At 45.4% G+C, this 114,150-nt stretch overlaps 3 protein-coding genes across 7 annotated transcripts; 1 reads left to right on the top strand and 2 right to left on the bottom strand.

Moving 5' to 3' along the window:
- Positions 1–2,223: 2,223 nt before the first annotated feature.
- ndufb2 (NADH:ubiquinone oxidoreductase subunit B2) lies at positions 2,224–11,293 on the bottom strand. Its single transcript, XM_086008977.1, has 4 exons — positions 11,129–11,293; positions 6,885–7,029; positions 5,590–5,687; positions 2,224–2,325 (listed from the first exon to the last, which is right to left on the bottom strand). Exons 1-3 carry the CDS (start codon positions 11,215–11,217, stop codon positions 5,613–5,615), a joined length of 309 nt encoding a protein of 102 aa, XP_085865103.1. The 5' UTR covers positions 11,218–11,293; the 3' UTR covers positions 2,224–2,325; positions 5,590–5,612.
- Positions 11,294–20,006: 8,713 nt separating this feature from the next.
- Positions 20,007–63,131, top strand: LOC147106145 (uncharacterized). 2 transcript variants are annotated; one of them, XM_086008972.1, is made up of 9 exons: positions 20,007–20,717; positions 24,141–24,359; positions 30,948–31,307; positions 39,670–39,809; positions 41,465–41,618; positions 43,789–44,017; positions 51,744–52,502; positions 54,465–54,637; positions 61,199–63,131. In XM_086008972.1, exons 2-9 carry the CDS (start codon positions 24,150–24,152, stop codon positions 61,649–61,651), a joined length of 2,478 nt encoding a protein of 825 aa, XP_085865098.1. In that variant the 5' UTR covers positions 20,007–20,717; positions 24,141–24,149; the 3' UTR covers positions 61,652–63,131. The 2 variants fall into 2 exon arrangements, with proteins under 2 accessions (XP_085865098.1, XP_085865099.1); XM_086008973.1 differs by lacking the exons at positions 20,007–20,717; positions 24,141–24,359 and adding an exon at positions 29,657–29,919.
- Positions 63,132–78,060: 14,929 nt separating this feature from the next.
- Positions 78,061–89,513, bottom strand: adck2 (aarF domain containing kinase 2). Of its 4 annotated transcripts, XM_086008968.1 has the most exons (8): positions 87,972–89,513; positions 87,144–87,290; positions 85,104–85,232; positions 82,453–82,548; positions 80,363–80,614; positions 79,207–79,335; positions 78,749–78,802; positions 78,061–78,646 (listed from the first exon to the last, which is right to left on the bottom strand). In XM_086008968.1, exons 1-8 carry the CDS (start codon positions 88,908–88,910, stop codon positions 78,509–78,511), a joined length of 1,884 nt encoding a protein of 627 aa, XP_085865094.1. In that variant the 5' UTR covers positions 88,911–89,513; the 3' UTR covers positions 78,061–78,508. The 4 variants fall into 4 exon arrangements, with proteins under 4 accessions (XP_085865094.1, XP_085865096.1, XP_085865095.1 ...); XM_086008970.1 differs by lacking the exon at positions 80,363–80,614; XM_086008969.1 differs by lacking the exon at positions 82,453–82,548.
- Positions 89,514–114,150: the final 24,637 nt, after the last annotated feature.

Below are 114,150 nucleotides of genomic sequence, written 5' to 3'. Positions count from 1 at the left end.
CTCTCTCCTCGATGCTGCCTGACCTGCTGAGTGTTTCCAGCATTTTCTGTTATTTTAGTTTATGGAATGTTGCTTGGGACTCTGATGAGCTAATTGACATTTTCCAGCTCCCTCCCATCGGTTGTGTGTTTCCCTTTCTCCGGGCCCAGTAAGTGCGCCCCCTCTGATTCTGGGATTCTACCCATCACACAAACGCTGCCGTGACTTTGGGTCAGGGTGATTTCTAAATGGTTATCTCTTTTTGGCCAATATAAATGACTACCTATTTTAAACAGATGTTTTAAGTGGTGGGGACTGTATTCAGATAGGTGCAATATTGGGCACGCTCCTGAAGGTTAGTTTAAGACATTCAGGTCAGTGGGGTTTATTCCGTATGAAAGTGCTGCTTGAAGGGATTGTTTTAAAGTTGATTTTCACATTTAAATTTGGGCATCTTAGTTTCTCCACCCCTCAGAAATTTGGATATACAAGAGTAACTGTGTGTAACATAGAAACATAGAAGATAGGAGCAGGAGTAGGCCATTCGGCCCCTCGAGCCTGCTCCGCCATTCAATGCGATCATAGCTGATCATCCAAATTCAGTACCCGGTCCCTGCTTTCTCCCCATACCCCTTGATCCCTTTAGCCTTGAGAAATATATCCAACTCCTTCTTGAATATATTTAATGAATTGGCCTCTACTGCCTTCTGTGGTAGAGAATTCCACAGGTTCACCACTCTCTGGGTGAAGAAATTCCTCCTCATTTCTGTCCTAAATGGCCTACCCCTTATCCTTAGACTGTGACCCCTGGTTCTGGACTCCCTGACCATCGGGAACATCCTTCCAGCATCTAGTCCTGTTAGAATTTTATAAGCTTCAATGAGGTCCCCTCTCATTCTTCTAAACTCCAACGAGTACAAGCCCAATCGATTCAATCTCTCCTCATACGTCATTCCTGCCATCCCAGGTATCAGCCTGGTGAATCTTCGCTGAACTCCTTCCATGGCAAGAACATCCTTCCTCAGATAAGGTGACCAAAACTGCACACAATACTCAAGGTGTGGTCTCACGAAGGCCCTGTACAACTGCAGCAAGACATCCTTGTTCCTGTACTCAAACCCTCTTGCTACGAAGGCCAACATACCATTTGCCTTCTTAACCGCCTGCTGCACCTGCATGCTTACCTTCAGCGACTGGTGCACAAGGGCACCCAGGTCTCGTTGCACTTCCCCTTCTCCCAATCTATTGCCAATCAGATAATAATCTGCCTTCCTGTTTTTGCTACCAAAGTGGATAACCTCACATTTATCCACGTTATATTGCATCTGCCATGCTTCTGCCCAATCACCCAACCTGTCCAAATCATCCTGGAGTTTCTCGGCATCCTCCTCACAGCACACATGCCCACCCAGCTTTGTGTCGTCTGCAAATTTGGAGATATTACATCTAGTTCCCTTGTCTAGATCATTAATATATATTGTGAATAGCTGGGGTCCAAGGACCGATCCCTGTGGTACCCCACTAGTCACTGCCTGCCACTCGGAAAAAGACCCGTTTATTCCAACTCTTTGCTTTCTGTCTGCCAACCAGTTCTCTATCCAAGTCAGTACCTTACCCCCAATCCCATGTGCTTTAACTTTACATGCTAATCTCTTATGCGGGACCTTATCGAAAGCCTTCTGAAAGTCCAAATACACCACATCCACTGGTTCTCCCTTATCTATTTTAACAGTTACATTCTCAAAAAAAACCTGGTGCTTCTTCTGCTCGAGGCCATACCCATAACCAATATGGATCATAAATTACCTGGCAGTAATCTCAGCAAGGGGTTCATACTATACCATAATGCACACATACAGCTCCAGTGGTTTACAAGTTAAAATAATTCCTAGCTACCTAATAACAGGAGCAGTTATTTTCTTTTGTTAACAAGTAAAACATTCTGTAGTTGATACTTGAAGATATTCACACTGAAGTAGTAAAGACTGCGCTGAAATCGGTACATGTTTACCAAGTGATGGTTCTGGTTAAGTGACTTAATTCTTATTCTTAACAGTCAGAAGAGGTATAGAATAAACCATGGGTGAGGCAGCTTTCCAACCCCTGACCAAAAGCAAAGGCATCACAAGAGCTAACAAACACTGAAGCATTTACCAAAGAACACCAAGTTTGGCACTGTATATGGAACTGCTTTATACAGTACAAAGTTACAGCTGAAAATCCTGAAAGAAATTGCACAAAAGGTGACTGTCCAGGTAATATATTTATTCTAATTATTTAATTTACAATAAAGTGGTCTCTCCAAGTGTCAGATGAACTTCCCCAGAAACGCCCACAAAGGAAACACTGTGGAAGAAAGACACAAACACACCGTTAAGACATCAAAGGTTTTAAAAGTACAAATATTTACATAAAAAATCTACTGTTGCCTAATGGCTCAGCAGGTAAGTGCACCGTGTAATGCAGTACTGAGGCATACAGCCCAGAAAGATTCAGGGTTGATCCCTGGTCTGGCTGTTAGCTGATCTTAAGGCTGAGGTAGGCGTGCTACACTTTTTCTATTGTAGCACACCTAACTGTGCGTGAACATTTATCCAATAGTGATCATAACGTGAGTTCAACGTAGCGTTTGAAAGGGAGAAACGTGAAACAGCTACAGTACTAAGATTCTAGATTTGGGCAAGGCCGAGTTCAAAGGGATGAGACGGAGACTGTCCACAGTAAACTGGCCAAATCTGTTAATGGGTAAAATGACAGATGGTCAATGGGAGATGTTCAAAAAAGAATTCACGGTGATACACAACCAGTTTATACTCGAGGGGCAAGACCTCTACTTGCCAACAAAACAGCCATGGATGACTAAAGAAGTGAGGGACAGCATAAAACTAAAAGAAAAAGCATACAAAAAATAGCGCATATCCTGGCGAATGAGAAAGATACAAAGACTAGCAAAGGTCACAAAACATAAGAGCTACAAAAAGGGAGTATGAAAGGAAACTTGCAAGGGATATCAAAATCAACACTTTTTTTTTACAATTAGGAAAAAGAGAGTAGTCAGGAGCAATGTTGGCCCCTTAAACTGAAAGCAGTGATATTTATCAATAAGGAAATGGCGAGCATGTTGACTAATTACTTTACGCTAGTATTTACAGTAGAGGAAGAGAAATGCCAGAAATTCCAAGGAAACTAAATCAGGGATAGGGACTCGATAAAATTAATGTAAGTAAAATAACAGTAATGAAGAAAATAATGGCACTAAAGAGTGACAAATCCCTAGGACCAGATGGTTTCCATCCCAGGGTTTTAAAGGAAGTAGGTGAGCACATTGCAGATGCCCTAACTATAATCTTCCAAAGTTCTCTTGATTCAGGAACCGTTCCTTTAGATTGGAAGATTGTGCATGTCACTATTTAAAAATGGAGAGAGGGGGAAACCAGGGAATTAAAGACCAGTTAGCCTAACATCTGTTGTCGGGAAATTACTAGAGTCTATAATTAAGGATAGGGTGACTGAACATCTCGAAAATTTTCAGTTGATCAGAGAGAGCCAGCATGGATTTATGAAAGGTAGGTCATGCCTGACAAACCTGATTGAATTTTTTGAAGAGGTAACTAAAGTAGTGGACAGAGGAATGTCCATGGATGTTATTTATATGGACTTCTAGAAGGCATTTGATAAAGTCCCACATAAGAGACTGTTAACCAAGGTAGAAGCCCACAGAATTGAGGGCAGGAGACAGGTAGTAGGGATAATGGGTAGGTATTCAAATTGGCAGGAGGTGACTAGTGGTGTCCCACAGGGATCTTTGTTGGGGCCTCAACTATTCAGTATTTATTAACGACTTAAGATGATGGCACAGAAAATCATATCCAAATTTGTCGATGACACAAAGATAGGTGTAATTGTAGGCAGTGTAGATGGAAGCATAAAATTACAAAGGGACATCGACAGATTAAGTGAATGGGCAAAACTGTGGCAAATGGATTTCAATGTAGGCAAATGTGAGGTCATCCACTTTGGACCTAAAGGATAGAACAGGGTACCTTCTAAATGGCAAAAGCCTAAAAACAGTGGATGTCCAAAGAGACTTGGGGGTCCAGGTACATAGATCATTAAAATGTCATGAACAGGTACAGAAAATAATCAAAACAGCTAATGGAATACTGGCCTTTATATCTAGAGGACTAGAATACAAGGGGGTAGAAGTTATGCTGCAGCTATACAACCCTGGTTAGACCACACCTGGAGTACTGTGAGCAGTTCTGGGCACCACACCTTAGGAAGGATATATTGGCCTTGGAAGGAGTCCAGCGTAGGTTTACCAGAATGATACCTGGACTTCAAGGGTTAAGTTACAAGGAGAGATTACACAAATTAGGGTTATATTCTCTAGAATTTAGAAGGTTAAAGGGTGATCTGATCGAAGTTTTCAAGATATTAAGGGGAACAGGTAGGACAGAGAGAAACTATTTCCACTGGTTAGGGATTCTAGGACTAAGGGGCACAGTCTAAAAATTAGAGCCAGACCTTTCAGGAGTGAAATTAGGAAACACTTCTACACACAAAGCGTGGTAGAAGTTTGGAACTCTCTTCCACAAACAGCAATTGATGCTAGATCAATTGTTAATTTTAAATCCGAGATTAATAGCTTTCTGTTAACCAGAGGTATTAAGGGATATGGGCCAAAGGCAGGCATTTGGAGTTAAGTCGCAGATCAGCCACGATCTCATTGAATGGCCTACTCCTGTTCCTACGTTCCTAGGTGGGGGGGCCTGGAAGGAAAAGAAAAAAGAAACAAAACAAAACAGATTGCTATTCACTGACCCCCAACTGGAAAGTGTGTTTATTTGGATGCTGGGCGAGGACAGGATTAAACTTGGTGGTGGTGCTCACCACAGTCAAATAGTCTTCTGGCAGATGCCATCTTGGTTCAAACATGAAGAATGGTCACTTGAGGGAGATACTGGAGAACTGCTGGCTCCCATGGAACTAAACCCCAGCAGTTACCATCGTCATAGAGAGCAAAAGATTAGACTAAAATAATCTACAGTCGTAATTTACGAGTAGAAGTCTCTCAACCTCCTAGGAGTATAACACACACAAGGCCAATCTCCAAGTTTATATTTACCTGAAGGAAAAATTACTGAAGGCAAGTGACCAAACTATTGAGTAGAAGGCAGTATGACAATAAGATAACATGATTCAGCTTAGACATGACATAAAGATACAAACATGGTCCTGTGTGGAAGTGTCTGTGCGTGTCATTATTATGGGACACTGGTTCTTGCATGCAGTTACTCTGGTCAGGGAGAGACTATGTATTTAGTCTGACCTTTGTGATTGGGAAAGAGAGGGAACAAGGCACTGTGTAGAGTCAAGGAGCTTTCATTGAGGGAGGCAAACAACCCATCATTACTGTATAATTCTTAGTAAGGAGTCAGTATTTAAAGTCCAGAAGCAACTGCCCATTCTTGGTCAGAAATGGTACACTGCGGGTCATAAGGGAAGAAAGGAGAAATAAACAAAAACTCCTCGTGTTTGCTCAGTCTTAATAATGGTAATAGGTATTTCTCCAACTCGAAGTAGATACTGTAGATCCACTGAACTTACCATTTCAGGAAAGCAAGTTCAAGTTATTCCTCATCAATTGGAGGGATGCCCAACTCCTCATCAGTCCATTTGGAGGGATCAGGATAAGGGAAATGACCCTGTTATAACATAAAATGTTCGCTGTTAATAAATTGGGGGCGAGAGCTTAAACACAGTCTTCCATTTAAATCAGTAATACATCAAGGAAAGCCAAGGAGACATTTTTATTACAGCTTACTTTATTTCTCCATATTAAAGATTGATATTAACAGGAAACCATCAAGCATAAATAAACTGTCTTCCATGTGCTGCAGGTACAAAGACTGAAGTTAACTCTTTACTGTAGTTAACTCTTTTACAACAGACACCTCTTGCAGTGCATTCTTTTAAACTTTCTCTGGATAACAGGCTGAGGCAATGGTGGCTTTAGTCAGTGGCTCAAGTGTGTACTTTTATTTATTGTGTGCACATTAAGTTGGCTACTTTATACGGATAATAATGAGTTTATACTATTTCCATAAAAAGGTACAAATGGAACATAAATGTTTGTATTCAGTCAGGACGTGTTTTCAATACAACCATTTAGCTCTTCAATAAGGCCTCTTATTCCTGTATCTAAAGTGACAGCTGTAGTTTTGGGCCCACTCAGCCCTCAGGCTAGAGTAGAATGAGAATTGGGGCCAGGAAGTAGCATCAAAAGGAATTTTCAAGTCTACTAAAACGTCATGAATTTCTACATCACAATCTGCCAGTATGATGAATACTGCTATATTAGGGCAAAGTTTGTTGATGGCTTTTGTACTCTATGCCTCTATTTATAAAGCCCAGGATCCCATCTGCTTTATTAATCTGTCCTGCCACCATCAAAGATTTGTGCACCAACTCCCCCAGGTATCTCTCCTCTTGCACTCCTTTAAAATTGTACCATTTAGTACGTATGGTCTCGCCTCATTCTTCCGACCAAAATGTATCATCTCACACTTTTCTACATTGTTGTTTTCCCTTCCACAGTACCATCTCCAACTCAAAAGGTTAGAAGTTCAAGATGTGCTCAATTTGCTTTGAATTTCCTTAAATTTGTAATTAGAGGTATTGTACCACTGCCACTTCTGTAAGAAGCATTGCCTGGGATAACACTGAAGTACTAGAACTGCCAAAATACATTTGTTTCTTTTTACAGAACCATCCCTAAAACAATCTATAATTTGATGGTGAGCCAGGCAAGAGACACAATTCTTCATTCCCTCCTAAGCGGTGAAGTGAAAATCATAAGATGCTACAGTAACGAGGAACATTGGAGGTCATTAAGTACTCACAAAGACTGCATCAGGGTCATGCCATAGGTGCCAGAAAATCCAGAACCACATGAAACTACTGAGAATCTCGGCCTGCATTACTTGATTCTTGGTCAGTTGTGGATACTGTCGATATTGGGGCTCAATATGGGCCCCACCACCAGCTCTGGGAAAGGGGGGGTAAGATATGCAAATGTTAGAAAATGTGGCCATAAATATTAATATGGTCACGGATTTACACCAAATTAATTAATCTCCTGAGCGAGAGGATAAACACAGGTAAAATTGTCAAGAAAACCTCTGAAATTTCACCGGACCACAGAAGGTAGTTACAGCAGAACCTCAATTAGCCACCAGAATGGTGGAGACCGACCGCTTTGGCAGATAATCAAGGTTGCAGAGCAGTGAAAGAGAGAACTTCACTGATCAGACATTCAGGGAGCAAAAAAGCCTCTTAAAGATAGCTTTCCTTCTTTTCAATTTTTTGGAGTTATTTTTGAGCTGAGCAAAGACTTGAAAAGCAACAGTAGTTGATGAGAGCCATATGTAAAAGGCTTCTCTGCTCTCCTGAATGGTTGGATCAATGCACATCTCTTTCACTACTCCCTGTAGTACGGTCTGCAGCCTCCCACAGAAATTCTCAGGAGTAAGAGAAGTTCAGTTGAACTTTAAGAGATACTCCAGGATTTCAGTTTACTATTGCAACCCATACAATTGGATCCTGAGCACCAGTACTCGCACGTCATTTCCAATAGTCTAGGAATAATATTCCGCACAGCATTTATCTCCGTACTTCTAACTGGAGACAATTCTGGAAAAGCAACTACACCCAAAATGTTAATTTGTCTTCACTATTTTCAAATGCTGGCAGAACCATTATGTCTTTGCAGCAGTTTCTGTTTTCATGTTTAAAACATTTGCATTGGCGTCCATTTTATTTTATTATAACTAAGAACATAAAAACAGGAGTAAGCCATTTAGCCCCATGGTATCTAAGTTTGTAACTAACACCAAACTGGCTGCAGTGGCCAATGATGTAACAACCCAAAAGGACCCGGATAGGCTAGGTCAATGGGCAGATGGAATTCAACAGATAAATGTAAAGTCACGAGATGAAATAGCATTAAATGATTACATGCTTGAGGTAACAGCAGGAAAGAGTTCTGGGGTTTTGGTTGATTGTTTGAATGACCTATCTGTTCAGTATTCATAGGTGGTCAAGAAAGTTAATAAAACATTGTGATATATAGCTGAGATTTGACCCAAGTTGTACCTGACCTTGCTGAGGCTGTATCTGGAATACTGTTCAGTTTTGGCCTTCATATCACAGGAAAAAAGGGCTGATCTACAAGGAAAGATAAACTATCCTGTGGCATTATTCTCTAGAGAGGAGGATTTTTTTTTTGGGGGGGGGGGGGGGGGGGCGAGGAAGTTGAGAGATGTCTGATTTTCAAAGAGGTCTTTGTGATTTTCACAGGTATGGAGACTTTGGATTCAGGGAAGTTCTTGTGTCTGGCACAGAATTTGATGACAAGGTGGACACAGTTTAAGGTTATAGGTGTGGAAGGAAAAGAAACTTATTTTAAGAGGGAGACAGAATTGTGGAACAAGTATCCAAGTTTGCTGACAATACAAAGCTAGGCGAGAAAGTAAGTTGTGAGGAGGACGCAAAGAGGCTGCAAAGGGATATAAACAGGTTAAGAGGGCAAGAACATGGCAGACAGAATATAATGTGGAGAAATGTGACATTATCCACTTTGGTAGGAAAAATAGAAAAGCAGAATATATTTTAAATGGTGAGAAACTGGGAAATGTTGGTAGTCAGAGGGACTTGGTGTCCTTATACACGAATCACAAAAAGTTAAAACGCAGGTACAGCAAGCAATTAGGAAAGCAAATGGTATGTTAGCCTTTATTACAAAGGGATTGGAGTTTAAGAGTAGAGAAGTCTTACTACAGTTGTATAGGGCCTTGGTGAGACCACACCTGGAGTACGGTGTACAGTTGGTCTCCTTACCTAAGGAAGGATATACTTGCCTTCGAAGGGAGTGCAACAAAGATTCACTAGAAGAACAACAGAAAACGCTGGAAATACTCAGCAGGCCAGGCAGCATCCGTGGAGAGAGAAACAGAGTTAACGTTTCAGGTCTGGGACCCTTCATCAGAACTGGAAAAAGCTGGAGATGTAACAGATATTAAGCAGGTGCCGAGACACGGGGGGGGGGGGGGGGGGGGGCGGGGTGGTGGTGCGTGGAGAGGAAGGAGTTGAAGGAACAAACTGTGCTTTTGTAAAAAGGCAGGAAAGATAAAATGTTGCAAATGGGGATGGCAAAATCATACAGCATGAAAAATGGGGGCAGGGGTTATAGTTTGAAATTGTTGAACTCAATGTTGAGTTCAGAAGGCTGTAAAAGTGCTTAATCAAAAGATGAGGTGCTGTTCCTTGAGCTTACGTTGAGCTACATTGGAGCAATGTAATAGGCCGAGGACAGAGAGATCAGAAGATCAGAGTGGGAGTGAAGCGGTGAATTAAAGTGACAGGCGACCGGAAGCTCAGGGTCACCCTTACGGACTGAACGGAGGTGTTCCGCAAAGCGGTCGCCCAATCTGCGTTTGGTCTCCCCAATGTAGAGGAGACCGCATCCTGAGCAGTGAATACAGTATACTAAATTGCAAGAAGTACAAGTAAATTGCTGTTTCACCTGGAAGGGGTGTTTGGGGCCCTGGACAGTGGGAAGGGAGGAAGTAAAAGGGCATGTGTTGCATCTCCTGCGCTTGCACGGGAAGGTGCCAGGCGAAGGGGAAGGGCTGTTAGGGGTGATTGAGGAGTGGACCAGGGTGTCGCGGAGGGAGCGGTCCCTTCGGAATGCTGAAAGGGGAGGTGAGGGGAAGATACGTTTGGTGGTGGGATCACGTTGGAGGTGGCGGAGGATGATCGTTGAATGTGGAGGCTGGTGGGATGAAACGTGAGGACAAGGGGAACCCTATCATGGTTCTGAGAGGGAGGGGAAGGGGTGAGAGCAGAAGTGCGGGAAATGGAACGGACACGGTCAAGGGCCGTGTCAACCACAGTAGAGGGGAATCCTCGGTTGAGGAAAAAGGAAGACATGTCGGAAGCACTGGTATGGAAGGTGGCATCGTCAGAACAGACGCGGCGGAGACGGAGAAACTGGGAGAATGGAATAGAGTCCTTACAGGAAGCGGGGTGGGAGGAAGTGTAGTCCAGGTAGCTGTGGGAGTCAGTGGACACGTAGTGGATGTTTGTCGATAGCTGATCGCCAGAAATGGAGACAGAGAAGTCGAGGAAGGCAAGAGAAGAGTCGGAGATGGACCATGTGAAGGTGAGGGAAGGTTGGAAATTGGAAGTAAAGTGAATGAACTTATCTAGTTCAGGGCGAGAGCAGGAAACAGCACCGATACAGTCATCGATGTACTGGAAAAAGAGGTGAGGGAGGGGACCCGAGTAGGACTGGAACAAAAAATGTTCCACATATCCCATGAAAAGACAGGCATATCTAGAGCCCATGCGGGTTCCCATAGCAACACCTTTAATTTGGAGGAAGTGAGCCTCAGCATAAGGGATCAGCCATTTAGGACTGAGAGGATAAGAAATTTCTTCACTGGAAGGGTTATGAATCTTGCAAGAAGTACAAGTAAATCGCTGTTTCACCTGGAAGGGGTGTTTGGGGCCCTGGACAGTGGGAAGGGAGGAGGTAAAAGGGCAGGATGCGGTCTCCTCTGCATTGGGGAGACCAAACGCAGAGAGCTGTGGATGCTCAGTTGTTGAGTATATTCAAGGCTGAGATTGATAGATTTTTGGATACCAAGGGATATGGGGATAGTGCAGGAAGGTGGAATTGAGGTCGAAGATCAGCGTTGATATTGTTGAATGGCAGAGCAGCCTGGAAGGGCCGAATGACCTACTCCTGCTCCTATTTCTTATGTTCTAATGTTAAACAGCTGGGGTAATGAAACAAATATACGAGTTTTTTTTTAAAGGACCTGGATTCATTTGTTAGTAAAGGGGATCCAGGGGTATCAGTTCTAGAGTTAGGGAAGGAACCTGATCAAAGCTTAGAAGAACCAATGGTCTCCCACCCAAAACATTGTCGTGCTACTAGAACCTCCCACACCTCCATGTCCGCCCCCCCCATTCACCCTCTGCCCCCTTACCCTTCCTCCGCCCCCCCCCGCTAACCACGGGATTTTCTCTGATCCGCATCCTTTACAATGTCCAGGCCCAGATACAAAGCGCCGACACTCACCGCCTGTTGGGAGCCTTCCCCGGGCTCCGGCCCTGCAGTAATCGGGCCCCGCTCCGCAGCGAGGCCCCGAGAGCCCTCAGCGAGGACATGGTGCCCGCTGTCTCCAAGCCAAATCTCCGACACCTGCCAGCAACCTCCGCTCTCACTGGCCAAACCGCCAGTAACAGCACCCGCTATTGGACAACACCAGGCCACCGCATTCATCCCCGGGGGTGGAGGATGGTACAGGAAGGGGTGTGACTCCGCTCCAAAATAAACCGTAAACTAGCAGGTCCGCTTCTGTCAGTGCGCCCGAAATGTCAATGAAAGAAGCGGTTCGCCACTGAGCTGAATGGAGGAATTCGGCTTCCCTCGTCTGTGCTGATGGTTTGTGCCGGTATCCGCCTGTCAAGCCGGTTGGTGCGCCCCGGGATCTGCTTCATCAAACCATCCAGCGCCGGGCTCGGCCCGCTCCCGGAGCAGCGATCAGTTAGCAGGTCTCTTTGTTTCTGAGTCAGAAGGTTGTGGGTTCAAGCCCTACTCCTGGACTTGAGCACATAAATCTGGGTTGACACTTCAAAGCAGTACTGAGAAAGTGCTGTACTGAAATCTTGAATGCCTATATAGGTTGGTGTAAAAGATCCCAGGGCACTATTTGAAGAGCAGGCAGTTCTCCAGGTGTCCTGGCCAACATTCATCCCCCAAGCAACACCATCAAATACTGATTAACTGGTTATTTATCTCATTGTTGTATTTGCCAACAAAATAACTGACTATATTTCAGAATTAATTCACTCTGGGTGCTCAGTTGGCTGGGTTTTCACCCCTAGAAATGTTTCCTCAGGTTGGAAGGCCTGGTAACACAAAGTATAAATCTTTGAGTAAAGCTCCCCCCAGTGGCACTACACTGTGATTCTGAAGGGCTATGTCTGAAACATTAATTTCCTTTCTTTACAGATACTGCCTAATTTGCTGAGTGTTTCCAGCATTTTCTGTGTTTTTATAACAGTTAAACACATCTATAGATGAATTATAAACCTTCCCCCTAACTGAGACACACATTTTCTTTTAAACAAAGTGAATCCTAATGACAATAAGTGAGACTTGACAGTTGTGTGTCATTTACTGCTTTTCTGCAATCCTTTCTTCAGTGGCGATTTGACTCGTACCTTTTTGAACATATTCCACACAACCCTGAAGGTAGTTCATCTTTTTATTTTACATTATTATCTGTTCCACCTCCTCCAACATAATTTCCTATTCCAAGGCAATACTTGATTTAATTATGAAAAATGAGTCAGAAATAGTTACCCAGTAGTAAGGGAGTTTCTTAGAATATTGGCCAAAATATCTATCGGGCTTGAAGGAGGGAAAGATCACAAACCAAGGTTTTGGACTTAAAGAAGGCTAACTTTGAAGCAATGAGGAAGGAATTGACTACAATAAGATGGGAGAAATGTTACATAGATAAATCTACAAGAATGGCTGGGACCGAAAGGGAGATGGTTTATTTAAAGGCAAGGTAAAGTGGGGAAATAAAAACTGGGAGGATTATAGAAAGCAACAAAGGAAACCAAGAAAATAATAAGAGCAAAGAGGGTCTATGATAAAATCTTGCAGGTGCTTTCAAGAATAATAGTAAAGGTTTTTATAAGTACAAGTGGTAAAGGAGGAGGTAGGCCTGTTAAAAACAGATTTAGCTATGACAATAGTAGAGGGTAGGGACATGGCAGAACTGCTACGTGAATATTACGCTTTGGCCTTCGCAGAGGGAAAGAAAGATATATAGGGGAAACATTCACACGCTGGAAGCAGTGCAGAGAAGGGCCATGAGATTGATCCCTAGTGCCAAAGGTCTGGAGAAACAAAGGTTTTACAGCCCTAAAAGAAGACATCAAATAGCTGATTTTATGGAGGTATAAAGGGAGTTATGGAAAAGGTAAATCCAGAAAACTACTTTAAAGTAAATTTCAAGATTAGCACAAGGGACATATGTTCAATCTAGTAAAATGCAAATTTAAAATGGCCATCAGTAACTTCTTCTTACACACAAAGAGTGATCAATACATCGATTGGACTCCCGGATAGACGAGTGGAGGTGAAAACTCTGGAATCATTTATTAGTAGGCTGCTGCAATGGGGGAACTTTGGGGTTTCACTGGAAGGACAAACCAAGGTGGGTTGAGTGGTGGGTCTTTCTCGCTGGAAGAACCATCTGGGCTGAATGAGCCTCCTCATTTGTAATTATCTTGTAGTTTTTTTTGTCTGGTCTCCAAAAAATTTTCTCCAATTAAATATTGGGAAAACCGAAGCCATTGTTTTCGGTCCCTACCACAAACTCCGTTCCCTAGCCACTGACTCCATCCCTCTCCCTAACATCTGTCTGAGGCTGAACCACACTGTTCGCAAACTTGGTGTCATATTTGACCCTGAAATAAGCTTCCGACCGCATATCCGCAGCATGACAAAGACCCCCTACTTCCACCTCCGTAACATCGCCCGTCTCCGCCCTTGGTACCGGTAGGAGGGGAGGCAGCCAGCGGACCGAGGGTGGGAAAAGCAACCCCTGGAAGGTCGGACACCGCGGGAGGCTCGGAGGCCAGACCGGGTGGAAGGAGAGCCAAGGAGAAGCAGGCCCCGGGACGTCGGTACCACGGCGGCTGAAGATTGTCGGGCAGGAGTGCGGGAAAGGCGGATCGAGGCGAGAGCGGACCCTATTGTGATCGCACCGATGAAGATGGCTGCCGTCCTTGCGGGCTCCGTGCGTACCAGGCAGCTAAGTGTCCTTGCTGCTTGGTGTGCTCGGCTTGTTAAGAAAAAAGCATTTCACTGACTGGATTTCACTTCTTGTATTTGGTTATGTGACAAATAAAATTGAAATTGAATTGCCTTAGCTCATCCGCTGCTGAAACCCTCATCCATGCCTTTGTTACCTCCAGATTTGACTATTCCAACGCACTCCTGCTGGCCTCCCACATTCCACCTGTCGAAGTTTCGACTGTTCAATAAGACTCTGTGAAACAAAGTGATCGTCAAAGGCAGACTTTATTTAATCTACTTGCTAGCAAGGGGAGCTTCACATAGACAAAGGCTATCGTGACTTCTCCGAATACATGGACAAAAACACCTCTTTTTTATACACAAAGATCAAAACCTTTTATCACATGGTATAGTATTGAGAGACACAATTAATAACATTAAAAAGAGATGAGTAAGGAATGTTTAAGGTCAACAAGAAGATGGCTAAAGGGTCAGCAGAGCCTTGGTGTCTTAAGATAAGGTTAGCCAATAGACAATCAAAAGTCATGATGCAGGAATACCTTTAGATAAAGTTAATTAATTTTATACAATGGAGACGGTTTGTCTCTCACTTTGGTTCTGGACATTCATATGAATGTTTACAGTACATGTCCTTCGGTTATCATTAATTTGTTCTGCTAAGCTTATCTTCTTTATGGAACTGTCTAGCCTGCAAGCTACAAAGGGGTCACATCCTCTTCCTTAAACCGCTTCCTAATATGGGCCTGCCTGTTTCCCCCTTATTTTGTACTGTGTGAAGCCATTTTGGCCTGCTGAACGTTCCAGACTCCATTTTAATATAACAGAGTATGTGTGCTTATTTTATACTAATGTGTGGATATATATATCTATGCTGATGCACTTCTACATTCCCCCATTTTGTCCTTCCTAGGACAATATAGCCCACATTAATTCTTTCAGTCCCTTTTGTCTATCCTAATTGTTAAAATTGTATCCTGTCCAATCGTATCATCTCTCTATGAAAGGGATTGTCCTGATCTCCCTCCATGCTTATTTCTTCCTGTATCATCATGCTTCTTCCGGGAATGACTGCGTCACCTAGTCTATTACAACAGCACTTAATCATTGTGACTATCAAACTAATAGACACAATTACAGCTACTACTATTGCCATTCCATGCAACAGTGTTTGTCCCATTGATCCTAGCCATCCTCCCATTATCCAGTCGAACCAATCTTGGCTTACTGGATTCTTATATTGGCTTACTGCCTCTCTTATGTGTTCAACGATGTTAGTTATATTTTCTGAACTATCTGGGATATATGTACAACATTCGCTCCCTATTACTGCACAAGTTCCTCCTTCGTTTGCTAACAGATAATCTAGTGCCATTCGATTCTGTAGTGTCATTACTCTTATCGCTATCATTTCGGCGCTAATTTCGGACAATCCTTCCTCAGTTTCGTTTGCTACCTTCTCTATTAGATTAGCTAGTTCTTCTACCTCTCCCATTAGCTTTCCTATTCCGTAAGGGGCTATTAATACTCCGAAAACTCTCTCATAAGTCGCTATCTCTCTTTTAGTCCTGCTGAATTCGTAATGTTCTCCTATATCATCTAGGATGTGGATATAAGGTACTACATAACCTAAATAGCAGGATCCTACCCAATTACGCGGCAACCATGGGTAAGCTCGGTTTCCGCATATAAAATAAGTACAGTTATAGGCTGTAAAATTTCCTTCACCTCCCATCCATAGGCGGAAAGCATCGCCAGCCCATAGGGACTTACTGGTTTTATTAAACACCTTGGTCCATTCTAGTAAAAACGTTCCCTGCTTGGTCAGACCAGGAATAGGTGGTTGCCACGTGACTGTTTGATTGCAAGAACTCTCTCCTATTCTCTGTCCAACCTTCCTCCCTACCTTGTTCTCCTTTTTAAGGCATAACGACCCTTGTGGTCTGCCAACTCCTGAGGTGTTAGTTAAGGAGAGGAAGGGGGGCGCTCGAGTATGGTTATAATTGGGTTGGTACCATCCCTGGAAGGTGGTCAGATTATAACCTGCTGATCTCCACTGAATCATATCCCTGGTTCTGTCTGGGTTGCCCGAACTATTTCGCCTTATGATCCATTCTGCTGTTTCGGAAATATTAAAGGGAATAGATCTTAGTGGGACTCCTCCTGTGGTGTGAATGGGTATATGGGCGCAGACCCAGCAACTAGATCTACCACTATCTCTAGCATGCTCGTAAGACATGTACAGAAAAGTGTTAACATATCATTCTCGTTTCTTTCGGGGTTCTTCATTGTCTCTCTGACAGCTTACGCATACCATCTCGATAAATACATACAGTGTAAACAATAATTTCATCGTCTCAAGTCCTTTTTTTTTAAATGTCCCCGTCTGGTGCCTTCTTGCAATGGGATGCGTGTATCCAGGTCGGTCTTTCCTTGATTTTAACAGCTGTGTTTGTTGTCAGGAGTACTTGGTATGGCCCTTCAAAGCGTGGTTGTAGTCCGTTCTTTCTTTTGAAGACCTTTACGTATACGTTATCTCCTGGTTCCAAGTTATGGCACTTTCCTTCCGCTGGTTCTGTTTGCGCCTCTTTAACCTGCTGGTGAAAGCTGGAAATACATCTCGTTAATGCAATACAATAATTTAACATGTTCTCATCCATTTTATGGATGTCCATTTGCTTAACCGTAAGTGGCGCTGAAAATGGCAGTCTTAGGGGTCGTCCCATAACAATCTCATGTGGCGATAGTCCGGTTGTCCTGTTAGTTGCTGCTCGCATTATCATCAATGCTATGGGTAATAGTTCGACCCATTTAAGTCCAGTTTCATTGCAAAGTTTAGAAAGTTTATTCTTCAGTACCCCGTTGTACCTTTCTACTAATCCTGCAGATTGCGGGTGGTAGCTGCAGTGAAAATGTTGGTTGACCTGTAAAGCTTTACATAATTCCTTTATAATGGTTCCAGTAAAGTGTGATCCGTTGTCGCATGAAAGTTGCGTAGGTATTCCAAACCTTGGTATAACTTCTTTCAGTAAACATTTCGCAACCGTTACGGCATCATTTTTCCTACATGGAAAAGCTTCCACCCATCTTGAAAACATGTCTATGATTACTAATACATATTTGAATCCGAGACATACAGGTAGTTCAATAAAATCCATTTGCAAATTTTCAAAAGGGCCTGATGGATTTGGGTGGGAGGCAGCCTGTACTTTCTCTGTCTTGCCTGGATTCATTTCCTGGCAAGTGGTGCACCTTTCACTAATTTGCTTTACGACTGTCGTAATTCCTGGTGCATACCATGTTTGATTAATATAGTCTGCCATCCCCCCTTTGCCCGCATGCGTGAACATGTTCACGCATCGGGCAATCCATGGAATTAAAGATTTAGGAGCCACCATACGGCCATCCTGGTGAACCCATACCCCTTTGGGTGTTTTAAAACAGAAATCCCTTGCCCAACCTAACACTTCGTCCGAATCAGCCTGTGACTGGAAGGCTAAAACATCTTTAATCGAAGGTGGGTCATTATCTGATTTTTGCTGACGCAGTGCAAAGACTGATACTTGCAGCCCTGTATTGGACAGAGCTGCTGATTTAGCAGCTTTGTCTGCCCGATCGTTACCCAATGATATCTGATCCTGGCTACCTGTGTGAGCCTGACATTTTATAACTGAAATTCTAGCGGGACACATCAAAGCTTTCAGAAGATTATTGATTTGTTCCGCATTTTTAATGGTTGATCCTGAAGAGGTTAAGAATCCCCTCAATTTCCAAATCTGTCCGTAGTCATGAGCGACTCCAAAGGCATACCTGGAATCAGTGTAAATGTTGACTGATTGGTCTGTTGCTAGTATACACGCTCTTGTAAGGGCAAATAGTTCTGCTTGTTGTGCTGAAAAGGACTGAGGTAGTGAGTGTGCTTCTATGGTTGTGTGGTCGTCTGATATGGCGTATCCGGCTTTGGGTGATCCCATTTCATCTCTAAGAGCCGACCCGTCTACATAGTATGTCAGGTCGCTGTTAGGAATGGGAGTCTCTGTTAAGTCTGCCCGAGGCTTGGTCACTAATTGGGTGACTGTTTCGCAGCAATGTGGGATTCCATCTTCTTCTGTGGGTAACAATGTGGCAGGATTGAGAACTGAACATCTCTGAATTACGAGGTTGGGGTTAGATAGTAATTCAACCTCATATTTACTGCTGCGGGCTGACGTCAGATGTTGGGTTGCACATTTCGTCAATAGTACTTCAACTGAATGTGGCACAAACAAAACAGTTGGATGATTAAGCGTAATACTCTGAGCTTGTTGTGCAGCATAATAAGCGGCTGCCAAAATTGGCAAGCATCCAGGCAGACTACGTGCTACGGGGTCTAACTGAGTACTAAAATAGGCTAAAGGGTCAGCAGAGCCTTGGTGTCTTAAGATAAGGTTAGCCAATAGATAATCAAAAGTCATGATGCAGGAATACCTTTAGATAAAGTTAATTAATTTTATACAATGGAGACGGTTTGTCTCTCACTTTGGTTCTGGACATTCATATGAATGTTTACAGTACATGTCCTTCGGTTATCATTAATTTGTTCTGCTAAGCTTATCTTCTTTATGGAACTGTCTAGCCTGCAAGCTACAAAGGGGTCACATCCTCTTCCTTAAACCGCTTCCTAATATGGGCCTGCCTGTTTCCCCCTTATTTTGTACTGTGTGAAGCCATTTTGGCCTGCTGAACGTTCCAGACTCCATTTTAATATAACAGAGTATGTGTGCTTATTTTATACTAATGTGTGGATATATATATCTATGCTGATGCACTTCTACACACCCTATGTAAACTTGAGGTCATCCAAAACTCGGCTGCCCGTGTCCTAACTCGCACCAAGTCCCGTTCGCCCATCACCCCTGTGCTCGCTGACCTACATTGGCTCCTGGTTAAATAGCGCCTCGATTTCAAAATTCTCATCCTTATTTTCAAATCCCTCCATGCCCTCGCCCCTTCCTATCTCTGTAATTTCCTTCAGCCCCACAACCCCCCTAGATATCTGCGCTCCTCTAATTCTGCCCTCTTGCGGATCCCTGATTATAATCGCTCAACCTTTGGTGGCCGTGCCTTCTGTTGCCTAGACCCTAAGCTCTGGAATTCCCTGCCTAAACCTCTCCGCCTCTCTACCTCTCTTTCCTCCTTTAAGACACTCCTTAAAACCTACCTCTTTGACCAAGCTTTTGGTCACCTGCCCTAATTTACCCTTATTTGGCTTGGTGTCAAATTTTTTGTCTTAAAATACTCCTGTGCAGCACCTTGGGCCATTTTATTATGTTAAAGGCGCTATATAAATACACGTCGTTGTTGTTCTTGGGACATGGGCCAGGCCACATCTGTTAATACCAGAGGTACATGAAAGACTGGAGTTCAGTAAAGAAGAGAAACTAACTTGGATTAGTATAGATAGAAAAAATTGTAATGGATACACTAATAGGATTGAAACCAGAAATACCTCCAGGCCCAAATGAGTTCAAGCCAGGGGTAATGAAAAGATTCAGTGAGGAAACTGGGGATGCATTAGTTCTAATCCTCCAAAATTTATTTGAGTCGGGGTTAGTACTGGAGGATTGGAAGGTAGCCAATATTGCACCATTATTCAAAAAGGGAGGAAGGGATAAACCAAGTAACTACAAGCTAATAAGTTTAATGTCAGTAATGGAAAAATTGTTGAATGTTAACCTTTTTAGTATATCAGAATGCCCCATATTTGTTTGTTTAAATACTGTACATTATCAGGCCATGAAATTCCACAGGGGTTTGTCTTAGTCTCCCGCTGTAACCTCAGTGGGAGACCATTTGGTTTTCGGTTTCTTGGTTCGTGATGTCATCCGATACCTAGATTTGATAACTGTTGTGTCATATATGCAGGATTGGCCGTGCCTGTGTAAATGCAATGAAATAAAAACCTGATATTACTCAGTTGAAATCACTAGGTACATTAACAGTTCAATTCATCTTGTGATTCGGTGACTGAAGTTTGTTTGTTCACTTTGATTTTTTTTTTTAATTCCCACAATTGTAACTGACATGGTGCAGGTAGCACCTGAAATTTTAACTGGAGAATCATAAAATATGGGTAGTAAGAGTAATTTAAAACCACCTCTGTGGTGAGAGACTGGTACAGTCCATGTGTGTGTGGTCTCCCAGGTAACCACAGAAACACAAACTCATTAGAGAGAGGCTTGAACATAGAAACCAAGAGAGACAGAAGGGGATAGATATAGAGAGTTACTGAGATTAATATCTAGAAGGAAAAAGAGAGTTATAGGGAGAGAGTGATACGGAGTTACAAACAGACGTACAGAGAGGTACAAAAAGAGAGAAAGTTACAAATAAACAGACACATATACAGACAGGTATTTTGAAATAGATACATGCAGTTACAGTGAGATGCACACAAAGAAAGAAACACTCGTAGGAGAGATATGCATGCAAAATTACAAGCATAGAGAGACTGCATGCAGCGAGTTACAGACCTACAGATAGAGACACATACATACATGCTACAGAAAAAGAATAACAGACAAATAGAAAAAGTGAGACACGCATATACAGAGTTGTGGACTGAGAGAAACTCATACATAACAGAAAGTAAGACATATTCAGAGAAAGACATAAACATTAGAGAAAATGACAAACTGAAAGAGAAGTATTCTTACAGATTGAGAATTATACAAACACAGAGAGATCGAGGTGGACACCCTACAGCTGCAAGCAGAATACTGGATGGAACAAGTGTGCACAAGGCAAGAAGTAATCCAGACATTAACAGGCAAAAAGATTATTCCATCCTGCTGTGAGTCCCCTTTCACTGTAGAATATTGTATACGAATTCTGTTCAATATTTGTAATGGGTGAGCATTATATAAATGCAGCATGTGTACTGTTCCTTATTTTACAATGGTTATGAAGTAATGCTTCCTTAGCTTATTCCTCCTTCATTTCTGTTCAGTGGATGGCTGGGTTGGTGCAGGCCACAGATGCTAGTCATGCCACTCTTTATTCAAGTTGCTGGCAGCACTTGCAATGGAGCATCCTTGAAACAACCCTTTGCTAAATGCTTTTATCTCTGTGCCCCAGGTGCAGGCTCATTCCCTGGGGAAGGCCAAGAGTGGATACTGGAAATCTCAATTTAAACTCAGGTTTTCTTATTGAGAATTCAGCTATTTAGGGGCAGCTTTGAATCTTCTTAGATAGCCGTTTCTGTGTATGTCTCTATACTCATATACCTTCTTCTGAAGGTGCTGACTTGTGCTGGGTTATGCTTCCACAGGGGCCGATTGCTCCCTGGGACCTCATCCAAATGACCATTCTTAATTATGCACGTTCCGATAGCAAGTGTCAGCTAGCTATTTGACCATGGTGGGGGCACCACAGCTGAGTCTAATCTTGTCTGGACCCAATGTCCATATGTTCATTTTCCAGCAGGTGTCACTGGACAATGGGTCAGGAGTGGGAATCCTGGCTGATTTTTCTCTTCCCTAGCCCAGAGGCATTGAGGCCATTTCTAGCACCTCAAGCAGAGATCAATGAATCCAGCACAGACTGGGGATCTAATGTAGGACTTTGCACGTTTGCTTTTCTTAATTCCACACTGAGCAATGTACTCACCAAGTGAGCCATCAGTGGAGCCATATATCCATATGTTGTATAACTGCAGTACTTATCACAATCTAGGATATTCATTCTACTTTCCATTATTCAGAAAATATATACTGTAAATGTTATTAATAAAAGTAATACTTTGGAGATTGAAGATTGTTGTTGGATGTCAACTTTGAAGACCACAGATTTCAGTCGAGTGTCGTACTTTGGAGACCATAGATTGCATTTGGGTGTTGTATTTCAGAGACTGTAGATAGCAAATGTTTTTTTTTTCTTTGCTGTAGGGTGTGAACTGTGGAGGCCATAGATTGGGTTTAATATGTTGACCAGACCATCCCCTGCCAACATCTGCCCTCTGCAGTTTAGTGCCCCTTACTGGTTCCATTCATAGCTGTTGCAATGCAAGCACTACACAGTCTCAATTGGCTTCATCTTTTCTGCCTGTACAGTCACCTCTAGTGTAGTCCATGGGTCCATTCTTGGTCCATTCCTCTTTACCATCAACATGCTGCCCCATGGCAACATTATATCGAATCATGGGGTCAGTTTCCATGTGTACGCTGATGACATTCAGCTCTGCCTTTCTGCTTTCTTCTTTGATCCAAAGGCTGCTATCATGCTCTCCAACTCCCTGCCCAACATCAAGACCTGGATGAGCCAAAATCTCCAGTTCAATGTTTTGGTTCCTCCCAGCTCCTATGTGCCTTTGGCTTTGACTCTACTAACCTCCTAGATGCCATCCTAGGCTGAGTCAGGAAGTGTGCAATTTGGTGCATGCTCTTCTCCAAGCATAGCTTCCTCTCCAACATCTGCTCCATTACCATGACCATTTTCTTCCAGGGGAGTTATCCCCAGTGTCCTGGCCAATATTTATCCTTCAATCAACATAACAAAAACAGATTATCTAGTCATTATCACATTGCTGTTTGTGGGAGCTTGCTGTGCGCAAAAATGGCTGCCGTGGTTCCTACACTGCAACAGTGACTACACTTCTAAAGTACTTCATTGGCTGTAAAGCGCTTTGGGACGTCCGGTTGCCATGAAAGGTGCTATATAAATGCAAGTCTTTTTCTTCCACCTCCACAACATTGCCTGTCTCCATTCCAACCCTTATGTTCTTATGTTCAACTCACACCCCACCCCCCACTACTGAAACTCTAATATCTTCCTTAATTACATCAAGGCTCAACTTCTCTAATACAAAAGCAAAATACTGCAGATGCTGGAAATCTGAAATAAAAAGAGAAAATGCTGGAAATACTCAGCAAGTCAGGCATCATCTGTGGAGTGAGAAACAGAGTTAACGTTTATGGTTGCTGACCTTTCATCTGAACTGAAAAAAGTTAGAGATGTAACCGGTTTTATGCAAGCACAGAAGCAGGGAAAGGGGGCAGGGGAAGAAAGAACAAAAGGGAAGGTCTGTGATGGGGCGGAAGGCAGGAGTGATTAAATGACAAAAGGGGATTGTAATGGGACAAGCTAAGAAACAAAAGATGGGTCTGGAGGAGCTGAAAATGACAAAAGCAGAATCATCACCAGCAACTGCTGCCTGAAAAAATGGGAGCAGTGGTTATGATCTGAAATGATTAAACTCAATGTTCAGTCCAGAAGGCTGTAAAATGTCTAATCGAAAGATGAGGTGCAGTTTCTCGAGCTTCAGCTGAGCTTCATTAGTACAGTGTAGGAGGCCGAGGACAGTGAGGTCAGAGTGGGAGTGGGGTGGAGAGTTAAAATTACAAGTGACCGGAAGCTCAGGGTCATGCTTGCGGACTGAACGGAGGTGTTCTGCAAAGTGATTACCCAATTTGCGTTTGGTCTCCCCAGTGTAGAGGAGACCACATCATGAGCAGTGAATACAGTATACTAAATTGAAAGAAGTACAAGTAAATCACTGTTTCATCTGGAAGGAGTGTTTGGGGCCCTAGATGGTGGGGAGGGAGGAGGTAAAAGGGCAGTTGTTGCATCTCTAATGTTCTTCCTACGAGCCTCACTGCCCCAACACTCTACAATTCTTTCAAAATGCTGCTGCCGGCATCCTCACCTGCACTCTAACTCCCTGGAGTTCCCTCCAACTTGCTACCTCCGCCACCCCCCGCTTTGAAAATCCCATTGAAATCTATCTCTTTGACCATCATTTCCCCCCCCCCCCAACCTTCTTCATTGTTCCTTTCCCCCTCTTGTTCAGCAGTCAGCATCCATTGTTTTGTCTTTCTAATGTTAAGCACTATATGGCATCTTCCTGCACATGAAGTGGGTTATAGAAATTCACTGCTTTGGCGACCTTAGATTGTTGTTGGGTCTGATGTTTGGATACTGTAGGATGTGATACAGTGGAAACAGTGGAATGCTGATTGATGAGATAGTTTGGAGGTAGCAGATTGGTGCTGATTGTGATACTTTGGATACAGTATAATGCTGTTGGGTGTAATGTTTTGGAGGATGTATATTGGTGTTAAATGTGATTCTTTGGAAGTACAACAATGCCATTGGGTGCAATACTTTGGAGACAGGATTTTCCTTTAGATATCATGACAGAGGCTGTGCTGCACTGAGTTCTGGGATCTAAGTTCTTAGCACTTCATGGTACAGAGTCAATTGCATTTTTTCATTTCAGGGGGCCATTATGCCAGTCCTGTGTCCTTTGTTTTTTACTGGGAGTTCATCGATTCTCCTCAGAGATATTAAAGACAAGAATGTAACCTTTGTTCTGGACGCATCTGGAAGTATGTATTCCAAACTAGATGCAGTGAAGTACTACCTGATCCAGACCCTGTTCACTCGGGCCTACACAGTGATTGACTGCAAATTCAACATCATTGCATTTTCTGGCAAGGTATGTGGTGCAACAAGTTGCTTCCTTTGTGTTTTAAGTCAATAAAACAAAGCAGAGTTAGGGATAGTGTTGTAGACAGAAATACATATTCAACTAAATCAGTTATGGTAATTATATAGTGAGTCTATGTTCCAGTGTAAGCCTGTTTAGACAACTCTTGTGATAGAAAAGGGGGTACAAGACTGTTTACACCTGTATAATTTATTCATCCATATTGTGAGGGACTCATTTTTCCTCCTCTCGCACCCTAGCACTTCCCCACTCCAAGCTCCATACTAATATGTCTCAGTGTTTTGGAATTTTTAAGGATTTGGACTTGATACCAATTGGTTACAGTGAATCTTTTGTTAGTATACACAGCAGAGATCAATACCTTTCTGTGTACAATGGCAGTAATTTACAGTCCTGAATGGTTATTACCCGTTCAGTCGCTGGACAGAGTAGCATGCGTCATCTTCTTCTTTAGCTAGGTAGGTGTTAGGCACCAGTCAGCAGTACGTCTACCTACACAAGCTCGACATCCCTCGTGGATCTTCTATCCCTGTGCTTGAATATTCGCAAACCCTCTTTTATCCCCCAAAGTTCTGATCATATGACTTAAAAAGTCCAATTGTGTTTGTCCACATAATGTTTAAACTATTGTTTTTAAATTGCTTATCAAGCAATTTCCACACATCTTGAGTTCAGTTGCAGCAGACTTCTTTAACTGTTCATCATCTTTGCACAGATATTAGTTTTAGTCAATAACAGTATGCATTCAAGGTCAAAGCTCATTCTCGCACAAAAATACTGCTCGTTCAGCAAATAGCTGTTAACTCTTTAAATTCTTACAAGTGTTATTTGAAACTTATAGTGGACCATTCTTAGATACATGTCATCATGGCCCAGTGCCTTTTCCACTTTGACTTCCACCAGTTTTATCAGTAGTACTTCCCTATCTAGAATTACCCGATCTAATTGCACCACCTTCTCTTCTTGTACCCTTTCATTTCCACTCTCACTCTCTTCTGTGACACTCCTTCATCTTCCATAAGATTTTATTCTTCATCTTTAATGGATCCTATTCTTTCATTATAACTATTCTTTTACTTTCTATATGATTATAACATTCTTTATTATTTTCCTTTATGTTACTGTCAGTCTTTCTTCACACCTCCTTTTGGCCTTTCTAATCATTTTTGCTTCCTGCTATATTTGACTTGATTTTCTTTTGTATTATTGGCTCCAGATTTGTCACATGCTTCTTTCTGAAGCCTCATAGAATCTTACAGCACAGGAGGAGGCCATTCAATCCATCGTGCCTGTGCCGGCTCTTTGAAAGAGCGATCCAATTAGTCCCAATCCCCTGCTCTTTCCCCATAGCATTGCATTTTTCCTTTTCAAGTTCTCATTTTAATCTTAATTTTAAATTGTCTACTCATCCAAGGAACTCCAGCTTTTGCTGCACTACCTTTACTTCTGGGAGTACAGCTAGTCTGCACTCTAATCATGTCCTGTTTGAATGCTTTGCATTGTTTGTGCAATGTTGTGTTTGCAATTTTTCTTTCCTATTTATCTGGACAAGTTCCCTCATCTCATTGAAATTGCCATTTTTCCGGTCAAGTTCCTTCACTGTTCTCTGTATTTTTCAATGTTCACATCAAACCTAATTATGTTATGGTCACTGTTTCTGAGATGTTCCCCATCCCTTTCATTGCCCCACTTCATTTCCTACTAATAGATCCAACACTGCCTCCTTCCTTGTTTGACTAAAATTGCACTGATCTAAAAAGCTGTCCTGAGCACATTATGAAAACACCACCCCTTCTTTGCCACATACATTACCCAAGTCTATCTTTGGATAATTAAAATCCTTTATTATAGTCTGTTGTTCCTTAATTTTTCTCTAATTTGTCTGCGCATCTCTTCCTCTATCTACTTTCCACTGTCTATGATATACTCCCAATAAAGTAACTGTTTTTGTCTTATTCCTTACCTCTAACCAAATAGATTCAGCATCTGCACCATCCCCTATATCATTCCTAGATTCTAGTGCTGTAATGGAATCTTTGATTAACAGTGCCACACTTTCTTTTTTCCTGCTCTGTCCTTCCTGAATATTCTGTAACCAGGAACATTCAGCTCCCAGTATGCCCCTAGCCTGAGCCATGTCTCCGTTAGTACTATTATAGAATATACTCCACAGCAATTTGTATCTGTACTCACCAATTTTATTCACAATATTATGCATTACTCTTGTTGTACGGGGACCCTTACAATCAGTAATCTTGTTGTACGGGGACCCTTGGGTCAGAGCGATCATAACATGATCGATTTCTCACTCGAAATGGAGAGCGAAGAAATTGACTCAGAGACTAAGGTCCTGAATTTAAACAAGGGGAATTATGATGCCATGAGACGGGAACTGAGTAGGTCTGATTGGACAACGTTCCTGAGAGGACTGGAGGTAGATAAACAATGGCAAACATTTAAAGATAGAATGACAAAATTGCAAAAATTGTTTATACCAATCTGGCATAAAAGGAAATCTAAAAAGGTGACTCAACCGTGGATAACAGGGGAAATTAGAGACAGCATAAAATCCAAAGATAGGGCGTATAAAATAGCCAAAAAAAGCGCCAGAGCGGAAGATTGGGAACAGTTTAAGATAGAGCAAAGGAGGGCAAAGGGCATGATCAAGAGGGGCAAAATAGCTTACGAAAACAAGCTGGCGGAAAATATAAAAACTAACTCCAAAAGCTTTTATAAATATATCAAAAGGAAAAGACTGGTGAAAACCAAAGTTGGTCCATTGCAGTCAGATACGGGGGAATATATAATGGGAAATAAGGAAATGGCAGATCAACTAAATGCATACTTTGGGTCAGTCTTTACGAAGGAAGACACAAAAAACCTCCCTGGGATATCGGAAAAAATAGGGACATTGGCAAAGGAGGAACTGACGCAAATCAATATCTCTAAGGATATGGTGTTAAGGAAGCTAAAGGGATTGAAGGTGGACAAATCCCCAGGGCCTGATAACATGCATCCTAGGGTACTGAAGGAGGTGGCCCTAGAGATAGCGGATGCACTAAGGATGATTTTTCAGAATTCATTAGACTCGGGAACAGTGCCGATGGATTGGAGGGTAGCTAACGTTACCCCACTATTCAAAAAGGGGGGTAGGGAAAAAGCAGGTAATTACAGACCTGTAAGCCTTACATCAGTTGTGGGCAAAATGCTGGAGTCCATCATTAAGGATGAAATAGCGGAGCACTTAGCAAATGGGGACAGGATAGGACAGAGTCAACATGGATTTACAAAGGGTAAATCGTGCTTGACTAATCTATTGGAATTTTTTGAGGGAGTAACTGGTAGAATAGATGGGGGAGAGCCAGTAGATGTGGTGTACCTGGACTTCCAAAAGGCCTTCGATAAGGTCCCACATAAAAGATTAGCATGGAAAATTGAGGCTCATGGGATAAAGGGGAAAGTTTTGGCGTGGATAGGGAACTGGCTGTCAGATAGAAAACAGAGAGTTGGAATAAACGGCTCATTTTCTGAATGGCAGGCAGTAACAAGTGGGGTACCACAGGGATCTGTCCTGGGCCCCCAGCTGTTCACAATTTACATTAATGACCTGGATCAGGGAGTCGGATGCAGCATTTCCAAATTTGCAGACGACACTAAACTAGGAGGTGGGGTGGGCTCAGAGGAAGAGACCAGGAAGCTCCAGAGCGATTTGGACAGACTGGGCGATTGGGCGGATAAATGGCAGATGCACTATAATGTGGACAAGTGCGAAGTTATCCACCTTGGGTGCAGGAACGGGAGGGCAAATTATTATTTAAATGGCAATAGATTGGGAGAGGGGGAAGTACAGAGAGACCTGGGTGTTCTTGTACACCAGTCACTGAAGGCGAGCATGCAGGTGCAACAGGCGGTCAAGAAGGCAAACGGTATGCTGGCCTTCATAGCAAAAGGGTTAGAATACAGGAACAGGGATACCTTGCTGCAGCTGTACAGGGCACTGGTGAGACCACACCTCGAGTACTGTGTACAGTTTTGGTCGCCTCATCTGAGGAAGGATGTTCTTGCCATGGAGGGGGTGCAGCGGCGATTCACCAGGCTGATACCAGGAATGGCGGGAATGACCTATGAGGAGAGACTATGTAGTTTAGGGATGTACACACTGGAGTTTAGAAGATTGAGAGGGGACCTCATAGAAGTGTATAAAATTCTGACAGGTCTAGACAGACTGGATGCAGAAGGAATGTTTCCCTTGGCGGGTGAGAACAGAACTAGAGGACATAATTTAAGGATAAGGGCTAAACCATTTAGGACAGAGATGAGGGGGAATTTCTTCACTCAGAGAGTGGTGAACCTGTGGAACTCATTGCCACAGAGGGCAGTGTACGCCAGCTCATTAAATATATTTAAGAGGGAATTAGATATATTTCTACGGGCAAAAGGGGTTAAGGGTTACGGAGAGAAGGCGGGGACGGGATACTGAATTAAAGGATCAGCCATGATCTCATTAAATGGCGGAGCAGGCACGAAGGGCCGAATGGCCTACTCCTGCTCCTATCTTCTATGTATCTATGTATTACATATAAGTCAAATCCTGTACTGTTTGTTTGGCATTTCTACTCATTTTATTCTGTCCTCCTTACCTGTTTTCGCTTGTATCTTTCCTATGCACTGTGTCCCTTTTACTCTTTCTTATCTTGTTCCAGCTCCCCTACCACCTCAATGCCCCAGATATAACTATTTACCCTCCCAGTGAGAACATTGGTCTCAGCTTTCAGGAGAAGCATTTCCATCCAGTACAAGCCTCTCCTGCCCCATAACTGATCCTAATTTCCCAAGAATCTGAACCTTTCCCTCCAACACCATTTCTCTAGTCACACATTTATCTTACCATTCCTATACTGACTAGTACATGGCACTGGGTGTAATCCTGATATTACTACCCTCAAGGTCCTATTCTTTAATCTATTTCCTAATTGCCAAGACTCCAGTTTTATTTCTTCCTTTGTCATTGGTTCTGACCTGAATCATGACTTTTGGTTATGCCCTTTCCTTCCCCCAAATCTTTTTTTACCCACTCTGTGCCATCCCTTACCATGGCACCTCAGAGGCAAACACATTTGGGACCCTTAGTTGCCCTGGAAAAGTACTTATCTCGTCCTCTGACTGTGGCATTCCCCATTACAGTACTACAGTACTGTGTTTTTCACTTACTCTCCCCACCCCTGCACCCCCAACAACTATTTGATTCATGGTGCTGTGAATGTGCCGTGCATGCTGCCATTAGTATTCTCAGGTGCTTGGCAGCCAAACCAGCAGTTCTTAAAGGGACCACTAGAGGCTGCCTCCCGAAAGGCAAGTTATAACATTTTTGCTGCTCCTGGCTCTACATTACATTCGTGGGTCGCTGGTGGCGGCAACCGCGCCCACCACACCGCCCCCAAGTCTCAATTGCCTCCCTTTGCTTACAACATTGGCCAGCATCTGAGTCGGCGTATCTTCGTGCTTTCCGGGGCTCTCTGGGGCCGCTACTGGGGTCTGCAGCTTGCCGGTAATAAACAACTGAAGCCAGTGGACCAATTTCTGTGGTCCTAACACCGGTCCCGTTCAGTGTGTGCAGCATGCGCTGCACCGGGATCACGTCCCAATTTGGGTCTAATCCAGTTTCTAAGCCAAAGAAGCCCACAGTTCAAAAGTTTAACAGAACAGTAGTTTTTTTTTGGTTTTGCAAACTTTAATATATGGAAGCAGAAAATTGCATAGGACTAGTAAAAAAGGAGGCTGTTAATGGTTGTGATATAATATTCTTAATACCAGGGCCCCAAATAAATAATAGACAAGATATGAAGTTACAAATGTGGCACAAGTTGAAAAAGAATCATATCACAGACACTGGCAGTACAATGTATGCAATCAAAATGTTGAGACATCATAGCTTCCTCAGCACAATGTGCACACTCCACACTGCTGCTACACTTCTGTTGTCTCATACATTGATCATTCATAATAATGTACCTTCATTAACAAAGTTTCATTTACAAATTCCATCTGATATAATATCTTAGTGTTGACTATTTTCAGTAGAAGTGCCAGGCATGCTTACTGTTGCCTCTCCTTAATATAGATAAATTCCTATTAAGCCACACAGGGTACTTTGTTTTGTCACATTTAAGATAAGTATTTACTCCACTGCATCTGTAGGTTGTTCAGCTGCATTGTCCCATGCAGTGTGTAGCACCCATCCAGTCCTGCCCCTATGTAAAGCATCCATTGTTTGCTTAGCTGCACATTGAGTTGGAATTCACTGCCCCAGAGGGCTGTGGATGCTCAGTCGCTGAGTATATTCAAGGCTGAGATCGATAGATTTTTGGACTCTAAGGGAATCAAGGGATAAAGGAATTGAGTGGGAAAGTAGAGCTGAGGTCGATGATCAGCCATGATCTTACTGAATGGCGGATCAGGCTTGAGGGGCCGTATGGCCCACTCCTGCTCCTAATTCTTATGTTCTTATCTTATTATGGTTTCTTGCAATTCTGATGAGTGACTAAATGCATATTTATTTGTTTACCTTTTCACTAGGTTGCAAAATATTGTGACAGTTTGGTCGATTGCACACCTCAGATAGTAAAGAAAACTATCCCATGGATCAAATCTCTGGAATGTAAAACTGGTAGAAACATGCAACATGCTTTAGCTGTTGCCTTAGATGACCCTGCCAGTGACGCTGTTTACCTAATAACTGATGGAATACCCGACATCAACCCTCAGGAAATCTACATTATGTTGACATATGCAGCAAAGGGTCGACCAGTACACACTCTTTATGTGATGGGAAGTTACAGCAAGACTGAGGCTCATGAGTTCTTGGAAAAGATAGCATGGCAGACGGGTGCTTCTTTTCAAGCAGCAAGTCTCAGCAGAAGTGGCTCAATAGAACAAGTGTGTTTCAAAATATCTAAAATGACAACATCAGTCATCTGTACTGACTGATTGTTTAATGTTAGTGATTTGTAGGCCCCTCTTTTACAGTCTACAACAGCAGCCCTATAATAACTGCATTATGATAAGGGACATGTTAGAGAATGTGTGCAGCATCGTTCCTTACCAAAAATATAAATGGACAGTCCCATCTATTTTTGTAGTGAAGACCAAGAAATATAACATTTTAAGAAAGTTTAAATTATTTGGGATTTTCCTTCTTTTCCAAATGTCACTGCAAACAGTACTAAATGTAAAAAGGTCCTGCTTAAATAAACATCTTTAAATTCAGGACTTTTATTCAGTACTTCCCTTCAAACTGGATAAGAGCCCTATGGGGAGAAATTGGGTATAGCCCCGCTCGGGGCGCTAGAATTGGCGATGCGCAAATTTTATCGCCAGGCGCAACTTATCGCCACCTCCAGCGATATTGGGTTGCTGCGCCCCTGAGGGTGATTGCGGCGTTAAATCAGGCGCTGCACGGGACTCCTAAGGCGCTAACCTGCCGGCGCTACTCAATATCTGGGCGGACGGGCGCAGCGCAGGTGCTGTCAACAATCGATAACCACGAGACATGCAGGCACTGGCCAGCTCTTAAAGGGGCGGGTCATTTAGGTTCAGCAGCCAGACTCATCGCCCTGTAGGCCTCAATTTCGGCGCTGTGCAAACTGAGGCGTTGCAAACTTTGACAAGATGGAGAGGGTGAGGCAGAGAGCGGAGTGCTTTTCCCAAAGGGCATTGGATGCTTTGGTTGACGCAGTGGAGCGCCGGCGAGCAGTGCTGTACCCTGACAATGGCAAGAGGCCTCCTCAGAACGAGTACCGCAGAGTCAACTCCAGCAGCGTGCAATGCAGGAAGAAGTTCAACGATCTCACTCGGGTCGTTAGGGTGAGTGGCTTGTTGGCAATCTTCTTCATCCCTCCATCTGCACCTGACTTTATGGCCAGAGGGTGCGCGATGCCCCAATGGCCATCTGTCAGCCAGGACCCATGGCCCTTTCTGGGAATGCACACGCACATTCAATTCAGGGCATACTGTAAGGGCTGATCCACCATGGGGGGGGCATGAGATGACAACTCAGGGCATACTGTAAGGGCTGATCCACCATGGGGGGGCATGAGATGACAACTCAGGGCATACTGTAAGGGCTGATCCACCATGGGGGGCATGAGATGACAACTCAGGGCATACTGTAAGGGCTGATCCACCATGGGGGGGCATGAGATGACAGCTCAGGGCAGCATGTTTCAGAACTTCCCGTCCTTTCTCCTGCAGGGCAAGCTGGCCAGGAACCGGAGGGAACAGAATCGTACTGGCGGGGGCCCTCCTCAGCTGCAGGAACTGACGGACCTGGAGGAAAGAGTCCACCAGATTGCTGGAGGCCGGATGATAGGTCCTGTCACCACTGGAGCTGCCGATCCCATTGTGCACAGCGATGGTAAGGTCATCACCTTTTTGAACTCTCTCCTTCCACTTGTTCCCCCCCACCAGCATGCTTTTTCAGCCTGGACCCATGTCAGAGCATTGCAGCACTCTTGCATCCCTTGCTGCCACCCTGGCCTTTCGCTAAATCCACTCTTCAACCTCCCTGCTTTCAGATGCTGCATCACCAGCTCGGGAGCCGGGCCATCTAGCTGCCAGGGACACTGACTCCGGAGGCAACGACCAGAAGGAAGCCGGACCATCCGTCCCACCCTCAGGCGAGCCAGCCCATCTGCAGACTGGGGATAGTGTTTCCCTGGAAGGGAGCAGGGGGGGGGGATGGATCTGAGGAGGAACCAGTTGCAGGAACCAGCAGCCTCCAGCAGCGCAAAGGGGGGAGGGAAGTTCGGGAGCCATCTCCCCAGAGGGCGCGTCAGGCCACGATGACTGCTGCACAGAGCGCAGAAGAGGTGCGTTCCCTCGCCGAAATGAGCGCCCAGGCTCGACTCAGACACACTGAGCTGATGGCTGCAGTTGGAAGGATGCCTGAAACCGTCGAGACACTGGCAAGGAGTGTGCAAGAGTTTGGGGCAGCACAGGAAAGGATTGTGCAGGACTTTGGGGCAGCACAGGAAAGGAGTGCCCAGGGCTTCGGGGCAGCCCTGGAAAAGACTGCCCAGGGCATCGCGACATCATTGGAAAGGACTGTCCAGGGTGTCGCGACATCACTGGAAAGGACTGTCCAGGGCGTCGCGACATCACTGGAAAGGACTGTCCAGGGCTTCACCGATGCACTGGCACCTGCCACACAGTCCCTCGCTGGCCTCATGCAGAGGCAGATTGAGGCCACACAAGCATTGACTGCTGCCACCCTCCATGGTTCAGGCAGGATTACCCGGGGCCCTTGCAGCACCACATCAGGCCAGCAATCTGTGGACCAGCTGATGGGTCCGCATGCTGCGGTGCTGCCCCGTCAGAGTGTCAGTGTGTCGGCCGACCACGGAGCTGGTGTCCGCTCTCAGGATGTCAGCATTCCTGATGCCAACGCTGGCACGTCTCCACTGCAGCTGCCATCACCTGCAGGACAGACTGCTTCCACCCATGCCCAATTGGAGCAGTCAGCATCCGGCCCCTCCAAGCCCAGAGTCCGTCCAGGCTGTCCCCCAGGGGCATCAGCGCGTTCGGACAGTCAGCAGGCGTCCCCCAGCCTTCATGCAGCCACTGGGACCCCATTACGGAGGAGCTGCAGGGAGGGAAGGGGCCGTTCTCGCAAGAGAAGTAGGGCCTAGAAATTCAGTCGTGTTTGCGCCCACTTATTGGCTATAAAGTGGTTTGCGCCTGAAGTTTTTTATCGCCCGAAATTCAGTTGGACCCTAACATCGGCGTTAGCCGGTAGCGCCGCGCCGGCACCGATGACGTCATCGGTGCGCGCAGCGCCCCGGTTGCAATGCTATTCCGGCCCGATGGCCAAATTCAGTTGCGGCCGCCTCGCCCGTGGCAGCCGCAAACAGCGTTTGTGAAACGGGGTCTTGCAGTTCCGAAAGGCTGGCGCATAAAGGTGGAGCGGCGGCCGGCCGCTTTCCCGGCGGCCGCCTGCCCGCACCTCCCTCCCCGGACTCCTGCACCGCCCCCCCGCGGCATTGATGTCTGAGTCCCGCGAGCCCGGCACTTCTCCGTGGTGCTGGGCTTATTTGCCGGGGGAATCCACCGGTGATCTGATGGCTGCAGGCAGCTCCTCCTTAAGAGAAGGAGGAGGCCTGCAGTACCCCAGCCTGCCGCACCGCATCGGGTGCCGCAGCGGGAGCTGGACGCCTGAAAGTGACATTCATCGCCCCTAGCGAGGCGGCCAAACCCTGCAATAGCGCCCGCCGCCGTCTTGGCCCGTCGCAACTGAATTTTAGGCAGGCGCTACGGGAATCCTGGCGGGCGCAAAATTTCGGGCGCAAAAGACCTGGCGGGGCCATACCGAATTTCTAGGCCTAGATCTCCATCAAAGGGGAAAGAGTAGAAGGAGCTGCAGAAACGTCCTATTTCTAGAAATCAAGGCCGTGGATGGTGGTCTGAATGTTAGTCATGTTTTGGATAGTCTCCCGGGTGTGCGAGTCACGTGTTCTGAATGTTACTCATGTTTTGGATAGTCTCCCGGGTGTGCGAGTCACTTATGTGTTAGTTTGTTAGTTAAGCTTTCAGTTGCCATTGCTTTGTCATGTTGGAAGGAAGCACAGTTTTCAAAATAAACAAAGAATTTTAATGTTATTGGCCATGTCTGCTATTTACAATCATTGTGGCCTTCATAGGCTTTGGATTATCCGAATGGTTCCATTCGTGGTCTTCCAATGGCACCAAGCAGTCCGTGAGAAGATCCTAGAACCGACTCCTTATCAGCCTCAGACGGACGACCCTTCCACTTTCTTGGACCCTCCCGTCTTGGTCCTCCTCCTCCTGCTCCTCCTCCTCCTCTGCTGGTCCTTCAATGTCTGCTGGCATTGGCTGGGTGCGCAGGGTGGCAAGGTTATGGAGCATGCAGCAGACCACGACGAAGTGGGAGACTCGCTCTGGTGAGTACTGCAAGGCTCCTCCCGAATGGTCCAAACAGCGGAACCACTGCTTCAGCACGCCAATTGTGTGCTCCACAATGTTCCTCGTTGCCTGATGGCTGACGTTGTAGTGCTCTTCTGCAGGGGTGCTGGGCGTACGGAGCGGGGTCATCAGCCATGGGCACAGTGGATAGCCCTTGTCGCCGAGAAGCCAGCCTTCTGGGTGAGCCGGGGCCTCGAAAAGGTCAGCGACTGAAGTCTGGCGCAGGATGAAAGCGTCCTGGCTGCTGCCTGGGAACTGTGCATTGACCGCCAGGATCAGCTGTCGGTGGTCACAGACCAGCTGCACATTCAAGGAGTGGAACCCCTTGCGGTTGCGGAACTCCTCAGGATTCTGTACAGGTGCCCGCAAAGCCACATGCGTGCAGTCAATGGCGCCCTGCACCATGGGGAAGTCCGCTATTGCCGCGAAGCCCTCTGCGCGCTCCCGCTGCTTCTCCGGTGTCACATTGAAGGAGATGTACTGACGCCGCCTTTTAAACAGGGCATCTGTAACCTACTGGATGCAGCTATGCACCGCAAACAGGGATATGTTGGCAATGTCCCCAGTTGCTGACTGGAAGGAGCCGGTCGCATAGAAATTCAATGCCACTGTTATCTTCACAGCCACCGACAGAGAGGTCCTGCACCTTATCTGCGACTGCAGATCTTCCTGAAGCAGGTGGCACAGCTCAGTCACCACCTCCTTTCGGAATCGCAGCCTCCTAACACACTGCTCCTCCGACATGTTGAGGTAAGAGAACTGCTGCCTGAATACCCTGGCAGCATAAGGTTTGGTGTGGCGACGTCTGTTGGCCCTCCTCCGTCTGGCCATTCCTGGCCCTCTCTCCCTCCGTCCCTGTGCCCTTTCAAGATGGTTGAGCAGCAGGACGTTCCCCTCCAAAGCAGCCCCCATAATAATAGGTCAGCAGAAATTAAAAAGGGTGTAAGCGCTCACCAGCAGCAGGGTGATGGTATGAAGGCTTAAGGTCCTCTGGCAGCACTGGGTCAGTAGTGAAATGGCTCAGAGTTCAACTGTTCCAATCTGTGTAAATCACAAATAAGTTGTGCTCCCAAAATGGCTGCCGCTTTTATACCAGTGCAGTGCCCTTTAAATAGCGCCCCGCTAAGCCCGAGAGCCACTGGGGAACGTTCCTGGAAGCTGTCCTTATTAGCGCCGAGCGGAACAGAGGGGGGCGCCACTGAATTTCCGGTCCGGGGCGCCAAGAAGGCGTTGCACACTGAAATGACGTCATGATCTGCCTGTGCCCGGGCGCGGGCGTTAAGACTTAGCGCCGGCGCTAAAATACCACTCAATATGGCGAGAGGCACTGGGTTCACTGCGCCCGCCCGAAATTTGGGTAACGCCCCAATTCTCGGCCTCTTTAGGCGCTAATCGCTGGCACTAGCAACCGAATTTCTCCCCCCTAGGATTTCCCACTCTTTTGTTAACCATTTTTCTGCTGGTTGCTTTTGAGATACAAATGGTTTAACCATTTATAATACATTACAAAATATATAAACATTAAACAATGGCAACATTTCAAAGTGTAAAATTTCACTTGTCACAGATAGGCAGTGGCCAGAAAAATATTGCGAGGCAAGGCCAAGATGAGCAAAGCAAGTAAACAGGAAGGGAGCAAAACTCAAGCCCCAGTTGCATGAGAGAGGAGAGGTGACTAAAGCCTTGGTTACAGTAACGTCTACTTACATTACTTTCAAGATTACTATACCTATCTTTCATTATCACGCCCAGTGAAACTGAACATAAAGCGGCCAAACCAGTGGCCCTTTAAAGAGACCCCTGGAGTCCAATCCGAAAATGTTCCAGGGATGATTTTTTGAATGCTAGTCCTGGCCCCACAAAGATCTTCCGTCCCGCTGCTGGACCTTCTTCCTGTTCTCATCCCCATCTACTATGAGCACATATACCTTTCCCCTCCTCGCCGCAGCTTCCTATTGCTGCTTCTGACCCCGCCTGACCACCTGGAACTTTTCTACCTCTTTGTTCCCTCCTGCTACCTGTCGCTGAGCCCACGCCCATGCTGAGCCTTTTCTCCTCAATCCCCATTGCTAACCAACCCATCAACACACTTTTTTCAGTGGCATCCTGCAACGCCCCCCTCACTCATCACTCCAAGATTCATCTCCCAGTACTCCTCCACCCAGCAACCCCTTTCACAACTCCAACTTTCCAGAAGAACGAAAGAGCTTAAATTTATAAAGTGGCTTTCAGCTCCTCAGAATGTCCCAAAGTGAACTGTGATCACTGTTGCTTTGTAAGCAAACACAACAGCCAATATGCGCACAGCAGTTTCCCGCAGACAGCAATTAAATAAATAACCAGTTAATCTCTTCCGGAGGTGTTAATTGAGGGATAAATATCAGGCAGGACACTGGGAGAACTCCCCTGCTCTTCTCGAATATTATCATGGGATCTTTTATGCCCACTTGACCAATCAGGCAGGACCTCAGTTTAATGTCTGATCCACACGATTGCTCCCCTGACAATGCGGCACTACTTTAGTACTGCCTTAAAATCTCTGCCTAGATTATGTGCTTAAATCACGGCGATCTCTTTCCCACATCCCAGGACTCCGCTGAATACTCACAAATAAATAGACCACTCCCCCTAGTGCTCCCCTTCCTGCATTTACTAGACCCCCACACCCCTCCCCAGTGCTCCCACATCCCATGATCTCTGTTCCCAATGCTCTCAGACCCCAGGAATACCCTCCCAATGCTAACTACCCACTCCACTCCCTGGGATTGCTACATGTAATTCTAGCAACCCACCTCCTACCCTACCTGCGACATTTTCCCTACCATTTTCCTCTGTTTCCTGGGCTTCATAAAAAAGGTAAGAGATAAATTAACTACATAGTTAACTAAACATTTAATAACAGTCACGATCACAAATATGCACATAATCATGGAATTTGAGCCAGAAAATATCTTTAATATACATATTACTCTGTAATAAAAATACAATTTGACTTTGTAATATATTGAATATTGCATGATATAAAACAGCATACTCTTAATCTCAACATAAGCAACTCCATGGGGAATCCACTAAGTATATATATATAAAATATTGCATCTGGTGCATGATTTTGTCCTTTATACTTGCAAACTTCTCTGTTACATTTGCATATGAATAGCTCAAATTTTGTCTTCATAAGACAGTAACAAATCACCACTGAACAGGTAGGAAACATAACAATCAGCAAGTAGTAACCAGGAGTGAAAACCAACAATCATAAAGTTTAACAATGCACAAATCAGAAATGGGCAACCAGTAACAGCAACTAGTTAAATGGCTCAAAATATTTTTTGAAAGTCCTTTCAGCCAGAATCTTGGGTTCTGCAGTATGGAGCTTTTGCTACTGGAAATAAGGTTTGCAACACAATTAAAACAGAACAGATTACAACATTTAAAAGAAAATGATTAACTTAAAAAAATTAGCATAACTGTGTTTGAAATGATTTTGTAAACATGTTTTCCATCAGAGACCTGTGTCTTTTTGAGAAGCTTCATCTGAGGTTCATGGAGGATTCCCAGTATATCACTCTTAGCTTACCAGATTGTAGGCTAAAGCATTCTGCATGCGTTTGTGCCTACAATTTGCATATTTTTAGCTATGTGATTGGCAGCAAGACTGGGAATTCACAAAGCATTCCAGGATGTACTGTTTGTAAGCCCCATCCTCCCCTTCACTGTGTCAATGGAAAATTGCTACAGATGACACTCCTCAGGGAAGCCTTCATTAGAAGCAGTTAAACTAATTTGATTTTTTAAAATAAAACTTCAAAAACAAGGTAAGGCATGAACTCTTCAACTTTTTCTGAAGTAACTTTATATCGTCAGTGGAGGCCTCCATAACAGAGTCCCTAAGGGAAGTCTGTGGATTCTCAGAGTGCTTGATGGGGTGCTGTAAAGGGAGCGTTACACCCTTTCTAATCAGCGCTGCACCTGACCTGATAGTGTTCGATGGGGCAATGTAGAGAAAGCTCAAATAATAACAGAAAATGCTGGAAATACTCAGCAGGTCAGGCAGCATCTGTGGAGAGAGAAACAGGGTTAACGTTTCAGGTCGATGAAAAGCTCTCTCCTGTGTCCAACCTGAGTTGTGTCCTTTTCAGCAGAAATTGCTTGATGATAATATTTGAGACAACATTGACATTTTCATTGTGATGACCCCAAAATATTAAAAGACATTTTTTAACAAATATTTTTAGAGAATAAAATGCAAAAGAAATTATTATTACAAAGCTTCTTGACAACAGCCTTTGGAAATGTGGTACTATCTTTCCTTTTGTAGCTTATCCCGGTCTATCAACTCGATTACTCTGGCCTGATGAGACCATGTTGCTCAGAGCTGAAGTACTGCAGGACCGTTGCAGCACTGAATAGAGACCCCGATGGCCCACCTGGACTGTCACATGTCGCTGTGCCTTTCAGGTATGGTATTATGGGGACCAACATGGTGTTTATATTCTACACAGTTGATACGGACTTTCTCAGCTTGGATGTTTGATCAGCGTTAAGGGCTGAAAAAAATGTTGATCTCCATCGATAATAACAACAACTTGCATAGCGCCTTTAACATAGTAATACATGCCAAGGTGCTTCACAGGAGCAATTATCAAACAAAATTTGACACCGAGCCACATCAGGAGATATTAGGACAGGTGAGCAAAAGCTTGGTCAGAGTGGTAGGTTTTAAGGAGCGTCTTAAAGGAGAAGAGAGGTAGAGAGCGGGGAGGTTTAGGGAGGAAATTCCAGAGCTTAGGGCCTAGGCAGCTGAAGATGTTGACGCCAATGGTGGAGCAAAGAAAATCGGGGAAGCACAAGAGACCAGAATTAGAGGAGCGCAGAGATCTTGGGGGGTTGAGGGGTGTAATGCTGCAGGAGGTTACAGAGATAGGGAGGGGCGAGGCCATGGAGGGATTTGAAATCAAAGATGAGAATTTTAAAATCGAGGCTTTGCCAAACCGGAAGCCAATATATGCCAGTGAGCACAGGAGTGATGGGTGAATGGGACTTGGTGCAAGTTTGGATACAGGAAGCAGAGTTTTGGATGAGCGCACGTTTACGGAGGGTGCAAGGTGGGAGATCGGCCAGGAGAGCAATGCAATAGTCAAGAGGTAAAAAATCACTCCCTGCGGAATTGTTCACTGCTGATTTTGCAGTTGACATCAGCTAAGTGATTGTGTGATAAGTCTGGAAACCTAAAATGGTGTTTCTGCTCAGTGAAGTTACCTTTAGGTTATCTTTCCCCACCCACCACATGCAAATGAAAGGGCGAGGAGCCGAAGGTCCCAAAAGGAATTTCCTTCATCCTGCTCATGTTACCACCGCTCCTGGGGCCGGCATGTGGAAGGTGGCCATAGAAAATGGTGGTGATGATGCTGAGACCTCCTCTCTCTTCAGTAGGCCCCAGATACTTTGCTGTTGAAGGCCCCAAGCTGAGATGGGGCCTTCAGGAGGACATCTTTGGGGCGCCTTAGCCCCTCTAAGCTCTTTGCGGATCTTCTGGTGCGGCATCCTCATTGTAGCACCGCCAGAATTCTCTGCCTTGGCACTGACGGCCTCCCTCCATTCCACAGTGCATACTTAATGAGCCCTGACTCAGGAAAATGGGTTGGGGCTGGGGCGGATATGGAGGGCGGGTGGAAGTCCTGTCCTGCCAGAACTCCGCTCTGAATCCACCCCCTAATGTTGCCTACCATATAGGAGAGGGGAGTCATTTACATTGAAAGTATCTGCACCGCACTAAAGCAAAAACAAGATTTTGGTTATGTTCAAATATTTTGGCTACACATAACAGCCCTAAAAAAATTTATGTTTTACCAAAAGCTATGTAATTTTCTACTTTGTATTTTAAGTCTATTTGTAGTTTAAAAAGAATACTGTAAGATAGGGTGAACAGCACAGACTGCACCTCACTCGTGAATAAGATCTATGCATTTCGGTAACACTTTTAAGTTCTTGTAATTAAATGGATTGCCATTACTCATGGCACAAGTTCAGTTTTTAGTGGGTCTTTATGTAGCTACTGTATCTGGTGTATATCCTCTGTAGCTGTCTGACTTAAACAGCTTTCGTTTGTGTAGCTGGAGTACATTACACCTCAGAGGTATGAAGATTATAACAAAAGGCGATTTAATTGATTCCCATGCCAGAGAGCTGATAAGGGGAGCTCGTGTTTTGGCTCGAAGGGAGAATGATGGATATTATTATCTGGGAAGACTTGGCCAAGAAGTTGAGGTGATTATGCATTTGTGTTTGTGTTACTTCTCCCCACATCGATTATTGTCTATGTCCCTGAAACTGCAGCACTTTCCTGAGATCTAGGTTTATGTGATGTTTTGCTAAGATTAAATGCTCCTTTGTTCTCACATGTACTTGAGACACAGAGAGTTCAGATTCTTCCCAGACAGATGATATGGCACTTCCTTCTCTGTGACTTCTGGTCCAATAGATTCTCATGTACTACCCTCCATCCAATTGGAATTCCTAGTGATGAGTCCATAGTGCAAAGTTGCACAATGACACTAATTCAATCCACCGAATTAATAAGTTGCAAGAATAGCGAGTGTGGGAAATGGAAAGGTCACACTAGAATGGTGGGCAAAGGATGGTGGAGCGGTCAATCTCAAATCAATTTTAGATATTTGAATGTAGCGAGAGCTCTACATTGCATATGGTCAATGTTCCTTATGATTTGTGAGTGCTTTAGTGCAAATTGAAAAAAACAGCATTTTCTTATTTCAATTCTCTTTATTCTGAAGCTAATGTCAGCATTTAACACTCCTGGGTTAGACACATGATAAAGCTCCTCTTACACTGTCCTAACAATAGCCCATATTTTTCTGTTTGCCATCCTTGTAAAGAAAAATCCAGGTTCTTTGAAGAGAAAGCCTCTCTGTTGGAAGTGCCTGTTGGAGATTTGGGTGCACACTGCCCATGATTTGTAGACCATTAATTTTAATGGTCAGAAAACTGAACAGCTTGTGCTTGAATTTCCAATATACACTCCAGGTGGGGTTGACACCCCTGGAACATAGACTCATAAAATTACCCCAAACACTGGTGCAACACCGGTAGAAATCACTAATGGACTATTTGTTTGTGTTTAGAAAATTCTATTCAAGATAATTAACAGAAAATAAAACAAACGGCTTTTGTTTGTTAAGGCCTTGTCAAAAGGTAATCACGAAGAAGATTGTGCAGGTGGGGGCGAACAAATTGGAAAGTAGCAGTAGTCACCTTAATGAGCGTGAAGGTTTTGAAGCAGCACCTCAGCAGTGATGAAATGAATCTGTAAGCAGGAACAATCCGTTTTCCCCAATTTTGTCTATTCACCTGATTTAGGCCCCTCGTCCCTCTGTAGTCTGTAACTCTATTACACCACAGTGGTGCAATGACAATCAAAATTACATTTTGGACACAGGATGGAACTGTTTGGTTCAATAAATTCTATTGTAATAATACCTTTCCTCCTTATTAAGCTTGTGCAGTTATTTTCATGCTTCAGTACAATGGGCCAAAATGGGCCAAAACGTAACAGCAAGTTTAATGTGCATGCCTTTGTTAGTGTGTACATAACCCAATAATTTGTGGTGAGCAAGAGATATCCCATGAGTTGCGAATTGCCACAAATTGCTGGACGATTTGCACTGCTCTGCCGTTAACCTAGCGAAAACGGCAGCTCGCAGTCATCCAGGTCTAAGCAATTGTTGCATTTGCGCATTAATTACCAATTAAACTCACCGCAGAAAGTTAGGGATGGTACTTAACAGCATAAGGACCTTTTTAATGACGAGATTTATGTTCCTGCAATGTCACTCAACCTCTTCGACCCAGAAAGGGAACAGTTGAAACTGTGGAGTCTTATTCCTGCAGGTAATAAATTGTTAGAAATTTAAAATTCTGACCTGCTCTTTTTTCAATTATCTGCTTTCCCATGTAATTCTGCATGGCCTTTTCATGCCTATGATACAGCTTTAACAAGTAAAGAGCTGTTTTTTGTACTGTTTACTAATCTTGAACCTGTTATTGGATGGGATCAATCCTCAGAGCAGTGCCACACATACAATTAGCCTGTTACAGCTGACTACCCATTTTGCACTGCTGTTTATGTACATCTACCTTTTCACTAAAACTAGTGAGTGGAGGAAATATGTCCCATAAAGACCAAAATAATGGAAGCAAATTATTAAGAACATAAAGACGCAAAGAACCCAAAAATGGCCATTCAGCCCATTCCAACAGACTGTGGACAACCTCCTCTACCATTGACTCCATCTAACCTGTTTAATCTCATGAAAAAGGAGATGCAAAAGTACTGGCGAGCCTACCACTTCTAAATCCAGAGTGAGGTACATTAAATATTATCTTTTAAGTTCCCCGATGTCTGATAAACTGTTATATTTAGGGACACCCCGGTCGATTTTTGGTGCAATTCGACAAAAGTAAGAAGACAAAACGAAAGGCCCAATGTCGCATGCAGGAAACGGCACTTTATGATATATCACACTATGAAGATGCCAGAAGACATGCCATTGGACCTGGATGCAAAGTCTTGGCACCATGGGAGGCTGACATGGAGCGCTATGGCCCAGGGACAGTGTTACAGGGCAGAGAGCAACGAGGATTAAATTCAGGTACCAAAATTTAACAAAACTGTGAGCAATATATATGAAAGGAATTTTTCTGATGAGAGATGTTTTGATGTCAGCATTATTTTAAGGCAAGCATTAATCCATTTAAAATAAAGAGCCCACACATTAAGATATTGCCCTTTGGGAAATATCCCCATACCAGGCATTGAAACTGCTACTAAAATGAATGAGAGAGACAGGTTTTACAAGACAGGTTGCCATTACCCCCCTCCACTGGTCTTCGACAGTAGTGCGAAAAAGGCTCAGTGAATTTACACCGCGCCCGATTTTCTTTTCCATTGAAGTCAAATCAGCAGCTGAAGGAGGTACGTCTGGTCCTCTGGCCATTGGGTTGCTACTCCTCCAACTCCATGTGCACTTGCTCTTTCTTACTCATGCTCAGTGAATCACCCTCCTGCCATTCACTAACTAAACCCTCCCTGGGCTGATACTTGCCACCGTAGAACTGAGTGATGCAGGGTGCTACGAGGTGCTGGGCTTACGGTGTATGATGTAAGAAAAAGGAGTCTCACACATCAAGTAACTTTAAAGTAAGCTTTAAGCAACTTATAATCACACTATATACAAGAGAGGTCTTCACCATGCTTCTGGTAGAAGCCCCTTACAATACTAAGCAGTTCAGTATTTATACCAGTCCAACAGGAAGTGACGTGTGACAGGAAGTGATGTGTGTACAAAGTTCATAGTTCACAGTTCACAGGAAGTGACACATAACTTCCCGGAAGTTATCATTATTATCACATTCTTCCCTCCTGCAGGATTAGAAGGCTGTGGTCTTCCTTTTGTTCCGCAGCCGCCGAACGAGGAAGAGTCGCACCCATTTGGGTTCCCGTCGTAGAGGGTCGCTGGTCCGCTTACATGCGGTTGGCCATTGGTCAGAGTCTGTGTGGCCTGGATTACCCTGTGAAGGGTCGGGGAGATCATGGCTTCGTGTACGAGCCCCAATAGGTTCAAAGTCGGTCTGCCTCTGTTCAGAGGGAGGTGCAGAGCTGGTCTGTGGCGGATCAGTACTTTCGTGCGCGGTACTGGGAGGGTCGCAACTTTGAGTACGGGGTTCTACCGGCACCAAGCTAGTTGGTGTCCGATCAGGATCCTGGAGAGGAGTACCCGATAGGTTCCAAGAGTTTCCTGGTAAAATACCATCACCCGATGTCCCACTAGGTCCTGGTGGGCAGGGAGCCAGATCCCGTAATGATACGGTAGATTCTCGGCCGTCGGGATATCGTATGTTTGCATAGGTGGGGTTGGCATCGGTTAGTTCGACCTCGTCTACGAGGGTCATTTTTAGACGTCCGAACGTATCTTCGGAGTAGAACAGGTCCAGGAGTAGTTAGCCATGACGGGAGTGATGTCCCATGAGATGAGCGACGCTGGAATCCAAAGAACCGCTCATGGGGTGTAGTATTTGTGGCTGTAGAAAGAAGGGACCGGATAGAGTGCAATGCATCCGGAAGCACTGCTTCCCATTGCTGGTCTGGTAGGCCCCGTGATCTTAAAGCAAGACGTACGGAATTCCAGATGATACCGTTATACCTCTCAACCTGCCCATTTCCGATAGGATGGTATGGTGTTGTTTTGCTTGTAGCAACTCCCCGTTCTGAGAGGTAGTCCTTGAGTTCCTTTGACATAAAGGATGGACCCCGATCTGAGTGAATATAAGCCGGCATGCCACAGAGAGAAAATACCTGCTCAAGGCAGCAGATTACTGTGGACGCCAGCATATTGGAGCAGGGGAAGGCAAACGGAAAACGTGAATATTCATCAATCATGGTGAGCAAATATGTGTTCCGAGTGGAAGAGGGCACTGGGCCCTTAAAATCGATGCTAAGTCGTTGCATCGGTTGGGTTGCGTGTATGAGCATACCATCTGAGGGGCGGAAGAACTGAGGTTTTAATTCCGCACAAAGCCGGCATTCTGAGCATATTTTCTTTACATCTCCAGTAGAAAAAGGGAGATTCCGTGATCGTATGAAATGTAGCATGCGCGTAACGCCAGGATGACACAATCCATTATGGACATCTATGAGATTAGAGGACGACATAGCGGAGCAGAATGCCCGTGTGAGGGTGTCCGGGGCCACATTCTCCTTGCCAGGTCGATAGTGAATGGTATAACCAAAAGAGGCCAGTTCCATCCTCCAAAGTTGTATTTTATTCTTAATTTTGGTTCGTTTTCGATTATCGAGCATGAAGGCGACTGATCGCTGGTCCGTGATTAATGTAAAGTGCTGGCGAGCTAGAAAATGGTTCCACTTCCGTACTGCCTCTATGATGGCTGTGGCTTCCTTCTCAACCGGAGGATAATGTAGCTCGGCACCTTGTAAGGTCCTGGACATAAATGCTACAGGACGACCTTCCTGATTTAGAGTAGCCGAGATCGCCACCTCCGAGGCATCACATTCGACTATGAAAGGGAGATTCTCATCGATGGAGTGAAGAGCTGCTTTCTCCAACTGTTTTTTGAGAAGGTTAAAGGCTGCAACAGCCGCTGTTTCCAATGGAAATGATCTAGCATGCAGCAAGGGTTGGATTTTGTCTGAAAAATGAGGAATCCATTTAGCGTAGTATGCAAACAGACTGAGAGCCCGACGTAAAGAAGCCGGATTCTTAGGTGACGGGAGCTCGTGGAGCGGGCGAAGTCTTTCTGGGTCTGGCTTAATGATACCATTGCCTACGCAGTAGCCAAGGATGTTGATGGTCGGTTGCGACTCAACAGACTTAGATTCATTCAAGGTTAAGTTACGGCGATGGAGGGCATCCCGAAATTTTTGGAGGTTGGCGTCGTGTTCCTGTTGATCATGACCTGCAATAGTAATGTTATCAAGATAGGGAAAAGTGTCCCTTAGGTTTTCCTGTTTAACCAGGCCATCCATTGCCCGTTGGAAGACAGCCACTTCATTAGTAACCCCGAATGGGAGGCAACGAAATTGGTACAGCCGTCCATTAGCCTCAAAGGCCGTGTACTGCTTATCTGAGACCTTCAAGGATACCTGATGATAGGCACTTTTTAAATCGTAAGTTGAGAACACTTTGTATTCGGCCAGTTTATTAACCATATCATCAATGCGTGGCAATGGGTAGGCGTCCAAGTCAGTATATTGATTGATGGTTTGCGAATAATCAATGCATAGTCGTTGTTTGTGAGGTTTTAGAGAGTTCTTGACAATGACGACTTGAGCCCGCCAGGGTGACGAACATGGTTCAATGATATCCTCTGCTAGAAGTTGAGAGATTTCAGCCTCAATAAAAGATTGGTCTTCCTGATTAAAGCGCCGCGATTTCGTTATTATTGGTTTGCATCGAGGCGGAATACTGGCAAATAATGAGGGTTCATCAAGTGAAGCTGCTGAATGCACAAAACGGTAATTTAGACGGTATATTAGAAATAGTAAGTCCAGGTTTGGATCCGCCAAACTCAATGGTGAGTTTCTTATGCTGTTTTTGGAAATCCAGCCCTAAGAGGAGATCACTACATAAGTCCTTGAGCACCGAAAGTCGGGTGGAGGGATACAGGCGACCATTAAGTGTCATATCAACAACACAAAAGCCGGAGGTTCTGGTATTAAGTGATGACTGAGCCATCGCAATTGCCTGGTCCGATGGGAAAACATGTCGTTTCAATTTCGCAACAATCTGTTCTTTAATGAAACTATCAGTACTTCCTGAGTCAATTAAGGCATCTAAGGTATGCCCTTTAATTGAAACTTTTGTAGCTGCATGAAACAGGTTCTGTGGGCAAGCAGCTGTAATTGGTGTCGTTGCACAGAGAGTGGCTGAAACTCTCGGTGTGCTTCTTCGGGAGAGAGCTCGAGAGGACGCTTGATAGGTCCTAGCTGGAGCATCTTGATAGGCCCTAATTGGGGCAGTTCGGTAGGCCTTAGCTGGATAGGCCCTCGTAGAGGCTCTTGATTGGCAAACTTTAGCAAAGTGTCCTTTTTTTTTTGCAATGACTGCAGATCGCATTGCGAGCAGGGCAGAATTTCCTAGGGTGAAAAGAATCTCCACAAAAGAAGCATTCCTTCCTAGCTTGCCAAGAGGCTGCTAAAGTGGGGTCATCCTCCTCTTCTTCATCAGAATTATCAGGATTAGATTCCTCCATGATAGGGTTCACCTGAGACCACTTGAATTGTCTGGTTGCAGTTACAGCAGCAGATCGAGATCTGGGCAGCTGATAGAGGTCTGCATTTCTCTTTGCCAAATCCAGAGAACAAGCTAGGTCAAAAGCTTTTTGTAGCTCAAGTGTTTTACTTTCTAGTAGACGCTGGCGTATAAATGGAGAGGCAATCCCGCAGATGAAAGCATCACGAATCATTTCTTCGCGGTACAGCTCAGCTGAGGCTGCCTGAAAGTTACAATCTATGCTGAGCCTGCGAAGTTCTTGAAGGAATTCGTTAATCGATTCCCCTGGCCCTTGTCGGGCTGTGGCCAGTAGATGTCTAGCATAGACCTCATTTGGAGTCTTGGCATACAGTTTCTTAAGTGCCCGAATCACCTCATCGTAATTATCCCATTCATCAACATATTCAAACACTGTTGGGGTCACATAGTTGATAAGTATCCTCAGTTTAGTAGGAGCATTCGCTTTACATTCATCCAGAAAATTCTCAAAAGTACGGTACCAATGCTTCCATACCCTGCCAGATGCTGGTGTGTTTGGGTCCAAGTCCAGACAAGTAGGTTTGAGGATGTTTTCCATGATGGGTGGTTCCCTGGATCCTTAACTCCGAGTTTGTCCGAAGGTCTAGTATTTGTGAGTGTAAATACTAAGTTGCTTAAATTGATGTAAGAAAAAGGAGTCTCACACATCAAGTAACTTTAAAGTAAGCTTTAAGCAACTTATAATCACACTACATACAAGAGAGGTCTTCACCATGCTTCTGGTAGAAGCCCCTTACAATACTAAGCAGTTCAGTATTTATACCAGTCCAACAGGAAGTGACGTGTGACAGGAAGTGATGTATGTACAAAGTTCATAGTTCACAGTTCACAGGAAGTGACACATAACTTCCCGGAAGTTATCATTATTATCACAGTGTACATTGCCCTTTTGGGGTCTCCTTGAGCAAGAACATAGCTTACAATACTATCAGTAAAGCACCACTTCAAACATGGCAAGGTTTTGTATGTTATGCTGCTGTGGGCCACAGCATATCTTTGTTTCAATGAACGAACTGATAACAGGACACTTAGAAAATATCAATGGGATTAGACAAAGTCAACATGGATTTATGAAAGGGAAATCGTGTTTGACAAACCTACTGGAGTTTTTTGAGGATGTAACTGGTAGAATAGATAAGGCAGAACCAGTGGATGTGGTGTATTTAGATATTCAGAAGGCCTTTGATAAAGTCCCACATAAGAGGTTAGTGTGCAAAATTAAAGCACATGGGATTGGGGGTAATATACTGGTATGGATTGAAAATTGGTTAACAGACAGGAAACAGAGAGTAGGAATAAATGGGTCTTTTTCAGGGTGGCAGGCAGTGACTAGTGGCGTACCGCAGGGGTCAGTGCTTGGGCCCCAGCTATTCACAATATATATCAATGATTTGGATGAGGGAACCAAATGTAATATTTCCAAGTTTGCTGACGATACAAAACTAGGTGGGATTGTAAGTTGTGAGGAGGATGCAAAGAGGCTTCAAGGCGATTTAGACAAGCTGAGTGATTGGGCAAATACATAGCAGATGCAGTATAACATGGATAAATGTGAAGTTATCCACTTTGGTAGGAAAAACAGAAAGGCAGAGTATTATTTAAATGGTGATAGATTGGGAAATGTTGATGTATAAAGGGACCTGGGTGTCCTTGTACACCAGTCACTGAAAGCAAACATGCAGGTGCAGCAAGCAGTTAGAAAGGCAAATGGTATGTTGGCCTTCATTGCAAGAGGATTTGAGGAGCAAGGATGTCTTACTACAGTTATACAGGGCCTTGGTGAGACCACACCTGGAGTACTGTGTGCAGTTTTGGTCTCCTTACCTAAGAAAGGATATACTTGCCATAGAGGGAGTGCAGCGAAGGTTCACTAGACTGATTCCTGGGATGGCAGGACTGTCGTATGAGGAGAGATTGGGTCAACTTGGCCTGTATTCACTAGAGTTTAGAAGAATGAGAGGGGATCTCATTGAAACATATAAAATTCTGACAGGGCTAGACAGACTGGATGGAGGGACGATGTTTCCCCTGGCTGTGGGGGTCTAGAACGAGGGGTCACAGTCTCAGGATACGGGGTAGGACATTTAGGACTGAGATGAGGAGAAATTTCTTCACTCAGAGGTTGGTGAACCTGTGGAATTCTCTATCACAGAAGGCTGTGGAGGCCAAGTCACTGAATATATTTAAGAAGGAGATAGATAGATTTCGAGACACAAAAGGCATCAAGGGGTATGGGGAGAGAGCGGGAATATGGTATTGAGATAGAGGATCAGCCATGATCATATTGAATGGCGGAGCAGGCTCGAAGGGCCGAATGTCCTACTCCTGCTCCTTTTTCTCTATGTTTCTATGAACAAAGCATGGTACTAGCCCTGAGCTTGGGGGTGGCCTCCAATGTCTCCTGCCCCACTCCCTTGATTGCCTCCCAGCTCACAATCTACAGGGCTATTTCCTAGTAGGGGTTCAAAGGTGTTTTGCTTGCTGTGCCTCTACCTGTCTACAGCTCTTGGTGCCTGTTACATGTGGCATTTTCTTGCACGTAATTAGAAAAGAGACATGTGTTTGAATTGTGAAGATGGGAGATGTGTGTCAACCAATTGCACATCCCAGCTCTACTTTATGAGTTTCTGTGCAGCATGCAGGTAGCTTGCATTAGCAGTGTGCTTGCTGTTTGCATTTTGCCATGTTTGATGGGCCACAGGGCAAATGCCCTGGCATAGCAGCAGTACAGAGTAGGCAGCAAAAACATGGGTATATCTGATCATCAGGGAAGTCAGTGAGCAGTTCCCAGAGAACTGTTCATTCTTATCTGATGCTGAACCAAACTTACAGTGAAAGGTTGTGACAATGCATTGTAAGACAGCATTGTAAAATTTGGTAAAATGTGGTGGCACTCACCTTGGCTGACATCTGGAGGTCTTTATGAAGAAGATGGCGCACCCCTGCTCCAATTTACCTGCCTAGCCGCAGCCTCCTAAGACACTGCACTGTAGTTCTTCCCAGATATCTGTGTCTGGGATGGTAGAACTGATGTATTGCATAACAGTAACACCTCACATTATGCCTTGTCATCAGTCAGTCTTTTGCTACTCTTCCTGGTCCTCCTCAGACAGCTGCAGTACTCTTGAAGCATTGAATCCAGTCCACATATTAGACCAAATATTGTAGGTTTCAGCATTTATGTAGCAGCTCTGTTGCCTCTGCAGAGATGAGTTTCATGTGAGCACACTGCACGTGCAATGATTCAGTCGTGGAAATTGGTGGACTTTCTATTTAATTACCTATTATACACAAAACTACACACAGTATTCTAATTGTGCCCTAACAATTTGGTACAGAATTATCATCACCTCCTTGCAATTGTATTTCTACTTCTGCTTTCCGTCCTTCAGTCATTTTTCTATTTATCCTGCCTTTAACTTTATCTTTTATGTTGTTTACCTTTAATTCTCAGTTTAGATAAATTTGTGCAAGATATCTTGTTGCAGGTTCAAAGGACAGTTTTGATGCAGAAAAATAGGAAAAAACTTCATTTAAATTTTGTTCTCAGATCATGGTGGCAGTGAAGGTTTGATTGTAAATTTCTGGAATGGCAAAACGGAGAAGGTTCCTCCTGGAATAGCAGTATGGATCCCTCTGCTCCTGGCTGAGCGAATCATTTTGGAACTCCAGATGACCATCACAGCTAAACAGAAGCTTCTGGAAACTTACCCTGATTATCCACAGATTGTGCCACCTGGGTACAGGGGGTCACGGAGTAGTGTGGATGAGTTTGAGCCTGTGTACCACTTCAGGGTCCCTTGTGAATGCCAAGGCCATCATTCTAATTGCAGCCAAGGGTTGTGCTGGATCCCTGATAACCCACTAAGCCACTTGGGCCCAGAGGTAATGTTTCCTGACAAGTCTGTTGCCCCGAGAAGTGGGCTTGAAGCTGAAAAGATCCCTGGGACAACTCTGACTAGAGAAGAACTGAGCCAGAAAATAACAGAACAACTCTCTCAACATGATCTGCCTTTTTGCTCAAATTCACCGATGAAGAAAAAGGGACTTAAGTCTGCAGAGTTTGTGATGGGAAGCAAGACTTCCCTTGAGAGGGATATTGAGAAGTTGGATAACTTGAAGACCTTAAGGTGTAAATCTGCTAGTCTGGTTGATTTGAACATGAATAAGTCCACAAGTGTAGGCAGTGCTTTAAACACGGACTATGGTCTGTTTAATGGTCTTCAGAACACAAAAGAGAAGGTGAAGGAAAAGGGTGCTTGGAAATACTGGAAAAGGATCCCCTCAGCTCCACTTCAGAAGAAACCTGGTGAGAAATTATTTCTGTTGTGAGAGCAGTGCATTTCATTCATACCTATTACCCTTCCATCTAGCAAGAACGTTTAATGATAGCTTATTTGGTGGCTCCCTTGAAATAAGTTTCTCCCTCACTGTTAGATCTGGAGTTAGTCTATAGCACTGAGCTTCCAACATTATGCCACTAATTAGCATTAACTGAGCATTCTACTCCAAGAGGCGTGAGGGGCGATTTTCATCTGCCTACTGCCCAGTATTCATGTGTGAAAGGGGTGGAAGTGGTCCAAAAGTTTAAAAAAATCTCCATGCTGATTTTGCCCCCGAGGCCTGCCCAATGCATTTTCAAGTAGGCCTTGATTTAGATGGCCAGCACTCCCACCCAAAACAGGCAGGAGCCTATCGCATGAGGGTCCGACACTAGTTTTAGGACCGGATGCCATCCGCATCCATTTCGCTCCCAAGAACCTTTATCACCGTTTCCGGCCTCCAGTTCCCGGCTCAGCCTTTGGATTAAGTAAGTTGGCATTCCCCAGTTCCCAGCTCAGTCCCATTCCTGCCAAATCTTGAGTTCAACCTCCTCCCCCCCCGCCACCCCACACCCCAGTTAGCCAAACCTACCTACCTCCACTACTGAGCATCCCCATCGGATTTCCCACCCTCCCAACCTACAGTGAACACGATTAGAACTGGCAGCTTGTTCTGAATATTATAACAAGGCCCGACTATGAAAGTGGATCAGGCCTCCTGCTGATGTCACGGGCGGGTGGAACGGATTCCCCACCTGATGTACGCGATATAGGAAAATTGACCCCATGATTTTGAGCAATTGTGGCCTTCTCAGATTTTGTAGGCACAAATCAATGACAAAAAAACAAACACAAAAGACTAAGGCCTAGAAATTCAGTGGGCTGCGCCACCAGTTAGCGCCCAAAGAGGGCACTCAGTGGCTTTTGCGCCACTGGCCACACCTCCCGCGATATTTAGTGGGGCGCAAATGGCGGCGTTAGCCTGTAGCGCTGCGCCGCCACCGATGACGTCATCGGTGTGCGCAGCGCCCCGCTCCCGCCCCGATCACCATATTTGGTTGCGCCCGCCTCTTTAACGCCGGTCGCAAATCGCGACCGGTTCACAGGACCTACCTGTGGCGGTAGTGGCGCTAGTTAAGGTGGAGGTGCGGGGCGGCCGCTTTTTCGGCGGCCACCTGCCAGCACCTCCGTCCCCGGCCTCCTAAACCCCCCCCCCCCGCGGCATTGCCGGCTGTTTCCCGAGAGCCCGGCACTTCTCCTTGGTGCCGGGCTCATTTGCCGGCACTTGCGAGCGGGGATCGCGCTGTTGCAGGCACCTCCCCCTTAACAGTGGGAGGAAGGCCTGCAGTACCGCAGCGTGCCGTGCCGCAGCATGTGGCGCTGCGGCACGTTGCGCTGCAATAATCAGTTTCAGCGCCCCAAGCGGGACGCGGGGAGCCTCGAGTAGCGGCCCGCTTCCGTTTGGGGTGCTGAAACTGAATATCGGGATGGCGCTAGTGGCTCCGCTCGCAGCGGTAATTCCGGCGCCCAGGCGAGCTTGGCGCCCCAAACGGGGCCCAACTGAATTTCTAGGCCTAAAAATTCTGCGAACCCATCCAGGGTGTTGGAAGTCCGGTGGAGCAGGACTTCCATCTACCACTTGGACTCCATCCCAGATCTCAGGGACAGGGCCATTTAAATATTTGAGGTGAGTGGGCCACACCTGTCGAGCCACAACAGAAGCACCCAGCCCGTTTTTCTGTCAGAAACTCAGAGGCGTTGTGCCACTCCAAGGAGGGGAGCCTGAGATGTAAGTTCAAAAAATAATATTGTTTCCAAATTACAACCATACCCAGCCCGCCCCAATCAAAACTACATTGGGATTTGCCCTCCCCGAAGACCGGATTTTCAAGCCTAAAATCTGTCACCCATGTATGAAAAACCTAATTGTTTCACCTTTTCCTTCTCAGGTACTCTTCAGCCAACATCACCGATAACCAACTACTTCCCCAATGTTTGCTCCTCCGGGCTTGTGAACCAAAGAGACATCTTTAACACGGTTGATCAGTCGCTGAAGGTTGATTACATTGCCAGAGGGACACCTGTGAACCAATCAAGACCTGGAAATACTGATTCTGCTCAGGTATGAGTAAGCTCAGTGTTAGCTTGCAGAAGCATTTTGTTTTAATTTTTACATTTCTCCTCTTCCCCAACAAGTTTTAGTTGCTGATCTTCTCTGCCATTCATATTTATTTGCTTCCTCAGGATGAGTTCCAAATTTGTTGTGGAATTTTAACACCAGCTGGTTTCCTATTGACAGACGATGCCCATCCCCTCTCATCCTCTGCCCTGCTCTTCCAGCCACAGTGTTAAGATGGCTGGTCCAATTAAGTCTGGACAGTGATGACCCCAAGATAATGAAGTTCAGGAGGAGGTTACTGGGCATTTTCTTGTTGGCGGTGTCATTGCCTGGCACTTACGTGGTGCGAATGCTACCTGCCACTTGTCAGCACAAGCCTGCATGTGGTCCAGTTCCTGCTATAGGTTAGCATGGGCTGTTGCATCACTAAAGGAGTTGTGAATGGAGGCTGAGTACCATGGAATTGTTGGGGAACAGTTCCACTCGCCGCACAGACATTGCAGGTGGAAAGCTTCATCTTAGCTCTCAACACTGCACTGTTTGTGGGACAGCTCTCCCAATTTTGGCACAAGTCCCTAGATGGTGGTGAGGAGGACTTTGCAGGGCTGGGTGTGCTGTTGCCGTGTCCATAGCCGGTGCCAAGGTCGATGCCGGGTGATCCGTCCGGTTTCATTCCTATTATTGTTTTTCATAGCAGTTTGTTACAACTGTTAGGCCATTTCAGACTCAACCACATTGCTGTGGGCCTGGAGTTAAGGGAGGAGGAGGCTCCATGAATATCCCTATCCTCAATGAAGGTGGAGCCCAGCACGTGAGTGCAAAAGACAAGGCTGAAGCATTTGCAACCATCTTCAGCCAGAAGTGCCGAGTGGATCATCCATATTGGCCTACTCCTGAGGTCTCCACCATCACAAAAGCCAATCTCCAGCCAATTCGATTCACTCCACTTGATATCAAGAAATGGCTGAGTGCACTGGATACAGCAAAGGCTGTGGGCCTCCAACAACATCCCGGCTGTCGAGCTGAAGACTTGTGCTCCAGAACTAGCCGTGCCTCTAGCCAAGCTGTTCCAGTACAGCTGCAACACTGGCATCTATCCGACAATGTGGAAAACTGCCCAGGTGTGTCCTGTCCATAAAAAGCAGGAAAAATCCAACCCGGCCAATTATCGCCCCATCAGTCTACTCTCAATCATCAGCAAAGTGATGGAAGGTGTCATCGACAGTGCTATCAAGCGGCACTGATGCCCAGTTTGGGTTCTGCCAAGACCACTCAGCTCCCGACCTCAGTGTGGCATCAAGGAGCCCTAGTAAAACTGAAGTCAATGGGAATCGGGGGGGAAAACGTTCCACTGGCTGGAGTCATAGCTAGCACAAAGGAAGATGGTTGTAGTGGTTGAAGGTCAATCATCACAGCCCCAGGACATCGCTGCAGGAGTTCCTCAGGGCAGTGTCCTAGGCCGAACCATCTTCAGCTGCTTCATCAATGACATTCCCTCCAACATAAGGTCAGAAATGGGGATGTTCGCTGATGACTGCACAGTGTTCAGCGCCATTCACAACTCCTCAAATAATGAAGCAGTCCATTCCCGCATGCAACAAGACGTTCAGGCTTGGGCTGATAAATGGCAGGTAACATTCACGCCACACAAGTGCCAGGCAATGACTATCTCCAACAAGCGAGAGTCTAACCACTGCCCCTTGACATTCAACGGCATTACCATCGCCGAATCTCTCATCATCAAGCCCACTTGTTTGGCACACCTTAAACATTCACTCCCTCCACCACCAGCGTACCATGGCTGCAGTGTGTACCATCTACAAGATGCACTGCAGCAACTCGCCAAGGCTTCTTCAGCAGCACCTCCCAAACCCGTGACCTCTACCACCTAGAAGGACAAGGCAGCAGGCGCATGGGAACACCACCACCTCCAAAATCCCCTCCAAGTCACACACCATCCTGACTTAGAAGTACATCGCCGATCCTTCATTGTCGCTGGGTCAAAATCCTGGAACTCCCTACCTAACAGCACTGTGGGAGTACCTTCACCACACAGACTGCAGCAGTTCAAGAAGGCAGCTCACCACCACTTCTCAAGGGCAATTAGGGATGGGCAATAAATGCTGGCCTTGCCAGTGACGCCCACGTTCCATAAATTATTTTTTTTTAAATATGCTTGTGGAGGGAGTTCGAGCACGCAGGGAGGTCCTCTTCCCTTCAAATGGACGGAAGAGACCTCCCCACGAGACAAAACGAGTCTGGCTCCAAATAGCAGAGGAGGTCATCAGCAGGGATGTCGTGAGAAGGATCTGGGTGCAGTGCCGGAAATGTTTCAATGATCTCATTAGATCAGGAAAGGTGAGTATAAAGCCACACGCAACTTCATCCTGCTATGACTCTCATCATGTCCCCATCACTCTGCTTTCCCAACCCTGCTGCTGCACATCCTTACTCACACAACATACCTTGCATGTCCTCCCATCCCTCTCTATCTACATACTCACACCCCCATCTGACTAGCCACCCCTCACACTCACCCTCATCCTAATGAAATCATACCAACTAACAACACACAAGGAGGCCAATAGGCTTTGCCACCCCACTCCATCATAGTCTCCCTCTAAAGATGTAACCCATCCATTCCTTACACTCATTCCATCACGCTCACTCAACTTTCTCTTCTTTCCCTCCTTGCAGGAAAAGCGAGCCCACAATAAGAGGGAGAGGGAGAGAACCAGAGGTGGAACGCCATCACTGGTGACCCTAACATCAGCAGAAGAGGCTGCCTTAGAAGTTTCGGGAGTCGCCGAGCAGCTGGAGGTGGGAGACAGAGAGAGGGGGACATCTCAGCAACCTGGTGACAGAATTACATATCATACAGCTACATGGCATACATCAGTCACTCATATGGGGACTGATGGCAGTAGCCAGTGAATGGTCATCATATGCATAATGGTATCTGTACCGATTCTTCATATGACATATCTAACTCATCTCTTTACTCTCCCACAGGTCCATCAGAGAGCGCCCCCCACCCCACCCCCAATGTCCATGAGGAAGAGAAAGATGACTCCTCAGAGGAGCCTCCAGCCTCTGGGGGCGCACCGTCACCAGACATAAGCGCACCCAGCACCAATGCAGATACGCACACCTCGGTGAGTCCCACGCGAGACAGAGTAGTTTTGTCACCTGGTGACTCACAAGTGAGCAAGAGCAGATCGTGGAGACAGGGACAGCAGTGGAGACTCCTCGCCAGAGGGTGCAGGATGCTCCCAGCTCTGCTCAGCTGCATGCAGACGCTGAGCCTCAGGGGCCATCCAGAAAGAGGGTGATCCTGGAGGTGCAGGAAGAAGTGCAGGAGGCTTTGACAGTTTTTGCGAGCGCGATGTCTGCAAATATCCAGAGAATGGAGGAGTCCATCACCAACATGAGCACCACCGTGTCGCAGGCAATGGCGACTGTAGGCTCTTCCATGGAAAGGATGGCCACCTGCATGGAGCAGCTAATGCGCCACTCACAGGAGCACATGGTCTCTATGGAGAATAAATGGTTATCTATGAAGAATAGATGGCTCATAGAGCGCCTCTCTAGGAGGGATGTCAGCGTAGATGTGGGTCCTCATGGCCCCACTGATGTGCAGCAAGGTGCTCTCCAGCTCCTTGTTAGCAGGAAAGTGCGGGTGGCTCATGAGGGGAATGATGGTGAAAGGGGACATGGAAGTGGGGGCTCCTCTCAAAGTGCTCACACTTCTCCCCAGTTGCCACCCCCTCAGTCAGAGCCCACATGCCTCTTCGGACTGTGATGGCTGAGACTGCTTGTGCAAAGTCGCAGGAGGAGCAGACTTTGGCGGGGCCGTCACAGGCTCCAATACCCAGAGGACGTCTGCCAAGAGTGTCTAAGCAGTAGCAGCAGGGAAGTGAGCAGGCTGCCTCTACCTCTGCTGAAGCCATAGGGGTAGCACCTTGTAGAAGCACGCGCAAGAGAAAGATGACACACAAGTAGATTCACAAGGGTAGCCACTTGAATGTTTTATTCAATGTTTCGATAAAGTTTCCGTTAGTGTGATGTCAACAATAAAAATCTTTAGTTTCACCATTTTCTTGGACAAATTTGCAAAACCTTTGGAAGTGGCTTAGTGAGTTGAAGTGAATGGTGAGACATGATGCTACCTCCAGCAATGGTAGTCAGTGTGAAAGGAATGGCTTGGTCATTGTAGGGATGTTTTATGGTGTTGCTGTGGAGTGGTGCCAACCTGGCAAAGCATGTGGCAGTCATATGGGTATACTGCGTAAAGTTAAGTAAATCTGGCCATGATGAGCCCATCCCTGGCATCCCAGACAGCAATGTGCTTGGGTGCTGGTGGGATCTGGACCGCAGGTTCCTCCTGCTCCTCCTCCTCACCTTCCAGCTGACACTCCTCCTTCTCCTCCTCTGAAGAGGTTGTGCGCTTAGTGCCTTGCTGCTCATGCAGTGCTAATCCTTGCTGCTGCGCTATGTTGTGCAGGGCGCTGCAGACCTCAACGATTCTAGAGACCCTGGCTGGTGTGTACTGAAGGGCTCCTCCAGATCTGTCAAGGCACCTGAAGTTCATTTTCAGCATGTCTATTGTCTGCTCTATGTGGCAATCATTGTATCTCTCCTGGGCTTCAGTACTTGGTCTCCTCAAGGGTGTCATGAGCCACATCTTCAGTGTATAGCTCTTATCTCCAAGCAGCCAGCCGGAAAGTCTGTTTCGAGGAGCGAAGAGCTGAGGGAGGGTGGACTGGTGCAGGATGAAAGAGTCATGGCAGCTGCCAGGGAATTTGCCGCACACATGCATGATGAGCTTCCTATGGTTGCAGACCAGTTGCACATTGAGGGAGTGGAAGCCCTTGCGGTTGACAAACACTCTTGGGTTATGATGGGGTGCCCTGATGGCCACATGTGTGCAGTCGATGATGCCCTGCACCCGTGGGAACCCAGCCAGCGCAGCAAAGCCGAGCGCCCGCTCAGTAACACTGACTTCATCAGTGGCAAAGGTGAAATAATTGGTTGACTTGTCAAGCAGGGCATCAGTGACCTGGGTGATGCATCTTTGGGCGGCCGACTGCAAGTTTCGGCAAATGTCTGTTGCAGATCCCTGGAAAGAACCTGAGGCGAAGAAGTTGAGGGCGCTGGTGACTTTGACAGTCACTGGTAAGGCATGTCCACCCGCTCCTCTGGGCTGCAGGTCTTGCTCTCGCAATGTGCAAATGACTGCAATGACCTGGAGTGATAGCCTGAGCCTCCTTTGGCACTGCTGCTCAGTCATGTTGAGGAAACTCATCCTCTGCCTATATATCCTGTGTTGGGGGTACCGCCTGTGGCACAGTGCTGATGCCCTCTGTCCTGTGCAGCATCACGTGGTTGATGAGAAAGTTGGTGGTGTTGTTGGTGTTGGGGCTCATCGTGCTCTGATTCTGAGGACCAGGGTGAGACAGTATAAACAGCACCCATTCTAATGGAATAGATGGTAGGACAAGTAGAGATGACAGAAGCAATCTGTCAATGATGTGATAGGTTCTAACAATGAGGCGACACTGGATGGCGACTTTGCTGGAAACACTTGCAGCCTCTAGAAAGTTAAATCTGTGCTGGCAATGTAGTCAGCAACAGCTTCTGCCTAAGGAAAGTGATCAGCTGTGAGGTGGGAGTTTTTATTGTACTTTCCATGCTGTGCACTAATCAGCTGGATCAATGGCCACTCAACTTTCACCTCAGGTTGACAGACGTGGTTCCCGAGCCGCGTGATTCCCGTGCTGATCCAGGGAAATTTGAAAGGTAGGTTTAAAAAGACTTGCAAGGGTCTAACAATTACCTGATAATGATTTAAATTAGCTTGCCCGCCTCTGCCGTTTGGGTAGCTGCCACGCTGACAAACGCACCTGAGGGAAAGGCACATGGGGGGCGGGATGATGGCAGGTTCCCGACCCGCTCCAAGATATTGCAAATTTCCCACCTGACCCGCCTCCGATCGCATCCGCACGGACCCCACAAAATTCCGGCCTTTGAGTGAGATTGCCAATGGTAGTGCTATATTGTGATGGTTCTGAGGCCCAAGGTACTGTGCCTTGCTCTCCTTCACCTTTTTCCCATATAGGCCCTGCTCAGGGGTGGGTCTGTGCAGGATGCCCCCTGGGCCATGTTGTCCCGGCAATCCTACGTTGCGCTGCTCCTTGCACTGGAGCGGGCAAGGACAGGAAAATCCACCCTATAAGATAAACCAGACCAAGAAAAGGCCATTTAGCCCATCAAGCCCACTCCATCCAGAGCCTGTGCATGATTATTGTATCATGAACTTCTGTTTAAATGTGCCAGTTGATCCCCAAATCCTCTATATTTTCTTAGAGTTTGCTCCACAAGTTCACTATTCTTGAGAGGGAGGGCAGGGAGGGGGTGGTGGGAAGTTTTTCTAATCTCTGCCCTTGATTGAGGGTTGTGAATCTTGTACTAGTGTCCTTTAGATTTATGGTTATTTTGTCCCAGGAAATGGCTTATCTTTTGTTACTATTTGAAACGCTAACTTCTTGTATATACTTTCCTCAGCAACAGCTCAAGAGTAAGCCTGATGGACAAAATCAAATCATGAAGCAAACAGAGAGACAGCAGAGGCAACAAGAAGCCCAGAAAATTAAGATGGGCAAGAGCAGGAAAAACATTTGCAACAAAAGCAGGTCAGAGACTAGGTATTCTGCGGCAAGTGTCTCACCTCCTGACTCCCCAAAGCCTTTCCACCATCTACAAGGCACAAGTAAGGAGTGTGATGGAATACTCTCCACTTGCCTGGATGAGTGCAGCTCCAACAAGACTCAAGAAACTCGACACCATCCAGGACAAAGCAGCCCGCTTGATTGGCACCCCATCCATCACCTTAAACATTCACTCCCTCCACCACCGGCGTACCGTGGCTGCAGTGTGTACCATCTACAAGATGCATTGCAGCAACTCGCCAAGGCTTCTTCGGCAGCACCTCCCAAACCCGCGACCTCTACCACCTAGAAGGACAAGGGCAGCAGACACATGGGAACACCACCACCTCCAAGTTCCCCTCCAAGTCACACACCATCCTGACTTAGAAGTATATCGACGATCCTTCATCGTCGCTGGGTCAAAATCCTGGAACTCCCTCCCTAACAGCACTGTGGGAGTATCTTCACCACACGGACTGCAGCGGTTCAAGAAGCTGGCTCACCACCACCTTCTCAAGGGCAACTAGGGATGGGCAATAAATGCTGGCATTGCCAGCGACGCCCACATCCCACAAAACGAATAAGAGGAGACCTGCTGTTACCGACGATAGAAAATACCAGCAGCAGCAGAAGAATCAGCCGAGGTTTTAAAGGGGCAGAAGAGCCACAAAGAGAAGGGAAAACTTTCCGATCTTCCATCGACAGCCATGCCATTTTAGTCAACTTGACGAAGAAGTGACTGTTCTCACTACTATTCTTAAATAGTGAGAATGGTCACTACTTGGTCATTAGACAATGGACAAACGCAGATCTGAGCCCTCACTAAGCAAAGAGCAAATACCAGAAACTCCTCCCAACCAGCCTGGTGAGCAGCACAACTAACCATGAGTGCATTGGCACCGTTCTTCTGACCACTCTATGGATGCACACCTTATTCCATTGAACAATGCTTCAACCATTTGGAGGTGTAGAGCTTTAGCAATAACAGCTTGCCACACTCTGCATCCCTAGTCATGGTAGGCACCTAATCCTGGTGATCTGAGCACGTGATCTCCTACCCATGAGAAAATTATGCAGTAATGATAAATATGAATCCTCCTTTCCCCTCCTGAAAGGGTTGACTCATGCTGGGCTACAGTTACTTTCTTGCCAGCAGTCAATGAGTGTTGGAAAGTTATTTGACAGCAAGGGGTATTGCAGCCAATTCTGACATTCTCACCTGGTATCAACTTTCCAGCAGGAATACCTGGATATTCATCATTTACAGAAACCCTGGCTATTTTTTCTCCTTCTGATCCCAATAATAGGTGTCCCTACTGATCAGCTAACTCAGCACAGGCCAGGAGTCTAACCTGCAACCTTCCTGCGCATTTACCTATTGAGCCATCAGAAGACCTGGCGAATCTTTATTTAATCCTGTTGATAAGCTGGATACTCTGACCTCAAGGGACGTCCCTTTTATTTCTGAAACCAAAAAGCATGGACACATTATTTTAAAGGTCATTGATTAAAGATAATCTTCATGTTTTTTTCATCTTAGTCTTTTATAATAGTTCACAAACTCAAATGTTATCATTGTTTTATACAGTATCATGAAATTGTGTGCAAGACCTGAAGGCAGCATTCTCAGTTGCTGATCAGTTGTTTACTGTATGCCTAGATTTAGTCCTGTATTCCCTTCATGGTTTGTGTATTTTTTTGCCAGTGACCACATAAATGTCATGAACCAGTTATACTGTTCTGAGAGTTTGCTACATCAATCTATAATAATAAAACAAATTGGGATCTTCTGAGCAATTTCATTGGCCTATGAAAATGATAGGGTTCAGCAGTGTAGTGATTATGGTACCGAACAAGACAAACCAGCAGTTGTGAGTTCAAATCTCACTTTGTCAAGTTGTGAAACTGAATTCAATACATCTGGTAATTTCCAGGCTGGCACGAGAAAAATTACCACAAAAACATTATTGTTAAAACCCACTGATTCACTAATGGTGTCAGTCCCACATTATGTGATTGACTACCATAGCAAGCCACTCAGCTATAAAAACAATCACTGTAACAGAACGCCCAACACCTTCTCAGGGGAACTAAAGATAAGTAATAGATGCAGCTTTCCCAGTGTCACCCACATCCAGAGAACAAATTGAAAAACTATCAGTGCCATTTTCTAGGAAGGGCATTGGTCAGTGGTGATCATGCAACTTTTCAAATGTTAGTGGCACTTTTATGCAATTTCATAGGGCAATAGTAGTCGCATAACTGTTGTTAGTTTGATTTTGTAGCAATTGTATTGTTTGTTGTTAAACACATGATTAATTTGATTGTTTCATGTTTGACAGGGCTCTGAACGAATGTTGGTAACAGCAGGCTATGCAAACAGAGGAAATCAGTGGCTTTCAGTTTATAGATTCCCTCGGGTCTGCCACCAATGATACTATAACTTTTTTTCCAGCAGTACCTAATCTTGCTCCACTCAATTTGGTTTCCACTCTCCTGCACTCATTCATCACATCCCCACTCTCTCAACTCCAATTACTCTGCTCCCTCCTCTCTCAGCTCTTCTTGCTCTGCTTCCTAGGCCTTTTTCCTACCACCTGGTTGCAGGCCCACCTTTGCTTTGTTATTCAACTCTGGAACCAATGTTCAAAGTGGAATTTGATTTCTTTCAGTACCTTTGGCCCTGCTCCTGTAATGGTTGACCCCATTCAAAACTTGGACTCCATCCTTCAACCTTTGACCTAGATAGCAGCAACAGCATAATCAATAAAGTTTGGAGGGTAGCAGTAAGGCCAATATCTTAAACATATTGGTCCCCGTAACAGATTCCATTCTCCATGGCAAATCCATCTAGTACAGAGCACCTTGCCTCAAAATAAACACTTCCTTCCAACAAAGTAAAATTGCATTGTGAAATAAATTCAGCCGAACCCAAACCCCAAGCCGAACCCTCAGCCAGAACTTCGGATCAAACTTTAAAAAGTTTAAAAAAAGACCACTTTCCCCCAACTCTAAACCAGAAAGATTTAATTCAGGAGGCAGATTACAAAGCTGCTATTCCCATCAGCAGAGCAGCAGGGGGAGTCAGCAAGACTGCCAGCAGTGACAAAAAGTAGGAAGGACTTTAGTAGTGTTAGACATTGATACATCAATGTAGGTTTGAATCAGTTATAAAGAGGGATTTGTGAATCTTGTGCCAATAACGATGGTTATACGAGGGAGCTTAATTAGTACATTCTCAATTTAAGCATATATTTTTAAAGCACAGCCAGGACCCTGCAATGCACCTATATGCACTTGCAGCTGAAAATGTCAATAGCAAGAGTAGCTTTATATTTTATAGACATCTTAATTTCACGATAGTCATGTCCCAAACTGGGGTTGGATATCCCACTCTACCTTAGCCACAAAGACAGTTGCCTACCCCATTATTCACCAGAGCACTACAAGCAAAGCTTAGTGTTAGCTTGGCATAGAAATAGCACTCTTGCCTCAGAGTCAGGAGTCAGTGTCCTTGTTTGGGGCGGAGTCGGTGTCCTTGTTTGGGGCGGAGTCGGTGCCCTTGTTTGGGGCGGAGTCGGTGCCCTTGTTTGGGGCGGAGTCGGTGTCCTTGTTTGGGGTGGAGTCGGTGTCCCTGTTTGGGGCGGAGTCGGTGTCCCTGTTTACGGCGGACTCGGTGTTCCTGTTTGGGGCGGAGTCGGTGTCCCTGTTTGGGGCGGAGTCGATGTCCCTGTTTGGGGCGGAGTCGGTGTCCCTGTTTGGGGCGGAGTCGGTGTCCCTGTTTGGGGCGGAGTCGGTGCCTCTGTTTGGGGCGCAGTCGGTGCCCCTGTTTGGGGCGGAGTCGGTGTCACTGTTTGGGGCGGAGGCGGTGTCACTGTTTAGGGCGGAGTCGGTGTCCCTGTTTACGGCGGACTCGGTGTTCCTGTTTGGGGCGGAGTCGGTGTCCCTGTTTGGGGCGGAGTCGATGTCCCTGTTTGGGGCGGAGTCGGTGTCCCTGTTTGGGGCGGAGTCGGTGTCCCTGTTTGGGGCGGAGTCGGTGCCTCTGTTTGGGGCGCAGTCGGTGCCCCTGTTTGGGGCGGAGTCGGTGTCACTGTTTGGGGCGGAGTCGGTGCCCGTGTCTGGGGCGGAGTCGGTGCCCGTGTCTGGGGCGGAGTCGGTGCCCGTGTCTGGGGCGGAGTCGGTGCCCGTGTCTGGGGCGGAGTCGGTGTCCCTGTCTGGGGCGGAGTCGGTGCCCGTGTCTGGGGCGGAGTCGGTGACCCTGTCTGGGGCGGAGTCGGTGTCCCTGTCTGGGGCGGAGTCGGTGTCCCTGTCTGGGGCGGAGTCGGTGTCCCTGTCTGGGGCGGAGTCGGTGTCCCTGTCTGGGGCGGAGTCGGTGTCCCTGTCTGGGGCGGAGTCGGTGTCCCTGTCTGGGGCGGAGTCGGTGTCCCTGTCTGGGGCGGAGTCGGTGTCCCTGTCTGGGGCGGAGTCGGTGTCCCTGTCTGGGGCGGAGTCGGTGTCCCTTGTTTGGGGCGGACTCGGTGTCCCTTGTTTGGGGCGGACTCGGTGTCCCTTGTTTGGGGCGGACTCGGTGTCCCTTGTTTGGGGCGGACTCGGTGTCCCTTGTTTGGGGCGGACTCGGTGTCCCTTGTTTGGGGCGGACTCGGTGTCCCTTGTTTGGGGCGGACTCGGTGTCCCTTGTTTGGGGCGGACTCGGTGTCCCTTGTTTGGGGCGGAGTCGGCGTCCTTGTTTGGGGCGGAGTCGGCGTCCTTGTTTGGGGCGGACTCGGTGTCCTTGTTTGGGGCGGAGTCGGTGTCCTTGTTTGGGGCGGAGTCGGTGTCCTTGTTTGGGGCGGAGTCGGTGTCCTTGTTTGGGGCGGAGTCGGCGTCCTTGTTTGGGGCGGACTCGGTGTCCTTGTTTGGGGCGGAGTCGGTGTCCTTGTTTGGGGCGGAGTCGGTGTCCTTGTTTGGGGCGGAGTCGGTGTCCTTGTTTGGGGCGGAGTCGGTGTCCTTGTTTGGGGCGGAGTCGGTGTCCTTGTTTGGGGCGGAGTCGGTGTCCTTGTTTGGGGCGGAGTCGGTGTCCTTGTTTGGGGCGGAGTCGGTGTCCTTGTTTAGGGCGGAGTCGGTGTCCTTGTTTAGGGCGGAGTCGGTGTCCTTGTTTAGGGCGGAGTCGGTGTCCTTGTTTAGGGCGGAGTCGGTGTCCTTGTTTGGGCTGGCAGAGGCTCCACTCCAAACAACACCAGCGGAAACGCCAACATTATTCTGGATCCTGCGCTTTCAGGTCCCGATGGATTTTGTGGCTATTTTGCTAAACTGCTGTCAGAGTTACAGCAAAGTCTGTTGAAATGGCAAGCAATTTCAGACTCAAAGTTTAAATTCACGTTCCCATTAATTTGCACATATCTCAGGTTGCTGACAACAACTGATTTTGGTGTTCTTATTGGAGATTTATCCACCAATGAGGCAACAGTGCCAGGAACTCCCGGACCTCCAAAATTCAAACGGTTCAAATTAGTGAATAAGAAATAAAAGCACAATAGGACCGAGTTGCTTGGGCTTCCAGGGCTGCATTGCCAGGGCTCGGGGACTGCATGTCGTCCATGGGCCGCAGCTTGGACACCCCATTTAAAAAAATATATCCAGCAAATCACGTAGCAACTGTCTAATATAAAACACAAATCAGCATTACAAGACAGGCGCAGTACAGTGGGTGCCACTGGGGGTGTACGTACACAAATCTTTGAAGGTAGCAGGACAAGTTGAGCAGGCTGTTAAATTGGCATATGGGATCCTTGACTTTTAAATAGAGGTATAGCGTACAAAAACAAGAAAGTTAAGCTAAACCGTTATAAATTACTGGTTGGAATGGTACCAGGGATGAAGGTTATGTGGAAAGACTAGAGAAACTGGGGTTGTTCTCTTTAGAGCAGAGAAGGTTAAGAGGAGATTTGTTAGAGGTGTTCAAAATTATGAAGGGTTTTGATAGAGTAAATAAGGAGAAACTGTTTCCGGTGGCAGAAGGGTCGGTAACCAGAGGACAAAGATTTAAGGTGATTGACAAAAGAACCAGAGGCGAAATGAGAAAAAATAAATTATACATCAAGTTATGATCTGGAATGCACTGCCTGAAAGGGTGTGGAAGCAGTTAAATAATAACTTTCAAACGGGAATTGGACAAATGCTTGAAGGGGAAACATTTGCAGGGCTGTGGGGCAAGAGCAGGGGAGTGGAATTAACTGCATAGCTCTTTCAAATGGGTTGAATGGCCTCCTTCTGTGATGTATCATTCTGTGATTCTAGGAGATAACAGATAGGGAGTGGCAAGGCCGTGATGGGATTTTAACACAAAAATTAGCATTTTAAATTTGAAATGTTGGTCGTCCAGGAGTCAATGCAGGTTAGCGAGGACAGTGGTGACAGTGAGCGGGGCAAGAAATGGGCAGCAGAGCTTTGGATGAGCTGAAGTTTACAGAGCATAGAGGATGGGAGGCTGGCCAGGACAGCATTGGAATAATCAAATCTGAGGTGGCAAAGGCATGGATGAGAGTTTCAGCAGCAGGTGGGTTGAGGCAGGGCAGAGGTGGGCAATATTACGGAGGCAGAATTAGCTACACTTTGTGACAGAGGTTGGAAGTTCAGCTCAAGATTGAATAGAGTAAAATCAAAGAGCAAGTTATTATCTAAATGGAAAGAAACTGCAAAGTGCTACAGTACAAAGGGATCTGGGGGTCCTGGTGCATGAAACACAGAAGGTTAGTATGCAGGTACAGCAGGTGATCAGGAAGGCCAATGGAATCTTGGCTTTTATTGCAAGGGGGTTGGAGTATAAAAGCAGGGAAGTCTTGCTGCAGTTATACAGGGTACTGGTGAGGTCACACCTGGAATACTGCGTACAGTTTTGGTTTCCATATTTAAGAAAGGATATACTTGCTCTCGAGGCAGTTCAGAGGAGGTTCACTCGGTTGATTCCGGAGATGAGGGGGTTGACTTATGAGGAAAGGTTGAGTAGGTTGGGCCTCTACTCATTGGAATTCAGAAGAATGAGAGGCGATCTTATCGAAACATATAAGATTGTGAGGGGGCTTGATCGGGTGGATGCGGTGAGGATGCCCTTTCAAAACTGAGATGAGGAGAAACTTCTTCACTCAGAGGGTAGTAAATCTATGGAATTTGCTACCTCAGAGAGCTGTGGAAGCTGCGACATTAAATAAATTTAAAACGGAGATAGACAGTTTCCTCGCAGATAAGGGAATTAGGGGTTACGGGGAGCGGGCAGGGAAGTGGACGTGAGTCTAGGTTCGGATCAGCCATGATCCTATTGAATGGCGGAGAAGGCCCGAGGGGCCGTATGGCCTACTCCTGCTCCTACTTCTTATGTTCTTATGTCTGAGGTTGCAAACAAGTTGAGACAGTGACTGGGTGTTAAATGGAATCCATGGTAAGAGTATGGTGTTTGAGCCAGGGTTGAAGATGATGGCTTCCGTCTTCCCAATGTTTAACTGGAGGAAATTGTGGGTTGTCCAAAACTGTATGTCAGACAAACACTCTGACAGCACAGAGCCTGTGGAGGGGTTGAGAGGTGGTGGGGAGGTAGAGCTGAGTCTTGTCATCATACATGTGAAAGCTGACCATATGGCCTAGAAATTCAGTTGGTTGCGCCAGCCGTTAGCGCCTTAGGAGGAGTAGATGTCGGACGCTAGGCGGCTAACGCCCGGGCGCAGCACGATCTGCGCCTCGCCCCAACTTCACTAGAGATTTAGCGGCGGCGCAAAGTCTTTGCGCACGCTCAGCTGCGCGCGCAGATCATGACGTCATTTCCTCGTGCAACGCCCTTTGTGCGCCCCCAACCGGAACTTCAGTGGCGACGCCCCATTGTGCGCCTGGCGCCCCTAGCGACTGTTAAGAGTGGAACGGTGCTCAGCCGATGCGGGGCGCGGGGGGCGCAAATTAAAGGGCACTGCTCCTGCACTATAAAAGGCTGCCATTTCGCAGCACTCCTTCTTGAGAAACGGATCTTTGGAGAGAGACCAAGGTAGATAGCTTTCTGCTTTGGCCCAACACTCGAACAGGTACTTCTGGCTTCAGGCCACAGCTTTCCACTAGTCTTTGCCTTCATTGACATCTCATTGTTTGCCAGCATATTATGGGGGCTGCAATGGGTGTCAACGCTGGCTTTCTCAATTACATCCAAAGGGCTCACAGACGCTGTGAGAGAGTGGCAGCCCTGGCTAGACGGAGAGGGGGCAACAGGCGTCGGGAAAGGAGGCCTTACCCACCCAGGGTATACCGCCAGCAGTTCTCCTATCTCAACATGTCTGACGAGCAGTGTGTTCGGAGGCTGCGATTCAGAAGGGACGTGGTCACAGAGATCTGCCAGCTGCTTGGCGGTGATCTGCAGCCACAGCTGAGGAGCAGGACGTCTCTGTCGGTGGAAGTGAAGGTGACGGTGGCTCAACTTCTATGCCACCGGCTCCTTCCAATCCGCTACTGGGGACATTGCCAACATCTCCCAGTTCGCCGTGCATTGCTGCATCCGCCAGGTGACCAATGCCCTTTTCAAAAGGAGACGTCAGTTCATCTCCTTCTCCATGGCCCTTGCCAAGCAGCAACAGCGTGCAATGGGCTTTGCAGCATTCGCGGGCTTCCCCATGGTGCAGGGCGCCATTGACTGCACGCATGTGGCTTTGCGGGCACCTCTGGAGAATGCCGAGGATTACCGCAACCGGAAGGGCTACCATTCGCTCAACGTCCAGCTGGTGTGTGACCACAGGCAGCTCATCCTAGCTGTCAATGCCCACTTTCCAGGCAGCAGCCACGATGCCTTCATCCTGCGACAGACTTCTGTGGCAGACATGTTCCAGGCACTGCCTCACCCACGAGGATAGCTTATCGGGGACAAAGGCTATCCTTTGTGTACCTGGCTGATAACCCCGCTCCGTGCGCCCAGCACCCCTGCTGAAGAGGGATACAACGAGAGCCATCAAGCGACCAGGAACATCATCGAACAAACAATCGGCGTCCTGAAGCAACGGTTCCGCTGTCTGGATCACTCCGGTGGAGCCCTACAGTATTCGCCGGAGCGAGTCTCCCATTTCGTGGTCGTTTGCTGCATGCTGCACAACCTGGCTATCCGCAGGACTCAGGCACTGCCACCAGAGATTGGAGGACCACCTCAGGAGGAGGAGGAGGACCAGCACAGGAGGGAGGCAGAAAGTGCAAGGGCCGCCCGTCGCCGGCTTATTGAACGTCGGTTCTAGGCCCCCTCTCAGGGAATGGCTTGTGCCAATGTCAGCAGATGAATGTAGCCGCTCCACAATGCCTCAGCCGAGCAGGGCAACCAGGACTTAACAAATAAACCATGCACAATGCAATTTAACAACAATAATTTATTGCAAACCTCTGTCCTTCCCACATTACATCCTCATGTGGAGAAGCCCCCTCCAAAAACACATAACTACCAGTCTCGGCCTTACAAAAAGAAAGACACCAGTCTCGGCCTTACACAAACACAACTGCACCAGTCTCGGCCTTACAACAAGCACCAGGCATTTGTGCATACCTCTACTTTTTTCCCTGCGAGGGCGATGCCTTGCGCATCCTTGCCTGGCCCCTGCCCGCCCTGCAGCTCCTCCTCAATGGGAGCCCAGTGGCTGTAGCAAGGCTGGGGGAAGGCTGCTGAGGGGCAGATGGCAAGACGGCAGATGCCCTTGGGGGTCGGCCTGCACCAGCTCTGGCCTTGGAGTGGCCGGCTGCTGACTGCTCCAACTCTGGCTGGGCAGCAGCAGTCTGTCCAGCGGCTCGTGGCAGCTGCAATGGCGGAGTGGCAGTGTCGGCTGCAGGAATGGTGGCAACCTGGCAGATCGCAGGTGCTCGCTGGTCGCCTGAGACATTGGCACTCGCACGGGCCAGCACTGCAGCATGCACAGCAAACAGCTGAAGAACAGACTGCTGGGCTGCTGCTGCGCGGCGAGTGCCCTGGCGATGCCTGGCTGATCCAGCGAGGGTGGCAGCAGTTAGTGCCCGTGTAGCCCTGGTCTGTGTCCGCATGACACCAGCCAGTGAATGGATGGCACGACTGAGCACTTGGCTAGAAGCCGACTGTGCTGCCGCGAAGCCCTGCAGACTCCTGGCCTGTGCTGCACTGAATTGTTCCAGACTCCTGGCCTGTGCTGCACTGAATTGTTGCAGACTCCTGGCCTGTGCTGCTCCGAATTTCTGCACACTCCTTGACAGAGACTCTATGGAGTCAGGCATCCTTGTCACTGCAGCCATGAGCTCAGTGTGCCTGCGCTCAGCCTGGACGGCCATTTCCTCTAGGAGGCGCACCTCCTCTGCGCTCACCGTCGCAGGACTGGAGGCCGCACTCACCCTCTGGGGAGAAGTCCGCCGAGCTTCCCCACCCCTCCCGCGTTGCTGCAGGCCGCTGGGCCCCGGAGTTTCACTCTCCTCCGACCCTTCCCCCCGGCTCCCCTCCAGGGAAGACGTGTCCCCTACATCGCCATGGGCTGGCGCAGCTGAGGGTGGCACTGATGGGCCGGCTTCCTCTTGCTCCTCCTCGTATTCCGAAGTGCTGACAGTGGCAGCTTGAGGGCCCGCCTCCTCACCTGGCGATTCACCATCTGAAAGCAGGAAGGCACAAGAGTAGCTTTAGAGTGAGGACAGGGCGGCAGCGAGGGAGGCATGAGTGCTGCCATTCACCGCATTGGTCGGACAGTGGCAAAGGATGCTGATCTCATGCGCAAGTGGAACGGGAGAGGTCCAAAAGGTGATGCCCTTACCATTGGTGCCCAGAACAGGGTCGGCATCTCCACTGGCGACAGGGCCAATCAGCCGGCCTGCCATAATGCGCTCCACACGCTGGTCGAGGTCGGAGAGCTCTTTGAGGTCAGGACGGCCTCCCCCGGTCTCAGTTCGGTTGCGCCGGTTGTGCGCCACCTTGGCCTGCAAGAGAAAGGACGGCCTCTAAGTACAGTGTGAAGCCCTGATCTTGTCTGCACTGCCTCCCATGGTCGAATAGCTTGTACAGTGTGTAGCCCTGATCTTGTCTGCACTGCCTCCCATGGTCGAAGAGCTTGTACAGTGTGTAAAGTGCTGAATGTGCAAGTGATTTTCATGCCAGTCCCATAGCTGCTGGATGAGGGCTGGCCATTAGGGCTTTCAGGTCCCTTTGCCCATAAAGTGAGGTGCACATGCAAGGATGAGGAGGACACTGGAAAGGGTACTCACCCTGACAACCCAAGTGAGGTCGTTGAACTTCTTCCGGCATTGCACAGGAGTCCTGGCAACCACGCTGTTGGAAGACACCCTGTTGGAGACCTCCCTCCAGGCTTTCCGGTAGGCGCTGGGCAGCGGCCTCTTGCCACCTTCTGGGAACAGAACATGGCGCCTGCGCTCCACTGCGCCAACCAGCAGCCTCAGGTCACCGTCGCTGAAGCGCTGCGCTCTCTCCCTGGCCTTCTCCATAGCCCTGGGCGTTGTGCAGGTGAAGCTGAAGTGGTCAGGCCTAGGTTGAGGGCTGCAGTGTGCAGGGCGTGGCAGGCAAACAAATCCACCCTCCCCCTTTAAGAGCTGACCGGCGCCAGAGTGTCTGCCGTCAATCAAGAACTCGCCGCACCGGCGCTGCGCCCGGCCTCGGGGATATCGCTCAGCACCGCCGGCTTAGCGCCTAAAGATAGTTGTGCATCGCCTGTTTTAGCGCAGCAGCAACCTCTTGGGGCGATGCGACTGAATATCGGCGAAGGGGGCGCGACTTTGCGCCGGGCGCAAACTTTAGCGGCCTCCCGACTTTAGCGCCCCAAAAGTGGCTATACTGAATTTCTAGGCCTATGTCTTGGGATGATATCGCCGAGCGGCAGTAAGTAGATGAGAGGGCTAAGGAACGATCCTTCGGAAACACCAGAGGTAATGGGGCAGTTACGGGAAGAGAAGCCGCTGTTGGAGTGATCTGGTTATGATTAGATAGAAAGCAGTGAAACCAACGAGGGCAGTCCCACTGAGCTGGACAACAGAGGAAAGGCAGTGGAGAAGGATAGTGTGGCCAATCATGTCAACGGCTGCAGAGAGGTCAAGGAGGACATCAAGGGGAGGAAATGGTGGTTGGAGATGTGGCAGTAGTTTGCAAGGGCAGAGGGGTCGAGGTGAGTTTTTTTTGAGGGGGTGATTATTGCTGTTTCTGAAAAAGGGGGACAGTACCTGATGAGAGGGAGCCATTTACAATGTCAGCTAGCATGGGTGTCAGGAAGGGAAGTTAGGTGGTCAGCAGATTAATGGGAATGGGGTTAAGGGAGCAGGAGGTGGATCTCATGGACAAGATGAGCTTGGAAAGGACTTGAGCGGAGATAAACTAGAGAAAGACACAAATTCAGGGCTAGGGCAGAGGGGAGCCAGGAGGGATTTTGGATTGGTGGAAAAAAGAGAAACAACAAAAGCAGCTGACCAGATGGTCTCAACCTTAATGACAAAGGAGTCCATGAGCTCCTCACACATTTGTTGCAGGTGAAGGTGGATGGGCAGGAGAGAAAGGTTTAAGAAGATGATTGGTAGTGGAGAAGACAGGCTATCTTTGGTCTCCAGGATGATCCTGGAGTTGTGGGCAGTTTTGGCAAAGGAGAATAAGGCCCAATAGTTCTTGATGTGGTCCAGCCAGATCTGGTGATGGATGGCTAAATCCGTTGTGCCAGATATGCTCAAGTCATCACACCTTGGACTTGAAGGTATGGGGAATGACCAAGGGGAATAACCAGGATGGGAAAGAGTAAAGCTTTTGCTGGGGACAAGGGCATCAAAAGGTGGAGGTGAGGAAGTGATGGTCGGCAGCTGCAGAAGTATCGTGGCAAATGAAAGGCCAATGGCTAGGTTGTTGGGATTTTGAAAGTGCAGTTATAATTGGGGAGAGTTTTGTCCAGGGGCGATCCAGGAGGAAGGAGTCGGAAATGGCCTGATCTGTGATCGAGGCCATGCGAGCTGGCAAGCTCGAGGGGTGGTTGTGAATAAGAGTAGGAGATATATGGAGGGAGAGGTTTAGGGAGGACAGGAGGGCAGTGTAATCAGAGGGCAAGGTGAGCCAAGATGGAGATTGAAATCACTGTGGATGAGAGTCACAATGCAGAGAAAAAGGAGGAAAGTGGGTAGGATATCTCAGAGAGACACTCAGTGTGGGGCTGGAAGAGAATGAGAATTTTAAAGAAGGCGAGAGGGGTGGAATAAGGTGAGGTACACGAAGGTGGAGGTGGTGCCAGAGGAGTAGTGGGAGAGACCAAAGTGTGACTTGATAATGAGCCACACTGCCACCACGGCGGTTTGGGCAGGGCAGGTGGTGGAAAGAATGGCCAGGTGGGGAATCTTCAGTAAGGATCAAGGTGTTGCCACCCATGAGCCAAGTTTCAATCAAATCTGTCAATACAATCATCCACAATAAATCGCCATGGATGGCAGAGCCTTGTTTGTGAAAGAATGGACATTCTAGAAGGAAATGTGGAGGAGGCAGTGATTGTTCATCAGCTAGCAGCAACCAACGAGGCAATGATAGGTGACGTGTTGTAAAGGAAAAAGCCATATTCCAAGAGATACACCATCCTATGAACAGATTTCTGATATTATTAATACATGACATACTGGGTTTAAAAGTCTGGAAAGCCTCGGCAACACAGGCTGTGTGCAAACAGGCTTCTGAGATGGGATGGTTTGATAACACAAAAGTTGTAAACACACAAGCTTTTGAAATGGGAATTGGTTAAAAATACTAAAACAATGGCCCTATAGAAATAGCAGTTTGGCGCTTCCAGAAGGTCTGGAGTTTGGGAGAAACACAATGGAATGACCCAAGTAAAGTGTTAAAAACTGACACTTCGAACAGGAATACAGAATAAACCATGTGCCTTTGTAAAAGTAACATCAAATGAAACAGGAAACACGATTAATATGCAACCAATTGAAGTAGTTAAGAAATGCATGAAACACCCTGGTTGAAGTGTTTTCAATTTACATGCTGTAAAAGATACATAAAAACATAGAAGATAGGAGCAGGAGCAGGCCATTTGGCCCCTCGAGCCTCGTCCGCCATTTAATGAGATCATGGCTGATCATCCAAATTCAATACCCTGTCCCTGCTTTCTCACCATATCCCTTGATCCCTTTAGCCTTAAGAAATATAGCATTTACTGTGGAAAAGAACCCACAGAACACTTTGAAAATATGACTTCAATAGAAACACCAAGCAATTACATTGTGTTTGTGTTGAACTTGGAACACATAGGAGTCAGGACGTCTGATTATAACCAGTTAAGCCAATATTAGAATTGAATGGAAGTCTTCCATCAGAATGGCATCAAATAAATACTACTGTCATATTGTGTTTTATAAGTTTTTGAAACACCTAAACAAGACAGAAGTCTGCAAGCTAACAGTTGAACTGGCAGTAAGTATAGAGAAAAGTCAACAGAATGAAGAGAGATAATTAGCTTACATCAGCAGAAAACTTCAAATGATAAACCACTAAAAAAAGGTATAAAAATGGAAGCTTTTCAGATAGACAGTCAGAAGTCGCTGGAAACGGGCAAGCAATTCTCTCAACTTCAGAGAAGGGCTTTGTAAGTTTTTAATTCTTTGAGTCTCGGGGATCAGAGGTACTTTTAATTTGATTTTGGTGGATATTCTGGATTAGAATTAAGAATAAGAAATGTAAAAATGTAATGAAGTTAAGATTTGAGAATAAGGATCTCTGAGGATAAGAAATGTAAGCTATTTGTTTTTGAACTGTTAATGTTGCGACTGACTCAACAGCTGTTAACTGTATGTTGACTCTTAAATAAATCTATGGCCCAGAACTTGGTGTCGGGGGCTTGCCGTGCGTGCAAGCCCCCGATCTGCACTCACCCTGCGCGCTGACATCTGAAGCCCGGGCCTGCTTGCATTTCCTGTCACAGGCCCGGTTCAGATGTCAGCGTGCAGTGCTTACCTGATCCAGCGGCGTAGTTAGTGCGATGTGCCGGCTGGGATCAGGTGAGCACTGTACAACCAATCAGGGGAGGGGAAGGTTCATTCATGAGTTTGAGAGTAAGAACTGTCAAACTCATGAAAACTACGGGGGCCCAAAACACTATTTAAACTTTAAATAAACATTTAAAAAACATCCCAATCATTAAATTAAGTATAAATAAGTTTAAAAAAATAATTTAAACAATAATTTTTTTTTTTGGAAAAAAATAAATTTTTAATAAAAAGGGTCTAAAACTAAACTTACCTTATTGTAGATTCTTTAAAATAATAAACCTGTGGGAAAAAAAATTCTAAGTTACACTAAAACACCACTTACCTGTAAAAATAAATACTTACGTGTGCTTTTTACAAGCGTAAAGACCGGAGGCCTTTACACATGCGCAAATCCCCCAAAACAGAGGAAATCCAAGACGCACGCGCTGCCCCCTACAGCGCACGCGCTAGCCTCTTCACCTCTTGGGTTAGAGGAGAGGAAATGCCGGTTTTCAGCGCATGCGCTGTGCATGCTGAAAACCGGCATTTCCTCCGGCTCTTCCGTACTCACGTGTTTGGGGAGGAATTTCTGCCCCTATATATTTTTAGAATTGTCTCAAGTAATATTTCTGTATCAATCTTGCAAACTCAATTTCTGTACACTCTTTTGTAAGCAGTTGCAGAATTCGGGGGGGGGGGGGGGGGTTTCCGGACCCTCATAATATCCGGAAGATTACAGTCTAGGTAAACTTATTAAAAGTGCTATTCGGAGAACGGTAACATCTTCACGTCGTTCCTTTCCTTTAGGGAGAGATAGTCTGAACCTTTAGACCCAATTAAGCGTCTTATAGAATTCAGCTATCTTTAACTTTAGTTGAAGGTGAACGTCTGGGGAATATGCCTGATCTGGGGTAGCCCGAAAAGGGCTAGGACTAGTAATTATCCCTTCAGTGTGATTACAGGAAGATGAGCACCCAGCAGGCGCACTGAGTTGGAAGGTCGGAAAGAGAGGAGGATGGGGAAGTTCTGACAAAAGGTCTTCGACCTGAAGCATTAATTCGGTTTCTCTCTCCACGGATGCTGCCTGGCCTGCTGAGTTTTTCCTGCGTTTTCTGTTGTTATTTGGGGAAGTTGGTGTTGCTGTTCATAAGGAGACAGCATTGAGTGCCTTCATGGACCCTTCAGAGAATGCAGAGACACACACAGAAAACCTGGGATGGCGGAAGGAGAGCAGGAAGGCAGAGAAGCAGTGATAGGTTGAGCTAGGAATTGGCGGGGGTGGAAACAATGTACCCGAGAAAGGTGGAATAATTGGGTGACAAGAAGGGTAATAGAAAGGAGACAGTTGTAGATTTTGTGGACTGTAAATGGTCTGTGGAAGCAGGAGGCTTTGTGGATGAAACAGCCTTTACTTGTTTGTATGTTCGTATGTACGTATGTTAGTACCTTTTTATGCTGTTTACAGAGGTAGATAGACACAAATATACAGAGTCTTGAGCAAATTTTGAATCAAATAATAAAACAGTGCAATTACTTCAGCTCTCCAACAAAATGAGGGCGAAAAGCAGAGACTGTTGTCACAGTTGTGTGACTCCACTGTCCTTGGTGATACCAAGTTCCTTTTCAAAAATGTGAATTTTCTCCCTACCTCCCTAAAATGTGATCAAGCTTCCCCACGCAGGGAGTATTCCCCAGAGAAGTTCTCTATACCTCCCTCTAATGAAACAGGGGGCACCGCATGGGTGAAATCAGAAAATTAATACATAGGGAAACTGTTGGGAAGTCACATTTTATTAGTTTATGGTACAGAGCTCTGCAGTGGCAATGCACTGTGCCAACTTTTTAACCCTCTGCACTTTGTACTAACAAACAATCATATACTCACATCACTATCATTGAAAATCACAGTTGTTCAATCTGTCAGTGCAGAGGGACAGAATCAATAGATCCAATAGAGCTCTTTGCACACACATTTAACCTGCACTTTACTTTTACTCAGTTTCACAAGGGCTCAAAACACTGGGATACATCATGAGTTATTCTGCAAATGGACTTTTACTGGCATTGGCATCGGCCTGTAGTTAAAGAAACCATTAAATCCCCAGTGTCATGATGATTGAATATTGAATGGATGTGGATCTCTGCCAGATGTGTTCTCTCCTCCCCTTCCCTGAGTAAGGGTGGTCAAAAATGCAATGCTACAGACAGTCTGTGACTGACATTATAAATCCGTGGCGTTCTTCAGCAGCAAAGGTCTGGCCACTTCCAGCAAGTCCAGCTCAGGATCCAGAGAATGACCGAGACCCTCCAAGACCATGATGGCAAAGATGATGGAGGCAAAGTTACTTCCCAACTTCACCTAGTGTTGGGAGAAGGAAAGCAAACAGAGAGCTGCAGTCAGATTTCAAACAATCAAAGACAAAGAGCTACACATGTAACCATGGCCAGAATTCCACTCTACCTTGTGTGTGAGGAGTGTCTCCAAAACCTGAGACAGTAAACCTGCAACATGGAGCTGAGAAGATAAGAGGAAAAGGGTTTAAAATGAGATCAGTCAACACAGACACGTCTCTAGGTAATAAACAAATCTTTCCTCCTCCCTCACTAAACTGGTAATGTTGGCCCACCTACCCTTCTTTGGTAGCCCAAATCAAATATTGCAATCTCAGCCAGCTAAAACGAACTACACAACTGCAGTATTCCATGCAGCCACTTCACTCTGGGACAATTAAGTAGAAATCAGCGTTATTATTACAAACACATTATATGAAAACTCTATTAAACCTCTGAATACGGAATAAGCTTTGGAATTTAGCAGTGCTTGCTCCACAATGCTGCATTATATCAGAATATTATTATAGTGTGTCCTCACTTCCCTTAACTAAGGAATGTTCCTATCTGCTCTTAGTGTGCTAGTACCTTTCCCAGAGAATCTGTGTTCATCCTGGCTTCGCTCACAAGTTTTTCTATTTCAGATTTAAACAGTTGTATGTCCCGGCATTCACTGGCTCTGGCCTGGGTCAGGAGTAATTCTGCAACCTGCTTGCCCTGAAAATAAAAAAAACAAAGTATCGAACAATATGAAGCAGAAATCCAGATGACTTTGGTAAACCTGCTGTGTACCTCACACCATTGGGATGGGCAGGTACAGCACACACATCATGGCTGCTTTGCACTTTCCTTTAGACTGCATGCTGCTTTAAGCCCCACCCCCAACACATTGCCTCTCCAATCAGAAGCCCCAACTTTGAGGATGAAGAAAACAGAAACATGACTAAGAACCAAAGGAACAGGGATGTAAATTGGGTTGAATGACTTGGAGAGGAAAGGTTAAGGAATACACGGTACTGAGTAACAGTCACCATGGTTACAAAGTACAAACTCAATAACACAATCCAACTGTTAAATATTTAGTGCTGGAATTAATTAAATGACTTCCATATTCAAGTTGCTGAATGATGCTAAACCCATCCTCGCAAGTGAGGAAATAGCTTTGACAAAAATCAGTCAATCTCAGAAACAAGAAATTTTTAACTCCTCTGTCTGGACCAAGAGAAAGGCCAGAGTGAGGCCCACAGTGCACCCAGAGCAGAATACCTTGATCCTGTCATGTCTTCCAGTACTGTCACTCTAGTAAGCAAACACTTGCAAATGACAGATGAGTTCACTCCTTCCTGCTGACCTGGTGCACTATGCTGCCAGTACCACATATTGCTTCAATGTAGAGCTAGCAATTTTGGCACAGCATGCTAGCCTGAAAATTTCTACACTTGGGTTGTGTCTCATGGTTTGATGTCCAAGTATTACAATTTTGTGTTAATTTTTTGCAGAAAGTGAAAATTCCAGTTTCCAAGTGGATCAAAATGATAAATTATTTGCCCTATTTGGAAGTAAACTGCGATTCTACAATTTGGAATTCTCAGCTAGATTAAAGAGCGGGATCAAAAACAACACACAACCTACATGGGCTGAGTGACCTATATTATCAGGTAATACAGTGCAGGTCACTTGCCTGGTCTTTTGGGAATGGTATGGTGCGTATATGGGGGGGGGGGGGAAATTCACAGATTCATACCTGCCCTTCAATCACAGCGGTGAAGACAGCTTTGAAATTGTGCAAGTCAGATGGCGGGAGTTCAGTAACAATGCCAGTATCCAGGAGAATAAGCTTTAGTGGGCATTGGGATGGACGCACATTAACGATGAGCGTATCGCATAAGTCTACAATGGTGGTCTTGTCATCATTTTGAAGGTTGAACTGATCAGCCCCCTGGATGAGGATATTTCCAGGGTAAAGGTTTCCATGAACAAAGTTATCCACAAACACCTACAGAAATAAACAGGTCAACAGTGATGATGCCACAATACCACAGAAAACTAAAACAAGGGGATTCTTTTTGTAAATCATGCATTCGGTATATTTGGAAAATTTTTTAAATTGCAATTTGAGTTGGTAAACAGTATGTCTAATGTTCCCTCTGTCGGTGGGCTCCCACCTGCTGAGTGAAGCCACCTCCTTTACAGTTATTGCACTATAAACCCCTCAAGCCCCTGCATTATGTCCTTCCCCCAGTTTTTGATCTCTCACGGTCCCTATCTGTCAATTGTTTAATCCCTATGATCGCCATATCGCCTCCCCTCTCTGAGCCCCAGCTGCTCTACTTTGTTCCAATACTTCCTTCACCTGTTATTCTAAATCACTTCCCCATTGCTTCTCATTCTTTCACTTTCTTTACCTCCCTTACCCTATACTGCTTCTTCCCCTCCCTCAACCCCCAGCTTAGGTAGTTTCCCTGCCCTTGCTCCCACCCAATCTCCTCACCCATCCCCATCACTCCTCTCCTGAATCTCCCTCCCATTCCTCCTCCCCATTCCCCCTCCTCCTCCCCTCTCCCAACCCCTCCTCCTCCTCTGAACCCCTCCTATTGCCCACTCCCCTCCCTGTCCCCCTTCCACATCCCTCTTTGCCCACTCCCTCTCCATCCACTCCTCATTCCAATTATTCCCCCACTCACTAACCCTGTTTGGCCAGAATAATGCACTTGGCCTTGAATCCCCATGTCCAACACCACAGGCGATTAACCAGTTTTAATAAAAATGGAATTTGACTTGTTAAATTATTGTAAGTTAGTGGCCCAGATGTTATCCCCCACATGACATAAGCATCCCTGGTAGCAAATCCTCTGACTCACCATAAGCAACACCACAAGAGATCTACTAGTAATATATTAAAATGTCTGAGCTTGATTTTTTGAGTTTGTCATAATTGTGACATTGAAACCAATGGGTAACATTTAACACCCCAGTCCATCGCAATCACTGAGTAATGTGGTGGCGGTAACACCTGCTATTCTTACTTCCTCCAGCTGTTGGTGCTGTTTCCTCTGATTAAACAAGGTTACAGGAGTACCTGTTATTTTTGCGTGCTCCAGAGATTGCACCGGACCCTCTCTCAGCCTCGCAGTTATAACACAGTTAAAGAAACATACCATTTCCTCCAACTAACCGTGAGCAACACGACAAGAGACTGACAAATTATATATATATTACACACATGCATACAGATGGATAAACAGATTTTGCAAGCTCTCTCGCATATGTACTGAGCCAAGCAAACCAAAAAGGTCCCAGCTGAACTCCAGTCTACACCAGGGTTCTGGTGGAAAAGCTTCAATTGGCCTTATTGTCCCCGAGCTAGGGAAAGAAAGGAAAGATCAATCGAGGTGATCCTTGCTGGAAAGTGCTTGCATGTGTATATCAGACAAAAATAAGAGGTAGCTTTGTGATGCCACAGTAAAATAGCCTGCCAGCCTCATACACAAAGAATCAGCATGTACCTCAGCATGAGTCAGCACTTTTAGGTCAGGGTAAAATTTTGTGTTGGGAAAATGTTTAATTAATCCTACCAATCTAGTCATGGATGCAGCTCCCTCTACAACTTTGTTTTCTTATATGGGAAATAAAAGGGAGTACATTGTAATCGTCATCTGGCTCATGAACAAGCATTTCTCATACTCTCCCGTGCACATGGACTTTCTACATACAGTGGACCATCATCTTAAATGTTTTGTGGACCCTCCCTTTCTCGCTTCTTTTTCAGGGTCCACAGTCATTTGCCCCCAGGACTCCAGCATCTTTTGGTTTGTTACTACTACACAGGGTTACCATCTTCAGCAGCATCTCCACCCCCATTCTTGCCAACCTCTGCTTCAATGTGTTAGGTACATCCTTTGCCAAATACATCGAGACAGGCACACTCTCCTAAACACAAAGAACACACACAGAAGAATTAGTGTCTTATTATCTTTCATGATGGCACCCAGTGGCATTTACTTCAATGTTGAGTGTTCTTACAAGACTCCTATCCAGACTCGAGAATATTAGTTTATCAGCCAACCAATGTTGCCTTGTAGGAGGGTATTGAGCCAAAGCTATTACTACATAAAGCTTACATATCCCCAGTGTAAATACAGAATGATGCGGAATTTAAGATGAGATGCTATAGCAATCATGCTCTCTGGCTGAGAACGCATACTCCAAGCACACTTCTGCTTTACACCTTTGGAGGTAGAGAAGAGGTACTGCCACTGACCACAATTACCTATACATTAGACAATGCAGAAGATCATAAGACAGCAAGAACTAGAAAAAGCCATTCACCCCATTCAGCTTTCACTGTCATTTAGGTCAGGGACTTCCAGGTTTTTGCCTTTCTGGGCTGCAAAGGTTCACACCATGGAGCTAAGTGGACCACATATAGTTTAAATCTATGTTCACATTAATTTGCATACATTTTAAGTTGCTGATACTAACAGAGCTAGGTGTTCTGATTTAGGATCTATCCACCAGTACTAGCAACAACCCTTTACAAACCTCCAAGCCCACCAATTTACAACAGGACAAATCACCAAAAATTAATATATAAAAGCTACAAATAGGCCCATTTACCTGACCTTTGAGGAACAGATTTCTAGGGCTTGGAGGCTGCAGGTTGGATACCACTGATTTAGGTCCATAATACAGAATCCTGTCAGCCCATTTTCAACTCCCTACTGTCTCGGTCCAAAGCCCATATGCATCTACTCCCTTTTTGAATGCTCCAGCTGAGTCCATATTCATTGCACTAAGTGACATTCTTTTTGTTTCCTAAGTGAACTGAATGAGAAGTAGTTACTCCGTGTGTTCGGTTTAGCCTGAGGTTTCCTCGGTTTACAATCATAACCTTACTTCTCTTCTAGTTCAGCACAAAAAACTTCAACATCCATCCCATCCATTCCTGTGAAAATGTTAACAACCTAGAACATGTTTCTCCCCCTTTCCCTGGACCCATTTTCCTACTACACATGAAAAGCTAACAGGCCTTTAATACCCAGAATGATATTTTGACTTTTTAAAAAAGAATCGAAAGACATTGGGATAAATTTTTATCTTCATCGCATGGGTGGCAATCTGTGTGATCGCCCTCCCATTACAAACCTGTCCAATTTTGATTCAGTTGAAATCAATGGAGTGAAAATCGTGAGGTGGGGGGGCTCTATAATGGGCGGCGATCTGCTTCGGCAGATTACCACCCATGCAGTGAAGATGAAAACTTACCAGGTTCATTACCTTCCAGAAGAACATTTTCTGTTGAGTGAGTTTTGCAACATTTCCCTCAACCCATCCCATGCCCTACCTCCACTCTTGCTACCTCGGATGCATTCCATCTATGCATTAGACAATATTTATTTTCATTGCTCCAGTTTCTTACTGGCCTGCATGTATTGTCCACGATCGCAAATGCATCCGCCTCCACATCACTTAGCTGGCTGGGAATATTACGGACGTAGTCCACTTTAAATACTGTTATTTAGAAGCTCTGTTGGGCCGTTAAACTCGCCTATCTTATCTATGAGCCAAAGAATCTATATTTTCCGGCAATACCTGCTGGGATTTACAATTTTCCTTTTCTTGAGAATGTCTTAAATATAAAGCCTACCACCTCTTAAATGGTAAGTCTAAGTTATGAAGTCAGGCCAACAAAATTGGATTTCTTTCTGTTTGAACAGATTATTAAGAGGGCATTTCAACATTTCCAGTCCTGTACTTTGCTATGTTACCATGTAAAATGAGAGCTGATCAGAGCTGATCAGATTATTTCACTTAAGCTGTGAAGAGCTGCTTGCAAAATTGACAATCCTCAAGTAAGACTAGAATAGAAGATTGTATTTGACTACACATACCTACCTCTGTGACCCTTAATCATGTTCCTAACCAGATATTTAACAAACTTTATTTAGTACTTTATCATTTCAAAACATCTCAAAGCACTTTCACACAATGAACTTATTTTGGAGTGCAGTTACTGTGATATGTTGGGAGTTATCTGACACAAGATCAGCTGTTACTGGGAGTCCATTCTACATACAACTACTACTCTGAGGGAGGGAAAATTCTTCCAACCTGTAGCTTCCTTTGAGGGCTTGGTTAGTTTTGTACTTGTGCTGTAGTCCAGCAATTGCAATTTAATTGCCATTCATTATTTTGAAATGCAGTAGATTTGGGGTGGCTAAACAGATCATACAGCATATTCCCACACCATATGTGCCAGTGAACAGCTAATAATGTAAATGTTATATTTTCCCATATCCAGTTACCCTCTGCAGAATGAGAGCAGCCTAGATTGACTCAAGCTTTCCCTCTTTTCCTGTAGTTAAATGCTCATCTCCACCTCCTCAGCCTGTCAGAGATTAAGAACTCACTGGCAACCAAAAACCATGCCCTACCCCTTTCCAGCACTGCACATTTTAACAACAAATTATATTGAAAAAAAATACCTCAAAGGTTTCAACCAGGATCGTTCTTGTGACAAATGGCCTGAGAGGTATTGGAAACTTGACAGATTCCATATCCTGAAAATTCTCTCGGAACCTCTCCATATTCTTTGCCTCGTATCGCAGGTCAATCTGTGTGGTAATGCCAGGAAGCAGTGTTTAGTGTAGACAAGTACTCTTTGAGGTGAGCTACTAGAAAGAAGACATTTCCCATTAACTCTGTTTCTGAGTTGATCCCTATTCAGTCCAGCCACTTCAAAAAAAGACAAGGCACTTATTAATTGAGTATGTAAAAATAACCTGAGACAAATCATAAGGATCAGAGAAAGATTTTAAACTCACTATAGGGCAATAACATGGAGATATATATTTAAAGAGCTAATCCAGCCATTGATATTTGCAGTCAATCGGAACGAACATTTGGAAAAGGAACAGGCAACAAAATCTAACCCAACGATTGAAGTTCCAATCAAGTACTTCAAGTGCTTTAAATTAAGTACGATAGCAAAATACTGCAGATGCTGGAAATCCGAAATAACAACAGAAAATGCTGGAAAAACTCAGCAGGCCAGGCAACATCCGTGGAAAAAGGGTTCATCCGAATAGTCGACTCTAATTTCTCTCCACGGATGTTGCCTGGCCTGCTGAGTTTTTCCAGCATTTTCTGTTGTTATTTCGGCTTTAAATTAAGTGTTTGGCTTCCAACCCATGAGTGGGTCTCTCTGAGAAAATAGACTCTACAGTCAACTGTATGAGTAAAATAAACATTTTATTCTGAATTATTTCTGATTTTGTTAAAAGATTTCTAAGGTTACACATATTGGCCCGTATTTTCCGATCGCAAGCCTCCCGCGGGCGGAGGCCTGCGATCTGGAAAAATCTACGCCCTTACCTGAGGGCGCCCGGGACGCACACGCTTTCACTCCTGGGCCTCTTCAAACTCTAAGTGCGCAGGGCCCACGTATCCCAGAGGCGCATGTAGCTTGCAGCGTCCCTGGGATCACATGGGCCATGGGGAGCCAATCACAGAAGGGAATCTCCCTTCATACACTTGACAGGAAGACCTGTCAAATATATGAATGGAGATCACCCCAAAAACACTGTAAAACTTTAAATAATTTTTTTTTTTCAATCACATTTTTTAAATGACTTGAAATTACAATAAATTTTAAACAAAAATTTAATTTTTTGAAAAAAATTTAAATTTTTTATGGGGCTAAAAATAAACTTACCATTTTAAAGTATTTTTAAATGATAAATCAGTGAAAAAAATTTAAAACTTTTTTTCAAACTTAGCCTGGTAAAAGCAGGCCTTACGCCTGCTTTTACCAGGCGTCAGAATTGTAAGGGTTTTCTGCAGACGGAGGGTCTCCAAAAAGTGGAACTATCTGCCCGCAGAGGCCCTTCTCCAGGGCAGCCGGAAATGCCGGTTTCCAGCACATGCGCTGTGCATGCCTGAAACCGGCATTTCCGACGTCCCTACGGGTGGGTACACAGCGCGTACACACCCGTAGGGATTGGAATATCTGGGCCATTACTTTTTCAGTTGGAGAAAGAATTCAAGACGCCAGCTCAAACCAAGTTCACTAAATGTTTGGAGTGATCTGATTGGTCTTGCCACTTTGGGATTGGTATTTACTGTTATTAGCCAATTTGAGATTATTAACCGGTCAAAAAAAAAATTCAACTTTTTGGTTGCTCAGTTTTCTGCTGCATAATATTTCATAATTTTGACGATTTGACGCATCCATGTTTAGTCAAAGATAAATAGGCCATGATTTAACTTTCAATCAGCAACCACTAATTTTCACCCACAGATGTACATCAACATGCAACACTTTTAGGCATATGACCTTTGAAAAGTGTGACGTGACATATGCATGTTTGTTCCCAAAAGGTCTCTGAAGAGCACTTGAGATGCAAAGGGGGAGGAAAAGAACATTCCCGTTAACTTGCTCTCCTTCCTCCTCCCTCACAGAGACACCTGCTAGATCTTTGACAATATCATGGCCAGAGCCAGACTGAGTTCATTTGTGACCTCACCTGTCGTGTCATGAGCTTCTCAAACTCTTCCACCACTTTAGTCAAGCTCAACCACTTCAGGCCTGGCAGGAGGTTGAGGGCCCAGCTTGCTGCTTTCATGAGCATCAGATCCATATTGACTCGATAGGCAATCCCAGGATGCATCACCTACAAATGGAAACAGTTAATGTGAACCTCTGGATTGTACAGTGGGTTAGCACACTGCCTCGCTCTGCAGCCAGATGTTATAAACAACCCAGGCAGATGGGATGAAAATCATCTCTTTCTGATAACTATATACAACACCAAATAAAATCAGTTTGGAGGACTCTAGTAGATGCAAGCCCATATTACTGAAATGCCTAAAATCCAGCACTAATTGACACCTCAATTCAGTCCTTGTCAAACAAAGATGGCTATTGTGGGAAATGGAAAGGACATACTGGTTGCTCTACTGAGATTGGGGAGTAAGACACATTGATCCTACAGGGTAGGAGCAGCATTACCCTGCATCCAACCTGTGCAGTACCTGATCGAAGATCTGCTTGTGCGGTAGTGTAGGAGTTTTATTTTATATCTAATCAGTTTGATGCAGATATTGTGTGCAAAATGTGCGAAAGCTTTTCTTTCCATGAACTTCCATCCAATCCATCACAAAATGAAAATGCATAGCCAGTCTTCTGTCTGTTTTCATCTGCTCCAGCTTACTGTGTATAGGTACACTCACCTACTATAGTCTAATCCTCATGTTCAATCTTTAAGCACTAAAAAAAGCTTGTACAGGAGGAAACCTAAACTTCTGAGGTTATTTACGTTCACTTATGTTGCATACTGTAGAAATTGCAATACCTTGATAGCCACTGGAATGAGATGGTGCTGCTCAGCTGTTGACTCGGGGTGAAGGGTTGCCTTTCTATCCTCCAGCTCTGGTACTCCAATGAATTCCTCAGTAGTTTCAGATCCATTTTGGGGATCATGGTGGCCAATTTCATTGTACTGATCTGGAAAATCATTCTGTTTTTTACCAAACATGTAATGAAATATCCCTTGAAGCCCAAAGACCTCCCAGGCTTCAAACTGGTCCTCTTTTTCAAAGCTTTCTACAAGTTTCTGAAATTCAGAGTTATTAATGTTCCTTGGATCAGTGTAAGCTCTGTAGACCTGAGTGATGCAGCCTGATCTGATAGGTTCCTTATTTTCAATCTGAAATATGCTCCTCCAGCTCTCTCCAAAGGCCCTTTTCATGCTATACTTGGTGTAGTCCCAGGAATGTGGTGTGACGTGGACATGAAGTCTGGAGAACTTGTCACAGAACTCTGCTGAGAAGAGGTCCCTTCTGGTGCTGAACCACTGGCCCAGTTTAATGAAAGTAGGGCCTGCAGCCTCTGTGGATCTCAACAGCAGATCACACCAAATCGAAGCAAAACTGGAAGACGCAAAACAAATTGGATACAGCAGCAACAAAGGCCCAAACCTCAGCAGCAGGATAACGGCTCGGACACTCACATGGACAGTGAAACGAAGCTTCCAGAATAGGTCTTTCAAAAATGAGTGGGCAGTCCCTGAATTAGGCCAGTGTAGCACTTTTGCCTCCACAGTGACCACCTTCTGGGAGTTTGCAACTGATGAAGCTCCGAGACCTAGACAAGCAAGTGTAAGCCTGGGTAAATTCTTCAACCTGAAAGAAACTTTTGATGCAGGGCTGGCCGACATCAAGACAGTGGTTCTCAAAATCATGGGTCTGAATATTGCTGGACCAACCCTACAACTCAAGAGAAAGGCAGCCATGCTAGCGGTGCTGACAAGAGTTACAGATATTGAGTCTGGACATCCAACAAGCACTATATCGTGCCCCTTATTTCCATAAGGTCTAGTGCAGTTTTGCAAATTGTTATTTTACCATGTAATCCAGCAGCAGGCACCAAATTGAAGACTCAGCTCTTCCAGCAGCCAATCCATTCATTCCCAAGAGATATTAAAAGGTGATTCATGCAATCATAAAAGCCTCAGGGATGTGTTGTGGTGATAATCCACCTGCCTGAATTCAGCACTAAAACTGATATTTGAAACGACAGAAAATGCTGGAAACACTCAGCAGGTCAGGCAACACCGTGGAGAGAGAAACGGTTAATGTTTCAGGTCTGTGACCGTTCGTCACAGCAAACGGTTCACCGAGGCCGCTGTGATATCAGCAGCTCTTATTTTGCACAACCCCTGCAGTAACTCTCCACAGACCGATGTTAATGTCCCTCCATCGCAACAGATGCCGATCTTTCCCCTCCGTCGCACTTCGGCACAAAACTCAATAACAACCATGAAAGAAGCGTAAATACAGGAGACTCCAGCACTGCGCACGCAACACTCAGCCAGGCGCAGTCGTCCCATTGCCCCGCCCCGCCCAGCCTCCTCCTATTGGTCTCAGGCTCCAATCCCCGCCCCTGCCTCCTCCTATTGGTCCCAGGACCCAATCCCCGCCCCTGCCTCCTCCTATTGGTCCCAGGACCCAATCCCCGCCCCTGCCTCCTCCTATTGGCCCCAGGACCCAATCCCCGCCCCTTCCTCCTCCTATTGGTCCCGAGGAAGTTTAAGGCAGAACGCGGGAAATGGATTGGCTCGCATGGGAAGGACGAAGGGATCAGAGCACCGCGGCTATTGTGCCCCGGGGCAGCAGAACAGGACAGGACAGGCTCGGCTCTGGACACCCTTCCACCACAGTGCGTCTCTGATCAGGTACAAGCTGTGATATTTTTTATATTTAACAAATATGAACAAATGTAGTGAAGATTGATTGTTGCAGCGTTTAATCCGTTCATAGTTTGTAAACACTCCTAAATGTATTAGATTTACTTGTGTGGGAACAGTGCAAGACATTCTGTACATTACAGTCCAGTCTATTCTGGATTTGGCGAGGGGAAGGGGTCTTAATGATTTGCTTTTAAAGGACAAATACATTTTCTTATTTGTAAGAGGTCAGTATTTTGAAAAATAAGAGCGGGAAGGGAGCAGCTGTTGCAATAGGAAGATGAAGAGCTTGCTTTGTTAAACTGGCAGCATTTGCTGTATCAGTTAAAGGAACAGGTGGCGGCTGAGATACACAGTGACAAGAATGACACATGGGTCAAGCATAGGACAGGAATTCATCAGACAGATTGGGACCACTGTCATCCAAAGGAGTGCTTCAGTAATCAGAATGTTATTGCATTTAAAGGGATACAGTTTTAGAAATGTTTCCAAGGTTGCTAAGTGGCCCGGTTGGTGGTTTAATGAGGGAATCACGTCGCATGTCATGTCTGCTGCAAAAATATGTTTTATATTAATTAACTGATCTCTCATCTCGTTGTACACGGAGGCCAAGACCAAGCGCAGCATTCGGGTGAAGCAGTGGGACAATTGGACCAGGGTGGGGGGAGGGTGAGGGGAGGATGGATGGGAAATGGGAAGGGAGAGGATTGGCGAGGGGAAGAGGGAGGTGAATTTGGAATTTAATCAGATTTTTTAGGAAAATCACCTGACATTGATTTTAAAATGATTCCCCTCAAAAAAAAGATGCACCACTGTACTTCCTCAGAGCACTGAAGGCAAATATCTGCCCAGTCCGACAGTGATTCTTTAGAGCTCACGACAATCCAGGCCATTAGCAACAATGGAGAGGATGGCCGGGGGGGGGCGTGGGGGTGGGGGGAGACAGGCTGGCAAAAAATGGGAGAAGGAGGGCAAACAATTGAAGCGGGAGTGGGCCTGGCCTGCAAACTGTCAGAAGTGGGGAGGGAGAGAGACTTGAAGCGCACCTGCTAGAGGACTGTATCTGGATTTGATTAAAAATCAATGAGGCTCCGCCTCAATGCAGATTTTAAATGTTAAATGTTAAACGTTGCATAATTATCATTGCAGATTAAGTGGTTTCCAATATTATTTACACATCGCATGTTCTGACTGGCTTTGAGGAGGGACATTGGTGCAGAGACACCCATTGGTAAAGGCGGGATAATGCATGAAGACGCAAACCATCACCTCAAATTGCAGCTATTTTTCTGGCTCCTAACTTACATGTAATATTGTGAAGACCTATCACAGTTTCACCTACAGGGGTAACAGGTATTGCCCGGAATTCGGGACCACCGACTAATTTCAATGTATAATTAATCGATCTCACATGGTCAGCCAGAGAATATGATCACTCACCTACCTGTCTCTTCTGTATTTGTATAACTATCTCTCCTCTTCAACCTGAGATCGAACTAGAAGGGGAGCCCAGCAACCCCGACGAACCAACCCCGCATCCAGGGAGAGCTTTCAGACCTCCGGCTGCCATCCCCACGCATAGGGACGTAGATGACCAACTTACCCAAGCCGAGGAACTCCTGGATGACGTGAACGATCCAGAAAGACGATCTCGGGGAATTGGGATAGTGGAATGTATCACGGTACAACTGATGACCAGGGGTGAACACCCCAAAGCGAGGAAAGACCCTCCCGGGAGAAGGAAAGCAAAAAAGAGGCACGATAACCATACGCCAAATACGGGAGCAAGGAAAAGATGGGCACAGCGCAAAGCCATCTTTAGAACAACCCAGCTACTCTACAAATTAAATAGGCGCCAACTTGCTCGTCAGATCATGGTGGCGCCTTCGGCACTAACTTGCCCTCTACCCAGAGAGGAGCTAGAAAAATGTTTTCGAGAAAAGCTCGAAGCCCAACAATAAGGCGAACCTAAACAAATTCGCACGATACAATGGTCGGTTTGACGATGGGTCGTTGATGAAACCAATAGAGGAAGAGGAGGTAAGCAATGCCATCAAAGAGACTGATGAAGGGAGTGCGGCAGGACCAGATGGCTTAAAGTTGGCTGATATACAAGACATCCACAATGAGGATGAAACAAGGCTACCTCGCCTCTTCTCTCTATGGTTGAAGTCCAGCTCGATTCCTGAGTCACTAAAAAAGAGTCGAACTGTCTTGATTCCTAAGTGCGAGGATCAAGAGCGCCTGAAAGACATTGACAACTGGTGCCCAATCACCATTGGTCCAATGCTGCTACGCCTATTCACTAAGATTATGGCGAAACGACTAAGTGACACTGTCGAAATTAACCCTAGACAGAAGGGTTTTATAGCAGCAACTCCAGGTTGCAACGAGAATATTGCAGTGCTGGAGAACATAATAAAGGGAGCAAAGAATAAGAGAAAGGACCTCGCAGTTGTCTTTGTTGATTTGGCAAAAGCGTTCGACTCGGTTGGGCACAAACTACTATCGAAAGCATTACAGAGAATGAGTCTACCAAGAAACTTCATTGCGTTGGTTGAGGACCTGTACGCTAACAATACAACAGTGGTCGAAGGGAACAGAACTAAGACCACGGCAATAGACATCAAGAGGGGCGTCAAGCAAGGCGACCCACTCTCACCAATTCTATTCAACATAGCCCTGGATCCACTGATATGCTCCTTGGAGAAGGCTAACTCAGGGGTCTCCCTGCCCCTGGGGGACAGAAGAGTCAACTGTTCTGCTTTGGCCTTCGCAGATGACATTGCCCTTCTGAGTGACTCGCATGTTGGGATGGAACGAAACCTGAAAGTACTCCAGGCCTTTTGTGACCTATACAATCATGGCAAAGCCTGGAGCCTCAGGGACACACCGGTTGCATACATCCCCCCAGGAGAAACTGAGAAATACCTGTGTGCCCGGATCGACCCATGGGCAGGCGTGACAGAAGGAGACTGGGAAGAGAAGCTCAAAACCTGGGTTGATGGCCTCAGGGCAGCGGCTCTCCGACCCATGCAAAGGGTAGAGATACTGAAAACGCATGTCGTCCCAAGGATATATTTCCACTTGATCCTTTCCGAAGTGTCACAGAACACACTTGTAAAACTGGACCATATAATCCGCAACTCCACAAAAGAGTTCCTACACCTGCCACCCCACACTACTGATGGCATCCTGTACTGCAGTAACAGGAATGGCGGGCTCGGTATGCCCAAACTTGAAGTGCAAATTCCATCCGCAATAATTCGAAAATGCAAAGCACTGGACATGTCCGAAGACGTGGTGATAAAGGCATCCTTCCAATACCGGGACGAGAATAACAGCGAAAAGATCAGAGGATGGCGACAGCTAAAAATCCTCAAGGAAATCGAGGATTTCCTAAAGAGCTCAGAAAAGAGCAACCCGGTGGAAGGAGACCTTACGGACGGCTTCAGGGTTGACATGCCCATATTGGGAAACCGAGCCCCGGCCAGAATAAAACCAGTGAATCGGTATGCAGCATGGAGGGAATGGGAATTCAAAAAGTGGAGCGAACTGAAAAGTCAAGGTGCCGGTATCACATACTACAAAAACGACAAGATCTCTAGCACCTGGATCAAGCCGACAGTTCAAATTAAATCGGCTCGCATGATTAATAACCTCCTGCTACGATGTAATTTGTACCCCACACGGTCGACCCTGACAAGAGGTAGACCGAGCACATTAAAAACATGTCGGAGATGCGCGGCTCCAGTAGAAACCATAGCGCATATTTCTGGCTGGTGCCCATTTGTCAAGAATATGAGAATAAAACTCCACAATAAGATTGCTGACCAACTACGCCTTTACGTTGCCAAATACGGGTGGACATCATACCAAGAGCCAAGACTGATATCATCAGATGGCTCTCTATGGAAGCCTGATCTCTTATTCAGGAAAGACGGGAAGGTTGCAGTGGTTGATGTCACCGTCCGGTACGAAAACAACAATAAGGCGCTCGAAAAGGCGTGGGAAGAAAAACAAAAGAAATATAAACATCTGGAGGTGGAAATAAAGGAATTGACGGGAGGCCTCACGCCTACATTCTTTGGCTTTGTAATGGGAGCAAGAGGAAAGTGGCTGGAGCTCAACAATAATCTGATGGACTTCCTCGATTATTAAAAGATACAAATCTTTCCCCCAACAAATTTCGAGACTAACAATATCCCTGTCGCTTGAGCTCCTGCAAATATTCAGCGACAGGTGAATCAGGAAATAAGAACAAAGAGGCGATCTTATTGAAACATATAAGATTGTGAAGGGGCTTGATCGGGTGGATGCGGTGAGGATGTTCCCAATGATGGGTGAAACTAGAACTAGGGGGCATAATCTTAAAATAAGGGGCTGCTCATTCAAAACTGAGATGAGGAGAAACTTCTTCACTCAGAGGGTGGTAGGTTTGTGGAATTTGCTGCCCCAGAAAGCTGTGGAAGCTACATCATTAAATAAATTTAAAACAGAAATAGATAGTTTCCTAGAAGTAAAGGGAATTAAGGGTTACGGGGCGCGGGCAGGAAATTGGACATGAGTCTAGGTTCGGAATGGTCATGGCCCTGTGGGTAGTGGAGTGGGCCCAGGGGCCGTGTAGCCTTGTTCTGCTCCTACTGTGTTCTAATTCTGTGTTAGATTTCAGGAGATGGTTTTATTCCTGTTCCTGGCTGGGGTGGAGATCGCCTTTACAGAAGGTAAGTACTGTAGAAAATATAGGGACAGAGTGATCTCCTGGAAGAATTTCGATCGCCTAGATGGGTCGGAGAGGAATTTCCCAGATTTTTTTCTCCCAAATTGGCCATTGGGTCTTTATCTGGTTTTTCACCTCTCCCGGGAGATCACATGGGTTCGGATGGATGCAGAGTGATATAAGATTTGAGGTTAGGATCAGATCAGCCATGATCTTATTGAATGGTGGAGCAGGCTCGAGGGGCCGATTGGCCTACTCCTGCTCCTATTTCTTATGTTCTTATGTTCTTATGTTCCTTCTGTCTCCATTCTTCTCTCCTGCTTCACCGCTCATTTTGTTTCTTCCTCTGTCACCTTCTGCTCTTCTTTGCCACCAAAGGCTGCAGGCTGCATTTTAGGGGTGGGGGTTGTGTCCCTCAGCAGCTCTTTCCTCATCCCCTACCCAACCACTTGTGTTTCATCTCTCTCCCATTAACTCCCCTAGATGTTCACTTTCCCATTCTCCTTTCCCCTTCATTTCACCCCTCACTCCCATCACTACCCCTAATTCTTCCCCTTTGAACCCTCTGATCAAACCCTGTATCAGTTCAGTTCAGTTCAGTTCAGTTCAAATGCTTTATTGGCATGAAAGTTTACAGAGAACCATATTGCCAAAGCTTACATAGCAAAAAGGTACAGTTTTCCAACATTCTGTAGGTGTCAATCGATTTGACATTTGTTGGGTATATACAATATTACTTTTAAACAATATTAATTTTAAACAGTCTTTCTACTTCATTTGGTACGTTCAATATTAATTTTAAACAGTCTTACTTTTAAACAGTCCTCAGGTTGTGACATGTTGTTACATATTTAGCCCCAAGGTATGGTCTGTCTCCTTCTCCTAGGACTAATCTCAATTTTGACAGATCATCCAATTCCTTGAAATCTGGGGTTGTTTGGCTTAGCTTGTTGAATAATATGTTTCTTGATGTGTTGAATTTTTCGCATTTTAGGAGGAAATGCATTTCTGTTTCAACCTCGCCAGCCAGACATTGATCGCATATTCTATTCTCTCTAGGCTGCCAGGATTTCTTGTATCTGCCTTTTTCAATTTCCAGTTGGTGGTCGCTTAGTCTGTACCTGGTGAGGGTCTGTCTCTGTTTTGTGTCTCTGATGGTCGTGAGGTAGTCTGCCAGTTTATATTCTCTTTTTAGGGCCCGGTAACATTCTAATCTGCTTTGGTTTTCGGTTATTTTGTTCCAATGTTCCAGGTAGGTTTCTTTGCATTGTTTAATGATTTGGTTCACTCGGATTGGTGTTTGGACGGCTGTGTTGGTCTGGGGCTGGTCAGGGTCCGGCTGAGTACTTAGTTTCAGTAGCAGCTGACTCAGGGGACTCTTTTCTGGGTTTAGCTCTTGGGTCTGAAAGGCTTTGAAATGAAGGGTGTCTGGGGAGCTAGATTTGAGGTGATTTAGGAAGTTTAGTGCTCGTTTTTGGATGTTTATTATCAGTGGGTATCTGCCTAGTTCGGCTCTGCATGCATTTGTTGGCGTTTTTCTTTGGGTGCGAAGGATGCTTCGGCAGAATTCTGCATGTAGGGCTTCTATTGTGTGTTTTTCCCATTTAGTGTAGCTTTGGTGATTTAGCGGGCCCCATACTTCACTACCGTACAGTGCAATGGGCAGGATTATGCTGTCAAAAATTTTGAGCCAGATTTTGATTGGGATTTGGATGTTGTAGAATTTTCTTTTTATTGCATATAGGGCTCTTCGGGCTTTTTCTTTTAGTGCATTCACTGCTATGCTGAAGCTCCCTGATGCTGTAATAGTTAGACCAAGGTAGGTGTAGCTCATAGTGTGTCCTATAGTGGTATCACTGAGGGTAAACTGGTATTTGTTTTCCTGACATCTGGGTCTTTTCTGAAAAATCATGATGTTGGTTTTCTTTAGATTTACTGTTAGAGCCCAATTTTGGCAGTATTTGTCGAGTAGGTCTAGTTGTTGTTGTAATCCTGCCCTCCTCTTGCTCTGCTGTCACTTGCCGCACCTTTAACCCTCCAGCTACTTAGCCCCCTGCTCCCCACTTGCTCCCAAGGGTGAGTGGAGAGAGGGTAGAGGTCCTGTCACCCTCAACCAGTTGCCTTCCTCCCCTCCACCCCCCCCCCCAGCCTCCATTCCTGCACATCTCCCTCAAAGAGACTTTATATGCTTTCAAAATTAAACTTGCTAATATAAATCAAATTAGAATAAATAAAGAATCTGCATGTCACTCTGTTTGTGTCTTTATTTCTGTCTCTCTCACTCCATTTGTCTCATTGACGTTAGAAATTAGAAAATCTGAGGTGCAAGCTGTTTGCATTTACCTTTTCTAACTGTCAACATAACACAGGTCAGATAATCAGTTTGTTAAAGAAAACACTGTCAATTTTACTCCACAGCTTTTGAAATTTGCCCTCTTGTTTTTAAAATGATTTTGAAGAAAAGCAATTGAGTAGAAAGCGCTAGAAGGTAAAGCAAATATTCCAGCAGTACAGCTGACTGAGCAGTTCTGATTCATCATGGGAAATTAGGCACACTGCATAAGCACTGACTGCACAATCCAAATCCACCTTACACAATCACGTCTCTGGGCAAAAACATGAAACCCAGGCTTTTGGGAGAGGACGAGGCCTTCCTGTAATTACAAAAGACAATTGAGTGGATAAATTTAATCAGCTTGTGAAATATGTAATTTTTAAATTTATTTTATTTAAACCCTTATTTTGGACATTTATAAATTTGAATTGCTTACAAAAAATGGCAATCTCAGGGTTACATACCCTCACTATAATACTGCAACTATTGTGTGGCACATAGTGCAACACCTTTAATATTTAAACTAGTAAGACAGGGGAGGGAGCTACAAGAAATGAAACCAGCTTAAATATAAACAAAGCAGGAAAGGAGAGCATGGGACAGACTAAACTAAGGGAGGACATAAATGGCCAGGGAATACATAGAGTTATAGAACAGGGGTGTAAAAAAGATGGTTTAAAAATAAAGTGAGAGGAACAGTTAATAAAGATGAGTTAAACTGTCTGTACAGCAATGCACACAGTGTCCATAATAAAACAGGGGAACTGGAGACAATACTACATTGCGAGGAACCAGATATAGTCGGGATTACTGAGATATGGCTACGGAAAAATCAGGACTGGGAATTAAACATTGCAAGGTATAACGTAATTAGACAAGATAGAGTGGGGAAAAGGGAAGGTGGAGTAGCAGTAATTATTAGAGATAACATAATTGCAGTAGAAAAAAGTAATACAGCCATCAGTAAGACAAAAACCATGTGGATAGAGATAAAAGATAAAAAAAAGGATCAATCACAATAATAGGGGTATTCTACAGACTACCTAATAGTGAAAAGGAGGTGGAGGAAGAAATATGCAAACAAATTAGAGAAATTAGTAACAAATATAGAATAATAATCATGGTGGATTTCAACTACCCCAAACTTAATTGGCCAGAAGACCTAGGTAAAAGGTATAAGTGAATGCAGTTCCTACAATCTGTACAGGACTCCTTTCTAACCCAGAATGTAAGAAGCCCAACAAGGGAGGATTCGTTACTGGATCTGGTAATGGGGAATGAACCAGAGCAGATAAGAGATCTAAAAGTAGGCAAACATCTAGGCAATAGTGACCATAATATAATACAGTTTAGGATAATAATTGAGAAGGACATAAGCGTGACAAAGAGCAGGGTAATAGATTGGAGAAAATCTGATTTTTGAGGGGCTGAGAATAGAACTTGGGAAAATAAAATGGACAACAATATTGGAAAACAATGATGTAGAACAGCAATGGGAAACATTTAAAATGGTGTTCAACAGAGCCCAGAAAAATGCATTCCACTAAAAAAACAAGAACAAACTAAGTACTAATGAGACACCGTGGATGAATAAAGACATAAGGGAAAAATTGATGGTAAGGAAAGGGACATACACTAAGTACATGGACAGCAGAGGAGAGCAAGACAAGGGAGAATACGAAGAGACTAGGAGAGAAGTCAAAAATAATAATTTGAAAGGCAAAGAGGAATTATGAAATTAAATTATCAAGGAACATAAGACAAAATAGTAAAATATTCTACAGGCATATAAATAAAAATAGGAAAGACGGGATGGGAATAGAGCCATTAGGGGATGGTCAGGATGAAATTACAGGCAGCAATAGTGAAATGGCAGAAATATTAAATAATTACTTTGCTTCAGTATTTACCAGGGAGATCAAGTAGACATGACATTGGAAGATTAAATTAGAAATGAGATCACTGCATTTAAAATAAAGAGGAGAAATATTAAATAAACTAATCAAACTCAAAGAAGATAAAACCCCATGTCTGGTGGATTGCATCCACACATTCTAAAAGAATCTAGGGAAGAGATAGCAGAGGCACTATTACACATACTTAGTAACTCATAGTGCCAGAGGACTAGTGGATAGCTAACATTATACCTATATTTAAGAAGGGAAATAGAACATGTCCAGGGAACTATAGACCAGTCAGCTTAACATTGGTAGCAGGAAAAATAATGGAATCCCTACTAAAAGAGAAAATAGAAAAACATTTAGAAATCAAAAATATAATAATGAATAGTCAACATTGATTTCAAAAGGAGAAGTCTTGCTTGACCAACCTCATTGAATTCTTTGAAGAAGTAACAGAGAGTGGACAAGAGTACTGCGGTAGATGTAATATACCTAGATTTCCAAAAGGCCTTCGATAAGGTACCACATAATAGACTAATGAATAAGGTCAGAGCATGTGGAGTCGGGGGACAAGTACAGGAAACTTTGTGCTATCCGGCACTGACGGGACCGAGCTGTTGCCGTCCCATCAAAACTGCCGGACAAACCAGCGCTAATGTTGAAACATATGGAGATTTTGAGCTCCGTATCTGGCAACAAACCCTGTTGCTTGCTTCTAAACAGTCGGCTGTACCTTGCAAGCGTTTCTGTAGCTTAGCAACAGCTTCAGCGAGACCTTGCAGAGCCTGACTGGTGGAAAAAAAAACTAACGAAACGGCTCCTGATTTTTGCCGGTGGCTCGAGCATTCTGGACAGTTAACCTCCGGATAAACCAAAGTTTCCTGTAGCAGAATGGATAGCTGACTAGCTGAAAGACAGAAAGAGAGTAGGAGTAAAGGGTAGCTATAGAGTGGCAAAAGGTGGGAAGTGGGGTCCCACAAGGATCAGTGCAGGGACCACTGTTGTTCACTATTTATTATTAACAATTTAGACTTTGGAAACAAAAACACAATTTCTACATTTGCGGACAACACCAAATTGGGAGGGATAGTCAACACTGAGGGGGACTGCAACAAATTATAAGAAGACATTAATAAACTTGCAGAATGGGCATATAATTGGCAAATGAATTTCAACATAGATAGGTGTGAGATATTACATTTTGGTAATAAAAATAAGGAGGTCATATTACTTAGAAAATAAGAATCTAAATAGGGTAGAGGAGCAAAGGGATCTGGGAGTACAAATACACAAATCACTAAAAGTTGCGACGCAGGTCAATAAGGCCATAACAAAAGCAAACCAAGCAATAGGGTTTATTTCTAGAGGGACTGAATTGAAAAGTAGAGAAATTATGCTAAAATTATATTGAAACTTGGCTGGACCACACTTGAAGTACTGTGTGCAGTTCTGGTCGCCATATTATAAAAAGGATAGAGGCACTGGAGAGGGTGCAAAAAAGATTTACAAGGATGATACTAGCGAATTTACATAGAATTACATAGAATTTACAGCACAGAAACAGGCCATTCGGCCCTACTGGTCCATGCTGGTGTTTATGCTCCACACGAGCCTCCTCCCACCTATACCTAACAGGAAAGGATGAACAGGCTGGGTCTCTTTTCTCTTGAAAAGAGAAAGGCTGAGGGGAGACTGAATAGAGGTCTTTAAAATTATGAAAGGTTTTGATAGAGTGGACACAGAGTATGGGCTGGATTTTACCAGCCCTGAGGAGGCGGGACTGCTGGGAAAATCAAAAACAATGGGAGTGGGTCCCGAACCTGCTCCCAACCCACCGCCAACCAATCTTCCCGGGAGTCGGGACCCCGATTTGCACAGGGACCCGACTCCTAGCGGAGGGAAGAGGATTATAGCCACTTAACTGCCTGTTAACAGCAGTTAAGAGGCTTTTTCCCATTTTGCGACTTCTGCTGCGGGCTTCCCGACGTCAGGCAACCCCACCAGGGTAAGTGAGGTGTGCTGTGGGTCTGTTGTAATGTTTGTGTATAGATGACAACTGCAGGAGTGGTGTGAAAGATGCAGTGGGACACTGGTGAGTATCAGAGGTAAGGAGATGTTGGGAAAGTAATTTTTAATGTGTTTAGATTTTTCTGTAGGTGACAAGCTTTGAAGTATTTGTGTGGCCTCACCTCATTGGGAGAAGTGACAGATCGCTTCTGTACCCTCACCTGCAGCTGCCATTTGTTTTATCCTAAGGAGAGAGTCATTGGAGAGCCTGGGTGCAAGGGCTCAGCTTTGTACAGCGATTGTCAGTGTTTGACAGCACCTCAATGCTGTCAAACACTGTCAACAATAAATGTTTCATGTCCCTTTTAAGAAAACCAGCAGGTGAAGCATCATCAACTGACCTCACCGGCTTTCCCTTAATTGGCCAGCTAGCCCACAGGGCGGGCTTAACAAGGCTAATCAGGGGAAAATAGCGTCTGTGCGTCGGACGTCCCTGGGGTCGGGACTAGAACCCGGAAGGCAGCAGACCCGCCCCCAACTCATCTCAGTAAGTAAAATCCAGCCCTATGTTTCCACTTGAGGAGAAGAGCAAAACTAGAGGCCATCTATATAAGATAGTCACCAAGAAATCAAATAGGGAATTCTGAAGAAACATCATTAGCCAGAGAGTGGTGAGAATGTGGAACTCGCTACCACAGGGAGTAGCTGAGATGAATGGTATAGATGCATTTAAGGGGAAACTAAATAAGCATATGATGGAGAAGGGAATAGAGGGTTATGCTGATAGAGTTAGATGAGGAAGGATGGGAGGAAGCTCGAGTAGAACATAAACGCCGGTATGGGCTGGTTGGGCCGAATGGCCTGTTTCTGTGCTGTATATTCTATGTAAATCTATAATTGAAAATGTCCATCACAGTGCCATTTACAGACATAACAAGTACTGCAGACACTTATAATGAGTTTTCAATGAAATGTGTGCCCCATGTGCCAAATTTAATATATAATAGACTAGTCAATCTCCTGTGGTATTGCACATAGAGAAGTAGACATCAAGTGCAGTATTCAGGTCAAGCAGGGTTAGAGGACAGAGGAGCTAATTGGACTCCAGCGTCAGAGGGGGAGGGGGTGGAAGAGGGGAAGAAGACCGAAAGGAGAGAGAAGGAGAAGCAAAGGCAGGGAAACTGTCTCAGCAGTGAGGGGCAGCCCAGATTTTCATCTGAGATTGTAGGGGGCGGGGAGGGGTGGGGTTAAGGAACCTGTCACCATTCAGGCTGCAATATTGCTCTGTGAGGTGGGGGTTGGACAACATCTTGCCTCCCATTTTAGGTGGGCACTGTTCATCTTAACTACTTAAAATGTTGCAATTGCCAAAGGGTTGCATCAAGAAAAAATCCTCAGTAACTGTGACCTTGGTGCATTTTCTCTGCTCGTCCTACTTGACCTCTCTGCAGCCTTTGATATGATCGATCACACCATCCTCTTCCAATGCCTCTCTTCCATTGTGTGACTGCCCTCGCTTGGTTCCACTCTTACCTTTCCAATCGTAGCCAGAGCATCTCCAGCAATGGCTTCTCTTCTCACCTCTGCACTGTTACCTCTGGAGTCCCCCAAGAATCTATCCTTGTCCCCTCCCCTCTGCCACATCTACATGCCGCCCCTTGGAGACATCATCCGAAGACATGACGTCAGCTTTTACATGCACACTGATGACATCCAGCTTTACCTCTCCATCGCCTGTCTCGACCTCTACACTCTGTGTTGTCAGACTGCTTGTCTGGATCATAGAAACATAGAAGATAGGAGCAGGAGTAGGCCATTCGGCCCTTCGAGCCTGCTCCGCCATTCAACGAGATCATGGCTGATCATCCAAACCCTAGCACCCGGTCCCTACACCGACAGCCATCCCACCCAAGCCCTATCCCCGTAACCCCACGTATTTAATCCCCCCTAACACTAAGGGGCCAATTTTTATCATGGCCAATCAACCTAACCCGCACATCTTTGGACTGTGGGAGGAAACCGGAGCACCCGGAGGAAACCCACGCAAACACGGGGAGAATGTGCAAACTCCACACAGACAGTCACCCGAGGCCGGATTTGAACCCGGGTCCCTGGCGCTGTGAGGCAACAGTGCTAACCACTATGCCACTGCAATTTCCTCCAGTTAAACATAGGAAAGTTTATATCTCTTTACTTCCCTATTTATTCAGATAGCCCATCGTTGTGGAATAACTCCCATCTATTCCAGAACTTGTGCCAATTCCCCATAAACCCGCTACCTGAGACCACCCCTTTAGCCAAACGCTAAATTCTCTAATCTTCCCCTCCATTCCTATTCCATCACACGGCTGGGGTAATAATCTAGAGATTACCACCCTTCAAGCCGGCTTCCTAATCTCTTAAACTCCTTTTGCAGAACTTCAGGCCTTTTCTTTCATATATCGTTGGCTCCCATGTGGATCACCCTGACTGGCTGCTCTCCCCCTCCTCCATAATTTTTCACAGTCGTTCCTATGTTTAACTGGAGGAAATTGCAGATCATCCAGACCAGCATTCTGACAACACAGAGGGTGTAAATGTTCAAAAAAGGGGAGGAGTCATAGAGTTATACAGCACAGAAAGAGGCCATTCGGCCCATCGTGTCCACGCCAGCCATCAAGCCCTGTCTATTCTAATCCCATTTTCCAGCACTTGGTCCATAACCTTGTATGCTATGGCATTTCAAATGCTCATCTAAATGCTTCTTGAATGTTGTGAGGGTTCCTGCCTCTACCACCCTTTCAGGCAGTGAATTCTAGATTCCAACCACCCTCTGTGAAAAAGTTTTTCCTCAAATCCCCTCTAAACCTCCTGCCCCGTACCTTGAAACTATGCCCCCTGGTTATTGACCCCTCTACTAAGGAGAAAAGTTCCTTTCTATCTACCCTATCTATGCCCCTCATAATTTTGTACACCTCAATCAGGTCCCCCCTCAGCCTTCTCTGCTCTAAGGAAAACAACCCCAGCCTGTCCAGTCTCTCTTCATAGCTGAAATGCTCCAGCCCAGTTAACATCCTTGTGAATCTCCTCTGCACCCTCTCTAATGCAATCACATCCTTCCTATAGTGTGGAGACCAGAACTGCAGTGGCCTAACTAGCGTTTTGTACAACTCCATCATAACCTCCCTGCTCTTATATTCTATGCCTCGGCTAATGAAGGCAAGTGTCCCATATGCCTTCTTAACCACCTTATCTACCTGTCCTGCAGCCTACAGGGAACTATGTACATGCACACCAAGGTCCCTCTGATCCTCTGTCCTTCCTAGGATCCTACAATTCACTGTGTATTCCCTTGCCTTGTTAGTCCTCCCAAAATGCATCACCTCACACTTTTCAGGGTTAAATTCCATTTGCCACTGTTCTGCCCATCTGACCAACCCGTCTATATCGTCCTGTAGCCTGAGGCTTCCCTCCTCGCTATTTACCACTCCAACAATTTTCCTGTCATCTGCAAGCTTACTGATCATACCTCCTACATCATATCTAAATCATTAATGTACACTACAAACAGCAAGGGAACCAGCATCGATCCCTGTGGTACACCACTGGACACAGGCTTCCAGTCACAAAAACAACCTTCGACCATCACTCTCTGCCTCCTGCCACTAAGCCAATTTTAGATCCAATGTGCCAAATTGCCCTGGATCCCATGGGCTCTTACCTTCTTGACCAGTCTCCCATGCGGGACTTTGTCAAAAGCCTTACTGAAGTCCATGTAGACTACATCAACTGCACTACCCTCATCCACACACCTAGTCACCCCCTTGAAAAATTCAATCAAATTGGTTAGACATGATCTCCCCCTGACAAAGCCATGCTGACTATCCTTGATTAATCCTTGCCTCTCCAAGTGGAGACTAATTCTGTCCCTCAGAATTTTTTCCAATAATTTCCCTACCACTGATGTTAGGCTAACTGGCCTGTAATTCCCTGGTTTACCCCTACTACCCTTCTTGAATAATGGTACTACGTTAGCTGTTCTCCAGTCCTCTGGCACCTCCCCTGTGGCCAGAGAGGTTCTGAAAATTTGTGTCAGAGCCCCTGCAATCTCCTCCCTTGCCTCACACAGCAGCCTGGGATACATCTCATCTGGGCCTGGGGATTTATCCACTTTTAAGCCTGCTAGCACCTCCTCCCTCTCAATACTAATTTGTTCAAGTATATCACAATCCCCCTGCCTGATTTCAATGCCTACATTGTCCTTCTCCATAGTGAACACAAATGCAAAATATTCATTTAAAACCTCACCTACATCTTCCGGCTCTACACACAGATTGCCACTTTGGTCCCTAATGGGCCCTACTCTTTCCCTGGTTATCCTCTTGCCCTTAATATACTTATTGTGGTGATTATTTCCTATGTTTAATAAGAAGTATTGTGATTGGTGAATGGGGTGGTTGTTCTCTGTATTAGTAAGAAGTATTGTAATTGGTTGTTTGTTTCTACCTTGAGATATATGCTGTAAACTCATTGGTAGTGGATGTCAGGTGATTTGTGGTGGCCATCTTAAATTCAGTTCTCTCTCTAGTCATTGTTGGAGACTGGTGTTGAAAGATGTGCTACTGGGTTTTTAAAGTTAATAAAGCCTAGATTAGAAAGGCAAATCTATTCTTTATTTCAATTTATTAACTTTTTATCAGAATGGAGCGATATCTTCAACCGGAACGATTCAATGCTGACCCTAATTCTGCAGGAGTGGATGATAAATGGAAACATTGGTATTGTACATTTACAAACTTTTTGGGTGTGTTGGAACAAGAGTCTCTGAATAAGCTGAACATGCTGATCAACTACATTGCTCCGGATGTGTATAAGTATATTTTGGACTGTAAAACTTACGAGTTGGCTATTTCTACATTGGAGAAGATTTTTGTTAAACCAAAGAATGAGGTATTTGCACGTTACCTTCTATCTGCCCGTAGGCAGCAGGTGGGAGAATCTTTGGATACTTATTTACAAGCACTTCGGCACCTTGGTGCTAACTGTAATTATAAAGCCCTGACGGCCGAAGAATATAAGGAAGAATCGGTACGGGATGCTTTTATTAATGGACTACTGTCTAGATCAATTCGTCAGCGGTTGTTAGAAAATAAGACTTTGGATCTCAAGAGTGCTTTTGAGCAAGCTTCTACATTGGATATGGCTCAGAGAAGTTCGGATTCTTATGCTCTTTCTAATCGGCCTGTGACTGTGGTTTCGGCAGTTCCGGACGAAAAGGAATTAGGTGGACTTAATGGGAGTGGTTTACTAGATTCTGAAATAGTTTCTACTCCAACAGCTCCACCTTTTACTTCAGCGGCTGTTGCCTCTAGGATTCAGAAGTGTTATTTTTGTGGGAACGTCCGGCATCCTCGTTTGAAGTGTCCTGCCCGGGAGGCTGTATGTAGTAAATGCAGCAAGAGAGGTCATTATGCACGTGTTTGTAAATCATTAGGTTCAATTACCTCCTCTTCTGCGACTATTCAACCTGTAGAGAGGGCGTTTATTGCATCAATTTCTGCTGCATTTGCTCATGGCCTAAACAAAGCTATAGTTATGGCCCAAGTTAATGGGTTAGAAGTGAAGGCTCTCATAGATACGGGCAGTACCGAGAGTTTTATAAGTCTTCAGTTTGTGAAGGAAAAGTGTTTGAAAATCTTGCCTGTTACTTATCAGGTGTGTATGGCTCAGACGACCCTTACTTCACAAGTAGCTGGTTGTTGCCTTGTGAAATTGATTCTTCTAGGTAATACGTATACTGATATACGCCTATCTGTTTTGCCTAATCTTTGTGCGGATATTTTGATTGGTCATGATGTGCTTAAATTACACGAGAGTCTTAGTCTTTCGTTTGGAGGGACTAAGCCACCCTTATCCATTTGTGGATTAACTTCTTTATCCATTTCTCCATTATCACTTTTTTCCAATTTGATGCCGGAATGTAAGCCAATTGCTACCAAGTCGAGAAGGTATAGCAGTCAGGATAGAGAATTTATTAATTCTGAAGTCCAACGTCTTTTATTGGAAGGAATCATTGAACCTAGTTGTTCGCCTTGGCGGGCTCAGGTAGTTGTCACCACTAACGAGAGGCATAAGAAACGAATGGTGATAGACTACTCTCAAACTATTAATAGGTATACTCAATTAGATGCGTACCCTTTGCCTAAGATTGATGAGCTTATCAACAAAGTATCTCAGTATAAGTTTTTTAGCACTATTGATTTAAAGAGTGCTTATCATCAGATTCCTATTGTTAAGAGGGATCAACCATATACAGCCTTTGAGGCTGGTGGAAAGCTGTATCAGTTTTGCCGAATACCATTTGGTGTTACTAATGGTGTTGCTTGTTTTCAACGGGCAATGGATGCTTTTATAAGTGATAACTCTCTCTCTGACACCTTTTCATATTTAGATGATATCACGGTGTGTGGTAAATCAAGGGTGGAGCATGATTCTAATTTAGAAAGATTCCTTCAAGCTGCGGAAAAAGTTGGTTTAACTTTTAATAAAGAGAAGTGTATCTTTTCGACTACTGAGGTAAATCTACTGGGGTATATTATCTCGGGAAATAAGATTAAACCAGATCCAGAACGTCTGCGACCATTGATCGATTTACCTTATCCTACTAATTCTAAGGCTTTGCAACGAGTTGTTGGACTGTTTTCTTACTATTCTAATTGGATTGCAAACTTTTCACAGAAGATCCGGCCCCTTATATGGGTTACGACATATCCTCTATCATGGGGGGCCAGGACATGTTTTGATAAATTTAAAAAGGATATCCTAGGAGCAATTGTGCATTCTATTGATGAGCAGGTTCCCTTTGTGATTGAGACGGATGCTTCTGATTTTGCAATTGGGGCTACTCTGAACCAAAATGGAAGACCTGTGGCCTTTTTCTCACGTACTTTGAACAATAGTGAAAAAAGGCATTCTTCAATAGAGAAAGAGGCATATGCAATAGTAGAAGCACTGCGTAAATGGAGACATTATTTATCGGGGCGACATTTCACGTTGGTAACCGATCAAAAATCTGTGTCCTTTATGTTTGATGTTAAACATTTTGGAAAGATCAAAAATGATAAAATAATGAGGTGGAGGATTGAGTTGGCATGTTACCATTTTGATATAGTTTATCGTCCGGGGAAGGATAATGTTGCTGCTGATGCACTGTCGAGGGCTTATTGTTCTGTGATTCACGGAGATACGCTTATTAATCTTCACAATGCTTTGTCATCCTGGGGTTACGAGGATGATACACTTCGTACGCAGTAAGAATTTGCCCTTTTCAGTTGAAGACGTCAAGCGGATGACTTCATCATGTTCTATCTGTGCTCGGTGTAAACCGAATTTCTTTAAGCCTCAACGAGCTCATCTTATAAAGGCTACTTCTCCTTTTGAACGTTTGAGCGTTGATTTTAAGGAGCCTCTTCCTTCAGCGACTCAAAATCGATACATATTTACTGTTGTGGATGAGTTTTCAGGTTTCCTTTTGCTTTTCCTTGCGCAGATGTATCAACTGCTACAGTTATCAAATGTCTGACTCAACTTTTTGTCATCTTTGGGATGCCTGCATATATCCATTCGGATCAAGGAAGTTCTTTTATGTCTTCCCAGTTGAAGGAATACCTTCAGAGTCGGGGAATTTCTACTAGTAGAACTACCCTGTATAACCCCCAGGGTAATGGACAGTGCGAACGATACAATGGGGTGATCTGGAAGGCAGTTATGTTGGCTTTGACATCCCAGAATCTTAAGAATACACAGTGGGAAATGGTACTGCCTGATGCCCTGCATTCCATTAGATCATTGCTTTCAACGGCTACTAATGTGACCCTCCATGAAAGGCTCTTTAATTACCCGCGGAGATCTACTACGGGATATTCGGTACCTTCATGGCTTACTATTCAGGGACCTGTGTTGCTTCGACGCCATGTTAGATTGTCAAAATATGATCCTTTAGTGGAGGAGGTGGAGCTGTTGGAGGCAAATTCCCAATATGCTCATATTCGATTCCAAGATGGGAAAGAAAGTACTGTTTCAATTAAAGACTTGGCTCCTTGTGGTGGCCAGCCCTCTTCCGAGGATACTAATAATAGTCATGAGTCAGATAATGTGGATGTTGTTATAGATACTACGAATGTTCCCAATCCTATTGCAGATAATTATACTTCTATTAGTCAGCCTTTGATGGATGTTCATGACCGTCCTAGTTTACTTCCTGATGGGATTTCCAATCCGGAAACCGTTGATAATTGGGATATGGATAGCCTGTCTGCAGAAGATACTTCGGTGCCTCCGGGTGTGGGAGGGCAAGGAATTTCACCAAGGTTAAGAAGGTCGACATGAACAAGATATCCGGTCGACCGATTGAAAATGGACTTTTAAATTGATAGTAATGTTTTAAAGTTGTTGAAATATTATATTTGTATTTTAGTTGTAAATAAATTAATTATAAATTGTAAAGGTTATTTAGGTTGGAGCATGTTTTAAAAGGAGGGGTGAATGTGGTGATTATTTCCTATGTTTAATAAGAAGTATGGTGAATGGGGTGGTTGTTCTCTGTATTAGTAAGAAGTATTGTAATTGGTTGTTTGTTTCTACCTTGAGATATATGCTGTAAACTCATTGGTAGTGGATGTCAGGTGATTTGTGGTGGCCATCTTAAATTCAGTTCTCTCTAGTCATTGTTGGAGACTGGTGTTGAAAGATGTGCTACTGGGTTTTTAAAGTTAATAAAGCCTAGATTAGAAAGGCAAATCTATTCTTTATTTCACTTATAAAACACCTTGGGATTTTCCTTTATTTTGCCTGCCAGTGTTTTTTCATGCCCCCTCTTCGCTCTGATTTCTTTTTTTAAGTAGGAGAAGGATAAACTTGGCAATTACAGGCCAGTCAGTTTAATGTTGGTGGTGGGGAAGCTTTTAGAAATAATAATCCAGGAGAAAATTAACAGCCACTTGGACAAGTATGGACTAATACAAGTGAGCCATCACAGATTTGTTAAAGGCAAATCGTGTTTGACTAACTTGATTGAGTTTTTTGATCAGGTAACAGAGTGGGTGGATGAGGGCAGTGCAGTTTATGTGTATATGGACTTTCAAAAGGTGTTTGATAAAGTACCACATATTAGGCTTGTTAGCAAAATTGAAGCCCATGGGATAAAGGGGCAGTAGCAGCATGGATAAAAATTAGCTGAGGGGTAGAAAACAGAGTTGTGGTGAATGGCTGTTTTTCAGACTGGAGGGAGCTATACAGTGGTGTTCCCCAGGATTCAGTACTAGGGCCACTGCTGTTTTTAATATACATTAATGACTTGAACTTGGGGGTACACAACACAATTTCAAAATTGGCAGGTGACACGAAACTTAGAAGTGTAGTAAACACTGAGGAAGATAGTAATAGAATTCAAGGGACATAGACCGGCTGGTGGAATGGGCACACACATGGCAGATGAAATTCAATGCAGAAAAGTGTGATGCGATACATTTTGGGAGGAAGAATGAGGAGAGACAATAAAAGCTAAATGGTACAATTTTAAAGGGGGTGCAAGAACAGAGACCTGGGGGTGTTTGTGCATAATTCTTTGAAGGTGGCCAGACAGGTTAACAAAGCAGTTAATAAAGCACATGAGATCCTGGGCTTTGTAAATAGAGACATAAAGTACAAAAGCCAGGAAGTTATGCTTAACCTATATAAAACACTAGTTCGACCCCAGCTGGAGTATTGGGGGTGATTTTCTCAATGGGAAGTTTTTGGAGGCAGGACTCCCACTTGTTGGGTTTCAGTCCTGCCTCCATCAGCTTCTGGCCAACCAGTGGGATTTTCCCCTGATTAACCTTGTTAAGCACGCCTGGCGGGCTTAGCAGGCCAATTAGGGCGAAGCCGGTTGCAGAGCATGTCAACGTATGACGTGTCATCTGTCAAGAATTTTTGAAAGAAGAAATGTCATCGTTTGACAGCTCTGTGAAGCTGTCAAACACTGACATTCTGTGTAGTTTGGTGAGTCCTTGTGTTCAGGACTCATCAAACCTTTCTACTTTGCAGAAATCAGATGACTGTTGCATCGAAGGACGCAGCAGCCAGTCTGTGATCTCTACAATGGAGATGTCGGGGACTCTGGCTCCACAGCGGTTGAAGGCTGCAGGAAGAAACAAAGGTAAGTTTACATTTTCTAACACTTTACACTCACCTCACATACTTACCACTCCACACTTGCACCCATCACTCACCTCTACAGCGCACTTTCAGACCCCTCTGACACCCGCAGACCTCCTACTCGCCTCCTACACCCCGGCGGGGTTCCCCCAGGTCGGGAAGCCTGCACTTCAGGGCACAAAAAGGGGATAATCCTATTTTCTGCCTGTTAACAGGCAGTTAATAGGCTTTAAACCCTTCCCACCTCCAAGGAGACAGGACCCGGCGCAGGATGGCTTCCCGCCTCCTGGCAAGAGGGCACGGAGGTGGGTTGGGCACCTGCCCCCAAATTCTGCCATTTTCCCAGCAGACCCGCCTCCTCGGGGCTGAGACAATCGCCCCCATTGTGTCCAATTCTGGGCACCACACTTTAGGAAGGACGTGATGGCTTTGGAGAGGGTACAGAAGAGATTTACAAGAATGGATCCAGGGATGAGGGACTACAGTTACGTGGCTAGACTAGAGAAACTGGGATTGTTCTCCTTAGAGCAGAAAAGGTTAAAAGAATATTTGATAGAGGTGAAATCATGAAGGGTTTAGATAGAGTAAATAAGGAGAAACTGTTTCCAATGGCTGAAGGGTCGATAATGAGAGGGCACAGATTTAAGATGATTGGCAAAAGAACCAGAGGTGACATGAGGAAAAACTTTTTTATTCAACGAGGATTTGGAATGCACTGCCTGATAGTGTGTGGATACATATTCAATAGTAACCTTCAAAAGGAAATTGAATAAATGCTTGAAAGAGAAAAAAAAATGTAGGGATATGGGGACTAACTGGATTGCTCGTCGAAAAAGCGGTGCAGAGTTGATGGGCCAAATGGCCTCCTTCTGCGCTGTACTATTCTATGATTCTAAGGTAGAAATAGATGAGATTAATATACAAATAAAAAAAATAGCAAGAAGGATAGCATGCAGAAGGAATAAAGGGAGTAGAGAAGGAAAATCAAACTGACCAGTTATAAGCAGGGAAAAGGTTCAGATAAAGGAAGAAGGTATTAGCTTGGACAAAAAAATCAAGGGAAAAGGAACAAAAAATAAAGTACATGTATTGCATTGGTCAGAATGTGGGGAATAAACTTGAGGAATTACAAGCAATATGTCACAGGAAGATATAGGTGTAATAGCACTAAAGAAACCTGTCCACACACAGTGCAAGAGTGGAAAATTAACATATTGGGTTAACATATTTTGAGGAGGGCAGAATTGGTAAAAGTGGCAATATTGCTGAACAAGGAATATGTGTTGTAGGGAGGACTGCTGTTTACAAAGTAAAAAGGTTCAGGCAGAGTCAATATGATTAGGGATCAAAGCTTTAAAAAGGGATTGTTACATTAGTGGTTTATTTGTGGGAGAGAAGTGAAAGGAAATCTGTAGGCACAGCTAAGAGATTGAGCAGGAATAACAAAATTATTATTCTAGGAGATTATAATTACCCACTAATTGATTGGGACAAGGAGGAAGTAAATGGAGAAAAAGAAATGGAATTCCTAAAATGTGTGCAGGACTCCTACCTCCAGCAGGTTTGTATGCTTGCAACGGGAGAGGCTTTGCTAGATCTAGCTCTGAGTAACAAAATAGATCAGGTAGATGAGTTAAATGTGGGTCAGCGGTAGTAGTGACCACAATCATGATCAGGTTTAAACATTGGAAGCAAAATAACAGGAACAGGAGTAGGCCATTCAGCCGCTCGAGCCTGTTCCGCGTTTCAGTTAGATCATGGCTGATCTGCACTTCAGCTCTACTTACCCACCTTTGTTCCCTATCCCTTGATACCCTTACCTGACAAAAATCTATCCATTTCGGTCTTTTGAATTGACCTAGCCTTTTGGGGGAATGAGTTTCAGATTTACACCACCCTTGATGTGAAACAAATGCTTCCTGATTTCACTCCTAGATGGCCTAGCTCTAATTTTAAGATTATGCACTCTTGTTCTGGATTACTCCACCAGAGGAAATAGTTTCTCTGAGGCCCTGATTTTAACTCCCTCCCCTCCCCCCCAACCTGGCGGAAACCGGGTGGGGGGGGGGGGGTGCAGTTAAATTGAAGGGAGCGACTTACCCCCTCTGCTCCAGCTCCCTTCCTGCCGTGTCCCGATGTTAACCTGCTCTTTTGAGCAGACGAGTAGGACGCCCGCCCCAAGCTGGTGGGGTCTTGTTTAAATATGCCCGATGATGTCATCAAGACCCGATGTGCTATTTTAGTTGGAGCCCTGATCAGGGGAGCAGTGACGGGCTCCCCATCAGGTCACATCTGTTGGGAGCCGGATCATGGGCCAGAAGAGGCTCAGCCAAGTAAGTTTTTTTTTTCATTTTATTTGAAGTGTTCTTGGGGGCCAAGAGGAGCCAGTCTCAAGGGTCCTGCTTTTAAAAGAAGGATGCTTTCTAAGCACTAAGCCTTGAGACAGGCTTTTGGGGGCTGTATCAAATATGGTGGCTTGGTTGGTGAAGTTTGCTACCTGGATGTGCAGTACCAATTTGGACAGTTTCACAACACATCTGTGGAGCGTGTTGGAACTCCAGGGACTGTGGTGCCCACCATGACAGTCAGTGCTTCTCTCATGGATGCTCAAACTACTGCTGCAGAGGACTTGGATACCAGAGTGTACAGCACCTTTCATAAACATGAAGACCACCAATATTAAAATCACAACCTCTAGCGGGCATAAATAAATTTTTAAAACTGATCATAAGTCATCAGAAGCTGTGCACACGTTCCAATTACCTGACAAATTCTAAGTCCTTCAGGCTCAATCACAGGGCTTCCATCTGACCTGCCTCTTTATGGTTGCTGTGGCTTTTAAGACATAGGCAACATCTAGACGTCCTCTTTAGTGCTATAATAGAATGCCTGGTGCTGTTCTGCGATATTTAAATCAAGCCCGACAGGAAGATTGGGCACTGAGGTTGTGATCTCGCCACAATGCACTTCCAGTGTGCTTCACCCAAATTGCACCTGGACAGTGCCAGGAGGGGAATATTAGCCTGAATCCACCAAACTATGGGACCCACAGAAATATCATCCATACATGGCAACCAGTCAGGGTTGAATATTGTGCATAGCCATGTTGGATTGATAGCTTGAAGTTTGTGTTCAATTATGTTTGGG

This window comes from Somniosus microcephalus, chromosome 16 (genome assembly GCF_052327205.1).
Source record: "Somniosus microcephalus isolate GS21.2 chromosome 16, FLI_Smic_1.0, whole genome shotgun sequence".
Classification (NCBI taxonomy): Eukaryota; Metazoa; Chordata; class Chondrichthyes; order Squaliformes; family Somniosidae; genus Somniosus; species Somniosus microcephalus.
The sequence above is the reverse complement of the archived record's forward strand: the minus strand, read 5'-3'. Positions and strand labels throughout refer to the sequence as shown.

What these genes read in the sequence shown, in the direction of transcription:
- adck2 (XM_086008968.1), bottom strand. Translation starts at nt 88,910, where the DNA reads ATGGCTGCCTTTCTCTTGAGTTGTAGGGTTGGTCCAGCAATATTCAGA. An exon ending in TCCTGGTTGAAACCTTTGAG is followed by an intron (nt 82,549 to 85,103) that starts GTATTTTTTTTC and finishes CTTTGTGTTTAG; the next exon opens with GAGAGTGTGCCTGTCTCGAT. An exon ending in ACACAGATTCTCTGGGAAAG is followed by an intron (nt 78,803 to 79,206) that starts GTACTAGCACAC and finishes TTATCTTCTCAG; the next exon opens with CTCCATGTTGCAGGTTTACT.
- LOC147106145 (XM_086008972.1), top strand. Translation starts at nt 24,150, where the DNA reads ATGCCAGTCCTGTGTCCTTTGTTTTTTACTGGGAGTTCATCGATTCTC. An exon ending in CATGTCGCTGTGCCTTTCAG is followed by an intron (nt 39,810 to 41,464) that starts GTATGGTATTAT and finishes TCGTTTGTGTAG; the next exon opens with CTGGAGTACATTACACCTCA. An exon ending in GACTTGGCCAAGAAGTTGAG is followed by an intron (nt 41,619 to 43,788) that starts GTGATTATGCAT and finishes TGTTATATTTAG; the next exon opens with GGACACCCCGGTCGATTTTT.
- ndufb2 (XM_086008977.1), bottom strand. Translation starts at nt 11,217, where the DNA reads ATGTCCTCGCTGAGGGCTCTCGGGGCCTCGCTGCGGAGCGGGGCCCGA. An exon ending in GGGAAGGCTCCCAACAGGCG is followed by an intron (nt 7,030 to 11,128) that starts GTGAGTGTCGGC and finishes CCCCTTTCCCAG; the next exon opens with AGCTGGTGGTGGGGCCCATA. An exon ending in ATGACCCTGATGCAGTCTTT is followed by an intron (nt 5,688 to 6,884) that starts GTGAGTACTTAA and finishes ATGTTATAACAG; the next exon opens with GGTCATTTCCCTTATCCTGA.